The sequence below is a fragment of the Chionomys nivalis genome, chromosome 19 (genome assembly GCF_950005125.1).
Source record: "Chionomys nivalis chromosome 19, mChiNiv1.1, whole genome shotgun sequence".
NCBI lineage: Eukaryota > Metazoa > Chordata > Mammalia > Rodentia > Cricetidae > Chionomys > Chionomys nivalis.
Genome location: NC_080104.1, coordinates 48558189 through 48684126, shown reverse-complemented (window position 1 = coordinate 48684126; position 125938 = coordinate 48558189). Strand labels below are relative to the sequence as shown.

General features: G+C 46.4%; 1 protein-coding gene across 2 annotated transcripts; it reads right to left on the bottom strand.

Moving 5' to 3' along the window:
• Positions 1-32471: 32471 nt before the first annotated feature.
• On the bottom strand, positions 32472-96541 carry Rhobtb1 (Rho related BTB domain containing 1). 2 transcript variants are annotated; one of them, XM_057751649.1, is made up of 11 exons: positions 96461-96541; positions 93846-93896; positions 70367-70568; positions 69522-69625; positions 54785-54970; positions 50423-51393; positions 48357-48475; positions 41644-41794; positions 37974-38062; positions 35170-35275; positions 32472-34659 (listed from the first exon to the last, which is right to left on the bottom strand). In XM_057751649.1, the coding sequence occupies exons 3-11, from the start codon at positions 70556-70558 to the stop codon at positions 34490-34492; spliced, it is 2088 nt and encodes a 695-aa protein (XP_057607632.1). In that variant the 5' UTR covers positions 70559-70568; positions 93846-93896; positions 96461-96541; the 3' UTR covers positions 32472-34489. The 2 variants fall into 2 exon arrangements, with proteins under 2 accessions (XP_057607632.1, XP_057607631.1); XM_057751648.1 differs by lacking the exon at positions 96461-96541 and adding an exon at positions 95826-96116.
• Between the last annotated feature and the right edge of the window lie 29397 nt (positions 96542-125938).

Below are 125938 nucleotides of genomic sequence, written 5' to 3'. Positions count from 1 at the left end.
AAAACCGCTGAAACTCTTGACAGCACTGTTTATTAGCAGTGTCTAAAAACGGCCTTGTCCAAATATTTAGCTGAAATTACTCACTTTGGAAGTTATGTTGCTTAGTGTAACTCTTAGAAGCAGCCCGATCTTCTCAAAATGAGAGGGCTGAAGGACTTTAGTTCAGTACTTGGAGGGTCTTAAAGATTTAGCTGACTTGTTTTGTTCCTTCACCAGCTCAGGTTATAATCGCTCAGACTCTTGTCCTCTGTCCTTCGCTGGAGTCAGGGAAGTTCCTGTAGCGTTATGCTCTGCTTGTAGCAGCTTCTGTCTCACATGGAGGGAACAAGTTTACTAGAATAGTTTTCAGTCCGTGCAGTTTCCAGAAACTTCCTCAAATGTTGAGAGAACCCCAGTGCTGGAGGCCAGCCTAGGGGTTTCTAACTGATTGGCGAATGCCATAGGCTCCAGAAACCCTCACGTGATGGTTTTCCTGCTACTTATGTAAACTGGGGGTCGGGGGGTGTGAGTGACCAGAGAGCCTTGGGGTGACAGTTGGTCATAGGGCCCTGGTTCCCACAGTGTTGCCTTAAAACCTGAGCCTCGTTATATTTTCTTTGGGGTATGAGCTGGGGATTTGGGTCCCCCTCACCTCCACTTCCCAGTTTTTTTTTTAATGCTTAACTTAATTGGAATTGGGTTTTTGGTATTTAATCTCAAAAGTACTGATGAACGCAGTGATTGGTGTGACATGATTTAAATACTCCCAATTTGAAGCACACTTGAACTTAGATTATACTTTTAATTTTTTTTAAGATTGCTTATAGAGCATTGCTCCTATTTTAGCTTCAAGTACTGTTGTCCTTAATCTACCTTCCAGAGGGCCTGTAGAGTTTGAAGTGTTCCTTCGTAGTACCTACTGTTTAGTGTAGAAAAGTAAATAAAAAAACAGTCTTCTGGAGGCGCAGTCCTTGTGAAATGATCTCAGCCGTGTTCTCTGTTACACAAGTAACTGGGTAACGAACGTGGTTGTAGTGGTTAATCACTACTTCGTGTTGGGAAGGAGCCTCGGTGGTGACTGAGTGGCGCGCTACTCCCAGACAGTTTAGACTCTAAAAATGCTGTGATGTGAGACGGCAGGAATGATTGATGTATTGTGGTCTCTGGAACAGGTTTCATGCCCAGCGGCACTGCCACTGGTCTTAGTCCCTCATGGTGGCAGGCATCTTCATGAGCAAGACTGCCAAATTCTTATTCTGCCCGAAGACTTGGCTGCTTCGATCTGAGCAGTTATAGAAGTGCTTTGGGCTCTGGAAAATATCAAGAGCAAGCACGAATGAAAAATAACTCTGAGGCTGGAGAGATGGCTCAGAGGTTAAGAGCATTGCCTGCTCTTCCAAAGGTCCTGAGTTCAATTCCCAGCAACCGTATGATGGCTCACAACCATCTGTAATGCGGTCTGGTGCCCTCTGCTTGCCTGCAGGCATACACACAGACAATATTGCATACATAATAAATAAATAAATAAATAAATAAATAAATAAATAAATATTTTGGGGGCTGGAGAGATGGCTCAGTGGTTAAGAGCACCACCTGCTCTTCCAAAGGTCCTGAGTTCAATTCCCAGCAACCACATGGTGGCTCACAACCATCTGTAAATGAAATCTGGTGCCCTCTTCTGGCCTGCAGGCAAAGCACTGAGGATACTGTATATGTAATACATAAATAAATAAATAAATCTTAAAAAAAATAACTCTGAATATGAAATGACCACAATTGTCCACAGGCAGAATGAGACCTTTTTGTGGGGATGGGGGCATTTTGTGCAGGGTTTCTCTGTATAACCAGCCCCAGCTGTCCTGGAACTCGCTTGTTTTGTACACCACGCTGGTCTTGAACTCACAGAAATCTGCCAGCCTGCAATGCAACCCTAGGGACTGTGATGAGCAGTCTCTGGACTCTACCATGCCAACAAGTACAGAACAGGCACGTGCCTTCCACCCCCATCTTTGGTGTACCTCACCCACTTAGAACAGTAAATCTCACTCATGACATTAGTTTTCTTCTACGAGAGGGCCACAGACTTCCACAGCAGTGGGGAAAGGCTGTTGGGCTTTCTGGCTCCGGTGTAAAATGATGCAAAATTGTTTCTAAAACATTGCAGTCAGAGTGAGTTATCAACCAGCCTAGACGGTTTGGGACCACTCTCACTCCAAAATAAGGACCCTGAGGCCGGGCGGTGGTGGTGCACGCCTTTAATCCCAGCACTCAGGAGGCAGAGGCAGGCGGATCTCTGAGTTCGAGACCAGCCTGGTCTACAAGAGCTAGTTCCAGGACAGGCTCCAAAACCACAGAGAAACCCTGTCTCAAAAAACCAACCAAATAAATAAATAAATAATTAGGACCCTGGTTTCTAAGGAGTGGGTGGGTGTCAGAACTGAGAGACCCATGTCAAGGGATTTTGTTCCCAGACAGTAGACTGAGAAGTAAGCCAGAGAACAAGCACAGTTGTTGTCAGTAACTAGTACCCTTGGAAGCAAGGGCGATTGAATACTAGATCTCAGGTGTGGAGGCTTTGCTGGAAAGGCTTTCACCACCAGCCAGGCTGACCTGAAGCTCATCCTGCCTCAGCCTCATGAGAACTGATTGTAGCCAGAAGTCACCATGTCGTGCTCTAGGAAATTTTCTATCTTCATAATCAACAAGGACAAACCAACTTCCTTACAACTGTGTGCTAGACACTACCTGTACTCAGGTAGTATCACATTTGGTCTCCCGGTGCCAGAACAAAGAACTCAGCCTTGAGAAATTTCTCCTATTATATCTGGAATCCAGCATGACCCGAAACAAGGAAGACTTAATCATTTAATGTGCCTAATGGCACGGAATGAAAGGATTCCTCAGGAACAGAAAACTGGACTTAAGCAGATGTTTATTTGAACACAAACATCAAGCCCTACTTTTCACATTGTCCCCAATTCCACGATGCAGCATTTTTACCAGAAGAAGCTCTTTTTAAAACAGCCTTCTAGGGGGCGAATAAACAGGGCTATATTTGGCTAACAGCTGCCTCTGAAAAATGAGATGTCAGCAAAGCAAGCTGTTTAAAGAAAATTAATTGCCCAGCTACCTTGGGCTTGGATGGGGTAAATAAGGCCTGTTTGATGGCAGTGTTTTGTCTGGGGTTTTATTGCTGTTAGACATCTCACTTCCTCCACTTTCCATTTGGATTCCTTGTTTCTGCTGCCAATAGCTAGGCCTTTGTGTTTGCTGAAGCTTTGGGAAGTAATTTCTTTGCTTAGCCACCAACGACTATTTTGTTTAGTGTGAAGCGATGTGTTTAAGGACACATTAAACTCTAGATGACCCAGGACATTTAACTATGGAACTGTCAATGCATAGTTCATCAGCAATGTCTTTTATGGATAGGCTTTGAAACAGTTTTTGGGAATTTATTTTGAGGGTAGTAAGCGTGTGAGCTGTAAATATCCCTGCCCTCTTGCCCTGTGTCACCTTGGCCAGCAAAAGACACCTGCAGCCCTCGTGCGGAGTGTGCGCGGACACATTGAGTGCTCCAATCCCTGCCTCTGCCCCCAGAAGTCCCCGTGGCGATGACTCTGCTTGTTTGTTTCTCGTCATGAGAAAGCGAGATGTTTTTATGTTCTTGAAGCCGTCTTATCTAAGGACGCTTGTGGGAATGACAGTACTTGTGCCAAAAGGGGAGCCTTTCTGAAAATCAGGTACAGTTAGATACACCCAAGATACCATTAACGTCGCAAAGGCCAGGCAGTTCCCATGGTATACATTAGAGCAAGTTCTAGGATGCTGGTGATAATCTTGAGAAAATGAAAAGCGACCTTGAAGCAGTGCTGAGAATTGTCTCCCACATTATACCAGTTTCTGTGGAGGGATCTGCATTTGCTGCTTCCGTTTGCAGGACTATGGGGTCAGCACAGGGCCTTGTGCGTTCTAGATATGTGGTCCCCTATGCTGAGCTACATCCCCAACCTTCTCCTCCTCCTCTTCCTTCTCCTCCTCCTTCTTCTTCTTTCTTCTTCTTTCTTCTTCTTTCTTGATACATGGTCCCCTATGCTGAGCTACATCCCCAACCTTTTTATTATTCTTCTTTTTTAAAAATTTTTATTGTTTTTTTTAATACAGGGTTTCTCTATAGTTTTAGAACCTGTCCTGTAACTAGCTCTTGGAGACCAGGCTGGATTCGAACTCACAGAGATTTACCTGTCTCTGACTCCCGAGTCCTGGGATTAAAGGCGTGCACCACCACTGCCTCCCGGCCTTTTCTTCTTATTTTAAGGCAGGATCTCATAAGTTACCCAGGCTGGCCTTGCGCTCATTCTGAGACCCGGGCAGACCTTGAACATTGTCCTTCACCAGCCTCCTCAAGATGAGTGCCACTAAGCCTAGTGGGTTGTGTGTTAGGGATTGTGTCCCAGGGATTAGGTCTGACTTTCATGTACACTCTTACTAGAAAGCACTGGATACAAACGCAGTTTCTAGGGATTTCATTAGATGTTCAGGTACTCAGCATCCTTAGGAACCAGGTACAGGGCTGGCCCAGGAGGACAGCTTTGAGCTAAATGGATGGGTCTTGCTAGTGAACTTTTCATTAGCTCACAGGGAAAACATAAAAAGTAAGTAAAAGAAATCTAACAGGATTTTAGGATAGGATTTGTCAGTTATGACTAAGGCAGAATTTAACATCCGAGGCGCATTTTTCCTCTAAAGAATATTCAAAAATACTGCAAGAATGCTGTATCTGACGTGTCTGTTTGTAAAGAAGTAGATCCAAGAATCTGGTCCTTGACTCCCAAATCCCTGGATAAACTGCATGACTCATGGAGTTCCCTGTAAAATTAGGGCGTTCAAGATGGCAGCAGTAGACTGAACCAAGACTAGGGCGTTTAATGTGGGACATTCAGCTGGCTCTGACACCCGTGAAGGTGCAATGAACAGAATTCTGGTCCTGTATAAAAGCAGCAAGCAGCTGGGCTGTGGTGAGTTCAAGACCAGCCTGGTCTACAAGAGCTAGTTCCAGGACAGGCTCCAAAGCCACAGAGAAACCCTGTCTCGAAAAACCAAAACAAACAAAAAAGGCAGCAAGAACTTTTAACTGTTGAGTCATATCTCTAGTCTCCAGGTAGTTTTTGTTTTTTTGGTTTTTTTTTTTTTTAAACTGTAGGTTTAAGAAATGTTTGATCAAGAAGTTTAAGGTCAGGGATTAGCTTTAATTTGTTATTTCTTCTGAATTGAAATATATTATGAAATACATATTGCATAGTTGCTCTTACTCTTACCTTTCTCCAACAATTTTAAAGATTTAAGAAAAAAATACCTGCAGTCATTTTCCAGTCCAAAGTATAAGTTACAGTTGGATATAAACAGAACTTTTCCTGTTTTACTGTTTTAAAATCAGAAAGATGCGGGGCTGGAGAGAGATGGCTCAGAGGTTAAGAGCACTGGCTGCTCTTCCAGAGGTTCTGAGTTCAATTCCCAGCAACCGCATGGTGGCTCACAACCATCTATGATAAAATCTGGTGTTCTCTTCTGGTGTGCAGACATACATGCAGGCAGAATGTTGTATACATAATAAATAAGTCTTTTTTTAAAAATAAGAAAGATGCTTATGTGTTTACTTAGGAAAATTTGGAGAAAAGTATAAAGAAAAAAAATTAAAGTAATTCTACCACCAAGCCTGTTCATTGATAATTTATAGCAGATTCATTGATGATTATATAACAATGTGTTTTTTATTTGTTTTTCGAGACAAGGTTTCTCTGTTTGTGTAGTCTTGGCTATCCTAGAACTCACTCTGTAGACCAGGCTGGCCTTGAACTCACAGAGATCTGCTTGCCTCTGCCTCCCAAGTGCTGGGATTAAAGGTATATGCCATCACCACCTGGTGTGAATGTTTTTATAATGAAAGTGAATGTCCCAATAAAACACCAAAAGACACACTTCCAACTGTACGTCAGAAAAGCAATACCTTGCTGTAAGGTCACAGGTGACTGGAGTTCCTGAGTTCATTGGCAGCAATAGGGCATGACATAGTTTAACCCCTCCAATTTTTAATTTCCTATGTAAGTATGTAAATATTTTATTTTTAATTATATATGCACATTATGTATTTGGATTTTAAAAATTACGAAATTACGCATGGGTGTCTCTGTATGGGTAGTGACTGAGCACAGCGTTCTGAAGGCCATGGGATCCCTGGCGCTAGAGTTACAGGCATATGAATGCTGGGGCTTGAACTCAGGTCCTCTGCAAGAGCAATCTGTGCTCCTATCTGCTGAGCCATCTCTCCAGCCCTTGTATTTGGAATTTTTTTTTTTTTTTGAGACAGGATCTTACGTTGAAGCCTAGGCTGGCCCAGAATTGAATATGTAACGTGGGTGCTGAGATTATAGTGTGAGCCTCAACCTGGCTCTCCCTTTCATTAGGAATAGAGGTAAATGCTGGGTGAGGTATGAATCATTTCTGTTCAAGGTACTTGAATAATTGTGCCCCACTTCATAGCAATTTCTTGCACTCGCTCATAGTTCCACAATGTGCCAAAGCCCATTTGCTCTCTTGAGTGTCTCTTTGAAGTAAACTGTAATTTTCTCATTTGTGATGGAGATTTTGGGGAAGGGAATTACATGGTAGAGATCATGTGTGTGTGTGTGTGTATGTGTGTGTGTGTATGTATATTTGCAACAGTCACTCATTCTAACCTGGGCTAAGCTTGAGTTTGTGATCCTTCTGCTTCAGCTCTGCGGGTGCTGGGATCACTGGCGTGAGCTGCCACACCTGGCTAAGAATTACATCTTCATTGTGGTTTTCCTGTGGGTTAAAAATGTTTTTATGTGTCCAGTCACTCACTCGTCTTTAAACAGGCATCACTGATGGCCCAGCACGTCCCCTGGGAGCACCCTGCGAGCTTTAACAGAAAACAAGATAAATAAACCATTTCATTCCATCCCACGTTTTCTTCTGGTTACTCTGGCAACAGACTTCAAGAGCAGCATTGTTAGATAACACACAGTCCACTTTTGCAACCTAGACAGGACCCGGAGACAGCTCCACAGAGGTGTCGTCTGGGTGGAAGCTTCCTGAGAGGTTTCCATCGCTCATTGAAATCAGCCATTTCTCCACAGACAAGGCGTCCACCCTGGAAGCGGGGCTTAAGCTAGTACCATCCATCAGGGGGTTGAAAGACAATCCAAACGGCACAAGGAGAAGTACCACATTTTCATTTACCGTTTTCTGTTACACGTAGACTTAATCTTTCTCTTACTGAGGACGTGTTTAAAGCATGTGAAATATATTGGCACCACAGTGTGAACGTATTTGTCTTATGATGAACACACCTTATGCTGAGTGCCCAATACATTATTGGTGTCATGGAGAGTCTAGGGTTTACCAGCCCTGCCCAGTCTTCACAGAGCAGTTACATAGAACCCTACGACACATTCCCTGGCCAGCCAAAAAGCTACTGAAGTCAGTTTGGGCCTGACGGTTGGGAAGAGAGTTGTACGTGCTTTCCAATGGTAGCATTTGAGGCAGGTCTGCAGACGCTGTCATGTCTGCCCAGAATAGTCTGTCGAGGGTTGGCTATCTGCTGGAAGAAGTGATGGGTAATGCCTCACATAATAGAACTGGATTGTTTGTTTGTATCTGTCGTCATAGAACAAGGCCATAAGAAGATGGCTTAGTGACTGCAGATGGTCATTCGGGGACCAAGACTGATGATGCCTATGGCTTCTATAATTGGTCCATACAGAAGGTAACTGAAAACTGGGTGAAGTGGTACAGACTGGTATCACTAGCAAGGCAGGCGGATCATGAATTCCATGCCAGCCTGGGCTCCACAGCGAGCCCTGCTTTTCATCAAATAAACAGTCCAAAATCGACAGCAACAGAATCAAGAAGACGGCTAAAACCTGTGCTGACGATCGGGGCATCTCACCTTCAGTGATGATCAAGTTCTGTTCTTAGACAACGACAGACAGCCCTGCCGGTCAGCAAGAAGGCTCGGAGACGAGGAGAAGAGTTTTGGTGTCGGTCCCTGCCACAGCATACTTACCCTTTGGTCGCGGGGAAATGGCTTTGCAAGGCCCAGTTTCCCTCCATGGAGAACTGGTGTGCCCCCTTTCTCAGAACAGCGGCCTATGCTGTCCTCTTACCTAAGAGAGCCAACGGAACGGTTGCATGGCGCCTGATATGGAGGTTTTATTTTTTTCCTAGAACTTACCAGGTGACCTGAAAGGTTCTGGAGGGACCATAAAAGGTGACTCTTTTGGAACCAAACCCATAAATGCAGCTGAGCCCCTTGCCTGGCCTGTGACCAAGTGCTTCCAACTGTCCTCACAGCCGGTGTGCATAGGTCTTCCCACTTTTTTTTTTTTTAACAAGAATAATTCTGCTGAACCGGCTCTCTTGCTATCTGGAATGACTACAGAAATTCCTTGGCAGAAGGAATCCTGGCAGCCTGCCTCACGCTGAGGCCAATGGATGGGCTGTGGCCATGCAGGGAGCCTGGCATCTTTTGGATAAAGTAATACATAGGGCATGGCTGAGTTTCCACTTCCAAGCAGCTTAAGCGTGAGTGATGAAGGCAGCTGTGCCCCATGAAGCTTCTCTTGCATAACCGTCACATGACTGGGCCTGCTGTTTATAGCTTTCCATTGTGTGGAGCTCTGACCTGCGACAGGGATGTCGTGTCCTTCTCAGGAGCAGATCAGAATGACTTTGTATTTGTATAGAGCCCCCCCCCCCCGCCTAGTCTTTTAAAATCGTTTTGTTTTATTATCTAAACCAATGATTCTCAACTTATGGGTCATGACCCTTTTGGGGGGTTGTCAAATGACTCACGAGGGTGGCCTAAGGGCATCAGGAAATACAGATATTTACATTATGATTCTTAACAGTAGCAACATTACTTTTATGAAGCAGCAATGAAGATTTTATGGTTGGGGTGAGCACAACTTGAACTATATTAAAGGGTCGTAGCATTAGGAAGGTTGAGAATCACTGATAAACTAATAAATTTGGCCATCTACCTTATACTAAAGTTCATTCATTCATTTAGTTATTCACCCAATTCCTCACCTATCCACACACCTATCTACCAATATACCCCATCATCCATCCACCCACCCACCCATCCATCCATCCATCCATCCATCCATCCATCCATCCATCCATCCATCCATCCATCCATCCATCCATCCATCCATCCATCCACTGACTCTATCTATCTATCTATCTATCTATCTATCTATCTATCTATCTATCTATCTATCATCTATCTACCTGTCTATCTATCCATCCAACTAATAATTGGTAAGTAGTGCCTATCAGACACTAGAGATACAAAGTTAAATAAAACACACTTGAAGTTGGGGTGGGAACGAGAAATATTTTTTCTTAGACCCTGTTCTATACCAGTTAGAAGTGTGGGCTAAGTTCTAGGCATAGTATGTTTGCCACCCCATTCCCCAAGAAAGTATCATTTGAAAGCCAAGATTGAAGGCACTGGAATTTCTAGATCCTGAAGCCAGAGTTGTTGGGAGCTGTGAACCCCAGATCCTAAGTTTCTTGTAAACAACTTGTTTTCCCCTGATCTGAGTGCCTACAGCTGCTCGGAGCACGAGACCCTCAGGAGTTCCTGATGGCAGGGGAATGGTTTCTGGTGCGTTTAGCTGGGGAGTGGCTATCCCTATATAAGCTGCCCCTGGACACAATAAAGAGAACATTCTCGGGGCATTCCTGTTTCAGGGATAACCTATGTCTCTGTGTGTCTTTGTGTGTTTTAATCTCCAACCCCTTGCCCGATTTACAAACTGTATTGCGGCACATAGAGCACAGATGGGCGTGGTGCGCCGCACAGAGGAACACATTGGATCAAACATTCTAGAGAGTAGTTAGGGCAAAACCTCATAAAGAGAGTGGTCGGATTTGCCTGCAGTGAATTTCAACTTCTGACTTTTTAGTTTTGGATGCTTCTGGCTGGCCACCTTTAGGTTTTTCTCCTTTCTTCTTTGGCTTCTTTTGAGGGTAAGAATCTTCACACCCAGCAACTGAGGTGCAAGTGATCTCAGGGGTTCGGGTTGCCCTACAAGAGCAGTCAGTGCTCCTAACTACTGACCACCTCTCAGACCCCTCCCATCTAAGATCTTTGTTTATGTTAAGAAAGAAAAAAAGAAAAAAAATGTGAGAAAATTATTATCAAGGATAATGCTGTGTCGAAGAGTACATAGGATTATACATATTGTTTTCTGGGCTCATTTCTGGGTCCACGACCCCTCCAAATGAGCCCCACTTGTGTAGAAAGCTGCACCCTGGTGCATATTTCTGTTTATACTCTTAGGGTCACGCCGAGCATCTCCTGTTCTGCCCCTTCTCAACACCACGTTCACTTCTCTTCCCTGGTGCACAGTGCACACAGCTGCCTCCTAGTTTACAGAATTTTCGAGGACAATGCAAGCAAGTTTGATCCCTGGAGATCCCCGGTTATTATTTATGCATTTCCCCTTAAATAGTGAGCGAATCAAGTTAGCGAGTCAGCAATTAACCCCTTCAAAGCTAGGCGAGAGAAAGAAAACCCATTTGACATTCCTGTTTCCCGTTTTCTTTTTCAGGGGGAAAGGTTTGAAAAACTTCCCAGACTTATTACAGAGTTACTTACACAACACTGTTTTTATGAGGAACTCAATAAAAGCCCAGCACATGAGTTATGGCCCTCCCTCCTTGCCAGAAGGCTGCGGGTTTATCTTTTCCTACTGGGGGCAAGAGTTGAATACGTTCCATGAAATCCAAACAACTTGGGATCTAGGGTGAACTGAGCCAAATGGTAAATAAAAGGCAAATAAGTAAATCAAGAAATCCTGTGGGAGAAGGAACTGGGTCACTCCAGTCCAGCTGAGGCACCTCTTTGCTGCATTTGGTTGTTGCCCACAAGATGTCGCTATGTCCCCTTTGGTGCTGACAGTCTGTAGCTGGTGGGGGTAGGGAAATGCACAGGGACTGGACGCCTCACAGTTCTGTGTGAAATGCAACAGGATTTTTCTCCCCCATTCTGGCAGGCAGCCAGGCTAATAAAAAAAATTTTTTTAAACCAACAGTACGAATTGAAAAAGGCTTTTAAGAAACATCTGTACAGAGAAACCTCTAACTCTAAAGGAGTCTAACCTTGTATTTATACTGTATAAATTAAAATGGAAAATAAAAGCCCATTTGGGCTGATGTGTGTAATCTCCAGGGCAGGAGAAAAGTACTTGTGAAGTCAATTCACTTTGCAAATGATGGCATTATTTTAAATATGGAGGATATGCGAGCCCTGAACACTCAAAATTCAGCAGTGCAGGATTCCCAAATCCAACATCCCTAAACAAACCCAGTCAACCAGATTTCCCTTCACAGGCTCAAATTTGAGGGCAGAGAAACAATTTATTTTTTTAACTTTCATCTCCTCTAGTTGCTTATGTGAATATGGCTTCCGGACATGCACGGCACACACAGGAAGCTGTGACCTGGCCGCGGGAGAACCAGAAAGGACACTGTTGTCCCTGTCACCATTCTGAAGGACTAAAAGTCCCTACAACATCCAAAGATGGAATCTTCTATTTATATAGAAGGTAAGGAGATGCTTCAGAAAGCCAACTCGCAGTGTGCTAGCTAATGCTGGCTGTTAACTTGACACACCTAGGCGGACAGAAACCTCAGTTGAGGAATTGCAACCGTCAGATTGCCTGTGGCCATGTCTGTGGGACATTTTCTCACTTGCTAACTGATGTAGGGGGCCCCAGCCCATTGTAGGTGGTGCCATCCCTGGGCAGATCATTCTGGGAGGTATAAGACGGGCCTGGAGAGCAAGGCAGTGAACCTGTGTCCAGGTTCCTGCCCTGTGCTCCAGCCTACTTTGGCTTCCCTTAAAGATGACCTCTAACCCAAAGGATGTAGCACACTCTTTGCTCCCGAAGTCGTTTTTTGCTCCTGGTCTTTGTCACGTAAAGCACAAACAGGTCAATTGGACTTGAGCACTGTCTGGTGGATGAGCCACCTGGCTATCACCTGTGTGTATCCACAGCTTCTGGAAGTTGCTGAGAGACACACCCTGCAGGGTGTGTGTGTAGTCTTCTAGGCATATTCTGGGATGGCGTGTCTCTAGGTGGCCATAGCAGGTTGTGGCTGGGGTCCCCCATCTTCAAACCTGGAGGCTTCTCACCATTGTAATTGCGTCCTTGGTCTTTGCTGTTCAGGTTATGGACAGACGTAGGGGTTTCTCCTCTGCCTGTGGCCAGCATACTACCTTTCTCTCAGAGGACGAGGAACAGTTAGCCTGTGACCCACAGTGCCGCACTGGGTTCTGCTAGACACCTGATTTTGCTTAGTTAAAAACCACAGAGAACCTTGCTCTTCAGTGCTATCAATGCAAAATATTTAAATGGATCCTTGTGGCTCAAATAACCCAGATTTGGGATAGTGTACCTCAGGGAGTTTGAAGAGAAATCATTTTGTTTTGTCAAAAAACCAACCAAACAAACAAAAAAACTAAAATAAAGCAAAAACGTTGCAGAAGTGGACAAGGCTTTTCATATTGGTGCCAAAATATGTTTATGATAAGTTTTGAAAGTAAGCATGCTAGTCTGCCTATAATCTCTTTTCTCTGCCACTCCTTCAGAAACCCTATCTCTATTTTTATCTATCTATCTATCTATCTATCTATCTATCTATCTATCTATCTATCTATCTATCTATCTATCTTTCATCCTTGCAAACCAAGGCCTCCTGCAAGCCGGTGAGTATCCTACATTGAGGTGGGCCCTCAGCCCAGAAATACTCATTTGAACTAAACTTGGTTGAGATGGAGATGAGTCGTGGCTTGAACTTGTGGGATTAGAAGCCCACCCATACCTTGTCTCCTCGAACAGGGCTCGGCCAGCGCGCTCCTTGTTTATTCTGGTTAGGGAACGAGAGCAGCTTGCGCTGTGGTCCTGACTGAGAGGCTTCTGTGTCTCCATGCGTTGGGAGTTACTAGATGGTATCAATAACGCGTGTGCATCTCCCCTTTCTAAGCTACAGATTCCAAACTCTGATTCTTTTCTGAGTGTTTTTTTCTTTAATGAAAGCTTTTAAATATATAATTCATTTTTATTTTATGTGCTTTGGTGTTTTGATTATGTGGCATCTGTGTGAGGGTGTCAGACCCTCTGGAACTGGAGTTGCAGACAGTTGGGAGCTGCCGTGTGGGTGCTGGGAACTGAACGCAGGTCCTCTGAGTGAGCAGTCAGTGCTCTTAACTGCTGAGTCATCTCTCCAGCCCTCTCTTTTGAGTGTTCTTAACTCTGTCTTTCAGTTCCTTTCAGTTATGGGTGTTGAGAAATATTTCTCTGGGATGACTGCTGACTGAAGGCATCTGATTACTAAGTCAGCCTGTAGCTGCCCTCAGGTTTTCTTGCTCGGTGACCTTACAAGCAGGTACACTGGCCTATGAAAAAAAATGAGGACAAGTTCATTAAAGGCCCGTCACCCTCTTTCCTAGCACTTAATTTATTGGATCTGAGTTCTCTTTTCTGAGGCAGAATACTGGCTGGCGAGTTGGAAGTGGCATCAGTGGGTATTTGGTCCACAGTTACATACTGAATGCACTGTGTCAGATACTGTGGGAGACTTGGAGGACCAGCGTCAGAGACAGAGGATCTTTCTAAGGAGCTAGAAGCCTCTCACAGGAGCTGAGATATATAGAGATCAGGGCTTGGGGACAAAGAGAGTGCCACAGGCATGGGAGGGCACGACCACTGTCCACAAGGATAGGACAGTGACAGGCCCTTCTGGACTTGGGTGACTTCATTGGGGGTGTGCACAAAATAGGTATGTGATTGAATAGGGAACCCAGATTTAAGCAAAAGGAAGGGGCTAGCATAGTACAAACCGAGAGTATCTGAGTTCAAATCTTGTACATTTCACGTACACCTGGGGAGGTTCAGGTGACACTCTTGCCAGAGGGTTTTCTCATTAGAAGCGTGGATCTAGTCCATGTTTGCTACAAGATGATAGGATGCTTAGACTTGCGAAGCATTTGCCGTTGTTCAGTGTGGAGAGAGCAGGGCTTCCCAAGTGTGCCATTTTCCATTAAATTCAGTTGCTGTCCCTAAAGCAACTGCTGTCCTGGTGGACAATTGCAACTCAGCAGCTACCAGCAGCAGCTGGGAAACACCGGCCATAGCCACGTGGGAATTCTATTCCCTCGGGCGCCCTGCTCTATCACAGCCACCAAAGGGAGCTTTACCCAGATCTCTATCCCTCTCTAGAACTCAGGACTCAAAGGTTGAGGTGAAATTCTGCTCGCTCAGAAAGGCTGAAGAGCAAATAGTTAAACTTCCCTCCTAGCTCATGACCCCCCCAAAAAAAACCAGCGCGTCCTTTTTCTCAGCCCCCACTTAAGAACCCTACCCACACATGGTTCCTTCCTCCTTGTCCAGCCAGCTAATTGCTGACTCAGCCTCCTGACCCCAGGTTAATTTTATTTAATCAAACAAATGTAGCATGCTTTCGCATCATTAAACAGGTATTCCACAGCATAAACTCATGTAACACATCTTAAATTAATATTCCGCAAAACAAGCGTTTTCTCTTCGTGACTCCCTTTGGTTGAAGAAATCTTTACATGATCTTCAGTTACAGGTGTTTAAGATACACACACAAATCAAACATTTAGAGAGAATAAATTATAAGTTTATTTTACTTATAAGCAAGAGGAAGCTTGCGCACTAACGAGATGGATGTACGTGATTGTCAGCATGGTGCAGTGCAAATATTTGCTAATCTGATATTTGCACTCCAGGCAGGATGATAGGAACATACAAACCTACAAAATCTCCTAGGGCTCAGACCTGGTTCATTGGAAGATGCAGGAGGAGAGATACGAGAGTACCTCCATGAAGCCTACAGGCGAGTAGTCACGAGAGGTTAGAATGTTCTCTAGTGAAAAGAAAAATTATGTAATGAATGTCAATGAACATTTTCTAAATGGTTATATGGCAGATTATATATGTATTTATGTGTGTTTTAGTTTCTTTTCTGTTGCTGTGATAAAATACTATGACCAAAGAAGAAAGAATTTATTTGGGCTACATTTCCAGAGGGTTGGAGTCCATCATGGTGGGGACACATGGCAGCAAGCAGAAGACACAGCAGCTGGGGCAGATGCTAAGAGCACACGTCCTTTACCGGATGCAGGAAACAGAGAGAGAAGCTGGAAATGGTGTGAGTTTTTAAACGCTCCAAGTCTGCCTCTGGTGGCGTATTTCCTCCAGCAAGGCCATAGCTCCTAGGCCTCCTCAAATGGCGCCAACTGGAGGATCAAGTGTTCAAATACATGAGCCTATGGAGGACATTCTCATCCAGACCATGACTACCATCACACACACAGACACACACACACACACACTAGGACCGGCATTCTGCTGGTACCCAGGATTCTTGGCGTTTGTCAGCTGGGCAATAGGTTGAAAGGGCTGGGGGCAGGACAGAAGGGTGAGGAGGTGGTCTTGCCCTCACTTTCTCTGCCAAACTGCTCCCTCCACCAATTGCCTCATCAATTTCCAGGGCTAAGGACTTAAGTCTGACTTCTTCTTGCTGCAGACTTCCAGCCCCTGCAGAAGGCAGAACCTTTGAGTGGAGGAGTTGGCTTTTTAAGACAGGAAGAGAAAAGAAGGCAGGAAAAACAGATTGCTGTCACCACAACGTATCGTGTCACCCTCGTTTGGCAGCTGGCTTTCTCAGCAGCGGTGGGGGAGAAGTTGTAGTAGCTGTCTTTGGAGTTCTGGGGGCCACTGTGGAAACCAGGTAAGAAGAGCGGTATGGATGTACAGGTAAGAACGCAACCCAGCTCTAGGGAGATGGAGCAGCCTGTGCAGTGCTCACCTGTACTTCAGCACGGTAACCTGAATTCAGCCTACAGAATGTATTTAAAAACCAGGGCATGCTGGGCGGTGGTGGCACATGCCTTTAATCCCAGCACTTGGGAGACAGAGGCAGGAGGATCTCTGTGAGTTCGAGGCCAGCCTGGTCTACAAGAGCCATTTCCAGGACAGGCTTCAAAGCTACAGAGAAACCCTGTCGTGAAAAACTAAAGCAAAACAACAGCAACAAAAAACAAAAAACAAAACCAGGGCATAAGCCAGACATGTTGGTGTGTGAGTCCAAGCTCAGCTCAGTGCTAGAGAGGCAGAATCAGGCCTATCCCTGGAGCATCCTGGTCAGACAGCCCAGTTTACTTACTGAGCTCCAGGCTAATGAGAGACTTCATCTCAGACAGACAGACAAAAGGAAGACACCTGAGGAATAGCATCCAAGGTTGGCCTTTGGCCTAAACACACACACACATACACACCCACGAACACTCACATATGTACATACATACATGTACACACAACAGGTACACACACACGGGCACACACATACCGGCAGACACCTACACACACACACATACAGGTACATACACACAGGCACACACATACAGACACACACATACAGGTACATACACATAGGCACACACACACAGAGGCACACACATATAGGTACACACAGACACACAAATACAGGTACGTACACATAGGCACACACACAGACACAGGTACACACACAGAAGCACACATGCAGGCATACACATGTGCATACACACAGAGGCACACATATATGTACAGGCAGGCACACACACACACAGAAGATGCAAATCCCATCTGACAGTGAGATAATTTCTTTATGGCCCAACTGGGTTCCCAGAGTTTTGAGGGAGGTCCAGAAGGAGAGTTGCCTCCACACACAGGTGTAGGACGGAGATTTAACCAGCCAGGTTTGCTATGGTCAACGGCATGAAAGGAGAAAGGAGGACTGCACAGGTGTAATTAATGACAACACGGGCTAGAGGAAGAAAGGAATTCACAAGTAAATTGTAATTTTATGTCGTGAACTAATTGGAAGCTTAAAACGGCAACAGAGATTTCTTATGAGCCTTGGAGAGAGGCCACAGCCTTCTCCCGGGCGGCTGAACTCAATTACCAGGTGCAGCTAGAGCAGGATGGGTTTTAGACAGGACTTACACTCATCATGTTGGACACCAGAAGCAGCTCCATTTATCTAAAGGCCTCAGCACGCCCCTCAAGCTGAAAGATAATTTGTCTTATTGAAAATATAGTGGAATCTTAATACATCTGAAGGCACGTGGGTGTGACGTTTAAAAAATGTGTTCGTTCTCAGGAGTTTGGGTTTGACAGAGTGTGCAGCTATTTCGTGAGTGGCCTCTTGGTGGCCTAGCAGCAAACTGCTACGATGCTCTTAAAGGTACCTTTAAAAGCTAAACTCTAACATGGTAAAGCTTTAGGAAGTAGGGGAAGACCAAAAGGCCCTCAAGGCCTCATCATTGGATCCCCACTTCCTGGTAGAGAACGTGGTATTTAGTAGGGACTCAATGATAAATGAAGATTTAAGTAGATTTAGTCTTTGTTAATCACACAGGACAGGATAAAAAAAATTAAAACAGCAGACTCATTGGGACAAAAGTAATTGTTGATATGGGGAGGGGGGTGACTAAATATAAGAGAACTAGGTATGAATTTGATGACATGAGCAATCAGGTTTTGGAAGACTGTTAAACTGAGGTATTTATAGAACATGCCATGTAATCCCTTTGAGGAAGCTGTGTATCTTGGTGCACACATGTTAACGTATGTATGTATGTATTTGAGGCATAGGGAGAGGTTTGACAGAAGTAGACCTGAGAGCTCTCAGGAACGGCATCTGCCTGTTGAGCTGCTTTTCACTTCCTTTGATCTTAGTGTCTATATCCTACCCATTTTCTGCTTGTGTTTTTATGCTCAAAATGAAATCCCTAGATGGGACTGTAAATGAAGACAAAACTTGGGCCGGGTAAGGCATTTCAAAGCCTGTTTTCACAGATTATAAAAGGTGGGAGGGTCATTTTTAACCCCAGGGTTAAGGGAGAAAGTTGTCCTCAGGAGCTTAGGGCCCGAAAGGAATCTTTTTCTGTCTCAATGCTAAAAGCAACTCCTTGGGGGAAAAAAAATAACCTCCCCTGTCCCAGATGACCTGGGATAGCCTGGCTCTTGCTCTATGAACATTGTTCGCCTGCTGTGTTTTGGGTTTTTCAATTGGTCAAATGTGCTACAAACACTCTATACAGGGATGTCTTCAAGGGGTGGCTTCCCCTTTGTCCCACTAAGGTAGACTCCTTCTTTTGGAGTAAGGCCAGTCTCCAGTGTCCATCTGCCCCACTAAGGTAGACTTTGGAGTACGGCCAGTCTCCAGTGTCCATCCAATGCAACAGTATGTACCTGACAGCATAGCCTGTCCAGTTCCTGTTGAAAAACCAGTCAAGCAACTGCTTTCTCATTGAGAAAGAACACAATCATTGTTAAGATTTCCCCCTCGTGCTAATGATGTATTCTGGGGCTCTTTTGTTTGTTTGTTCACATGTGTATGCATGTGTATGTGTTCAAGTGTATGTGAAGGAGCTCGTGGAGGCCTGAGGTTGATGTTGGGCATCTTTATCCACCCCCACTTTACTTATTAAGACAAAGCTTCAGCCAAATCCAGAGTTCCTGAATTTGCCGAGTCTTCCATGGAAACCTACTGTCTATGCCTCCTGAGTTCTAGGATATAGGGTAGCCGCCATGCTCCCCCCATACCCCCCCGCCAGCTTTTATATGCTACCAGGGGGTCTGAATCCGGCCCTCACACTTGCATGGTGTGTTAGTGTTGGTTGTGATATAACAACATTACCAAGCAACTTCTAGAAAAGTGAGTTTATTGGGTTTCGGTTCCAGGAGATAAGGGACGGCATGGCAGTGGGGACAGGAAGCTGAGGATTCACATCTTGAACAGCAAGGACAAAGCAGAGAGAGCAAACGTGAAGTGGTATGGGTCTTTAAACTCTCAAAATCCACTTCTGGTAATATGATTCCTCTGGTAAGGCTGTGCGTCTTAAACCTCCCCAAAGAGTGCTATTAGCTGGGGGCTAAGTGTTCCGTGGGGGGCATTTCTCTTGAAAGCACCCTACAGAGCGAGCACTTTATCAAGCGTGGGTCAGCTCCCCAACTCTCTGCTGATAGTTGTGAAGTGGGGATAAGGTCACAGAATTGTCTTGTCGCTGGCAGGAGGTGAGGACTAGATTGGAACCTCTGATAGCAGAAGTCAGCAGAGAGGATGGGAGAGGAGCCTAAATTTATTTATACTCACCCCTCAGGTCATGCTGACCTGAAATGGGAACTGGGTGGAAACCAGGAGACAAACACATAAACAAAATGGCTTAGTCCCATCTCTCTGACCCCCCAAAGCGTATAAATCATGGACCTTTCCTGATGCACACCCTGACTCAGCAGGCCTGCTTGAGGCCTGAGAGCCTGCATTTGAGGCCAGCTTTTTGCTCCTCAGAGCATACACCTTGGGAAGTGAGGCCCGTGAGAAGATGGAGAGATCACAATGGGAATGACCTGGTGACAGGCCAACCTTTGCTCCAAGGCCGGCCTGTTTGTTTCGTCTGTTTCGCCTGTGGGACATGGGAGGAGCTATGAGGATGTTAAGTGGCGTCTGTCTGCATGGGGTGAATCTCAAAGAGCCCGATGTTGATCATGTACAAGATGGAGGCTTGGGAGGGTTTAGCTCCTCCTGCCCAGCTCTTCCTTCAGCCTGGGGTGATATGCCTCACTTGTGCCTAAGACATTGGCAGATTTTGTCAATACAAAAATGGGTCCTTGCCAACCTTCTGGCCAGGCTAAAGGACGCCTTGCTCAGAAGTAGAAAGGCTTGCAGGGCCAGATCTCTAGTTGGAGTCAGGCTCCACATTGACCCTTCAGGGTGTTTATTCCCTGACCCTTGCTCATAAGAAGGTTGAATTTCTTGTCCCGCAGCCTTGATACTCAAAGTTGAGATGATTGAGCTGCCATATCTTCACCCTTTGGGCAGAGAGACAGTCTTTACTCCACTGCAGGCCTTCCAAATTCCAGCTGGATTTCAGCAGATTCCAGTGTGAAATGTGTGCATGTGAGAAGCACTGCCCTTCGTGGGCACCGTTCAGACCTGGGAAATGAGTTGGTCAATGAAGCTAATGCTTGCGTGGAGCATTCTGAGTGCAGCTGTACATATGAACTCTCCCTCTCCAGCATCCGACACGACACCACATGCTTCTCTGGCCCTCCCTTCATCAGAAACATCCTATGGCATCCAAGAGGGTGACAGGTGGCCTGTTGCATCAGAGACTTTACCCCATTAGTCAGAGAAGGTGACTAGGTGCTCTTTCTGGGCTGCAAGGTTTACATAGGCATGTCCAACCTTTTGCCATCACAAAAGGACACGGTTAGCCACAAAGTTCACACTTAAGAACCATGCAATTGAGTTACCAAAAAAAAAAATTTTAAAAATTCTCAATATTATAAGCAATTTTATAATGTTGCACTGGACTGGTGGGTTGAACTTGTATGTCTTATTGCAAAACCCATCTCCTTCCCAGGACACCCCACATTTTATTGAGTAAATAAGGTCTTCGGGGGACACATCCATTTCGGAGGTTTAATGGCTTCAGCAGAACCCTTTTCCACCAACACTGCTTGAGTATTTCCACAGCTGGGAGCTGACCCAAGCAGTAGCCTGTGGGATGTTGCTCATCCAGCACTGGAGAGAGCTAATAACGTTCTGGGTATGTACGGAAGTGTGTCTCTAATTGCTACAGGTTCCTCCTGGGCCTCATCTCAGAACGTTTGGCTTTCAAAGGAAACATGGCCCAGTGCCCCGAACTTCTCTGCCCAATGTGATGCCCAACTCAGGGCAGATGCTTGATTAATAGAGGCACTCAAGGCCCTCCAACCTCACCTGTGAGAGCAGAGTTACAGAGGCACTGAGAGCACTGGAAGAGGCCATGAGCGAAGGAGCTTGCAGAAGATAACCGTGGAGAAAGAAATGTATGATGGGAAAGTGCCGTTTTGTTACCATAGTCCTCAGAGAGAGGTAGACCATTCAAGAATGCCAACAACCGAAAACCGGAGCCACAAACGTTCCCTGTGGGGATGGAGTCCCAAGTAGGCGAGCCTCCCAAGGTGACTGTGGCAGATCTCCTCTTGGACCAGCAGAGGGCAATGCTGACTCCATAGACACCGAGGAGTGTTTGAGTCTGGCTTCTCAGTGGAGCTTGCAGGGAGAAGAGTCTGCAGGGTTACTTGAGGAGGGACTTTCCTACAGGGAGCTTACTTGTGCCAACAACTTAAGAACAAGAAAAAAGAAACCAAACCAAAGAAACAGACAGACACCATAAACTCTTGGGCTGCCTCTGTCGCCAGTGATTCTGACTGGGAATTTATATTATTATTATTTTATTACTTAAAAAAATACCAATCCAAATTCCCACTCCCCCCCCCACCCTCCTACTCCCTCCACACACCCTCCCACACCTCCCACTTCCAATCTTAAAAGAGGGCAAGGCGCCCTGCCCTGTGGAAAGTCCAAGCCCCTCCCTACTACATCTAGGTTGAACAAGGTATACATCCAAAGAGAATAGGATTCCCAAAAGCCAGTACATGCAGTACAGATAAATCCCAGTGCCACTGCCAGTGGCCCCTCAGTCTGCCCCAACTGTCAACCACATTCAGAGGGACTAGTTTGATCCCATGCTCGTTCACTTCTGACTAGAAAAATCTTGAGATTTTCAGCATTCCTTTGGTGATTCTAATTTTGAAAGGTTTAGGGTTTCACTCCCCTGGAAAAAGGATCAGAAAGCATGACCTTTAGTGAACTTTCCAGAAGCATCAAAGTCATCAAAGTCATCATATCCTGGCACTCACAACCTTGTTCCTAGTTGTCCTCAGGGATAGGAATAGTGACTTCTGGGTCTGTGACTAGACCATCCTTCTGCCTATAGTAGGGCACGGTTGGTTCAAAAACCTCTCGTCAACATAGCACAGACCTAGGTGAGCATCTGATCCCGAGAGCGGCAGCTGCCTGGATCATCTAACTCTGCTGTGTGCGTTGATGACCTCATAACACCAGCTGAGTGTGGCTCACTACCCGCAGCCACAGGCGCTTCTAACTCTGCTTCTTCCCTCGTTGTTTTCCCCAAGCCTTCCTCTACATTTTAGATTTCCTTGCTAGAATCTTGCTGCCCTGGAGCTAGCCTCAGACACAGAATTTCTAGGAGGACTTTAGAATTTTTTCTGAACGTGACTTTGGATGGTTATGGGGGGTGGGGGACAGGAGTTGTGAAGCTTTGTGGATGGGGCAGTCAACTTGTGATTAAAACGGACACACCTGTTTTGTTTCGTCTTGTTGGCTAGCTTCTACTCATAAGTCATGTAGGATCCTTTTGTGGTGGAAATAAAACCAGCTGTTCTCTTGGCGATTGCGGCAGGAGCCTGGGACCAGTCATTATACCCAACAAACCCCGAATGCCCTTGGGTGAAGGGGACTGACTTGACCCAGGACAGGTGCTCTGTATGAGGGGGCATCAAACTGACTCCACTCCATTTTATCTGGGAAACACGCAGGCGGCGTGGCACGAGAGGGCGGGTCTCTGAGCTGGACTCCACACTAAACACTAAACGCAGCGAGGCCCCTTTCTAAGCGCGCTGTACCACGCTGCGTCTAGAACAGAGAAGTCAGACCCCATGCATCTCATTGGTTTCCTCCATATTACCGGTGCCTGTGGGCTCTGTGTTTCTGCCTCGTGGCTGAAGGATTTAACAGAACGATCGGATCTTCATCTTGACCCGCTCATCTAGATATCATGAGCACAGTTCTGGTTGTTCCCAACCCCCACCCCCGTGTCTTGGTGCCCTGAGGTGAGCATTCAGGTTTACAGGATCAATACTGCATCTGGGAGGAAGGGGCAGTGTTAGGGGGCGGAGTCTAAATGACATTCTCCCATCCTCCTTCACAGTGATGGACAGCCTTGGTCTCTCTGCCTGGGGTCCTGATTGCTGAACCTCCAACCTGTTCTGTGCCCCACGTGCTCAAATTGATAACCTACTTGAGTGGTGGGTTCCAGGATGAAGGTCCCTTCCATAGTTCTAATTTTAGCATGAATAGCCCAGACACGAGAGGGCAGGCATGTGGCTGTCCGTTATTAACTTCTTTCAATCAGCCCTTAAAGCAGGGGTAAGTGAAAGAAACGCCTGCACCCAGCCGCCTGGGCCTCTCCAGGGAGCAAACATGCATCCACCAAGCCCACATGGGCCTGACTTCAGGCTCATCTGCTGGTGACTGCAGTAGACACCAACACCGGTGAACTTTGGATGACTTTAGAATCCCATCCCAGGTTAAACTTTAGCCAGCCGTCCAGGTAGCAACTCGATACACACTTCGTTAAAAGGATCCTGAAACCTAACACAGAGCTTCTGCAGACAGCGATAAGAGGCTTGGGGCGGGAGAGGGACGGTGTGCAGGCACGGACTCCGGTTGACATCAGGAGCACTTATCAGTAGGCGGACGGGGAGCAGGGTAGATTGCACCCAGAAATGACTGAAATTAAGTGGTGCACATGGAAGAAACCCACCTTGAACTCAGAAGCCCCGAACGAGCTCTGTGTGGCTTGGAGGAGGTCTCCATTTTATATGCATCTTGGGAATCCTGGCAAGTCCATGCAGAAGGGACATGGTGTGAATGAGTCCCTAAGTGACCTCAGCCCCCACTTTGATACTAATCATGTGGGTTAGTCAGCCTCTTTGGGTCTACTTCCGCGAAACAGAAAACTGTGCAGTAGAGTGCTTGAGAGTGGGTTTTGGATCTCAGAGTGGATTAACTCAGCCACTTACTAATGCTTTGATCCTGCGTGCTATTTTTCTCATTGTGACCCAGTATATGACCCAAGTTAATGGATAAAGGGTTTGCTTTGTTCGTGGTTTCAGAGCTCTCAGTCCATGGCAGCTTGGCCTCAGACCTTGGTACAGAGCATCCTGTGGGGAGGAGCCTGTGGTGGTGGCTCTTCTTCACTTGGGGGGCAGCAAGCAGAGAGAATGTGTACAGGGGCAGGCCAGGGTGACCCACCAAGGACAAGTTCCCAGTGACTCCCTTCCTCCAACTACGCCTTAGCTACCTTTCGCACACCCTGCTGTGGTCATCAATCGTGTACCAATTCAGGAATGAATCCATCTCTAGACCAGAGCCCTCAGGACCTGCTGGCCTCTGGAGAGGGCCTCTCAGACATACCCAGAAGTGTGCTTGACTAACCTGCTAGGTGGTTCTGTTGCTTGAGCCAATCAAATTGATAATGAAAATTACCCATTATTCTTGGGTAAATCCTCATAGGGCTAGATTGAAGGCATTGCAGGTAGGAGGGCTGTGAAGACAGAGCTGGGGTCCTAATAAGTGAGAGACAAAAGATGTTTTGTGTTTGAGGATGACTGCGGTCAGCAAGCCAACCCCTCCCACCCCCAACCCCCCACCCCCCACCCACCACCTTGGCATCCAGGACCAACTGGTAGAGAAAAAGAACCAAATGACGAAATTTAATTAGGGTTTTGATTTTGTGTGATGTCAGACATTCAAGAGTCTCAGGATTTGCTGGTAAAGGTGGATGGCAGACCCGAGTTAGAGCAATAGGCCAAGTGTCATTGTCCTGTAGTTCTCAGACCTGGGTCCAAATGTCCATTGCAGGAATCCCGGATATCACAGTAGAGCAGACAGATACACCCAGCATGAGGGAGAGCAAGGGATGCTGGTTCATACCTTGCTAGCGGCTCAGAAGGGAAGGCCTACCCTAGGGTTGGTAGCCAAAAGCTTGTATAGTTCTGACCGAGCCAGTGCATCTGCCTCTTCCTGTACTCCCTCTAGGCAGGGGAGGAGCTGAGAACCCGGAGGTCAGCGGACGCTCTAGGACAAGGGACGAAGCAGGCTTAGAGAGGGCCCTGCAATGGTCTGTTCCAGGAGAGAGCACAGAGCACAGCACAGAGAGAGGTGTGGCATGAACGGAAGGTCTGCTACCTTCAGATTAACCTCCTCTGTGAATGGTGTTTGGTGTTCAGGCCTTTGGGAAGCCGGCAGGTCAGGGGGAGTGGAGTCCTTAGGAGGGAGGATGGCCTTTTAAGGAGAGGTAGGTAGGTTTATCTCCTTTCTCTCAGACGCCAATGGCGGAACACCTGAAACTTTAGAGTGCCAAGATGCTTAGCAATCCATACGAGTTAATGATCTCAGTAAAATGAAACAGGAGGTCTATGACCCAAAAGGTCACCCAGAACAAAGACCTCTCTCCTCTTCGCGGTCTTTTTTACTGACCCCCATCAGGACTTTGGGACTTTCTGGTCAAACTCTTCCCTGTTCTTTACCAACACACTACATTTCCGAACAGGCCTTTGTGGGGGCAGGGAGGAAGAGCAGAGCCTGTGGCTGGGGTCTCAGCCAGGCAGGCCTGAGGGCTGGGTGAAGGTGGAACACCGAGTCTCTGGAGAAGAGATGATTTCTGAGAATGAGGCACAGGGAGCAGCTTTCTGTTCTGACGATAAAATAGACAAGCCAGCGGAAGAGTGGGTAATTAGAGATCTTCAAGGCCGCCTCTCCTTGTAACAGGAGACAGCTGCTTCTAGCCACCGCATGAGTGCTTTGGACCCCTCGGAGAAAAGGAAAAGCAGGCAGACACCCACAGGCCTGTGTGGGGATCGTTGGCACAAGGCCTTGGCCTGGACCATGAATCCCTTCCTATTGTTGATGCAAAGGGGAGGGGTGTTGGGTGAGGAGGGGAGGCTGGGGTTTATTTAAGCAAGTCATTTCCACGTTTGTGGCCCGCTTCGGACTCCAATGTCACTTCACAGATGACGAACTGAGGTTCAAGAGATTATCATCTGCCTTAGGAAGTACCTAGGCTATGATTCTGACACAGTTCTGGAAAACCGCTTCAAAGTATCATGGCAGATAATGGCCACACTGTCCCCTATTCCACGTGTGCATTTGATATTCCGTCTATTGACGTGGTACCCGGAAGTTTGGATTTCTTTGTTTTGAGACAGTATCTATCTCCCTGTGTAGCCCTGGTCAACTTGAAACTCCCTATGTAGACCAGGGTGGCTTCAAACTCCCAGAGATTTGCTTGCCTCTGCCTCCCAAGTGCTGGGACTAAAGGTGCATGTAACCAGGTCTGAGACAAGAGTCTGCAGAATCGTCTAAGGTAACTGCTGCTCTGGGTGGCTTGTCGGCTACTGAGATCCTCTACACCACTTCCCTTTCCTCGCTTCCCGCCAATGCCTCAGGTCCTCTTGACAAACTTCTGCCCTCTCAAGGCTATTCTTGCCTGTGGCTTTTGTACATGCCTTTCCCTTGGCCTTTGGAAGTTCTCTCTCCATATATGTACTTGACTTGGCTTACTTTGCTTATTTGGAGAGTCCTGTGTAGCTGACAGGTCTGTTGAAGTGTTACTTCAAAATACATGCATGTGGTCACGTCCACATGATTCCAGCTCTTGTGTTGAGTCGTGTCCACTCTTCAAATCTTAGCTGAGATAAACTGTCTCTTATATATCCCTCCCCGATTTCAATCCGCACAATTCAGATCTCTATTCAAGCCCCCCTCCCCTGCCATCTGTTATGTTTTATTTCTTTATAGTTGTAGTACCATAAAGATGCATATGTGTTGTTTTCATTGTGTGTCTCCCACCAAGGGTTGCAAATTCTGCGATCTGGTGCCCAGAGGAGTACTTGGCATGTATTAGGTCGGCACCAATGCGGATAATAAACATTTGCTAATTGTGATATTAATCCTGTTCTCAGAGCCTTGTCACACACACTGTGAAGCAATCTCAGCCTCTCTGCCCTTGACCTCAGAATTGCACAAGACAACCATTCATTACTGGCTGGAATTAGCAGGTGAAACAGGACCTGTTTACCACATCTGACCTATACCGTGAATATGCTGTGTTCTTATTGTTGCAACCAGATCTGTGTGCAGATCTCTGATGCCAGAGACCGAGTCTGTTTCTGTCTTGGACACGTAGAAGTTCAAAAAGTCCTGGAGGAATTGAAGTGATTTATAACGATATTTGTATCAAGAGTTTGTCAAAGAGAGCTGATCAACCAAGCCTTCAACAATGGGAGATGAGACGCGCACAGTCAACACCATGCTAGCAGAAGCAGTTTCTAGAAGTTACCTCCTGGAAAAATAAAGTGGCTGGGGAAGTCAGCTCTAGTCCCAGAGCTCTGAGAGTATGGGCATTCAGGCTGAGCAGCTGTAGCGTTCAAACACCAGCTGTGTTCTGTTTCTCTCAACCCTAACACCTAGATCCACAATCTGTACACACTGCAGGCAGAGCCAGTGGGTTTACACCGGGGCAGGTATTTGCCCAGGCTTAGGTGAAGAAGGGCTTTGTTACCAGGTGTACTGGTGAGATTGTATCATTGACCTGACACAAATCTGAGTCACTTGGGAAGAGGGACCCTCAATGGAGAAATTGCCTCCATCCTATTGATGTGTGGGCATGTCTGTGGGGGAATTTGCCTTGATTGATGACTGAAGTGAGAGCCCAGCCCACTGTGGGCAGTGTTGTCCCTAGGCTGATGGTCCTGGTCTGGATAAGAAAGCAGGCTGAGTGAGCAGGAAAGCAGCATTCCTCCATTGCTGTGTGACCTCTCTCTCTCTCTCTCTCTCTCTCTGAGGGGCCCAGTGCCCAGCTCCCAAATAAATCACACATGAAGGTTTATTCTTAGTTATGAATACCTGGCCTTAGTTTGGCTTGTTTTTGCCAGTTTTTCTTCTATTATCCAGTCTACCTTTTGCCTCTGGGCTTTTATCTTTCCCTTCTGTAAATCTGACTTTCACTCTTACTCCGTGACTGCTGGGTACCTGGGTGGCTGGCCCCGAGTCCTCCTCTCCTTGTTCTTTGGCCCCTTTTTCTCTCTCCTCCCAGATTTCCCCTTGTATTTATCCTCTCTGCCTGCTAGCCCCACCTATCCTTGCTCCTGCCTCACTATTGGGCACTCAGCTCTTTATTAAAACCATCAAGCGTTCAGACAGGCACAGAATCACAGCTTCACGGTTAATCAAATGCAGCGTAGACAAAAGTCACACACCTGAAAATAACATTCCCCAACACTCTGTGGTTTCCAATTCAGTTCATGCCTCCAGGTTTCTGCCTCAGGTTCTGGTCTTGATTTCTCCTAATGTGGACTTGTAATCTTTAAGTCAAAGAAAACCTTTTCGTCTCAAGTTGCTTCCGGTCAGCCTGTTTTATCACAGAAGTAGAGAACAAGCTAGAAAACTAGGGAATCTAACGTAGAAGAAAAGAGATCTGGAGCTGCCTGAGATGGAGAAGACCCCTATCTCCTGTGTGGATTCCGGGTCATGATAGTCCCAGCGGAAGCATGTTCTCTTATCTGTCTTCTCCGAGGCTTGCTCCTTTCTGATGTTCCTAAGACTGGATCTCTCTCTTTCAATCATTTCTGCCCAAGAACCTGTTGTGATATTTTGTTTGTGTTCTGACAAAATAAAGCTTGTCTGAAAATCTAGCCACTGGTTAACCATAGAGGTCTGGAGGTCTGGACAGACAAGAGACAGCAAGTGATATGGCTGGACAGAGAGAGGAAGTGATAAGCCGGGATGTAGACAGAAGCTGGACCCTTTCGGTTCAAGGAGTCGGAGAGGTAAGAGGTGACTATGGCTGGCCTTTACTTCTCTGGTATTTCAGGTTTTACCCTGATAACTGACTTCGGGTTTTTATTATTAAGACTAATTACAATCGTGCATCAAGAACCTATATAGTTGAAGGATGATACCCAGAGAACCGAGAGGGGAGTTCCATCTCTAGACCAAGCCTGCCTTCCCACGGGTGACCGTGACACACCGAGAGCATCACTGTACCTGTCACTCAGGAAATACTAAGACTTAGAAAAAGTAAATAATTCTTCATGAGAAGGCACTTGGCTGCCTTTTCTCTCTCCACCAGGCAATTGCAGAAAGCCTCCATCAACACAACTATCCTATCCTGTTCAAAATATTTGAGGGAAACCAGAAAAACCCATCCCGGCAGAGATGCCTCATGCTGCAAGCCGCTACCTGCTCAGGGTTCGAGCAGCTGGAAGAATTCTCTGCTATTCATGAAAACCTAGAGCTGAATAAAGATTCTAGTCATAAGCTCTGAGCAATGGCTACTTTATTTCTTTAGAAGTAACAAGTTAAAATAAGAACGAGATAGTGAACAGTGGCCATTGGTTGGTATTGAAACATTTTTTTTTTTTAATCTGGGAGGAGTTAGCAGGAGAAATGGGAGGTGGGGAATTATGATAAAGACATACTGTGTGGGATTCCCAAAGAATTAATAAAACTATCTGAAGAAAGAAGTACAATTTAAATTTTATCTCCCTTGCTGAAATGGGGTCTCACTACATAGCTTTAGTTGGCTTCAAACTCTTGATAATCTTGCAGCCCTGGTCCCCTGCATGCGTGTGCCACCCAGACCCACTAAAACACAAATTTTGAAGCTCACCTCAAAGCTTTAGCTTCTTGTGGTCCTCTGGATTAGTGCCGTTTATGTGTGGGAGAGGGTGGCAAGGTAAGGGAGGTTTAAAATTACTACTCTGGACATTTTCAGAAACTGTCATTGACTTACAAGACAATGAGTGGCAGAAATTTGCCTAGGTTAATGCGATTCATTATGGTAAGTTTTTACACGGGTTAGAGCAAAGCTAAAGGTGCCTTTTTAGATGTCTTATGTATGTTTGGGCCTGGGGGAATAACTGTTTGAGGACTTATATTTTGATGTTCCTCAAATTGACCTGAGAGGTTGATTTGTCTTATTCATTTATTTTTTTATTTTCCCCTGAGCCCCGTGGTATAATTGGTAAATAAAAGTTGCAATTGCACAGATGTACGGTGTGCAAGATAATGTTTTGATCGATGTGTGTCTTGTGAATGGATTAAAAACTGGGGAATCCTTCAGAGCCAGGAAACGAGCCTCCATGGGATTATGGGAAAGTAATCTTCTTGGTTTCTTGTCTTTCATGAGGGTTAGATGACAAAAAAAAAAAAGCCAGACAAGACCAAATAACTCATCCTCATAATTCATAATATGCACTGTCAGGAAAACCTATTTAAGCTTCTCAGGTGGCAGGAAGCTAAACCTAGTTTTTCCTCTTGCTGGCCAGAGGACAGCCTGTCGCCTGGCTGGGTCAGAATCTGTCAGCGTCTGCTGAATCATGTTGACTTGGAGCAGTGGGAGGCCAGGACTTTCATCATCAACGCCGGCATTTCCGTGCAGGTCCATCTGCTCCTCAGGCTGTGATTAGTTATGTCTTAAGAGGGACTTGGAATTCTTATCCTTGCTTGGATTTTCATCCTAAGGCATGGGGGGAATGGGGGAAAATATTCACTGTAGGAGCAGATCAGGGTAGGGGAAGTGTGTGTGTGTGTGTGTGAATTGACCAGTATTCCCATCACCAATGGAATAGGAAAGAAAATGGGGGTGAGTTTAGCCATTGGTCCATCCAGTTGGGTATGGCAAAGAAACATTTCAATGAAATTGAAAGAGCCTGGGAAAGCAAATTGTTACCATCATGCTCAAGATCTAACACCTTGGTTTTGCGTGAATTTGTATGTGGAATGAGACCAACAGGAACCAGCAGAATAGAAGTGCTTAGAATATTAGGGGACAGCTGGAAGCAAAGGTGGACCGCATGTATTGCCATGGTTTCCAAAGCAGAAGATCATCCAAACAGATGACAGATGGGGTTTGTCGTGGAACACCTTGGCAAGATGGTTATGGCATGAAACATATGGTATTGGAGGACACTTGCATGTTTGAAGGGCAGAGATTGAGCGTTCGGTTACAGGAGAAGGATAAAGCTTGCATTAATCAAGGCCGAAGCTGCACTAAGCGTGGAGGGACATGGCTGCAGCAAGTGGTGTTTTCCCCCACAAAGACACTGGAGACTTTGCAGGAAGAGTGTCCTGAACTGACGTGTGTTGGCTCTGTCTGGCCTCACACTGTTCTCTACTGTGTTGTGACACAGCCAGGCGACTCTCCTTCCATGCTGGCAGATGCTGGCAGATGCTGGCAGATACTCCTGGACTTCTCAGACTCCAGAGCCCTGAGTCAGATAAACTCACATTCTTTGTAAATTGCCCACTCTGTCATCGATAGCCAGTTATAGCAACAAACACTGAAGTCTTCATTAAAAAGAAATCAGTGAAGTTTGGAGATATGTGGTCACTTTATAAATTAGCACTTTGAAAGAGAATACATCCATGGTCTATGGTGCTTAACTCAGCTTCTATGCTTTTTGCCAATGGCTTCTGACCCTTTAGATTTTTGTTTTTGCTTTGTAGTGTTGCTTCGTGATAGATTGCTGAACGCAACAAAGACACACATTGTATGTGTATGTTCTTCATGGCTAACCTTTACCTCAACAATAACTTTTAGGCAGCAGTTAAATTACTTTAGAAAGAAGAAATTGTTGCTTTTTGCCTACCAGAATCTATCTGTCTGTCTGTCTGTCTGTCTGTCTGTCTGTCTATGTATCTAGTCTAGAAGTAATTCAAAGGAAAGGTTTATGAGTCTTGAGTTACTGAGAAGCATTTATTTCAGAAACATAGCACTCAGAAAAATTCCTAAACTTGGGATTCGTCTGGCTTTCCTCTGGTATAATTCCTTCTATTTAGCCCATGTCAGAGACAGAAAACTGAGTTTGTAAAATGTGAAATTTTAGGTTCATTGAGCTTTTTGCATTTGAGTGGTCACAGAATGTTTAAGCTCCTTCTAGGCCAGTAGAATCTGTGAGTGCCAAGATGCTTCTCTGGGGGAGGGGCAAAGTTGAGATCTAGTGTGTGTAAAACCCTGCACAGTTTTCAGCAGAATTCTGTGCAGGTTTTGACTGCCCTGGTGTGCCATGTGCAACATGCCATAGTAGATGCACCTCACTGTTGGCCTCCTGTGACTATTTCTTATAAAGGTTGACTCTTTCCCGTAGAGTTACAAAGAGCTCATCCACTTTGTGAGATCTCCTTAAAGACCTTACTTCCCTTGAAGCTTTGGTAACCTTTTATCTAGATGTCATAGATCCTTCCAGAGACTTGCTTCCTCAGATTTGCTTCTGAAGGACTTCCTCATGGGCCTACCAATCCAAACCCTTTATTTAATTGCTGCCAGCATTTTCCAAATTCTGATTTCAACCATTCCAATAGAACGAAGATGTTATTATCTTCATTCCCCAAGGCCACACAATGCCAAGTGACATATGGCATTGTCCGAGAAAGAGCAAAGTGGCACATACCTCGTTTATATGTTGGCAATGGGCTCTTCCCTGAAAATAACTAAACATAAATGACAGCCATCTAAGCTTCATTAGTTCAACCCAAGCTCTGGTGATGAAGCACATTGATACCTTTTAAAAAGCTATTCAAAGACACATGAGGATTTTACACAATACACAAAAAATATATACACAAAAAATATACAGAACCAGAGACTTTTTTTATAGCTAAACAATTTTATTGGCTTTTTTTTTTTTGTGAAATAAAAAACACGAAACAAACCACCATGGTTAAAGGCTAATCAGTGCCAACCAAATGAACCAGCCACTTGGTTCCAGCAGCTGTGAAGAACACGAGTGGATATTATTGCTTACGTCCCATGTTCATGGATGTGTCTGTTAGGTTTTTGGCAAGAGTACAATCAGATGGAGCTTTGGTTATTAAATCTGACTAGGACTACTCACTGAAAACACAACCTCTGGGATTTTAAGGTGGCCATATGCCATTTCTCCCCGAGTCTCGACATATAGCCTCTATTTCTATATACCCTTTCCTTCCATTAGCTATGTGCCCTATTAACAAAGTTAAGGGGGAAGGCTTGATCAGCCTCCCTCTTCCACCGCTCCCTCTCTGCCACGAGAGGGTGGTGCATTCCCAGGCCTTTCTAAGCTCTTGAATCTGGTACGTGGCCATGCCAGAAACAATCATCTGCCTGTGGTCTACACAGATTTTTCAAATGTATATGGCATTTGGAGTTTGGACTCAACTGTCTCCTTTCCATCTTTAGAAAAAAAAAAAAACTAGAAAACAAAAACAAACAAAAAAATCAGTAGCCCTTAGCGTCAGTAAGGTGACCTCCCAACAGGATGAGCCCCAGTGTCCAGCACACAACATCCCGTGGTAGGTGAGGTGCTATGACTCTCTAATGGTGTGTATGTGTGTGTGTGTGTGTGTGTGTACTGTAACATTTTAATCTGCCAAGGGGCAATGATATTGATGCCTCTTGAGAGCTTCCCTGCTCTCCACGTTCGGTTCTAACACTGAACTTCCCAAAGGACATGGGGTCAGAGCTACCACACGATAGCACCATTTCCTAGGCTCTTGGGATTTGGCTCCTTTCTCTGCTGGAGAAAGCAAGACCTGGCCTCCAGCGCTGGGCTTTCACAGGCTCTGTGGTACTGCCATAGAAGCAGGTGGTCTGCCTTGGCCTACTTTAGTGGTAACCTGAATTTTCCCTGGGAAGAGTTAAAAAAAAAATACGTGTCTTACAAAGTGAAGTTGGCCACAGGTGCGAGGGCCGAGGTGACAGACCTATAGACAGGGGGGCGAGCTTTTCCCCCTTCGCTCGTCTCTGTTCAGGTTACAGAACTTAGTGTGCCAGTACAAGCGCATTAAGATACCAGAACACCGAGAGCCACCGACTCTGACACAGGCATCCAACGGTAGTGGCACTTGAACTCTATCATAGGTACTCAGGTCCGCCAGCTGGTCTTGCCCCTGATAGTACTGGGATTTAATAAGCCCTTCTAGTGATTATGAGGATTATCCTCTTGAATCTAGACAACTTAAACAATAAGATATTTGCCCTCACTGTAGTTTATATGGCACAGATAACCATGTAATTACTAGCACTTAAATAGAAAAAATTTTGTAAGTAGGTAATTATACCAATGTTGTTCATCAGCACAAAGATTAAGCACTTCCAGCTTGTACTTCGGTGGGGGGGAGGGATCTCAACCCAACCCTTTACCTCACAACAAAAGGATAAGTCTGTAATTATGAGCAATGCTCAACTGTGGTCATGTGGGGCTGAGAGAATCACGGGGCAACTTCGTCGTCAACGTGTGGCCTCTGAAGTGAAGTAATACACAGTATTGTCATTTTAACTGAATACAAGAGACCATATAAAAATACTTTCCAATTGGAATCTGAAACATGAAAGCTGGATTTGCTTGTCTTTTGCATGTATAAAAAGGAACACAATAATGAATGGACTAAAGAGTATTGAGCTTCCTAACCAAAAAAAAAAACCAAACCCAAAATATAAAAAGACAGGTATGGGCTGAAGGAATGCGGTGAGTTAGTCAACTTCCTTTTATGTCCAGGCTCATGGATGGCGAGCTTGTGCTTTGATCCTGATGGAGATAAACGCACGCAAGTGGAAAAGCCAGTGCCCGAAACCCTAACTGCGCAAACGGCTGAGGAGACTGGTTTGTACAGTAGAGCTGTCAATGGTAGGGGTGGTCAGAGTGGATGGCGATCCCCTTGGTCCCCTTCAGGCCACAGCTGGGGATGAGTGCCAGAAAAACCACTTTCTCCTTGAATAGTGCTTCTTCAGCGCCAGGTCCTCTTTCTCCCGCTCCCTCTTCACACGCTGGTAGTGGTCTTCCTCCTTCAGGTACCACACGGGGGGCCAACGGTGCCGCTCAAAGTACGCCTGGTTGTCTGGGGGCAAGGAGGGGAGGAGAGATACTGTCGGTGATTCCTGTGGCCCACTGACTGTCTTGGACGCTCAGTCCAGTCATATGTCCCTCATAAACCTCCCAACAGACACCCTGGTGTGGCAGGAGCTATGAGCAGGGCTGTCTGCAGAAGGCAACATTAAGGTCTGAGATACAGAATCTGTGCTAGGCATAGAGACCCCAAGCCACTGGATTTTCTTCAGAGTTGGTTGTCCATCCATAAACAAAGGGAGGCCAATTGCCTCAGCATGCTCTGTAACAGGGCACCCCTAATTCCAGCCCCTCCCCTATTCTCCAAGAAAGACAATCAGCAAAGAGAACCCCCTCCCCTCACAACTAAAATTCTTTGGGTCATGTCACTTGAATATGTGACCTACCACACACTCAAGGGGGACTGACCACATAATGCCCGCTGAGTGTGGTCCCTCCCGAGAGCTAGGAAAGGGTAACGGATAGATGGCAGGGAACTTGTACGCATACCCTTGACCCTTACCTGCTGACTTAGATTTGATTTCCTTGCGGAACTTGGAGCAGACACTGTTGTAGTTGGTGCAGATGTGGTGTAAACACCAGGCGGCTAGCTGGTTGGCATTGTGAAACTGCAGGAAGGGAACCAGAAGTGGTGTCAGGCTCTGTTTGCTGAAGCCAGGCAATGGGCGAGTGGCATGGCTCAGTAGGTAAAGGCGCGCGTTGCCAAAGCTGGATGACGGAATTTCATCTCCGGGACTCCGTGGAGGAAGGAGAGGCCTGACCCGGGCAATTCCTCTGACCTCCACAGGCGTGCATGCTGTGGCACACACACACACACACACACACACACACTCTAAAATGACACAAAAGTTTAAAGCAAGTCTACAAAGAAATGTGAACCATTGTAAGGATGGGAGGAGGGAATGAAGAGATATAAAAAGCCTGTAGAACTAATATAGGTTCTTGCTTTGCCCTCAGGGTTCTGACTTTGACCATGGCTCTGATGTCAGCCAAGTATAGTGTTCATGTTCCTTCCCTCACTGCCTACCGAGATAGACGGTCCCCAAAATAAACGCCGTATCACACTGAGAGTTTCAAGTATGCCTGGCTGTCCTGTCCTGCCTGCCCCGTTGACCCTCTGGTGATAGGTGGCCATGCATGCCCTCTGGAAGGTACCAGTCAGCGGCAGAGAGAATGATGCCATCTCTGTTTAAGGAGCCTCAGCAACGGAATACTCCGTGTCACATGTCAGAGCTCGGCTCGCTGGGGCCAAGGATCGAAAGGCAAGACGGCAGCGTGCCACAGCTGTCCTGTACCTGCCCTCTGGTTATGTAATAGCAGGCATGGGGGTAAGGTGGGAGGATCTGAAGCTTTTCTGGGTAGATGCCTGGGGAGGTGGCAGTTGAGGTCAAAGTAAGTGCCTGAGGCCCCCAAACCAGATGGTCCACTCCCTGTGTCTCCTCTGACCCGGCAGGACACCTTTGTCCTTCTGCACTCATCCTATGCATCTCTCTGGCTAACGGGGAACCTGGGAATGACAGCATGGTTCTTCCGAGGCTTGGCTCTTCATGTTTTCAATGCCACTCTGGGGAGAGGAGAACTCACAACCCCAATCATGGAGGTGGTTGGAGGCTGGTCCTTCCAGCTTCTTCTTCATGTTCAGTTTATCTCTGAACATAAAGGGGGGGGGTTTCATCAGCTCAGAGAACTGGTTGCATGACTTGCTCCCCCCCGATTTGAGATCAATGAGTCTTGGTGTTCAGACTGGCCACAGTGGGAGAATTTATACCACAGAAATTAGCAAGGGCAAAAGATCAGGGTTCCACTGTGTGTGAAACCCTCTTTGGCTTGAAGGCTAACAGGTGGGCTAAGACACAGATGTCATGCTAACTTCCTGCCAGGGTCTGCCAAAGCTTAGTAGCAATCACACCACAGCCTGTCATGGATGTATCGGAAGACAGGAAAAGGTCGCATTTTTACTTCCAGTGAATTGCTCAGTAGAACATTCTGGCCATTTCAATTTCTTCTATGTAAGATACTTATGGATAGAGCCCAGTCATAAATTATCCCTCACATTAGGGGAGGGGGTATCTCCAAACACCTCAAATTTTGGACAACTGGTTCTGATGAGGCTTGGAGCTTCTACTGCAGTGCACACCTGCTCTCAGCTTCCGGTCTTCACCGGATGGATTTTCAAGCTGTTTTTTAGGAGTCTGTGCTCTCACTTCCCTGTGAGTGTAGGGGATCTGCTGCTCGGATATACTGGAGGTGGTTCCTGGTCCTTGGGGACCACATAGCCAGAAATTCTGAGGCAACTGGACTCAACTCCGAAGCAACTGGCTGTTCCCAGTGCCGGTGTACCTTCTCCCTATGAACTGAGCCATCGCCTGTGGCCACACTTGGCCGGGCTAAGCAACACCTGCCATAGTTCCACTGTCCTCTTCCTGAGGTCACCTCCTCTCCTGTGATTGGGCAACAGCTGCTTAAATTGCCTGACCTAAGGCTTGGTTAGCACTGTCCTTACTGAGAGAGAACAAAGGAAGCCAAACTCCACAGGCAGAAGGAAAAAAACAAAAACAAGTTTAGGACTGAGTTTTCATGCCCTGCCTTCAGAGTGTAAACAACTGTTGCTAAGTTTATGCCGGGACCAGATCATTCTGCCTGCATATTCTGCAGTGGAAGAGAACTTCCATCTTCAGGGCTTCTTCTTCAACATCCTTTCCCCTGTAAGGTTGGGAGGTCAAGGGTCGCCATCCTCCTGTCTTATGGATGAGGAAACTGAGGCAGAGTTTATCTTTGTGCCTAAACCTTTAGTCGGATCTCAACTATTACTTGGATCTGGAAGAGGTGTGTGAGTCTCCTACATGCACGCATGGATGTTTGTGTGGGGCTCATGGACACCGATACTAACAAAACTGATCTTAGAAAACTCAGGGAACCTTCAGTGAACCGTTCATTGGCAGGGGGGCTTGCAGAGCTTTATGGAATGTTCTAGAAACCAGTCTTGGCCAAATACTTCTCCAAGAACTCAAAGAAGGAAGAGAGGTACCATTTCCCCCTAAGCCAGTGATTCTCTCACATACGAAACCACTGCTTCAGGAGGGCAAACCAGTATGGAGGAAGGGGTCCTTGGGGTCCTTGTTTCAAAGGCAGCCCGGCAGGTGGGACGCTGACCAAACTCTAAAACTCTTTGATCTTTCCAGTGTAAAAGCACACCTTTGTGACATCTGTATTTGGATGGATAGGACAGTGGGATGTCTTTATCAGTGTTAAAGTGGGCTTGTGGGGCACACACCAGGGATGGGAGACAAGGGCCCACAAACCTACCTGCGCCAATTCCAGATAAGAGAGCACTTCACCATCGATGCCCACCCCACTCATGGCAGCCTTTGTGAGCTCCTGGACGGCGTGCTGCTCTGGGAAAGAGAGAGCAGGACAGGGTTAAACCGCTTGCCCTGGAGGGGCTGGTCGAGGACCACTGGAGAAATGAGGAGATGGTAGACACAGTTCTGGGCAGATGCTGGAAATGAGTCCTGGGCTGACTCGGGTGGTTTATCAGTACCCAACCCAGGCATCCATGTCTCTAGGGCCTCGGGTCTGTGCTTCTAGAATTCTGTAGACCTCCATGGGATGAGAACCACGGGCTACATGTGACTATTTCAACTTGGATAATTAATTCTTAGCTCATTGGCCACACCAGCCCTGTTACGTGCTCAATAGTCACACATGCCTACCCCCTTGGAATGTACAGATACAGAAGACATCCATTGCTGGCTGGCAGATGGTCCTACTAGACAGTGTGGTTCAAGTCTAGCATGGTAATGGGGTGGGGGGACTGAGGCAGCTGGCGGCTTTAGGCTGAAGTGGATCTCATTTCCTACTGAGTCTCGAGGCCCTGTTCTCCTAAGTTCCCTAACGGGAGCAGCAAAACTGGAGGGTAGGGTAGAGCATCTGGCCACAGAAGGACGACCTAAATACTGGGAAGTCCGTGGTCCTGGTTTCCTTTCTGTTGTTGTGCTAAAATACCCCAACCAGAAGCAGCTTAAGGAAGAGGGGGTAGGCTTTTTTTTTTTTTTTTTTGGTTAAAGTTTCTCCATTGTTTAGAGGTAACACTGTTTTGTACTTAACAGACTGTAGCTTGGTGTTAATGTAATTTTTAATAATTCACTGAGATACCAAGAATTTCATGCTACAGCGGCCTGGGACTGACCCCGTACTGTCTGAGGTGTGTCTATCCTGTCCAGGCATGCCCACCTCCTACCTGGCTCTGTGGTCTTGAGCCACACACTTGTTTGCACAAGTTGGTGCTCCCTTTGATCCAGCCCTCCTCAGCTGGTCAGATTTACAGAATGACTTAGAGCTAAATTTCCCCAAGAAGTCGTCTGGGCTCTCTAAGTAACGGCCAGTGTGACGGTTAATTGTGACTGTCACCTTTACAGCATCTGGGCTCACCATGGAAATGCTCCCCTGGGTGTGTCTCTCAGGATGGGTTTGGGAAGGTCTGAGGGGGGGTAGGGGAGTGGGAGGGGGACCCGCCCTGAGAGGGGTGGTGCCATCCTGTGGGCTGAGTGCCCAGACTGAATGAAAATGAGAAAAACAGATTCCCTACCATCCCTCCCTGTATCTGGGCTGCTGGTGCAGTGTGCCCAGCTGGCTGGCTACCCCTGCTGTCCTGCCTGCCCTGCCATGTTGAGCTGCAATAGACCCTTCCTTCGTTAGGTTGTGTCCGGTATTTGGCACAGTGATAAGAGATAACTAAACCAGCAACACCTTTTTTTTTCTTTCTGAAATTGGTTTAACACTGGTCCGTGAAGTGTTTCCAGCCCAGAAACAGAGCCTGAAACAAACGGCAGAGATGGTCTAAACCAGTGGTTCTCGACCCTCCTGATGCTGCGACCCTTGGATACACGTCCTCACCACGTTGGGGTGACCCCCAGCCCTGAACTTGTTTTCATTGTTTCCCCATGACTGTAATTCTGCTGCTGTTATGAATTGTAAAGGAAATATATTTGGAGGTGGAGGTTTGCCAAGGGGGTCTCGACCCACACTTTGCTCAGACTCTGCCACCGAATACCGTAGGAGACTCAAGGGGCCATGCTGGGAAGGTGTGCGGATGAGTACCAGCAGGATTTTATAACGTCATGCAAGAGGACGGGAGTGAGTTCCCACACAAGCTTTCTGAGGGTCACTTAAAAAAAAAATCTTTCATGTAGAAATCAGCCCCATGTTCTCGGTGTCAGATTTAATCTTTAAGTAAAAACACTACCATACTGATAGAGAACACAGACCAGATTCAGCAGGTTTGGTTCCAAGTGACTTTGGTCTATGAAAAACGAAATCAAATCTATCTTCAAAGGACTTGCGTATAACCTGCGGATGGTCACCTGGGCTTGATCTCACATTTTTGAAAAAGGGAATTCTCATTACAGCTTCTCGAAGCTAATGGGTGAAAAGTCATATACTCATTTGGATCTACGGCTTTAGCAGATTGGGGAAATGGCTTTCTTTTTTCCTTATTCTCTTTCTTTCTTTTTTTTTTTTTATTTTTTTTCATGACAAGCTTTCTTTTGGTAGCCCAGGCAGTCCTGGAGCTAGCTTGGTAGGCCACTCTGGCCTTGAACTCAGGTAGATTCACCTGCCTTTGCCTCCTGAGCTCTGGGACTAAAGAAAGGTGTGCTCCATCATGCCTGGGCGCAAATTCTTTCTTTTAAATTGGGGAAGAAGCAAGAAGAAAAGAGAACTTTATTTTCAGGTAATTTGTGTGTCGGAGGGCAGAGAAATCACGAAAGTCATTGCTAGAGGGTGTAGTACATATTGCACGGGTTAGCTTGTTCTCTGCTCATTTTATGACTCAGTTATTCGGAAAGTTTTGGTGGAAAGCCTCATGGGCAGAGACAGTTCTCTGGGCTCGAGGAAGGCCAGTAAACGACAGTGTGTCTCTGCTTTCACTGGAATTAGTTCTCGGGCAAGTATCAGGCTAAGCACCCGGACTGCTAACTCCCACCTCGAGGGAAGCCCGCACAAGGCTTAACATTTTAAAATAAGGGATTTAAATGCATATATTCCACCCAGACCTGCTTCAGCTTACCCATTGAACAAATGTAGAAGTTACAGAAAAGACTTCCGAAGTTAAGCCAAATCTTTTTCTCCCCCTCCTGAAATGAACTTGACAGTGTCAGAGCATTTTCAAAAATAGCTTTAAGAAAAAGAAAAAAAAAAAGCTAGGTGGTGGTAGCGCACGCCTTTAATCCCAGCTCTTGGGGGGCAGAGGCAGTCGGAGCTCTGTGAGTTCAAGGCGAGCCTGGTCTACAGAGCGAGTTCTAGGATTGCCAGGGCTATACACAGAGAAACCTGTCTCAGAAAATATAATAATAATAATAATAATAGAAAAAAGAAATACTGCTCAAAACCAAACACATGCTTCCTGTGTTCCAACCCATGTTCTAAGGACTTCATGTATTCACCACACCTGATCCTCACAGCTTGGTGGCAGCTCATGGACCCATTTTAAAGCGAGAGAAGGCTGAGGCACAGAGCTCAAGTCACACAGAGGACAAGTCACTTAGCCGGGAAGCACAGGGACCAGGGTGGGGAGCCTGGGGGAGATGACTTCGGATCCTCTGTTCTCTACCTCTCCGTTAAATGTTCCTTTCTCAAAGGCTACACCTGTGCACAGCGGAATAACGCTGACCCGCTAGCTTGATTTCATATTTTGTGGTCCACATAAAATTCAGCATGTGCCTCCAAAGCCAGGTACCCACCATTGTACATTTTCAAAACCAAACGAACTAATGGAAAGTGGTTTCGGAGGTACTCCTTGCATCAAATTAGGCTGACTGATAGATTGGGCTGGTCCCCCCTCTCCCCCACCCCCACCCAGGACTGTTCTGTTCGGAAAGATAGAAATTAGAGTCTGAACCTTGGCAATCTTATATTTAAGTGCCATTTTTTTTTTTTAAATCAACGTGGCTACCAGACACCAAGTCACCAGCCTTACCTACGAGTGCAACCAAGTGTGGCAGGCAAAATCTGTTTGCCAAGGCAATTAACTCCAGGGGGTCCAGGTCCAAGTTGGGCGACAACTGCTTGGTGTAGAGGTATTCCAACACCGCTTGCATCGACATCTTGTTTATACTGGGGAGATGCACCTGCAACCGTGTACAGAAGGCTCAGCACACCTGCAGAAACCGGGGACTGCTCACCTGCTGCACGCTATGGGGTTGATAAGCATCCCGACCACGTGACCTGTTGCCGGCCGGCCCACTGCAGGCGTGGCTCCGAGGCTGCGCTGAGAGGGCCTTTTCGGTATTTATGACTGTAAACCTACCAGTTTGATTTGTAGGTGCAAGAGAGAGCGTTGCTACCTGACAGAGCCTGGTGTGGAATGTTTTAAATGGCTATTTGGGCCTATAAATCAGACAAATGGGTCGTAAATGTGTTATGACATTATGGGCCCTTCCTGCCAAGAACCTGAAGATACTCTGTTGTGGAGCGAGAAATCTTTCGTCATGTGACATGTACGGGGAGCTCTTAGCTGGACTGCTACAGACAGGACGGAGCCCCTCTCCCAGGCGGCCACGACCACACTAGCAGCACAGGGACACGCTGCATTCTGATGACCCTTCAGCATCTGCCAGCATGGTGTCTATACATCAGTATTTTCTCTCACAAGCACATGGGCCAGAACTACAGATGTATCACTGGGTCTCTGCAGAGTAGAGTAGCCAAAGAACTCCTGGCCTGGTACACCTGGAGACACGGTTTGGGTTGGATGCGGGGCCCACAACCTCTTGTCCCATGTGTGTGGAGCTTTTGTTTATAACACATTATACTTTCTAAGAGGCCAGGGAATGACCTGAGGCCTCGGTCCTGTGTGGAGAACGGGGAACAGAGATCAGTGGGGTTACACACTGTTTCAGATCTTTGTTAACTCCGTGGGTGGCACTATTAGGAGGTGTGGCCTTGTTGGAGGACATATGTTACTGGGGGTTGGCACTGAGGCTTCAGAAGCTCAAGTCTGCCTAGTGGCTCACCTGCTCTTCCTGCTGCCTGCTGATCAAGATGGAAAACTCTCAACTATCTCTCCAGCACCATGTCTGCCTGTGGGCCACCATACTTCCCATCATGACAATAATGGACTGAACCTCTGAACTGTCAGCTACCCCCAATTGTTTTCCTCCATAAGAAGCACTGTGGTCATAGTTTCTCAGCACAGCAATAAAACCCCAACTCATACACTCTACAGGGTGGGAACTGACAGGGTACAAAATGGCACCCCTTGTTTTTTCGGACTGGAATGTCGCTTTAATAGAAGATTCTGTGCCCAGCTTTCTGTACACACCATCTAATATGATTTTTACTTCTGTCCTCGGAAGAAAAGACTATTAATTTTGCTGGCAGTCAAGGAGGCTAAGTTTCATGCCCAAGGTTGTAGGGTTAGTCAGCAATGACTGGGATTTAAACCTAGGGAGCACAATTCTGAAGTTGTGTAACCCGGAGTCTCCTTACTCCAGTGCTTTGGGTTGCAGAGCAATAAAGCCTTGGCTCTCACAAGTAGTTCTGGGAACTACAGTTCTAATTTGAAAGGATGAATCATTATAGACTTCTTACTCTGATGCTTAACAAAACAGAAGACAGCATATAAAAATACACCTCCCCATATATATATATATCTTTATGTATATAAATATATATGTATATATATCTGCATATATGTATTACGTATGGTTCCATCTTTATGGATACATGTCTATATCTGTGCTGTAGGATTAGTCACTTCATATATAAATACTTATAAAGAGAGCTTGTTGCAAATGCACCTGAACAATGCATGCATGTATCTCCTTCACATTCTACGTGGGCTCATGGACGACCTTCCCAGAGTAAAACTATTGCCATTTTTGATGTTATCCTCCTGAGTAGTTCCCGGCCACATCGGAGGCAGAATCTACTTCCAGGCAGAGTTATTTTCCCACATGTCACGGAGGAAGGCTCCGAACAAACTTCTGGAAATATTAAGCAGGCTTATCCCCTGCTCTAAGACACAGGTATCAAAACCTGGGTTGTTACTACTGCTCATCATTTCCAGTCCCCAGTATAACCTCTGTGATGACAGAATGTGAGGAGTCAAAACTGATATTAGGATCTTAAAATAGCCCCAAGCTAAGACTGTCACTTGCCGCTGCTGGCGCTTCCACCTCTCCTGTCCCTTTGGTTTCCAGGACAGACTGTAACAACACACGCTGGCTCATCTGTGGCGTGCCAGTGATGGCACAGAGCTGCTCATTCCCTTCCCCTAGCTATGCCACACAGGAATAATTTCTTCCACTGTGCATCTGACCTTGGGCATGCTTGCCTGTTTGCTTGCACATACGTCTATGTTTAAAGGCATATGCATTTATATAGTACTAACAACAAGCTGACAGAAGCCACAGGCTCCTCTATGTATGTAAACATATGGTGAAATTTTTTCTCTAGAATGGTGTTTGGGCTCATGGAATTTTTTTAGGTAGGTGGCCTTTTTTGCATACTTGAATGCTAAGGTGCAAAACTTTCATATTTGACCTATTTTATAGTAAAAGCACCCGTGTTTTATAAAACGTTAAGAACTATGATCTCAGACATCAGGGCAGAGAGCGTGTGCTGCCTCAGCTATGGGGATCTGTTCTTTCAGAAATGGAGGTGTGCAGTGTGTCTTTAGGGGACAGGGAAAATGTGTGGGCTGGCCCAGAGGTATGCCAAAACACAGCCCAGGGGCATACCAATCAGTCCTGTGTGGCCCTCAGTAAGTCACCCACTCTCTCTGACCCTCAGATTCCCCATCTGTGACTCAAGAAGAATTCAGAATGCTTGCCAATGCTACTTCTTCACTGAGGCTGGGTTTTGAAACCTCTCAGATTCCCTTGGCTCTGTGTGCTTGGAGCGCTTGCCAGTCTTCTCTCTGGGCATCGGAAACACAGATGTGACAAGGGGTGGTTTCTGGGAACAGGAGATGAGAGTCCTGTGAGCATAGCCCTGGCTCCCAGAGGTCCTCAAAGGGCTCTGCTGTGTGTAATCGCCAGAGGCCAGCTGCTTCCCTTTCGCTAAGATGACGTCAACACCTTTGAAGGGATGACTCATTTTGGCAGATCATCTTAGGGACCCTTTAGGGGTAATCGACACATGAGAAGAAACACAAATCACTTTCATAACATGCATTTCCCCCTCAGTGCTGGTGGCTTTTTATAAAGCAAAACAACATCCAAATCCTGTTTCTGTGATCTCCACGCTTATAGTTCACCATCTAACAATGGGGATATCTACTTGCAGCCCTTGAGATTAACAATCCAAGGGCAGAGCCACAAGAGATGGAGCATGACGTCCTCAACCTATTCCTTCAAAGTGACCCCAGAAAACACTTGGAGTGACCCAAAGAGAAGAACACTACCACCACCAGTGCCTGCATTCCTCTTTAGCTGGTTTAACGTTGTCATTGCAAAGATTAGCGCAGACCATTAGGCTTGTAGTTAGAGCCAGTCTCATACAGGGTGAGCAAGTATTCTAGAGCTAGCCCACCGCGGACCATAACCCCGCAAGCATCTGAAGTGAACTGCTTGCTGAGTACCTCAGTAGGAAGGAATGAGACCTACTGGTACTTTAAAGTAATGAAGGGAAAAAAAAAGCAAAATAGAAATGTCCTCTTCTATATTAAATGATAAAATTTAATCTAACATTCATGGTTCACTGTCCTCTTTCCTAGATATATGTGTGTAGAGGTCCTTTTTGTACCCTGAAAAAAATAAGGGCTGAATTTCAGGGGCTATGTCAGAGTCCCCAAGACCAAACAGACTTGAAAGATGACCGAGAAGGGCTGGAAAGACGGATCGGTGGCCAAGACAACTGGCTGCTCTTGCAGAGGACACCAGATCTAAGTCCAGTTCCAGGGGACCTGACGTCCTCTGCTGACCTCCTTGGGCACTACACACAGCTGGACATCACATGCAGGCAAAGCACCCATATACAAAAAATAAAATAAATCACAAAAAGATCAATAAAAAATTAACAACTTTAAAAAGATGACCTAGAAAGGCTAATTCCAAGAATAATAAGGAAAGAGCAAAGTTCTTCCTGGAGGATTTTGTGACCATTTCACAAGGCTCACTTCTATCTGTGACGGCTGCCACCTCCCTGTCTTAGATAAGAAAATGGGCTTGCAGCTTCTTTATTTTCTTGTTTTTTTCTTTCTCCTTCCTTCCTTCCTTCCTTCCTTCCTTCCTTCCTTCCTTCCTTCCTTCCTTCCTTCCTTCCTTCCTTCCTTCCTTTTTCAAAATGCGGTTTCTCTGTGTAGCCCTGGCTGTCCTGGAACTTGCTATGTAGACCAGGCTGATCTTGAACTCAGAGATCTGCCCACTTCTGCCACCCAAATGCTGGGATTTAGGGCGTGTACCACCACCACCCAATGGCTGGCAGCTTCTTAATCTAGAGTTGTTATGGGATGAGAGAATTTAATGGGGTGACATCGTTTGCTGGGCATTACCTATCTGCTCCAGGCACGGCACATGTCTATGCTTAGTTTGCCCTCGCGAGAACGTTCACCTGTCATTCTCATTTAGTAGCCGAGGAAGCAGATTTAAGAGACGGCTGACCACTGGCTCCAGGTCCCAGCCACACTGAGATGAAAGTTCATGAGCACCTCTTATGGTCTCTCTTAGAAACAGAGAGAAGGGACAGGAAGTGGTCATGTCACCAGTGGATGGCATTGGTAGAGCTCATGGAATTTTGGTGATTTGGTTAATGGTCTTTCTTCTTTTTTTCTCTCTCTTTTCTTTTCTTTTCTTTTCTTTTCTTTTTTTTTAATCGCCAGTGGCTGCAGTCTCTGCCCACATTAGTTTTAGCTTCAGTCCTCAGAGGGGAAGGGAGGGCTAGGACCCAGGTTCCTTTCAGAACCCGGTTGAACCAGTCAGTGGCCACATCCTGCAGGCCAGTCGCCACGTAAGGTGTGTTTGTGCTCACCCGTGCGCTGCTAGGTTTCGTTTTGGTTACCTCCGCTGCACATGTTAATCTGGAGAGATTAGAGGTTCCTTCTGTGAAGGGATAAAGGGGGATTAGCGTCCCCTGGGTCAGCGCTGACACTGTTGCTCTGAGCTGGGGGTCCTGACCTTGATCATAGGCTCCTCTCACATAAAGACACCAACAGCGGGCGTGGTGGGGCTGGACAGATAGGGACACACACCAGAAAAGGCCAACCCTGGGAGGGCGTATGGAGGGTAACTACCCTGATTGTTCTTGTCAGAGGGCAAGACTCTCATCCGCATCCCTGTCAACCAATCTGTGGTGGCTAGGCTGGACTAAATGCTCGGGAATTACTTCATAGATACAGACAGCTCACACCTCACAACTACATCCGGGTCAAGACTGACTGCTTTACTGAGGGAGAGTCGGAATGCAGAAGTCACTTGTTCCAGGCCATCCAGCCTGGGGGTGAAGAGTTACGTTTGGATTGCGGGGGCAGGACGAGGAGGGGCGGCTTTTCTGTGTAGCTTCCTAGCACGGAGAAGCCTCCCTTTAAACTCTCAATCCCTTTGAGCACACTGGAGGGAGACTTAGCAAATCAAAGAACTTCCCGATTTCCTAAGGATGCCAGAAGAGACTGCTGGGATAACTCTAAAGTGTTCCCCCCACCCCAAAGGGCAGGGCTTGCTTCTCGGGTCTGATTAGGCAGCAGCTGTGTTTCTTTCTGGAAGCAGGGGGATGGCCCAATGACCTTCTCAGTCCCAGCCATTCCTGGCTGTGATTCTAGGATTCTGTTTCCCTACTTGGAGATGCAATGCAGACTCCTGGGGCACTGTGGGAGAGCTCCGCTGCACCCTGGGAGCACCCCTTTGGAAAAGTTACCCTTTGTTTTCACTATTTCTTTTGACAGTTGGGAGAGATGCTGAGCTAAGCAACGCTAGCCCCCAAGGACAGTAAACTTGATGGGGTGTCCCTGTGTTATTTTTTAGAAAAAAAGAAAAAAAAGAGATGTTAAGGAAATATTGCAAAACTCAACAGAAGTGCTTGCTCCACCTATACTTAGTTAGAAATGCTTGAATAATTTTCTTCCCCCCCCCCCAGCGGTTTTGTACGAAGATAAAGACAGCATCTTTGAGACAGTGCCTAAGACATTCTAAGTCTTTTTTTTTTCTGGAGGGTAGGACCCTTCTGCTTCTGCTGGACCCACACTCTTTGAAAAGTGTGCCAGAGCAGCGAGCATTCAACCACCTCTCGTTTCCTTACCCCAAACAAACACGCCTAGCCACCCCCTCCCCGCAGCAAGGTGGGAAAATTGGGGCTGAGCCTCCAATGCTGTGACTCACAGCTGACTTCGGGCATCACTAGGAACACTCATCAGGTTGCCGATGGCATTTCCCCCAGCCTAGCGACTGGGTTGGGCAAGGTCTCCTGTCTGGTTAAGGACAGTGCTGGCTCTCTCTTGTCCTTGATTTTGATGGTACCCCGGCGGCCATGTTGATGTTTCTAAAGTAAGTATGGCCAAGTCATGACTCTTTAGAGAAGTGTGGGCCTGCATCCTAAGTACCTTGTGATCTCACTCTATACTGACCAACAGCCTCCTGCTCCCCGCACAACAAGTATGACTTCACCCTGAAGCCCAGCCTGAGGGACTATTTCACCGAGCTGTTAGAAGGGAAGCATCTGGCTGCTTCCACATTCTGGGGCTTCCGAGGCACGTACCTCACTGTTGGCGCTTTCCACAAAGGACCCCCCAAACATGGCGGCCATCCACTCGCAGCTACAGATCAATAGTGGCTTGTGGGCACGGATGGCTCCGTCATCCAAGGTAAACGTCACATCTGCCAAGGATCGAGGAAACAAAACTGTGAACCACTTTTGCGAGGGGTTTCACCCCAGCCTTCTGCTCCGTGTACATCCATCAAACTGTATCTCTCGCTTGCCGCTCCCAAGGTCCTGCTCCAATCCGTACTTCCTAAACATCCAGCTCCAACATCAAGGAGGGTACCTCGAAAAATTGCCCACAGGATCATAACACGAATTCTCAGGGTCAGGAAGTAGAAGAAAGGAGAGGATGATCTCTTTGTGTTTTAGAGTTGGGGTTTGCACAGAGGTTGACACATTGACATATACATAATGACGATCCTGGTGCTGAAAGGTGAAGTTAAACATGAAATTCGCAGATGTTTCAGATACCTTGTATACACAGCCTGTAAGTGATTTCAATCAACATGGTTCATTGTTGAAGTCGCTGTACCTTTGTAAGATAACCTTTCAAATGAACTAACATTCATGATTGCTTCGGGACCACTGTGACCAGTGACTGGGATAAATATTGTTACTTTAATTCTGTCCTGTCAAGACAGGCATTCATGTTCACAGTTTCACACGCTGACACTCAAAAAGTTGGAGTTGGAATTTTGGAGCATTTTGGGTCTTGGATTTTTCAGGCTCTGGGGATGGATGTTCAGCACATACAAGACTGGTTCATCTATTGCTTGTTACTGTTTAACCTCAAGTGCCATACATACCTATCCTCCTTTCCTTTCTCCCTCCCCCCCTCTATACACACACACACACACGTTTCTGTGTGTGTGTGTGTGTGTGTGTGTGTGTACTAACACTTCATTTCCAATTTCTTTACCATGAAATTCAAGGAAATGTACCATGATTGCTTGCAGCTAAGAAAATGGAACAATGTCCCGATGCCATCCATTATCTACCTCAGATGTCTCAGTCACCCCTGAAGTGACATGACAGGCCCTCTCTTTCGTAAAGGAGTCCCACGTGGACCCCCATTTTTGCTTGGCTCACCTGGGCAGTTAGAGAGGGATTTAGTCAGCTTTCATGCCTACCAGTTAATGGAGCGCGTATTTGCAACACATTCTTTTCAGTAACGCGCACAGAGCTGCTTCCGCACCATGGCAACCAATGTTTGTAGTAAATGTTACCCACTCCTTGCTTTAAAATGAATAGAGTGACTCAGTGTCAGGTCACGGAATATGAATGCGTAGTGCCGTGGCAGGGATTATGGGAGACAGAGACGAAAATAGAGGTAGCCCGGTAAACAGAGCTCAGGAAGTCAACTTGTGCAGTGAAGTCCGCTTCCACTCCCCCTCACACCCACGTCCCGAGACGAAGATTCTAGAATAAAAATAGTATACATGTACCACAGACAGAACAAAGCAAAGGCCAGTAAAGCAGACCAGATGCAGTCTCTAGGGAGTTTGCTCTTGGAAGGACACCAACGGCTGTGTGTGGCATTAGTTTGTCAAGATGAAAGAAGATCAGGACTCGGGAGGACAGGGGCACAGACCGGGGAGTTGTGGGGGTGGTGGTGGCAGTGGTGATGGCAGTGGTGATACAATGTTCCCCCGGGGCTTCAGCCACCTTATGGCCAGAGATCAATGTTGCAGGGACAATGGAGAAGAATGAAACAATGGGCACTGGTCAGAGAACAGATCCCAGAGCCTGGAAGTTCAAGTGTCAAGCCCCTGGAGAGAGGCTCAGAGTCACCTGATCTACCCTGAGTGCTGGAGGTTGAGGGACTAGGTCTCTGTAGTGGCAAGGCTTGGGTTCTTGTCCTCCCTGCTGCCACTTAACTGGCAAAGTGACCTGGCCTCTCGGGGACCCTTGCTTCTCAACATCTGTAAGGTAGAAGGACTACCTCTTAGGTCTGATCAGGGTTAACTTTGTTAATTATCTTTATTCGGTTAAGTTTATTCGGTCTCATGCTGTCTAGCTAGCATTTATGACCCCCACCTGGCACAAAGGCCTCGATGGCTCACCTGAGAACGTGCCCTTGCTGAGACACTCTTTGATCCGGTTGGCTTTCCTGACGTGGAAGGCTTTCGTGATCTCCTGGTTCATAAAGGCTTCCTTGTTCATGATATTCTCCACCATCATCCTCAGGTCGAACATCTCCAGGATCTCGGCCATCTGAGCCAGTCCCAGCAAATCTTTCTCCTTCTCATCCAGCTGCCCCGTGTAGAGGAACCGCAGCAGGGTTCGGAAAGGGCCCGACTGCATCGACGAGTCCAGCCTGACCACGGTCACTGGGCCTACCCGCTTCGAAATGGGGTTGACCCGCATCTCCCTGTGCATGCTGACAAACCCCTTGCTCCAGCCGGACAGGGCCTGCGCCTCAGAACCCGAGGCTTCGGTCTGCAAAGTCAGACTCTCCAACAGGTCCTGGCCTGAAGAGGCCCCTGGGCCAGCCTGAGGGGTCCTCTGGGGACCTTTTCCCCCTTCCTCGGCTGGGCTAATGCTTTGCACCCGCCCCTGACAATCCCTGCCCGGCACCTCTTCGCCAGCTCCTCCACCCCAGCCAGGGGATTCCTCACACTCCATTACAAAAAGGTCGTAGAATTTGGAAGAAGAGGTAGCGAGGTAAATGCGGTGCGCGAAGATGTGCTCCTGACCCTGGAGAAGGAAGAGGACGTCGGCGCACAGAGGGTTGTCCAGTAAACAGGCGGCATCGCTGGTCCCCGTGGACGGACACTCAGGGACCTTGATGACCGGGGGAGGGGCTTTCGGAGGTAGGAAGGGCGCCTGAAGCAGAGGCTTCTGGACTTTTTTCAAGTGGGATTTCCAGAACTGCAGGTGCCTGCGGGAGATGAGGGCTGCGCGGATGGCGTTGTCGAACACGTCTTTGATGCCAAACTGGTCAAACACGCTGGTCTCGTAGTAAGGGATGCCGAGTTCCTTCGCCACCTCTCGGCCTTTCTCTGGGGGTAAAATGTCACCTCTCTTTATGGGCCTGAAATAAGAGAATTAAAAGAAAACGCATTTAATCAACCTTTTTTTTTAAGGAAAAAAAAAGGAGGAGGTGCATAGCGTCTAAATTTCTAGATTCCTAGTTGAATCAGACAATTAACCCATTCGCTTCTTAAATTTTTACATTTAAAATTTTGTAAGGGTCCTGAAAATTCATAGTCAATGGCTACTCCAAGATAAAGGATTTATTACTGCAGAAAAGCATATGCTGTTAGCAATAACTGAGATAACAAAAGGATTGGCCTTTGCTATCTATGTGGTCTTGAGCAAGATGTTTAACCGCTTGAAGCCTTAGTTTTCCATCTTTGGAGAGCACGGGCCCTTAAAGAAGAGGTTTAAATGAGATAATAAAAATGCCTAGCATTGTTCTTGATGCTTGATAAAAGGTATCACTGCCATGGTCATCTCTATCACTGCCGTGTTTCAATTTTAGAACTTCATAATGTATCCACTTACACCATCTGAAAGTTCTCTAAAGTTCTGCTCTCACTCTGTGGTAAGAAGAAACAGAGGCAGGAAGCTCAATGGGTCTGACTACTGTGCGGCGTGTCTAGAAACTACTATTGGATCCATGAATCCTCTTTCATGTAGTCCCCCCCTCTTTCCATCAGGCCCTCACGGATCTTTTCTTTGGGCTGGTACACGAATCAGTTAGTTGGCCTCTGTGGTACTTTGGAGGTAATTGGCCCCTCACAATCTCATAGGGAGCAGCACTATTAGGAGGTGTGGCTTCGTTGGAGTGGGTGTGGCCTTGTTGGAGGAAGTGTGTCACTGTGGGGGCGGGCTTCTAGGTTTCCTATGCTCAGGATATCTCTCAGTGTCTGAGTCTCCTTCCTGTTCCCTGCAAGCCAAGATGCCTGTAACACCACATCTACTTGCACGCCACCGTGCTCCCTGAACACCATCAAACTCCCCGCCATGACGAAAATGGACTGAACCTCTGAAAACTGCAAGCAAATCACCCCAATTAAATGTGTTCTTCATCAGAGTTGCTGTGGTCATGGTGTCTCTTGACAGCAATGGCTCTGACTAAGGCAGCCTCTCTTCAGAACTCGCGCTTGAAGCTCAGAGTTCCATCACTGCGAGAAAAGCACTAATATCGCATGGGTAAGGCCGAGCCTGCAACTCTGTCAGTTTCTCCTGTTTTCACAGAGCCGGCGGAACAAAGCCCACACCCTTTTGGTCTGGCACACAAAACTCATTTACAATTTAATCAAACCCAGGAAGGCCAATATAAGCAGTGCAGTGCTGGGCTTGTGACATAACCAGGGAAAGATTCCAGAACCGACAAGATGTGATTTGCTACAAGTCTTCAAGAAACACACGCTGGATTCTGAAAAAAAAAATGCTCTTAGAAGTTCATCTTAAACACTTTGCCTTTGACACCAAAAGTCATATGCTTCCCAGGCCCTGGTCCAGGAGAACAATGATAAAACTGGATGGAATTTGGATTTGAAGACTTGGAGGGAGGGAGGAAGGAAGAGAAAGAGAGAAGGAGAAGAGGAGGGAGGGAGAAAGGGAGGGACGGAGGTCACACCTCAGGGTGCTGACAAGGATGGAAAGATCCAAGGAAAAAGGTTCGACTTTAAGCCTCTTCCCGTGGGCCTTGTGTGATCTTTGTCCTTGGAGCTGACTTGAAATTTGCTAATTGATTAACCCAAAGTTTAGCTCTAATGCCCTACTTCATAAACACTTTAAGTCGCTCTATGTAAGGGATGGTCCTATCTGCTGTCGGTCCGTTCTGCCACCCTCTTCACTCACCCACCACCCCCACACCCAGGTGATTCTGAACATTCCATTTCTAGTCCAGGCATGTCGGAACAGAGGAATTGTGGAGACCGAACAGGAGATGCTCTCAACAGTTTCGTCCAGGATGTATGGGGAGCATCACAAACTGTTTTCTCTTATGTTGTCACTGCAATAGCATAAAAAGGGGAGCCCGGAGAAGGCTTGTGTAAGCCAGTTAGGTAAATACTAAAGCAAGGCATTGCTATCAGAGCTTTGGGGGAATTTTGTTCTTCAGCAGAGAATATGGGTGTGAAACAGACAAAATTGTTTTATACAAGAATAACTTCCGAGAACATAGGTTTTTAAAAATTCTTATTTCTTTCTGAAACTGGTATCCACACTGTGCATGTACTAAAAAACACCCCCTAATTTAAAAAAAAAAACAGTTTTGATACTTTGTTAACATAAGGATTAGACACATTTAAGATGTCTTGTTTGCTTTCTTTTTAAAAAAGGTTTTAGGTATTTATTTTATGTATATGTGTGCTTTATCTGCATGGACAACTTTATGCCAGAAGGGGGCATCAGATCCCACTAGAGACAGTTGTTAGGCAGCATGTGGTTGCTGGGACTTGAACTCAGGACCTTTAGAAGAGCAGCCAGGGCTGCTGAGCCATCTTTCCACTCCTTGTGTTTCCTTTTTTTTGCAAGTAAAACTATGTGATTTTCAGGTGTTTGCTTTTGTTTTGTTTATTGAGCCAGGGTCTCACTGTACAGCTCTGGCTGACCTTGAACTTGCTACACAGATCAAGTTACCCCCAAACTCATGGAGATCCTCCTGCCTCTGCATCTCAAGTGCTGGGATTACAAGGGAGTGTGCCATCAGGCACAGCTGTGCATGGTTTTTAAAAACCGGACACTGGCCCAGTCCTAGTAGTCTGGGCCTGTAATCCCAGTCGCTCAGGAGGCCGAGGAAGGCGGGTGACAAGTTCAAAACCTAGCTGTGCTTCAGAGCAAGCTCCAGATCAGCTTAAGAAATTTAGTGAGACCTTGCCTGGCTCTAAATAAAAAGTAAAAAGAAGAATAGGGATATGGCTCAGCGGTAGAATGTTTGGTCTGCCTAGCATGTGGAAAGCCTTGGGCTCACTCTACGGTACTGCACAAAACACCAGAAGCCAGAAAAAACGCTAACACCAACACCAACACCAATCTAGACGCGCGGCCGTGGGAATAAAAGCCCATCTCTGTTGGGATGGGTTGCTGGCCAACAACTGCAGCTGATCATTCTGAGCCTTAGTTTATTTTATTCTAAACAGGTATGGTTTCAGGAATGATGCCATCCTGGGTGGCTAACATTTTGTATAGGACTTCACTCAAATACAGTCCTTTTCCAAAGCATTTCCACATGCCCCAGTTCTGATGGTGAAATTCCCCTCAAGCACTGGCCAGCCCTTTGATGTGACTGGATTGTGACCCTGGTGAGCATGGGGGAGACATCAGGATGCTTGCTTCATGACAAAATGGCTGACGAACTTTGCAAAAGTGTATGGCCGATAGGTGTAGTCTCAGTGACCACTGAAAATCTAAGCTGCTCGTAAACTACTTCCTCACTGAGGAGCCAGCTGCAGGCAGGGTCCTCAGCTTACCTTGCTAAGGGACGTCTGGCCCGGTTGACAGCTTCCAGGTCGGCGTAGCGGAGGTCAAGCTGGCAGCCGACCAGGACGACAGGCGTTCGAGGGCAAAAGTGCTTGATTTCTTGATACCACATGGTTTTCACATGATTGAGGGAATTGGGGTTCGCGATTGAAAAGCAGAGGACCACAACATCAGACCTGAAAGGCAACCACAAGATGAAGCTCACATCACCTTCCCCTGCGTCTCCCTGGCCCTCCGTTATGGTCCCTCTCTCTCCCCTCTTCTCTAACACCATCACGTCACAGTTGAAATAATATTTTTTTAAAAGGGGCTGGATAGGAAACACATCTATGAGTCATGCAGACAGCCTGCTAAGCCCCCACATTCCAGCCCTGCCCCGGCCTCGTGGCTCATTTTTCACACCTCGCCATGGAATGCGGATGTGCCCGGGGGTTCCCCGTGAAGTGACTTTCCCAAGAGATGGCTATCCAAAGGGGTTCTGTTCTGGAATTCCCACATGCTGAACTATTTCTGCTCGTGAGAAATAGTTGCAAGATACAAGAAAATGATCAAGACCCCCCCACACTTGAGCCCCTGAATAAAACACAAAGGCGGAGATGTCCGACCCCATGAGAGAAAGCGAACAGCCGGTGGAGATGTCGGTAGTATTTGCTGCACAGCGTCAGCAAATACAAAGAAGGATGTTGGCCCTTCTTGCTCACGCACACAGATCCGAAGCACGTCCCCTTATCTGCTTCCAAACAGAGAAACCCTGACTTGGCAGGAATTTGGATTTTTTTTTTTTTTTAAAAAAAAAAAACTAGGTGTAAAGCAAGAGGATGAAGTCAGTGGAGGACTTAGGTGGTCAGGAGACATGGTATTCGGCCCCTCCCATGCTACAGGTGATACAGAGCAGGGAAAGAAGGGGAGGGGAAGGCTTCTGCTGAAATTTGACATTAGGAGCTTCCATTTTTATAGTATAACTTACCATTCTAGAAATCAAAGAATTGCTGTATGATACAGTTGCTCAAATATGGTGCTTGGTGGTAGCTGGCAAGCAGGAAAATAAACCTCCCTTCTAGGCTAAAATAGGCCGAGTGATCCTTTTTAGAACAGCCAGGCAGGGGAAGTGATAGCAGAACTGTTTATGCTCGGGGAGTCAAGATTTTCTTGCAAATAAACTCAGCAATAAACTCGTGATTTTGTGGGATGTTAATTTATTGCCTTTATTGTTTATGTAATGGGAAGAAGCAAGTCTATGAATAAAAAAAAAACTCTTCTTAAATCATTAATAAGCTTTTCTTCCTACATATCAATGGAAACAAACATATGCAGGTGGCCACCGAATTTCTGAGAATAGTCACCTCTGATGTAGAGTGCAACAGGGTGCTCGCATTAAATGTAATTCTCAAGTTGAGTCTTTCCTTGTATTTGCAGGAAAAAGAATTGCATCAGACCGCAGCAGCACAGAGGCAAAGTTCCCGAGTTTAAGATGTTCTCACATTGCAAAAGAAAACCCAGGACTCAAAGCAGGTGACCGTATTGTTCTGCATGGTGAGAATCATCTCAATGTGAAGGTATTACCAAAGGTTCCCGGAGGCTAGAATAATATGTGTAAAAATATGCATAAATACATAAGTGAGAAGCAGGCATATCTGCTTTAGTTACTAGAATATTCTGTGATCGAGTCTTACTTCCAATCAGCGTAAATAACAGTATCCAGTAAAGCCAAGAAGTCTTTGAATATTACTTATTTTTTACAAGCTTAGTTTTCTATCATTCATCATCCTGTTTATATTGGGTATCTAATGGAGTCCTTCTATAAGCTCTATTCTGATCATAAGATAAAGGTGCCACAGAATTTTGGCATAGTGAGAATGATATGTGTGGCTCAGCATCTCAGATAATGAATTAAGCAAATACATCCACTGTCCAAGTTGAGGACTACCTTGTGTGTGCGTGTGTGCGCACATATGTGCGCGCACGTATGTGAAATACATATCACACTTTTGTTCTAATTGGTGCCTTCGGTTTCCCTGTCAAGCATGCAGCTGTGAGGAGACTCATTCTAAGAACTTCATTTCTATGACAGACATGTAACTAAGTGTCAATCCTGCTGTTTAAATTTATGATGTAGCAAGTGAGGTTTGGAAACCAGAGCTGGCTTGGTTGCCAAGGTAACTGTGATACCACTCATGACACGGAACACATGGGAGTTTCTAGCCGGAGGACATGCAAGCAAGCCCAGATAGCACCTGGGAGGGGTGATGGACCAATGGAGTCTTCTGACAGCAGCACCATGGCAATGATACGGTGCAGGTCCAGAGGCATCAGTGTCCTGCCATGTCGCTTCCGTGTCTAAATGCTTGAAATCTGTGGGGGAACTGGGAAAAGAGCCAACATTCTGCACATATGTTGCCTCGGGATTTAAGAGTAATATGCATTGAGAACACTATTATAGATGTTCAAATAACTCATTGAGCTAAAAAAATCTCAGAATGTTTTTCTTTTGTTTTCTTACCTAGCTGCTAAGAGAACTTATTTTAGACTGAAATCAGTTAATAGTAAGATCATATACTAACTACTAACTTGCTTTTGTTTCAACCACCTTGATTAGATACAAACGTGGGAGAAGCCTGGTGTGTGCTGTGTGGTGTGTGCTATCCTCAGGACTTGCCATCCAATGGACAAATTGCAGCAAAGGCTGAGAGTCAATGTTCAAAGAGACGGGGCTATAGACAGAGATGCCTGTGACGCCCCCTTCCAAATGCCCTTTCCTAACTGGCAATATGCCAGCATCCTCTGTGGTCTTACACCCATTAAAATCAAATAACATGAACAGAAACAGAGGAGGAATGGATAGGGGTGGGGAATGGAAAGAGAGCAGGAAGGGGGAACTAAAGCCAGGATAAATTTAACTAATAACAAAAAATAAGAACTCAAATAATATTAACTACCTCACTGAATTTAAAAAAAAACCCAGAAAGTAAATAGCGTATAAATATTTGAACATCTCAAAAAAAAAAAAAAAAATCAAGCAACTATTTAGAGAATTCCATCTATTCCTTTTAGACGCCAGCCTTTCTTTCTACCTAGTTCGAGGCAGGAGACTCGCAGCTAAGAATATCTCCAGTTTGGGGCAGGATTCCAAGGAGTTTGGAGATAGGCATTCTTGTGTGGGGCCTGTTTAGTGTTTGACATAAACCCGTATTTAAAAATGCCACTCCCAGGGAAGAGAAATAGGGGAGAGCAGCTTCTAGAAGTTCTGTCTCCATGGCTCTGTTATTGTTTTGTTTTGTTTCATTTTGCAGAGTGGGTTTAAAAATAATCGTGGACAATGTGAAGAGGATGTCTGTCTCCACAGGCTTGGCGGTAAGGTTGTCTAGAAGTGACCCCAGGCTCCATTTCAGTTGTGAAAAGATTGGTCGGATTTAAATGGAATTCTGCAGCTTCCCGGGGTAGAAACCAGGCGCACTCAGAGACCAAACTCTGGGTGGATGGGACTTTAAACCTCAGAATTTCAAGAGTGAGAAGGGGCGCAGGAGGAAGGTTGGGATGCATATTGTATTGATTTTTAATTTAAAAAATTATGACTGGGATAAACGGGCTTATTAGACAAAGTCAAAAACACACAGGGGCTAAGAATGCAATGAACCCTTTTGTTCATTAGACATAGAATTGGCGAGTGCAATTTTTTTAAGAGAAAAAAATGATTGCTTGTTCCTAAGGGAGAATTATCAGTTTGTTTCACTTGGGTGTCTATCAAGTCAGGTCTACAAAGTAACATATTTTGACTGGTTAAAATTGGTCTGGAATCAATGGTAGAGCAATTGGGCATGTCCAGCATCAGAAGAGAGAGGCAGGGGTGGGAGAGGGGCCAGGTCACCCAAGACTGTAGGGGCCCAGGTCAACCTTAGCTGTGTCTGTTTTTCTTTGTTGTATGTATATTAAATAAACCCCAGAGGCATACTTTCCCTGTTATCTTTCGGGGGAGACACCGGCCAAAGACAGCATTCGAAGGGTTGTTAGAGATGCCAGTGTGAAGTGTTTGTGCCAGGCCAGGGCTTATCTTTGTTGGAACATTAAAGAAATCCGAGAAAGGCTGTCCGTTCTGCATACCTTGTCTGGAGCCAGACTCAACACCAAATAGCAGGGGTCTCAAAGACTGTTTTTACAAGCACAGGCTATTGGTGGGAAGAGCTTGGAGAAGCTTCCAGAAGCTTAAAGGCACTGATTGTTAGGAATACCATTTCTATGCTCTTTCCCATCACAGAGGGCCCCTCGGCCTTGTCACGGGCGTCACGCTGAAGGGCCTGTGGACCTAGGTTTCTTTACCTTATCTTGTTAAGTCAAGAAGGAACCCCGAAGTCACCTTTTATCTAAAAACCTCACATCAGACCTCTTTGACAGGCAATGCAAATGAAAACGTATTCTATCTGGTCTTCAGAAGGCAGGGAGTAGGGTGACTGGCTGCATGCCCTTCTCCAGGGTGCTCAGCTCAGCGTGGACATGCAAGACTAACGTTGAAGCGTAGAAGAAGCCTGTGCGATATTCCTCCAAGTTCTGTATGAGATTGCCTTCTTTTAATTACCCATATCTTCTCTTAAGACTTTCATTCTGTGTTCAGACCCTGCTACTTTATAAACTACCAGTACCTACACCTACTTTAACTTTTCTAGGGGAGACTCCACGAGCTGTACACAGTTAGGGGTCATAGTCATATCCAAACGGGCTTTCTTTGCCAGTGCCCGGGCATCCACTTCTTGCCGAGATTCAAGCAAGGAGTTCCTGACCTCCAGCCGTGGGCCTTCGAGTTTCCTCTCCCTGCTGATCTCTGAGGTTCTTCCCAGAAACATTTCGAAACCATTCACACCGACCACACACTTCTCATGCACCGTACTCTGACCGTGTGATGCACACAGACACGTCGAGACAGCACAGGACAGCTGGGAGCATGGCAGAGGGTGGGAGCGCGTGGCTCCAGGTTTTAGTAGGGGAGCAGCCTGGGTGTATGAGATGTGGAGGGAGTTGTCAGAGATGGTGCACACGACTGGGTCGGAGATGGATGGCTGGGGAAGCTCAATCTCATGGAGGATGGACAGGATGGGCCTGTGGGGGTAGGAAGTGGGGGTGCCTGGTTGGGAGTTCTGGGGAGAGCAGGGCAGAAGAACCATGCAGGGCCCCGGATGTGAGCGGAGTAATCGAGCCAATACTTTACCAAGAGCAGAGAGGCTTCTTTAAGTACAGATGTTATATGGGGAAAACTGTCAAAGCACCCTGAAATATATCCAGATTGGGGAGTGATTAGCATGCGTGACTATTGTAAACGCAGTTTCACCAGGAAGTGACAGGCTAGACCCAGCTCCCTCCACCCAACAAAAATCTGGCCAAAGCAAACCGCGCTCTTAAGAGTCGGCAGGTAGCCATGACAGCCCGCCAGTGCCACCAGAGACTGCAGACAACAGTAGAGTATTCACAATGGCTGGTCCCTCCACCCTAGCACAGATGCCACAGCAGTGAGCGGCCTTACCAACCAAAGTGGTGGGCTGTGACCATGGCCGACCTTGATCACTGACGAGGGTTGAGAATCACGTAGGATAGACACCTTTGCACGCGTCTGTGAGGGCAGGTTTCTGAGAAGATTTATCTGAGGAGAGACGACCTACCCTGAATATAACTGACGGTTGAGGCCTCAAACTGGATAAACCTGAGAAACGGAGCTGAGCACCAACGTTCTTTTCTCTCTGTTCCCTGGCTGTGGTTATCCTGGTTGCCACAGGCTGAACCACAGACCTGCTTCTTACATAGAGCTGAGGCCGGCTTTGTTTCTAGACTGTGAGCCCAGACAGACCCTTGCTCTGTTAAGTTGCTCCTGTCGGGCGTTCTGTGTCTGCCGTGGGAAAGCAACTGACACAGCTGTCATCTGGCAGCCCCAGGCCATTTGCTCCCCACACCACTACCCAGTCCTGACATTTCAAGCCGTCATTACCAGGAGAAAGCAGAACAAGAGCAAAACTGAGTGGCGTCCCATCGACTTATTGAAACAAATGAAAGGCCTCACTGAATGCCTGGCTGATAGACATAAAAAACTCTCCCAACTCCTGACGTTGGTGCTTCGGTCCTCTTTGGTTTTCCTCAAAGCTAAAATGCCAGAGACACATGCTTTCCGTGCCGAGCGGCGAGGCCAGCTGCAGATCCAGAAAATCCCGCATGTCTCTTGCAGTGCTGCTGGGTGGGAAGCCTCTGGGATTAATGCCCAGGAGGACTCTTATGAGGCCAAACTGTCAACTAGACACCTTTTCTGAGCTTGATGGGAAAGCGAGATTTCCGCCCAGACTTCTCAGCAATTCTCTGGAGTCTGAAGGTCACTAGGGCTTGCTTTGTCCCGCATCCTGTCTCAGTTTACATTCATCTAGCCATTCCGTTCATACAGAACAGGGACAGCCCACGGCATGCAAGGCTCTCTTGGAGACACTGGGGACAATTGTCCTCACCTCGGCTATTCTTTTTCATGCCTGCCCGGTGGAGGATGGAGACAAGAAGACAAGAGAGAAACCCGCAGAGCTGGTGATGCTACGTCAAGAGCCAACCAGAACGTGGAACAGAGAAAGGGGACAGCTGTATCAGGGGATAGAACTGAGGCCCTCTGGGGAGGCCCTCTCTGAAGTTGACATTTCAGGGAATAACCGAAAGAAGGGAGGGAGCAGACGTGCCAGCTGTGTGTGGGGAAAGAGTTCAAAGCCATAACTAGTGACTTTTAGCAAAGATGAAGCCCAGAGGCAGGCATGCCTAGGATGCCTCCCGAGGGAAGAGGCCCATTGATGGAGCACAGCGGGGAGGAGGACGGGAGAAGCAGAACCACAAAGAGGCTGAGGTGGGAGGATTCTCAGAGGAGTGCGGCTTTGGTTTTCGGTGAGCCGGCAGGCTCCCGAGTGGTGCTCCTGAGTGGAACGACGCGATTTCTAGTTTCATAAGCTGATGTTACTGTTGTGACACATTGCAATCTGATTCAACTGGTGACAGAGTGGCCGAGAAACAGGGGTCAGGGAGGGGAAAAGCCAGCAGAAGCAGGGGACCAGAGAAGAGACAGCAACTAAGAGGGGTGGTGGTACCTTTGCTTGATCTTGGGAGGAGAGACAGGTGTAGGGTGTGCCGACAGAGCTTGAAAGACCATATCCAGGAAGGGACCAAGTGGCACAAGAAGGTACCTAAGACATCTCACTGTGCTCAGTATGGTCCCCAGGGAACTGCTATAATGGATACAGCAAACTGCCTGCAAGTACCAGGAGCGAGCTCATCTTCGGGATTCTGTTTTTCTTCCCCCATGTTCCCTCTATTGCTCTTATCCCCTTAAAAGGCCTGTGCGGTATCCAAGCATACAAGGCTAAGGGGTCACAGATGTCTGCAGACTCTGAATCTAAAAGAAACGAAACTAGGCTACATGAAGTCGGGCAGGGGATTGGCTGCAGTTGAGGTCAGGAATGAGAACAGATTGTGAGCCATGACAGTTCTTCAGACTGTTGCTCCTGGAAGGCCGCCACGTGATGTCTTGGGGACACAAGCAGAGGTTAACCAGTTAAAACGCTTTCTTAAAAATTATTTGAATTTTTTTAAAAAAATCCATTGACTGTTTTCCTAACTGCAGAGGAGCAACATTTTTTTTCCCTCCAGGAATGAGATTATCTCCAGAAGTGAAAAAAAAGGTAAAGAAAGAGAGCAGGGTGCTTTTTGGATTGATTCTAGGAGATTCCAGCTAGATTAAGGTTCAGGGATGCCTTTGATTACAAAGATCATCTTGCTTTTAGAAACACACACATGCCAGGCGGTGGTGGCACACGCCTTTAATCCCAGCACTTGGGAGGCAGAGGCAGGTGAATCTCTGTGAGTTCGAGACCAGCCTGATCTACAAGAGCTAGTTCCAGGACAGGCTCCAAAGCCACAGAGAAACCCTGTCTCGAAAAACAAAAACAAACAACAACAACAAAAAAACCACACACACACACATACACACACACACACACACACACCAACTTAATGAATGTCTGAAGCCAGTAGGACAGACTTGAGAGACAATTCACTATTTTCTCTTTTTTTTTTTTTTTCATTCATCTTCCTGCAGCCTAGAGCTGTGTCCTTTGCACAGTTTTCTGGGCTGGGGCAGAAGTCTGGGGAAAAGAGTGCAGCTGTAGACGCACGGTAGAGATGTTTGTCACGGGTGGCTGGCATTAGGAGCAGCTGGCGGGGTTATTAACTTCCTGAGAAGAACAGCTGAGGACATGCTCTGTAGCAGACAGGACCAACCGGACAAATATGGAGACTCGCTCAGAACCTACCCAGAAGAAGACCTTGGAGGCTCCAGCCAGTGAGAGTGAGATCGAGTTTCGTTCTGGCTCACAGCTATGCCTTTTGGTCTGGAGTTTCTGGAAGCAGGTTCCAGAATGACTGACCACAGAGTTATTCAACAGTCTTCTGCCTCTGACCCACCTAATCCGAAAGGAAAAGCACTGTGGCCTGGAATCTATCTCTTCACCAGAAGATCTCGCTACAGAAACAACACACACTGATGGTTGTTTTTGCTTTTTGCTTTTAATTCCTCTCACTCTATATAGAAAGGTCAACATTGCAAGTTTGACTCAATTTGTAAAGCTTACAGTTAGTAAAGGAGAATAAAAAGTCAGAAGAAGGCTGTTCCCTTTACCTAGGCCAGCAGCCTCAGTGTGACACTCCTGGGAACTTCTCTTGGGTCTAGCTATGCTCTCCTGGTCAAGTTACCAGGTGACAGCTTCTCCGGCCACGTGACTGGCACCGTTTTCACGTGAGCTCCAGTGGCCTAGGAAGCATTATCTCTGTCTCACTGAGTGCTTCTGATCTATGGGGGGAACAGGACTTGGCCAGACATAGGGAATCTCTGTTGACACCACTTTCTCTCGGTTCTAGCACAAGCTGCTCTGTTTCAGAGGAGAAAGGTTTGCCTGGAGCAGCAGCCAAAGGAGGTCCAGAAGATAGGATGTGAAGACTGAGATGGCCAGGCTCCACAGCAACCTCACAGCTGTGTGTTCAAGCTCTGAATGCATACTTGGCCATACATGTAATTTTTGAAATTGCCTGTAAATATTTACCCAAGTATTTTATTATCTTGGGTACATATATTATGGTAAATGATCTGTTTTCAATTGTTTTTGCTTAATACTCTTACTATTAGCATGCACACGAACACACACCCACACACACACACACAGAGAGAGAGAGAGAGAGAGAGAGAGAGAGAGAGAAAACTTTTATAAAAATTATTCTAACAAAATTCAGGGAAAAGATACCCAGAGAAGAAGTGACCTTTTAATTGGAAAGTCATCCATATCTATACAAATCTTCTATTTAAGACTATTCATGAGAACACTGAAATTCAAGGAAAACAGTAAGGAGAGGCAAGTGCTGGAGATGTGGCTTGTTTGTCTCGAGCAAGATAAAGCTGGGAAGAGAAGATGAGACCGAAGACAGAAAGACAAGCAATGGTACACCCCACTTCTCAGCTCTGCACCCCAGTTTCCATACAGGGCAGTGAGTTAGGCCACACTGGTCACACACATACACCAGAGATTTCTGCTACATAACTCTACAGCCTGAGCAGACAGCTGTGGAAGATGAACCCTCTCATGGAACCAAGTGTTCTCTACCTCACTGTCATGGGTACACAGAGAAATGAACCTTTGGGATGAGAGGAACACAAATACAGACTAAGCATGGTCCCTGTGATCAGACAGCTAGCCACTGGGCGGGGGGCTCTCCTTCTAGGAGAAGAGAACCAGCATGGCTTTGTGTGGCAGGATGGTGGTCTAGCATTAGCTTTGAGAGTCTGTAAACTCCATTTTCTGTTATCAGTTACTAAGGTTCCAATTCTCCACTTTCCCATCTTAAACTTAATGGAGATAAAATCAAAATACATTAAACTTTCAATGTTTATCTGTAGCATATTTCAGTTCTGACATCTCTATTCCCCCTAAAACCATGATCACAATTAAAGACAACATTTCCATCACTCCTGAATTCCCTCGTATAATTGGGTAACCCAGCCTTATGTGTTTGATCCCTTGGTCCCCAGTCGGTGATGCTGTTTTGGAAGAGGATGGAGCCTCAGGGGAGGAAGTGGGTCTCTGGGGGTAGGGATTTAAAGTTCCTATAGCTAGGCCCTACTTTCTGTTTGCTTTTTGCTTCCTGTGAGCAGCTGCCTGATACTCCCACATTTCCCATGATGCTTCACTGTGATGGGTTGCATTCCTTCGTGAACTGCAAGCCAAATAAACTCTTCCTTCCTTGAGACACTTTTGTCAGCTTGTTTGTCTCAGCGGTGAAAGACAGAACCAACCCATCATCTCCATGCAAGCAGCCTATATTTTCTAGAATTTTGTCTGAATGGAGCCACACACTATGTGTGCTTTGCTGCCCAGTGCCCACTCATCTGAAGTTCTCACTCTCCATTGTCCCTTCTGTTGAGGTTTGGTCAAGAAAAACACTACTGTTCCTGAGGAGTGGTCACCTGTGTGTGGCTGAGGGCCACCTGCTTCATGACCATCCAAAGGTGGGCTGGCACTGGCTGGTTGATCTCATGCCAGATCTCTAACTCTAGAGCAAGTACCACACCGAGGTGCACCCAAGCGTGAGCGCTAACACTCTCGTATAACGAGCACCTGCATCTAGATTCACAGAACTGGGGACTTAGTCTAAGGCCACAGCAACAGTCAGTTCCTTGTGTTACAGAAGCTGTAGGACTTGATGTCTTCAGGGCACAACCTGTAATCACTTTCCTAATTACTAATATACGGAGGCTATGCTTTGGGTAGCATTCCTGTGTCCATTTGTAAAGCCTTCTGTCAGGGCTGGGGACTGGAGAAGAGCACAGGTCACCTGTGTTGGGGACGAAAGGCAGGGAGGCACCAAAATACTCAGCTGTCTAGATAAATAGTATTTTTTTTTCAAAAATTGAAAATAAACCCACAACAAGTAAGGCAGCAGCATTTTAAGCAAAGACAAGATCAGTGAGCTTGAGGTGGGGAAGAAAAAAAAATCAAGCCAATGATGACTCTATCTTTAAAGTTATTTACATTTGCACTCCAAGGTATTCACTCGTTTTTATCTGGTCTTGACCTCAGCCAACCTTCTCCTGGCGTATCTGTGGTAGAAGAGGCTGTTTGTCACCCTGAAATCATCTGGAATGTTCCCGGATGGGCCAGGCAAACTCAAAAGACTCTAACAGATGCACTCATTGTTTCTTACTTTTCTCTTGTTATTGGCCATAAGCTCAGACAAAGACACAAACACCGGGTGACCAGAGTCTTGAATATTTTAAAGGGGCCTCCAAGAAGCACTGGAAACTAAGTGTAGCCGTGACGTATCTGATTTCGTGGACTTTTAACATGAAACCCAAACCATCTTATCTAAACAGACACGCAGAAGCCGCCAGCCCTGATTAACTTAACACGCACTGTATTCCTCATCGGGAGAGAAATCTTTATAAGATTATAGCATGCCTTAAACAAGTCCAGTTAGACTGTAAATATGCACAGAACTGCTGGCAAGGAGGGCAGTTGTGTTGGTTCTGAACTGTTCAGTTGACTGTTTTGGAAGGAAAATATTCCTTCCTCCCCAGTTACCCAGAATTTCCATTAGCTCTCAAGATGCTCTCTTGAGGGCTGGGAAGATGGCTCAGTAGCTAAAGTGCTTGCCACAAAAAGCAAAAGAACCCATGTAAGTGCCACATGGGTGCCGTGACTTGACTGTAATCCCAGCACTTAGAAAGCAGAGATCGGGGATCCCCAGAGTAAGTTGGCTAGCAGGAAGAGCCGTGTTGGGGAGCTCTGGATTTGACTGAGAGACCCTGCCTCAAAGAATAAGAGGAAAATGATTGCAGGACATTCCCACTACCACCCTCTACAGGTATGCACACACTTGTGCTCATGCATCTGCATACACATGTGCACACACACACATGCAGGCTTGTGGGCACACGCCATATATATATTTATTTAAGTTATGGGTGTGTCATCTCTACTCACAGCGAAAAGGTTCATGCTTGGCTGCTTAGGGATGCGTACAAAGCATTGGATTATTTGCTGAGGGTTAAGGAAATTACCAGAAGCCCTGCAACACCACAGCAGGGAGATGGGGGAATGCTAGTTTTTCACTCTTCTAGCAGAGAGCGTGAGATGAATGAGACCAGAAGGGAGTGTCAAGTGTGCCTGCCACCTAGTACCACTGCTAGCCACACTAGCTACAAGTGTGGCAGGATGTGGGCTTTGCAGCTCACTAGCAACACGGCTAGCCATGAGTGAGGCGGTGTGGCAGGACGTGAACCTTGCAGTTCACCAGACCAGGAAGGAAAGCTCAGTTCAGCTCTGTCTCAGTCGCCCGACCTTGGCCCTTCCTGTAGCTGCTTCCTCAACTGTGAAATGATCTTACTTCAATGAGGTCACCAAGACAACAACAAGGTGGGATAGGATATGGAGGGTGCGGGGCAGGAACTCAGACCCGCCTCCCGGGCTGCTTAGCTCTCATGTTGTAGTCACTGCTGATATCTTTAGCACCCTACAGAGTTTTTTTTTTGGGGGGGGGTGTCTGAACCTGGAGCAGATCAGTCAAGGAAACAGTGACATTGTAATGGTGTACACGAGCTTGGCTCAGAGGAGAGGGATTGAGCATCCTGTGTGTCCTTCTAAAGTCACAGCCCATGCCATTTGCCAATTTTTTTAGGGTGCCCAGTATCAAAGTGTGACCAGTCATTCTCATAGATAAGTGATATTCTTTTAAGAAAAGGCTCTTTCTTGAAAAAAAAAAAAAAGCTGATGAAGAACCAGAGAAGAGCTTTAAAAATTCATTTAAAAGTGGATGGTGCATGGCGGTCTTAGGACCCCACCAGCTGTTGTGCCAGGATGGGTAACTTGCCTTCCCGAGGACAAAGGATCCAGATGGGAAACTATGGACAAGGACTCTAGTCTTAAGCCTTTGCACAAACACGGAAGAACAAACAAAACTCTGCTCCCCAATGTGGGGTCATTTTCGGCTGCATCCTATCTAAAATGAGATGGAGGTGCACATCAGTTGGGGAGGCGGGGGAGCCCCAAGTCCTGGAGAGCTGCAGGCGAGGCTGCACCTTGAAACTCAGGACCGGGAAACAGGTGAGGGAATTGTCACCTGTAGTGTAGGGTCTATCTGCCTCCTAGGGTCCCCCACGGGATGCGCTGCACAATGTCAGCTGAGCTCCTGCCATGTTGGCGGAGATCTGGGAAGACCTTTGATACACTGGGTCTATTTTTCTGGTAGGCAGAGTGGAGGTGGAGGTTAAACAGTCGCCAGGAAGCTACAGAGAGAGCAATGGCATTCTGCGTCCAGTTAGACCGTGTTAGAAAGTTTTCAAATCCAACTTGGCCAACTGCCTGCCATTGATTTCTACTGGATCTGCTGGAATGCTCCAGAAAACAGACCATCGTGAAACTCCTTTGCACCGAGAAGCAGAGAAAGCCAGCATTGAGGCCCAAGACGTCTTGACATGCGTCTGGTTTCTCTCACTATCACCCTAGGGATCCAATGAATTACTTGAACAAGGTTCTAAATGCCTTGGGATGTACCCTGAGTACCTCAAAGTTTACGCCGGTTGGTCACTATTGAGTGGCCCACACCAAGGACAGTAAAAATAAGTAAAACAAAAACAAACAAAACAAGACAAAAAACAGGCGCGGGGCCTGGAATGTGGCTCAGTGCTCAAGAACACTTCTCGTTCTTGCGGAGGACCTGGGTTTGGCTCTTGGCATCCGTGTAGCTGCTCACAATAGTTTGTAACTCCAGTTCCAGGGGGATCTGGACGCCCTCTTCTGACCTCTTAGTGCTCCTGCACACGTGTGGCGCACCTACATACACTAAGGCATGTGCGCATGCAGACACGCATACACGCACACACACCCAGGACAGGGTTTCCACACCAAAGTGATTACTTGAAACTGCAATTGTGCTCTTCTTTCTCCACAAGTGATAAAAAGGGGAAGCCATCGTGAAGTTAAATGACTTTCTCAGAGCAATGAAAAGAGGTAGCTGAAGCTACCACGGACTGAAAGGAACTCCTACCACTACCAAATTTTCAAAAAAAAAAAAAAAAAGTGTAGATTACTGGGCCTTGGATTAATTTAGCACCGCACATTAAGTGTTTCCAGAATGAAGCTGATGGCTGAGATGGGGGTAGTTCTCAGTTCTAGTCTCTCCTTCCTAGGGGGTCTGTGGCAGCAGGCCTGGAGGCTGTGGGCATGGGAAGGGACAAGGTGAAAACAGGCAGGCAGTAGGAAGTTCCTCACAGGAACCAAGGCTCCCGAAGCCAGCCTGTTGCCTGGGGTGAGGGGAAGCACTTGCTGTTGCCACGTCAGTGAGGTCAGTGCAAGTGACAGAACCTTAGGGCAAGGACACAGAGCACTGAACCCTAAGTCCGTGGAGTCCCAGGAAAGAGCAGTTTGCTTTGTTGGGAGTGAGGGGACAGGTGACTTTAGCACTGTCATGGGGCAGGACAAGGTCTGTTGTACATTGTGAACTTGTGGGGCTCTTAAAGTCTCACGGGAGCCAAACAGCTCCCATTGAGACTGTGCAACTTCTGCTAAGTGGGCCACATCACACTGTGTCTCAAACACAGATGTTTCCAGTGGCTTTCTTAACCCGCTGAGGATGGGGATAGGGAACTGGGCGCAACCACGGGCTTCCCTGGCCCTGTTTTACCTGCCATAGGCGAAACGCCTGTCTTTGTGGTGATCTCCAAAAGTGTCCCAAAGCCTGAGAGAAATGCTCACTTCGTCGACGACATCCCTGGATCGCTCCAGGACCTGTGGCAGCAGGGAAGAGGAAGAAGTGTATGAGAGAAGGGGCATGCGAAGGGAGGGAGTGTGACAGGGGAGTGTGGAGGGTATGTGGGGGGTTGAGGTGGTATGTTCAAGTGTTATTCCACAGGAGTTTTCTTTAGGCCTTTTCACCATCAGGTGGGACATGAGACAACACCTAGCTCACCTTCCCCATCATGTGACTCAGGCTTCCTTTGGTGTACCATACTTTGCTTTTTTTTCCTGGTACCAAACAGGTGACTTCTATTTTTGATGTGCAATATAGCCAGTTGCCTCCTTTATTTTTTAATCAGACTAATAAATAGCAAACAGGAGTGATGGCCTAAGCATTATTTTAAAGTTTCCTTTCCTTCCTTCCTTCCTTCCTTCCTTCCTTCCTTCCTTCCTTCCTTCCTTCCTTCCTTCCTTCCTTCCTTCCTTCCTTCCTGTCTTCCTTCCTGTCTTCCTTCCTTCTTTTCTTTCTTTCTTCCTTTCTTCTTTTCTTTCTTCCTTCCTGTCTTCCTTCATTCCTTACTTCCTTTTTCCCCCCCTCTAGCCCAAGTTAGCCTTAAATTTCCCTATCTTCCTGCCTTAGCTTCTTGAACACTGGGATCAGAGGCCTGGGCCACCATGCCAGGCAAACTACTATTCGATCCAGGTTTCTGTTTGTTCTTGAGGCAGGGTCTCAAGCAGTTCAGGCTGGCCTGGAGCCGGCTATGTAGCCGAGGATAAAGCTATGTGCCTTACCTCCTGGCAGACACGATACTGGTCAATGGCCCACACGGTGGGCACGTGGGTGGCCAGCAGCTGGTACTGGGTCAGCGTGGTGTTGCATGCCCGGGCGCAGATCAGGCGAGTCTTCCCCACCGCGTTGTCGCCCACGACCACACACTTGATGGTTTCAACGTTGGGTCTTTCGTAGTCCATGTCCGTGTCCATTTATAAAGCTCTGGAAAGAAGATGGCAGACGCCGAGTTAGAGAGGCCAGGGACTTTCCATGGCCGCTCACAATGGTTTGCCTCTGTTCCGCCACGTCCTTGGAGGTGCCTGAGCACCGGCAAGGAGTTTGGAAGTGAAACTTAAGCTTTCTTTTTATATCTCACGCTAGAACAAAAACACTACACTGTTATTTTGACCCCGAACGGTTTATTCCGGTGAACGTGTTATTTTCTCCTTGGTTTTCTCTAAACATAATCTGCCGACTGCAGACCCGTCCAGGCATTGCTGGCACACAGACATAGCCCCCAGCCACGCCTGTTGACCAGCTAGTGAGCCTGGTCGCTTACAGGGTTGAGCTTTGATGCCTGGCCCTTGGCTGCCCAAGAAATATTCTCATTTGCCCTGCCACAGTCTTTAAACTATGCAGGGTCTGGCATGGACGTGTCCCATGCAAGTTCATAACAGCTACGGTGGCCTGGAAGAGAACCAAAGTATGGGCTGAAAAACTGCCCCATGTGAGCGAACAGGAAGATCCAGGTTCAAATTCTGACACGCTAATGAGATGAACGCTTTAGTCATTCATTCACTATTTATAGTCACCATCCGGATTGACACGACAAAGTATTCTCCAGAGAGCTCACCAAAGCTAGCTATACAAAAGCATTCCCCCTCCCCTGCTCAGCGTTTTCATCAAGGAATCTAGAACATAGGGTGAAGGTGGACACTACCAGGAGAACAAAGCATGTGAGACCTTCCTGAAATACCAGGGAGGTTAAAAGATAGTTGCAGACTTAGCATGGTGGCTCACACTCCTAACCCTGGCTGCTTTTGTCGGCTGAGGGAGGAAGTTTGAAAGCTCCACTCTAGCCTGGGCTACGTATCAATATCATGTCTCAACAAACCAAAACACACAAACACCCCAAGAGATCAGAGTCTTTCAAGAGAAAGAGGAAAAGAAACTGCTGTTATGGTCATGCTTTCTGGAACCAGGCCCTCCACACAACAGAAAGCAGTCGCCTGGCTGCAGGCAGCCTCCAGGATGCTGTCAGATTTCGATGATTCATCACTGGCCCCTCCAGGAGATCTAACCTGAGCAAATTGGTCAGGTCGTCATTCCAGGAGAGCTGAACTCAAGTGAACTGAGGAGAGCCATCCTCTGGATGCAAAGACAGCGGTGCACAGCTCCGACCAGGGCAGAGGCTGCCTTCTCACAGCCAGGCCTTGTCCAAAGGTGAAGCCATTCTGAAGTGCTGTCTGCTAGCCATAGTGGCTTGTCACAGGCAGCTGTGCAGTCTGAGGGTGGGGGCAGGTGTGTGGTTTGGTTAGGCTTTGATCTGTGATTTGGGTAGCACAAAGATGCTGAAAATAGCCAGCAGTACCCCATTTGTGTGTGTGTGTGTGTGTTTGAAAACATCTTGGCACAAAAACAAACATCTAATCCTGATGGTCAGGGTCAGTCAGGTGTGGTGGCTCCTGCAATTGTTCTCTTTAACATAAATTCTGTCTTATAATTCTACGATACGATATTTTTATTTCCTTGAGTAATCGACCAAGAACAGTGTGCCGGAAGCACGAATTTGGTATTGGATGAACGATTTTTCAATACTTCCCCTGGGGAATACCACCTATGTTAGAGACTAAAGCTAAAATTGCTAAATGTACCCAATGGCTAGGACAGACACATGATCAAGAATTATGTGACCCCAGAGACTGAACTGATGTCCAACAGGGGGCCTGTATGGGCCTGATCTAGGCCTTCTACATGTATGTTATAATTGTGTATCTTGGTCTCCTTGTGGGACTCCTAACGGTGGGAGGAGGGGCTGTCTCTAGACTCTTTTGCCTGCTTGAGGGATCTTTTCCGCTTGCTGGGTTGCCTTGCCTAGCCTTGTACCTGGTTATACCATGTCTTGTTATGCCATGTTTGGCTGATATCTCTGAGAACCCTATTTTCTGAAGAGAAACAGAGGAGTGGTTCTGGGGGAGAGGGGAGGTTGCAGGGAGGACTAGAAGGAGAGGAGGGAGGGGAAACTGTGGTCAGGATGTAATATGTGAGAGATGAATAAATTGAAAAAGGGAATTATATGACCTAATTCTCAAAGTGGTGAGTGTTAACAGTGGTGCCTCAGATGGAGTGAGTCTGAATCCTAGCTGCTCCTTCCTGACCTCCGACACTGGGTAGGGTTTACTTTCTGGGCCTCATTATTTTCATCTGTTCAGAGAGAATCATGGCAGCATCCATCTCCTCCAGCCAGTGACAGAGCTGAATAGATGAGTTTGCGTTCCGGGTGGAGTCTATGACTCCATTTCGAGGAAGATGGATGCTTTCAGAGGACTTCCAAACAGAGTGAGGCAGGAAGCCAGTTCAGAGGTAAACCCACAAAGTTAATACGGGCAGAGATCTCCCCAAAGAACAGGTTTTATAAGAGCTAATTCAAGGATAACTCAACCGAGAACTGAAGAAAATCAACACAATAAAAGGAATTGCTGACCTGACCCAACGACTCAAAAAGGAACCCAAAGGATAGTGCTTATTTGACAATATCCTGATGATGTTGCCAAGGAGGGGGGTGGTGAGCCAGTACACTGGCTTCATTAAAGTGAGGTACACTGCTTTGAATGTTCTCAGTGGTAGGACAATCTGAGTCTTTGCTGGAAGATTTGATTGTTTAGAAATACCAATTGTTTGGAAGAATACTTGAATTTAGGGACCTGCAAAATAAGAAGTTAAAAATAGAGAATTGGTTTTCTCGTTAGTCAGCAAACTAACTCTAACAGCAGATGCAGAAGAGGAGCTTCCACGTCCTGTGGATCAATAATACTTGGGTGAAATAAACACCCATGGTGCTTTCACACGCCTTTGAGGTGGTCACAAACCCTTCACGTTTCCTATTTAGGCTCCGTGGTTGTTTGGATAGAAACGCCCCCATAGACTCCTGTGTGTGAATGCCTGGCCCACAGAGAGCAGCACTATTAGGAGGTGTGGCCTCGTTAGAGGGGGTGTGTCACTGTGGATATGAGCTTTGAGGGCTCATGTATGCTCAAGATAGGCCTAGTGGGACAGTCTCCTTCTGCTGTCTGTGGATCAAGATGTAGAACTTTAAGCTACCTCTCTGGTACCATGTCTGCCTGCACACCACCATAGTTGCCACCATGATGATAATGAACTAACCCTCTGAAACTGTAAAGCAGACCTAATTAAATGTTTTCCTTTTTAAGAGTTGTTGTGATCATGGTGTCTCTCCACCGTAATAGAAACTTCGACTAACACAGGTTCTAACTATAAAAACTGTCTTCATTTTTAGGACATATTTATGACATATTTTAAAAGACAAAGCAACAATTGGGTGTCAAAGGTGGATATAACACCCGTAGGGGTTCTAATCCCAGCAACAGACTTAAGATCAGAGAGTACTGATTGACAGTCACAGGAGGAAATAATGGATAAGGGGGAGTAACTGGCAGAGTGGGGATTCACTGCTCACAGCGAACCAGGCTGCGGAGGTGGAGTTTGCAGTGAGTACTGCCGAGCTCCCTCACACCCGCACTATTTCATTTAGAGTAAACATTTCTTTTTCTGTGTATACAACAATCCAAAAATAACACAAGAATTCAAAGCTACCATCAGTGAGGCCAACTCAGGCCTTCCCAAAGTACCGGCAAATCAGTGCTCACAAGTTACGCACGTATGCACGCACCCACACACGCCCGCAATCCTGGAAGTGATTGTAAGAACGAGCAGTTTCATCCTTCTCTGCCTGTAGCGGGCTCCAGTTCATTCATAGCTACCCGCGCACGGCTGAGTGCGTTCTTATGACCACCTGGGTGATCACCGTCTGCTCTCTGATCTTCAGTTACTTACAACAGGAGTGATAAATGTTCTCCCTTTGACAGAGTTAATACATTTCCCTGCCATAAATCCTGCTAACCTGTGCATTCTTTTTGCCTTTAGATAAATATCCGAGGAGACAAGGAAGTCAGGAACGGGAGCTGTAGACTGGACCTCTTAGCTGTGTTTCTGACTTGAGCAAACGTGGAGGACACGGAAGCTGAGGGTTACAATATGCCTTGAAGCATCTACTCGCCCTGTCTGGATGCCAGAAACAGTGAATTTCTTTTATGACTGGCAAATAAACAGGAAGATTTGGTGGCTGGGGATCGAAGAACGAGAGGAAGCGGCTCTGGGCGCTGAGTGTCCGTTGCTCACGAGATGGACCTACGTGTTGTGGTCATGGTCCTCATGCTCAGACAGAAACGTGCCATTGGTGGGGGTCATCCCAGACTTTGCCTGCTGGTTCTATCGTGATCTGGACCACAGGCCAGCCCTCTCTATCTGCCACCATCTCTGCTCTGTAGCCACAGGATTAGGTGTTCTGTGCCCCGGCCTTGTAGCTTCCTCCTTTTGGTATCGAGGGTCCTTATCACAACTCAGACCGTTCATCCCTTTGGCTGAGTTTTGGGTATTGCTGTCACCAGGAACACCTTGCCTCTCTAATCTCAAATGTCAGAATGCAACACTACTGTCTTTAAAGCCAGCCCCTCACGATATGAGACAGTACAGCAGCCCTCAGCAGCAGGGCCAATCCATATCCCTTCCCCTTGAAGTCGGGTTAGCCTTGTTGTCATATGAGGTCAGGCTCCAGGGTCCTGCAGTTCCACAGCCATGCTGCAGGGACCCTGCCCTGAGCATGCCAGCTAAGGCTGCTGGACCAGCTGAACAGAGCCCAGGAACCATTGACACAGTCCTATGGTGGTGGCTGTCCCCATGGTTATGCAGCTCTTCCAGCTTCATTGACCCTCTTATTGGAAGTAGTTTTATGAATGAGTGAGGAGAGGCCAGCAGGGGAAGCATCTTATTGTTCTAAAGACAGCAAGTTTTGGGTTGGCTTGTTATGTAGTAGCAGTGACCTGAAGCACCCCTGTAAGGAGAATTCCCAGAACTCCGATGCCGGCGCCAATGTCACTGTTCTGCCAAAACACCTGACAGTAACCTCTTGAGCGAGAAGGGGTTGACTTTGAACCACAGTTTGAGAGTCCCATCAGTCATGGCAGGGACAGTAGAGGAAGCTGCATGCAGTACACCCTCAGTAAAGAAGGAGAGAGAGAGAGAGAGAGAGAGAGAGAGAGAGAGAGAGAGAGAGAGAGAGATGCTGGTCCTCAGCTCACTTTCTCCTTTCTAGTATGTTTGAGACTCCAGCCCAGTGCTGCCAACATTTTAAGGCTGGTCTTTCCACATCAGCCGAATCTATACACAGCCATGCCCAGAGTGTGGTTCTAGACCTTTTCAGGTGGACAATCAATATAAATGGGCACACAAGCCTCCCTTGGATGCTGGATCTATTCCACACAGTGATGGTGGATCCTGACAATTTTCCTCTGTGCCACCACTCTCTGCCTCCTGCACGGCATTTATCATATGCAGAGTAACAGCACCTGAAATCCATTTCCTAGTCCCTCTGCCTGTAATTTGCTCCACGGCATGGGGGCACTTAGAGTCACAGAAAGAAGCAAAGTGGCTGGCTATTTGGACTCAATGTACTTTTGAGTGTGCTTTAAATGTGGAAGAAGCAAGCTGGAAAGATATGGAAATGCTTTTCTGCTGGTCTTGAAAAGGAAGGAGACGGGGTCAGAGAGTTAGGGATACAGGTGATCTCTAGAAACGAGAAGGGGTAAGGAGCCATTTTCTTTTCCAGCCTCCAGGAGGAACAAAGCCCGCCAGTGCTTTAAGCTGAAGCACCTTTGACCTCCAGGGTTGAAGGTTAGCAAAGGTGTGTTGTTTCATGTCACATAGTGTTTGGTAATTTGTTCTGGACATCAGTGCTGCATGCTTTAGTCTCCCAATGGCTTCCTGAAATTCTAAGAGCTGTTTGGGACCTGACTAGACCTTTACAGGTCTTATGCCTTCTTCTGTCCTTCCCCCACTTCTTGCTCATCTGGAAAATTCTATTTATTCCTTAAAAGTGTTTTCAGATATGGTTACTTCTAGAAGATTTCCCAACTACCCTTCTTCTCCATGGACCAGTTTGCTCTGACTGACAGATGCTTGGAGCAGAGGTATCTGAGTTTTACTTCTACTTTTTATTAGAGCTGACATCCCCCAAATGCCCATCTCATTTACCCAGTGACATCACACTTCTGTAGAGTCCAGTTGTGTGCTAATGTGCATGAGTCCTCCTCCATGAGCCATGCCTACTGGTGCTGTCTGGTCCAAAGTTCCCCTCTTTGACGCTCTCTCTCTCAGTCATGGTCAAAGCAGCAACTATGTTGGAATATGACCTCAGCTCCTCTGGTGTCTTCAAGTCATTCCTCTTCCTATGGCTATACAGTGCTCACCCCGTAGGCCTTGAGAAATGGTTTCTATGGTGTCTTGTCTCTCCCTATGAAACAGGCTCCCAAGAAAGCATGGCTTCGTGACCTTAGAGTCTAGACCCCATAATTCCATGCTGAGGGGAACCCAGGATGGGCCAGTTTGCTCTCAGCAGGTGCACCTCAGTGTCTGATCACAGGAGAATGCAAGACTCCTTACTCACTAAGAAATTCAGGTCTTTGGGAGTATGAGGCAAGGTCCTTAATTAAGTTGGAGCAACCACTATTGGGGTGTGCCACCTCCCCTGTCATCACTTCCTCTGTCTCTCTTGAATGTGTTATTCTGATCAAGGCCCTGGGAGCAGTTTGTTTGAGAGTAGACGCTGGAGCCCCCAGCCCCATGCATGGCTAGCTTCCACAGCTGCAGTTTCTTGTTTCCATCAGAAACCAATAATCCCTAATGTAAGACATCGTTTAGGTTGGCAATCAGCAAAGATAGCGGCAGAACAAAGATTCTGGTATTTGAGGAGTCTGTCCTGAAGAAAAATTGAGAACTTACTACTACTGACAGGAACAAAAAAAGAAATGGCAGAAATTGCATAATAGTGACTATAGACAGTCCAATCATTTCCATTTTTGCAGAGGGTGTCAGGCTACATAATTGCCAATCTGGGCAGGCAGGGTCTGATTTACATATAAGATTAAACATCTTCAGTGCACTGGAGAGTGCTCCAGAGTTGGGGAAGGGGCAGTCGGGGTCAGGCCGGACTTTCCAGTCAAGCCTGCTCAGACTGGATCTCTGGGATAAAAGAAGTACAAGTCAGCAGAACTGTCACTCCCGTCTACGACAGTTTAAGTTCGATTAAATAACAGGATGCTCTGTAGAGGCCCGGGTGCCAGGAAACCCGGAGCCGCCTCTTGGGAATGAAGCGGTGCTTTGTGACACACCCTCTTGCGGCCCTTCCCTGAGTCCTGTGATAACAGCAAGGCCCTGTTTTCTGTTGTTTCAAAACTCGAGGTCAGTGAGGTTTGAGCCAGCAACGGACATACACTTTCTCTTTTACCTCAGCTACACTTAAGTTGCCTCCACTGAAGAAAAGAGAAAGGATTAAAAAACTTAAAAGATGTGGCCTGAGAGATGGCTCCCTGGGTAGAGGTACCTGGCTGCCGGGTCTGATGACCTGAGTTCAATTCCTGGGATGTATAGAGTGGAGGGAGAGAACAAACTCTCAAACTCTGTCCTCCGACTTTCACACTTGAGCCATGTACGTGTGCAAGTCGCTCTCTCTCTCTTTCTCTCTCTCTCACACACACACTAAACAAATGTAATAAAAATGAAAACAAAAGAAAACTTCAAAGATTATAAAAATGCTGGACTTGGTAGTGTGCACTTGTAAATTCTACCACTTGGGAAGCTGAGGCAGGAGGATCTCGGCTTTGAGACCATCCTAGGCTACATAGGGAGCCCCTAGCCTACCCGCCAAGCATGAAACCACCCCAGCTGGGTCGTGTGCTCCATTCTAGGCAGGCTGGCCTACTTTCTTGTACAAGCAGGCCACACAGCACTCCCTCGGATGGCTCTGCTTACGCCACAGCTCATCCTTTTCCAATCTCCTGGGCCAGCTACGGAAATGCATGCAGGCCTGTGGGTAGGTGGGAGGGACTGGGTCAAGAGCAAGGCTTGCTGTCTCCTTCAGAGTCAAATGCATACAGGTGTGCTGAGATCCTTGAAGACTGTGAAAGGCTACGAGAGAGAGAGAGAGAGAGAGAGAGAGAGAGAGAGAGAGAGAGAGAGAGAGAGAGAGAGAGAGACTGACTCTGAAGTGTAGGCTTGCAGACCAGGCCTCTATGAAGAGGTTCCATTTTCTTGCTGTCTGGAGTTGAGAGGCTCCTAGGCACAAGGCAGCAATGTCAGGAGCTCTCTGTAGATAGGACCAACAGAGGACAGTGTGTGTAATGATGGCAGTCAAGGCCACGTAATTTTTTTTTTCAGTGTGTGTGGTGATGACAGGCATAGGCCACACCATTCCTTTTCTCCATAGCTCATAGGAGTCTGGACTTCAGAGTTACTCCAAAGGCTGTGAGAATGGTGTTTCCACAGAAGAGCAGCAGGTTCTGGTGGCCCAGGGCCACCAGAATCATAAGGCTGCCACAAGAACAAAGAAAAGAAAGGGCAAGGGGACCATAAGAGAAAGCATTGTCTCTAGACCAGGGTGGGATCCACAGAGGTAGTCAAGCTGATAGGCCCCCGTTGTATCTTGGAAGGAGATGAATCAAAAGGCCTTTCCTTGTACACATACCTTCTTTGTAAGACAGATAATTCCATTTCTGTATATTCTGCTTATACCCCATCAGGGTTGTATATTTATCCTCATTATTTTGAGACATGGTCTCATGTAACCCAAGCTGGTCTCTACCTCCTTACGTAGCCAAGGGTGTCCTTGAACTTCTGAACCTCCTGCTTTTACCTCTCCAATGACAGATTTAAGTGTCTGGGGATTGAACCAGGGTTTGATGTGCCTTGTGCAAGCACTCCACTGACTGAGCCACATTTCTGGTTCTAGACTACACAATTTTGCTGTCAGAAGTTTTTTTTTTTTTTTTTTCCTCTTTAAATATTTCCACGGTACCTGGTCCATACGCACCTTTTAGTAAATGTTAAGTTGGTAAGTTGGGCACAGAAGTTCAGACATCCTACTGTTCCCAGGAGACCTTGCACCTGGGATTGGCAGTGGAACTGCCTCTGCTGATGGATTAGTAAGCCCAGTGGCCTTGACAGTGGTGGGTGAGAGGAACACTTTAAGGGACATCTGCTATGGCCCATCATGAGAGCAGTGCTTGGCAGGTGGCTTCATACCCACTACTGTCCGCCGGCGAGAAGGGGACTGTTGGAAGGCCTTGCTGGCTGGTCAGAGGATGTTGGGAGCTGTGAACCCCCAGATCCTGAATTTCTTGTAAGCAACTTGTTTTCCTCTGCTCTGACACAGCTTGCAGCTTCTCTGAGCACGAGACACTCAGGAGTTCCTGATGGCAGGGGAGTGGTTCCTGGTGCATTTGGCTGGGGTGTGGCTATCAGTTAAGGATCTCTATATAAGCGGCTCTGGTACACAATAAAGGGGCATTCCTGTTTCAAGGATGTCCCGTGTCTCTGTCTGTGAGTCTTTGTGTGTTTCAGTCTCCAGCTCCTTGCCTGGTTCATGAACTGTATGGTAGGACATGAAGCACAGACGGGCGCGGTGCGCTATAAGAGGGCACAGTCTATCATGGCCTGGCAGATTTTTCCAAAAACTCAATGACAGGGAGACTCCCTCCCTCCCCAGAGAAACTTCCTGCTCTCTACCTGTCCTTGTCTGGAGAATGCCCCTGGACTCAGGGAGGACTGACCTTATCTGAAAGCTGTCCTTAAGGCAGATGCCTGGTTTATCTTTAGCTTGACCCTTGGCACAGATTCCTGCTAGAAGCTTCCCCTGCTGCACATATAACTAAGACCTGTGCTAGGAGCCTTAGGATAGGACCATGCCCTGTAATGCAAAGTAGGGTTTGTCTCCAGGCTCCCCAATCCTATATATTCCTTATACTCTGGAAAAAGTTGAGCTGAGTCACCGAAGTCTGTCTCCCTGAGGTTTCTCTCTGTCACACCCACAGCTGTCTAAAACCCTGTTCCCCATTTCTGCTCCCTCCTCCCTCCTGGACCAAAGCAACCAATGATCTGGAGGAAGAAGCAAAGCCACAGGGAACCATGAGGATCAAGATCAGGTTCCTCCACCAAATGGGAAGTCAAGGAACACGGAAGAGCACCCACAAATACAGGCAAGAGGCACTAAGGGCTTTGTCTGGTTGGGAACAATAAAAGAACTTGGTGATTATTGTGCTTCAACACCTATCGCTAACTTATAAACCTTAAGAATAATTACATATAAAGGTACAGTGAATTCTCATTTCCTTTCAGACATTAGCAACCCAATTCAAAGTGTTCCCAAGCCCTTCTTGTGAGTCTGTGAGTCTTGTGAACCTGGCTAGAAAGGAGAAGGAAGAGGCACTTGAACCCATGAGATATAGAGATGGCCTGTAACAGATACAGAAGCTATACCATAAAGTGCAGCTAGCTGGCTTCAACAACAGTGCCAGGAAGAAGGGGGAGGAGTAGCCATATGCCAGAAGCTGAAGGAAGCCTGCCAGATCTCCTCCATGGAGCCAAGCAAGGAATTTACTTGTGGCCCGGGGCCTGCCCATTTTCAAAGGGAAAGAATTGGTCCCAGCAGTAAGCAGCACGCTCCTCATCACACAGAACCATACTGGAGTCATGAGGACTGGGATGACTTGGAACATGGCTGGAAAAATAGACTGTGGGGCCAGTGGAGGGCCTCTGAGAGATGGACATGTTGCTCTGAGCAGGGAGCAGCCCCAGGGCCTCTTGATGAAGATGGCCGGATAGAGAGATCTGAGCACGGAACAGGGATTTCTGTACTATCCTAGCGTCTGCCCACCTGCTTGCCCAGGCCTTTCTATCTAGATGCTGTGAGGGCCGGGGTTGTAATGCAAGGGTAAGGAGGGGTGGATTAAGGGGTGCTTTCCAAGTGTGACCCAGCATCGATGACTCCTGGGCTGCCACACTGCTCACTTTTGTCCTAACCTTGTGCCTGGAGTCCCTCTGCATCTGTACCACATTCATTAACTTCTGTCTTCTCTGGAACTGGATGGCTGTTGGGGACTTTGACAGAGCTAAGGACAACCAGAGGGATTTAGCATATATGTCAATCCTCAACCATCAGGCTCCCTCCCTCCCTTGCTCCCTCCTTCCTCCCTCCCTCCCTCCCTTGCTCCCTCCCTCTCTCCCTTCTTTCTTCCCTCCCTCCCTTGCTCCCTCCTTCCTCCCTCCTTCCCTCCCTCCCTTGCTCCCTCCCTTCCTTTCTCTCTTTTCCTCCTCTCTCTCTCTCTCTCTCTCTCTCTCTCTCTCTCTCTCTCTGTCTCTCGGATGGAAGAAGACACATGAGGCCTGTAACAAACCCTGGAGCAGATATTCTATGAGAGAGAACAAGAGAAAAGAAAATTAAAGCTGTGACCAATACCAATGAAGCTAAAATGCGTGGAAGCAAACAGCAAATGAGGTGAGGCAGGTCATGAAGTAAGAGAAGCAAAGGCAGCCTGTGAACGACACAAGGGGGTTCCACGTTAAAACCAAGACCAAACAGAAGGGAGAACACGGCTGGGCTTGTGAGGGACAGGCAGAACCAGAAACCCTTCTGCACACAGAACTGAAAACTGCAGTGGGGTGGCAGATAATGAAAGGGCTGGATGCCAAAGCACATCTCCCAGGTAGTGTTTGTTCCGAAGAACCGAGGACGCAGAGAGCAGCTAGATAGACCAGAGGAGAGGAGAGGAAGCCAGGCGCGGTGTCACGAATGACTAACCCCAGTCCTGAGAGGCGGATGAGGGGGCTTCAGGTCAGCCGGGGATGCGGCATGAGACATGAAAAACAGCCGGACAGCCTAATCAGTTTGAATCAGGCAATAACATCGTGTGTATAGGAAACTTATCTCCGAAGGATAACTTGGAAAGCAAAGAAAGGGCAGTTCCTACCAGAGACATCAAAGCAGTAACAAATCTCAGTGAATCAAAGGGCACACAGTGCCCAGGAAGAAATCCATGAGTTCAAGGGAAAGCTCACAGTGGTAATTGAAGCATGAGGGCTGAAAAATAATAGCCAATCAGCACCAGAGTGGGAGAGAAAACGGAAGGGAGCAGGCGTGGGGCTGGAGTGACTGACACAGCAGAGTGGACAGGCATTCTGGGCATCTTCAGATCTATAGGAACCAGCCAACCTTCCTTCAGGTGTGTTTAGCACACTTGACATCATAAAGAGTAACTCCCCCCGCCCCCCGCCACCCACCCAAAGTGCCAATTCTATGAACCAAGTATTTTGGTCATCAAGAAATTAATGAAAGATCCAAGGGGAAAGTTTTACAACCACCGCCCCTGACCTCTTAGCCGTGAAAGGACTGCTTCCTGGAATAACCAGCTGAGGAAGTATCTCTACAAACATCCAACGCTTTCAAAAAATGTATCTGTTGTGTCTTTATTAAGAATGGCAGAAGTCAGGGGCTGAGGAATTGGCTATGCTGCGAGAGTTTGCTGCATAGACAGGAAGATATCCATGTTGGATTGCTGACACCCACCAAAACTCTGGGCTCAGCGGTGAGTGTCTATAATCCCAGCACTAGGAAAGAGGAGGCAGGACAATCCCTGGGGCTTGGCTGGCCAGACACACTAGCGGAATTTGCAAACTTTAGGTCCAATGAGACCCTGAGTAAGGTGATTTAAAAGGTAACGAGGCTGAGGAAGATAACTGTTGTCATCTTCTGGGTTCCACACATATACATACACACATGTATGATATGCTACACTGCATGAACACACACACACACGCACACACACGACAAAGCAAGCAATCGATAGCAAGTGGGGAGAGAATTAACAAGGGAGCTTGTTGTGTGATCTTGGGGAGTTCCCTCCCTCCCTCCCTCTTTCTTTCTTTCTTTCTTTCTTTCTTTCTTTCTTTCTTTCTTTCTTTCTTTCTTTCTTTCTTTCTTCCTCTCTTCCCTGCTTTCTTTCTTTCAAGACCTGTCTCACTGTGTAGCTCTTACTGGCCATGAACTCACAGCAACCCACCTGTCTCTGCACCTGCCTCTCAACTGGCACTAAAGGCACGCACCACCACAGTATGGGCATACTTCTTAAGCCAAGCCTCCATTTCCTCTATAAACTGGGGATAGCCCCACTCAAGAGGCTGTTTGGACATTAAATTAGAATGTGCTTGTGACATATTTGGATCACTTATGCACACCTCAGACGCGGGAGCCTGATCTCAGGCTGTTGATAAAGGTGTGTTTCTGCGAGTGGAGAGGAAAAGCAAATATCCCAGGGAACAGGGCAGGGTCATGTGAGAGTTGGAAGCACAGATGAGAGCACTATCAAATGCACAAGGAGACGCAGTCTAAAAGCAGGGAGCTCATCCTTCCCTTGGATGGAGCCCATCCCAGTGAGGTGGCACGGCCACCGTAACGGGCGAGAGATGGGTGCTAGAGAGAAGTGCTCCACACAATGTGTGAGTCTCACAACAAAACTCCGAAAGCATTCTCCTCAGAGTGCTTTGTTTCTAGGGCTCCCTCTTTTTTGGGGACCCCCCTCCGTCTCTCTGCCCACTAGGCCCTCTGTCTTTCCCTGGGATATACTTCCTTCCCTCTTGCAGGAGTAGCCATCACCGTCTGCTTGCTTCTTGCCTTTCCCATCCATTATGGAAGACCTGCTGCCAACTTAATGGACCTCCCTTGGGCCCCAGCCTCGTTAGTGAGAGGCGATTTCCATACATGACTTTTAAAATGTAGTAATGTGGAAATGATGTCCCTGTCATCTTGGAAAGCAGCATCAGCCTCTTCAATTGTAACAATAACACAAAGAACATTCTGGAAGGAAACAGTGAGCTCACAGCAGCAACTGTTGCTGAGTGAAACAGCAATGGCTCGTTCCTGTCTTTCCTTTCCATGTGCATGATGCATGTGTGTGTGTGTGGGTTCACGTGTGGCCTTGGACTTGCAGCGATCCACCTGCATCTGCCTCCACCAGTGCCAGCATTAAAGGTGTGAACCACCATGTTCAGTGTGCATTGTTTTTATAAAAGAAGTATTTTGGGTTTTAAAAATATAAGGACTATATAATGTAACCACACATTGCTAATTATATTGATATAATTTATATTGGTTTGTATAGGCACAAACCAGTTATAAAACTATTACTATTATTAGTGGTGTGTGTGTGTATGGTGTAGGCCAGAGGAAGGTTTGTGTGTTTATTTATTTATTATTCTCTATTATTATCTATCTATTTATTTATTATTCTCTATTATTCTCTATTTATTATTCTCTAATATTCTCTATTTATTATTATTATTATTATCTATTTATTATTCTCTCCCTTATTTCCTTTACACAGGGTCTCGATGAACCTGGGGCTAGGCTGCTGGCCAGCAAGCCCAGAGGTCCCTCCTGTTTTTGTAGCCACAGCGCTGGAGATACAGGCACAAGTGGCCATGCTCAGCTTCACATGAGGGTCCTGGGATATGAACTCAGGTCCTCACGTGTGGACAGCAAATGCTCTTTCCCACCAAACCCCTAAAAAGGCATTAAGGTTATTTTAATTTTTAATTTTAATTTTTATGTATATGGGCATCTTGTCTGTGTGTGCCTGGTCTTTTCGAGGCTAGAAGAGCGTGTCTGATCTCCTGGAGCTGGAGTTATAGACAGTTGTGAACTGCCGTATTGGGGCTGGGAATTGAACTCAGGTCCTCTGCAAAAGCAAACAAAGGTGGCAAGTGTTCCTAACCTCTGAGTCATCTCCCAGGATCCCTAAAAATGACTTTTGAGGATGCCTAAGTTGCTTAAAAAAGCATGCTTATAAAGTGCAGCCAACATGTTTTCCTCTGACACAGGCTTTCAAATGGAAAAATAAAAAAGAAGAACCAAAAACCAACCAGAACTCAAAATGATCTTCTGTTGACTACCAGACACAGAGACTGAACTAAATAAAAAGACAGCCGAGGCCACTCAGAACAAACACACACAATTCTATTTCTAGTAGAAGAGGAAAAATTCTTGGCTTTGAAAATTTGGGCATCCAAAGAAAATATTTATGCTAACAGAAATGAACACATTGAAGAAGTTAGAAAGCGAATGCGCTCTGCGGAAAACAGTCACCGTTACACTCTTCCAAGCATGGATCAGCTATGCAGTATGACTGAAATTGGCATTCGTTAAGAGTAAAGCAACCCTGAATTGCCCAATTGGCATACTGTGCGCATGTCTGTGTTTCTGAAGTCCCGGGCATGTAAATACTGATGCATGTTCATACACAGATTTCATACACTATTATTGCACTGGAAAGGGTGACTTCCGTGAGTTTTCAGAGCCAAGGGTGACAGAGTTGCACCTGAAACCATCATTAGTTAGTATAGATGAGGTGACAGTCAAATGAAGTCAAGTCAGGGTCTCTTGAATGGTTCACCTTGGCTCTGGGATTTAAGCACCTCAACCCCTTGGAAGTCGTGGTGGGGTGGCAGACACAGGCCAGTGTTGAAGGCATTCTTGTCGGTTTTTAAAATTGTATTTCTAACATTCTTCTGTGAGTGGTATATGTATGCGTGTGTGCATATGTGCACATACAGAGGCTAGAGGCCAGGTCTTCCTCAGCCACTTCCCATCTTCTATTTTGAGGCAGGGTCTCTCATTAAACTTAGAGTTGGAATACTGGCTAGTTCAGCGAGTTCCAGGAACCTGCCTTGTCCACTCCTGCCCCCATCCCAATACGGACATTGTGGGATCCAGCTTTTTGTGGGGATCCTGGAGATCTCAACTCAAGTCTTCATGTTCACATGACAAGTATTTTAGCGACGCGTTCAATTTCTAGCTCACCCAACTCGCTTTTGTGAAAGGTAACACATAACCTAGGCTAGTCTGTAACTGACATGCAGTTGAGGATGATCTTCAACTTTTGAATCTCCTGCCTTCACATCCATGCCTGCCTGGTGTTCTGGCTCTCAAGCTGTCTATCTGGAAGTCCTGTGGCTGTATTGTCTAAAAGGGTGTATGTACCCTGATGCACCTTTGTGATCCTCAGATACTTTTCCATGGACTCTACATATATGTTATACTTGGAGCCTCTTTTTTACAGACACCTTCCAGAGTTACTGTGTGGCTGAGCTATGGCAAAGAGCAGCCTGGGAAACCCTGGTCGAGAGTTAATAACGGCCATGCTGATCAGTTCTTTAAAGAGAGAGCAGGCCCTAAAGTGCTCCTCCGAGAGAGGGAGATTCCAACTTGGAGCCATGAATAACCCTGGTGCTGAGATGACAAGGGGCCAGTGTGTTTTGTAGACGGGTCTCTGCAAACATTCTCCAGAGCTGTTGGAGGACGGTTTCTCTGCAGCACAGACATTTGCAGAAGATGCAGTTTACCTGACCAACTGCAGTTAAACTCTGAGAAAACTGCATTATGCTCAGACCCAAGCAGACGGAAAAAAAAATCTCATTCTTTTTTCCCCTATTTTCTTCCTTACCACTCCTCTCCTCTCTCCACAAATCTCCCAAATGATATCTTAAAAGCAGGGGTCACCGGCTGACCAACCGAAGAGTAGCCCTCTCTCCAGACCAAGTCACGTCAGGGCAGAGCGCTTGGTGGACTTCTAGCTAAGGGAGTCCACTGTTGATCTTTGTTTGATCCACACCAGGAAATCACTTCCCTGAACTCTCTCTAGGAGCCTTACTGACTGGCTGCCAAACTCAGCCTTTGATTTCATCGCCACAATGTCTGTCACCCTCCCCCTGCTTAGCAATGTGGAGCCAGATATCATGACCCTTTAGAATAAGTGCAGATGTTCCTACGAGAGGGACAGCTGGGAACCCTGCATGCAAGAGTCAGGAGGACAATTTATGATCGACAGAAGCCATGGTCTCTGGACCTAGGGAAGTAAAGGCACCTTCACAAGAAGGAACCAATGGCCTTGGCTATGCAGTATGAGGAGAGGAGGGTGGCTGGACAGAAGTCAGGGAAGCAATCTGATGCCTGCTCAAATTCATGGGGGATTTGTTTTGATTAGAATAATGCTACTATCTACACCAGAATGTTCTTGGCACTTTAGTTCATAAGGACCAGCCACTGGAAAGAACCCATTACATGTAGATGGAATACATCAATAATCAGTTGAGCTCCATTCCTACAATGGAATACTCTACGCTGCTAAAAGTGGAGGAAGTCTTGCTACAATCCTTATGGACGATCTCACAAACACAACCCTGGGGAGGAAGGGAAGAAGCTAGACCCCACAAAGCATACAGGGTAGGCTGGCAAGAGGCTTTTAATAAAGTGAGGACCTGAACTCAGATTTCTAGCACCCACATGGTAACATATGTAACTAAGACTAAAAATGTAGGGAGGAAGTCCCTCTGCGTAGGCCAATCAAGCTAATGCTGAAGTTGAGAACATGGAACTCTCAATATTCTGGGGCCAGCTCCCCACTGGCTCACAAGAGCAAACTGCAGAATTTGACAAGTCATTTAAAGCAGTGTAAGTGTTTAAAAAAAAAGAGTTGTAGAAACTTACAATTAAATAAACTATACTAAGTCTTCAAAAGGACTGCGTATGTAAGCGAGAACGTTCGTAGCAAGGTTCAACTGAGCACAGATGGTACCAGCCCATGCTCTGGGGTCTCAGACCAAATAAAATGGAGAAGGCAAGCTGAACGCCATCTTTCATCCTGCTCTCCTTCCTGACTGCAGATGCGACGCGATCAGCCGCCTCACACCCTAGGTGTGACGCTTTCCCCTCAACTGTGTGCCTGTATAAACTCTTCCTCCTTTGGGTTACTTCTGTCAGGAGTTTAATCACAGCGATGAGAATGGCTGATGCATGAGATGTACCAGCACACCGCTGTCTCCTCTTCTTCTCCGTCTAAGACTCAAGCAGACAAACATAGGCGAGGGCTCAGCCATGGCCTGTACAGTGGCTCATGAGTTCCTTGAGGTATTTACCTGTAAATCTCTCTCATATGTTGGAAAACCCCCTGACGCCAGGCCCTACCGCCAAACTCCCAAATCAGACTACCTAGTCCCTGAAATTCTCATTTCCATTCAAGCACATTCATAAAACTGGGGCCCAGGTTTAAGCGTAATTAACTCCTTATTCGGAACTGAAACCAAAGCTCAACTCACCTGATTAGTAATAGCTTTAGGGACAACGCAGTAACTGGTGATAGGAAAGCCCAAGGACCCAGCTTAGCTGCTTCACAGCACTGGGGAAACACACAGTGGCCATGCCCATCTTGCTCCACACGTGTCAACTATTAAGCAGTAACTGTGCCATCAGGGAAAAGAAGTCCATTTGCGGCCGCTGAGTTATACATACAGAGGAGCAAACAGGTATGAGCGAAGGTAAAACACAGGCCCGACCGCTTCCCTCTGCTGTGTGACAGACAGGATGTGTTGCCAAGACGCGGTTCCAAAAGTCCAGAGCCGAGCAGCAAGAGCCACATGACAAGGTGGCAGCTGGGGAGAGGCGTGTGCTGAGTGGCTTCCCAGAGGTGTCATTTAGGCCAGGCTTATCGAGCGCAGAGGGGAAAGGGCAGAATTGCAGTGTGATGTTTTCCTATCTAGTCACCTAACAGCAACACATGGCACAGAGAAACAAAACGGCAGACCATAATACTCAACGTGCCGCTAATTGCCAAGGAGGCCAGGAACTCTGATAAGCTTCTAAATTGAAAGCGGAAGTATTCTGCAGGCAATGACCGTCTCTGGGTACATATCCTGGTTACTTGGTTGGAAATATTGCAGCTGCTTGGAAATGCAATGCCTCTGTGAAAAATACGTTAGAACCAAGTATGGGGACCCTGGTTATCCAAGATTACAGGGAAAGAAACACAGCTGTGGATGTGGCAGGGGAACCAGGAGACAGAGGTGGGGGAGAAAGGGAAAAGGAGGTGGAAGAGAGTCAGGTAAGAGAGAAGGAGAGGGGAGAGGGACAGAGAGAAGAGACAGGGAGAAAGAAAGAGAAAGACAGGGAGAGAGAGAGGGAGAGAGGGGAAGGAGAGGGGAAGCAGAGAGAGAGAACACTCCCTCTGACTTTACTCAAGAGATGACAGAGAGGGAATGTTACGGCAACTATTCTTGTAACATCAGCATACAGTGGCACCAGTGAACTTGGCGACAAATGATATGACTGCCCAAACATGTCACAGGGCTTCCTGTTGAGATAGTCCAGGAAGGCCAAGAAGACAGCTAACCTTGGTGAGCACGCTCTACGTGGTCTCTGCCTGTGATTTCAGCACATCCTCATACTTGGTAGGACCAGGCTGTACCGTTGCCATTTTCAGGCAAGGAGAGTAAAGGCCTGAACATATTTCACCCAAAGCACCTGGCTAGTAGCAGTCAGGGCTGAGACAAAATTACAAAGCCTCGGATGGGTTGCTCAGCTGAGACGGCCTGGATAGGATCAGAGCTCGGAGAGTTCTCTTTTGATGAGGAGAAAAAGGTACGTTCTGTGTTGATATCTCAGCCGATAAAAGGGGGGCTGCTGCCGGTGTCCACCGTATCAGTATCCCGCTGGCACCCACTTATCACTCTTTGCTGAACACGACTTAGGTCGTGTGTGTATTTTGGACTCACTATTTGGAACGGTGGCAAAGTTGGAGGGTTCAGAAGCCTTGGCACTTTCTAGATGGTGTTGTGTAACGGGATGGAGCCCGGGGCTGGACGGGGAGACCTGGGCTGAGTTCAAGACAAGTCACTTATTAACTATGAGAGTTGGTCAAGTTACATCACTTCCCTGGTGCCAGCCAGGGCTTTGTCACCAGAGGGAGGCTGAAACAAGTGACCTTATAAGGACTTTCCTGACTCCATGATTCGACCCTCATTGACTTGAGTGTTTATGTCTGCAACTTCCATCAACATACATTAGGGATGACTTGCAGTCAGCAGATTCATATAGGCAAGATGGTCAGGTAGCTCAAATTATACATTTGTTAGTTCTGTCACACATAGATAGTGCCATTTAACCCCTGTGTTTCTCCCCTTGCTAGAGCAACCCTGAATGAAGTAGGTTAAAGCATTCCTTTCCAGGAGTTCATTGAGAATGCATTCAAATCCTTGCTCAGACTAAAGTCCAATCAATCCAAGCTCCGTCTCCTATTAGCTCCTGACTGAAGGTCTCTTAGCTCTCTGTCCTTCTTTCCTCTCCTGTTTTGCTTCTGTAAAATTGGAATTGATAATGAATAGCAGTTATAGAGCAGTCAAATGTGTGGTGTCTCGGAAGAATGCAAGAAGCCCTAGATGTTGTCATAGCTGGGAGCCACTTGGTTTACCTTATGGATGGCTAAGAAGTCAAAAGAAAAATTCTCCACAGACAGACAGAGCCTGAGATCATAACCCATCCGCACCGGGAACTTGCCATTGCACAAGAAATAAACTCTGAGGGCAGGGTAGAGAAGCGTAATTGCTCTGTCTAGACCTCCTGGCAGTTCACCCGTTCGTGCCGACGTGTCTGAGTCAGAGCTAGAAGACAGGCAACGCCATGGACATCTAGGAAGACCAAGGCCATGCTCGCCCTTCTTTTCCCAGGTCTCGACTAGCCCATTTCCCAAGTTCTGTCCTAAGGTGCCTAAGGGAACAAAGAGGCTGGGAGAAGTGGCTGGTTTTATGTTAGTCACTGTCTTTATGTGGTTTCCCAGCTAGAACAATTCCCAGATAACTATTCTGTAGCCATTCTGACCGTTGTATGAGCACTGTCTCCTGCCACCCCCCAAGCTTTCTTTCTCTCCCCCATCCCCCAACACTCCCACACTTTATTTCACTCCTGGCCCTCTGTTTCTGTTCCGTAGCTATCTGTAACTGATTTCAAATTCCTTCTCTGAGTTTTGTGTTAGTGTTGTGAGGCTGATGGAGAAAGAAACTTGGTGGGAAAAAGAAGGTAAGAACAAAGACCAGATTCAAATCACCAACTATGGGAAGCTAAACAGAGGCCTTCTATTGTTACAATACCAACAAAGGAGGTGAGGTGTGTGTGTGTACGCATGTGCACACGCATACAGGCACACTTGGAGGCTACATACAGCACCTCTGTCTCCTGTTCTTGTTCCCCAGGCACTGTTCGTTCCCAGCCTCCCAAGGGAGCATCTTTCACTAGGCTGAGATTTGCTGATCTAGGCTGTCTGACCTTCGAGCTCCAAGGATCCATCTGTCCCTGCCTCCCCAGCAGTGGAATTACAAGCATGTTCAGCTTTTTTTCTTTACTTTTCTTTTCTTTCTTTTTTTTTTCTTTTTTTCTTTTTTTTTCTTTTTTTTTTTGGTAGGTTCTGGGAATCCAATTCAGGGCCTCACGTATACAGAGTAAGCAGTTTAAAGACTGCACCATCTCCCAGGTCCAGGTTTGTCTATCTTCTGTAAGTCAGTTTACCAAGTGAAGCCAGCAATGTTCCAAATGTTTCTAGCTGTTTTACAGGAGACAAGCCATGCACAGTAACCAAAGGCTGCTGATGTTCAAGAAAGCAAACAAACAGCTGGCTGCTAACTGAGCAATTATTCGAGATAGCATGCTAATTCTAAGGTTCTTTTTGGTTCCAACATTATGTAATTTGACTACTTTTAAATAAATTATAAATTTATGATTGTCACATTGATTATTTTTATGGCATATCATTTATCATAGCTGGCTATATATCAGTTAATGGCGAGGTCCTGGCTTGTAATGGTTGCTCCCCAACTCAAACCATGGAATATGATCTGTCTTGTAATGGTCTAGGGTAGAACATCCTTTATAGATCAAGCTCTTACAGAACAGCATATAACTACCTTTTAATTGATCAAAAACACCCCTTAGCTAACTGTGCTCTTATAATGCTATCAGGTGAGCTGAGGCCATCATAGAAAAGAAGGCACCTAGAGGTCTCCTTAGTAACCTGTTCCCTACTTCATTGTTAATGACTTTGTGTTTAAAATTTCCAGAGATGATTAACAACTGTTACAAATTATTCTTTAAAAAGAGTGAGGAGGGACATAGAGGCAAGAAAGGTTGACAATGCAGGTGCAAACTGAAAGTGGCTATAACTTTAGATCCTGGCTCTTTTCAGAACTTTGGCTGGGGTTTAGCTACTATGTATCCAAACCTATCTGCTGTAAGTAGACCATTTCAGGCACACGGAGTTCTTGAAGGGCTACTCTAATTTGAGGCTCCGTATTGTGTCACGCGATAGTGCTTTATCAAGGATGTTCTGCAAACTGACGGCTTTGAGGTTGTGATACAATGTAAGAAGTAAGAAACAGTGTCTCTGCCTCCAGTGTCCTATAACTCCATGGCTCCAGATAACTGTACAGTCTCTGATGGTTTGAAATTTCATGTCCTGCCTATTCCCAAAAGCTCATTTATCAACTCGGTAGACGAAAACTTGGTACATGAAATTCAAAGTAACCTTACAGAACAGACAATACTGAATTTCTCATGAAAGTTCTATGGACCCCCCACCCCCACCCCAATCAGCCTTTGGATTTGCACAGCCATGATTTATTCTCCAGTTTTTTTCATATGGGAGTGCCTAATGTCTTGCCTCTTAAATCTGCTTGGAAACTTCTCAAGAGTCAGAAGCCGCCCACCCCCCATGATAGAAGTTCTTATCGTTAACAGATCCATGCTAGGAAACCCCACTTTCACTAAAGAGAGTGGAATCTATTCTACAGCGACAGCTGCACCGTTGAGTGTTACTGGGTGATCTGTAGTTACAGAGTTAAAAACAATCATTTAACCTCACTTGGCCTCAGCCTCCCTGCTGAAGAAGAATTTTTCAAATAGGAGTTTATGTTTTAGAGTAAAATAAAATTCTAAAAATTAATCAAAAGTGGTTGCATACCATAGGATTATATATGCATATGTTACATGTATGTATATATATATATATATGTGAGGACATAAATATGATGTTTGTTCATTTATATGAACACACGCATATATGTAGAATAAAAACATAAATGTACAGAACCAAACACTACAGAAATTTTCACTCATAGTCAACAAATGTCTACGACTAGGCTGTTAAATTTTCTTCTATGTCCTGAAGGCTAAGATGAAGTTGAGTCGTCTCCATTACTGACACCTGGATTCCCAGGATCCTCAGCTGTCCTGCCTTGCACCAACTTGGTCATCAAGTTAAAAAGAAAGCCATAGAAAAGAGCAAGGGGTGCAAGGTTCAGTTAGCATCATTTTCCTCACAGAGAAAATAGAATAATTTCAATCAACAACGAACTCGCATTGGTTCCAATAAACGATGGAAACAGCAAAAACCCAGCTCCTTCAAGACACACGACTAAGAGACCTGTTCTAAAACACACGTTCAGGCTCAGAGGCTACACCATGCATCTGTGTCTGTGAGTTTACACAAAGATACTGACCTGGCTCGCTGGGGGTGAAGAACAGAAGTCCCTGCTCGCAGCTGGACTCACCTAGAGGACACAGAGAGACACTGTTGAAATCCCACCGCTGCCAGGAGCCCACGGCATTCATGCTTTTAGCACGCTCTGTATCGCTCTCCGCATCCACATGATTTTGGCTGATGTCATGCGTACACTGGCATTTCTTCAGGTCAAGTATATTCTGAAATAGCTATGCTAACATTTTATAGCATCCACAGAAGTATATTCCTGAGCATTTGGGGATGGTACAGAAAAAGCACTTAGCCACAAACCGATGGGAGGTGCAGTGAAAACTCCCAGACTTTTTCAGATGCAGAAGTCAAGGAAGGGGCAAGAGATTTTTTTCTTCAAAAATGTCATTTTAAAATCACCTTAATCCCAAAGCAAGCAATTCTTCTGTATTCTCTTATTTTTGTGGCAGTATTAATTCATGCAATGACACCAACTAGTTTGTGTGTTTCTGTGTCTCTTTGTGATTATTACACATAGCCCTGTGCCTTAAAATACCCACCGCCATCACAATCTTGGAAGGTTAAGAGCAGGCAAGCTTAAAAGACTGTTGATAACACTCCCCACCCCCAATGGTGGTCCAAAGCCTTTCGCCCCGGGATGGAATGGGTCAAAGCCATACCCCCATTAACATTCAAGTATGATCCGGGTATCTGTGGGAGAACCTTGTTTAATATAATAGTTGACTGCTCATTCCACCTGTGGAGCAACATGCAGATGGTCTTTACAGTCTAAAAGCTCCAGTTTATCTTATGGGAACCACCAGCTCTCATAGGTGTCTAAACGATCATTGAAGATGAAACACAACACCAAGTCTCAAAGTAGTGTTTGTAAGCGAATTTAGGAGCCTGTTGATGGGTTACTATTCGCTCCTGGCAAAGGGCAAAGTCTCTGGACGCTTGGGAGGGTTTTGAGTCCCCTGTGCGTTTCTTATAGCAGGCAGTCCAGCACCTGGGGTGGAGAACCTCCAGAGCCAACGAAAGCCCACACTAAGTATCCTAGAAGAGCTCAGCAGTTCCCCCTAAAAGCACAGGCCAGGGAGGCTTAAAGTCAGATGTGCTCGCTACTTTCTAGAGTGCCCCTGCTTTCTGTGCGGGTGTGTCTGCATCAACTTTCATGCACCCCCACCCCCACCCTTGAGAGCAGTCAGCTCCAAAGGCACAGCTTGTGTGCTGACGTGCAAAGCCAAGTCAAAGCCCTGAGCTTGGCGCTCCCTCCTAACTTTCTGGCTTGTCCAAGTCTAAATATTGACTTTGCTCCTCCGTTGAGTAGTTGATACGGGATGGAAACCGCACGGCCAACAGCGGGATCGAATGATATATTTTTACACAGCCTTGCCTTCCTTCCGCTTGTTTTTTCTTATTTGGTGGGAGGGGGTGTGAGTGGGTGGGTGTGGATCTCTTCTGCACATCTTCCCCTATACCTGGCTGTTAACCCAGTAAACTGAAGCCCCCATACAAGTTCAGGTGTGTGCAAGCCCCTCACAGGCAGCGTGTACCGGTTGTCACAGCAACTCACAACCGACTCCCTAGACACAGGGCTTGGGGTGGGGGGAGGGCGGGGGCGTTGCCGTGGATCCGAACGCATCGCTCCTGGCAGTGCGAGTGCCCAGGGGATCAGAGCACCTCGCTTCTCGGGTCCCGGGTTCCCCGCCACGGTCCTTCGAGGAAAAGGCGCCTTCCCGGGGGCGCGGCAGCACCCGCCCTGGTGCAGCCGGCCTCCTAAGGTGCCTGTTGTACGTGTTCTCAGCAGCTACAAGTTAGGGGTGCGGCTGGGGCGGGTATCTCTTCAGCTCACGCGCCTGGGAGGGGACTGTCCCCTGCCTCCCATCAGCTCGCTCCCGCAAACGTCGCTGGGACACATGGGCCGGGGTCCCCACCTGCCACCCGCGGGGCGATCGGGAGCTGGGGCTCTGTACGCATTGGGGCTCTGCACGACACAGCCACCTACCCTGCAGCCGAGCGAGACCCGGCTCCCTTCGCCGCTCAGCAGCGGCCCCCACCGCGCGTGCTCGCGGGGACGCGGGGACCCTGCGCGCCGCGCGCCACCCGCTCGGCGTGGCACAAAGGCAGCATGGCACAGCCGCGCCCGGCTGCGTCCGCGTCCTGGCCCAGGCCACGGGGCTCTGTCGCCTCCAGCCCTGCCCTCCTCCCGCCCCCGTCCCCGGCCAGGCGGGGCACCGGGCGGAACCCTGAGCCCCGGCACGGAGCGAGCAACGCGGTGGCGGCCTCCGATCGCTCCCTCTCTCCGCCGTGACGTGAGCAGTCTTGGCGGCTATTTATAACCACACGATTGGATTTCATTCATGAAACCAGGGCCTGGTGTGTCTGAGCTGTGGGACGCGAGGTGGCGAAGGTGCCTCGGCTGCACGCACACCGGAGGGGCCTGAGCTCCGGGGTGCTTGGCCCGAACCAACGTGTGCCTGGTACCCGCCCGAGAACCCGGCCTCTGGCCAAGCGGACACCGGAGCAGGGCATGGTGTGTGCGAGCTGTCCCCGCGCTCCCTCCCCGCAGCATCCCACCCACTCCCGAACATCCGCTGGCCCTCCGTCCCGGGCTCAGGAAAAGTAAGTTGGGCCACTAACCGGCTGGGCAGCATAGTTTTCTTCCCCCTAGGAACTGACCGGCCGCAGACTCCGAGGGAGGACATTGGCTTTTGTTTCAAAACCGAGCCCAGCTGCTGACTAAGCGCTGCGCTGGCCCAGCCTCCTCCCCTGGGCGCTGCACGTGCGGGCTGGCTCTCCCCCTCCTGGTCACCTTCCCCTCCACCGGGCTTGAGGGGTCCCTGCAGGAGGCGCGCGAGCGGGGAAGGGAGGTGAGGGTGGGGACCGCCCTTCTACTCCAGACCCCAGAAACCAGTCTCTTTATAGTTCCTTTTGTAGAGGCTGGGGAAACTGACATCCGCCTCTCTAGGGTCGACAGGGATTCTTGGAAACCAAAGCCAGCCAGTCAGCCCTTCTCAGGGACATTCTGGACTTTGAAGCTGATTGTGAGTTCCGAGGGCAGACTCATGTCTATTTTTCATGTAGACACACAAGAACTGCCTACGTGCCTAGGGATAGCAGGCATCCTGCCATGCTCTAAAGAGGTGACCGTGAACACAACTCATTTGGCTCCTGCCCACAGGGAACTTTCAGTCCGACTTCTCAACTGCCTGTTGGGCTCAACTGTGTAATCCGCTCACTCTGGTCCTGCAAAAAGACAGCTGGGGGATTAGGGTGTGAATGCCTTCAGCTAGGCTTGTGTTATGTTTATAAACCCTTGTAACGGCGGAGCGCCAAGGTGGACACAAAGATGACTACTGCAACAACCTTGGCCTCCACCAGCTCTTGGGTAAGACACTGGCAAGATTTCGGGAGGTTGGGAAGGGTACATTTTAATGTAAGGGCGGTTTCTTCATGTTGTTAACAAGTCTCCCCTAAAGAAAGAACAGCAGACAAACCTCTCTCGTCTTAACGCCTCCCTCCCACCTTTCAGGAAAACACCTTTGGTTTCCTTAGATGGATTTCTTTTCCTCCCTGCAAGTCCTGAATGAATTCCTGTCCCTTTGGTAATTTCCTGCCTCCCCCTTAGATTCAGGGTCTCCTGTAAGGTAACTGATCTCAGACTCGCTATGTTGCCAAGGCTGGCCTTGAACTCCTGACCTCTCTGCCTCCATCTCCCAGGCACAGTGACTGAAGATTTGTACCACCAGCATGGCGGGGTTAATGGAATATTTTCACAAGAAAAAGTAGTGTGGGCAACCTGTGTAATCTAGGCAATCCTTAATGCATTGCTGCTGGAAATGGGGTCATCAAGACCACAACCTTTTGATACTAGGAAAAGAAAGAAGGAAGGCTGGTAGTGGAGAAGTTTAAGGTGGACCCGTGAATGTATGCAATCCTTTGCCTGGCAAGGAAGAGATGTCTCTCGCTCTGTTTTAAAAGGACGCCATGTTGGAAGAATAAATAGACATTCTCTCCATGAATGTATGTCTTAGGGAAAGTTAATTGACCCTGTCGCTATTAGCGAGCAATTCGACTTCATGGCAAGTCACTTCTTTTGAAGCCACCCTGGGCAGTGAGGAATGGGACAGCAACTGAGAAATGGAAAGCAAAATGTATCGTGGCCCCTGAGTGAAGTGGGGAATGGCTTAAAATACCTTTCTTTTCTCATCAGATCATCACAGCGGAGGACGCCCTCTGCTATTGCCATCAGAACCATTTTACAAGATGGGGTAACCGAGGCAAAGGCAATGTAAATTGTTCATGTTGTTAGGTGCTGACATTTGTGCCTGGGTCATTCAGGGCTGGCCTTATCACTAACTTCCGTTGTAACATCCGGTCCTCTGCGGTATCTTTCACTTCCTCAGTCATACATCAAAAAGATGAGCGTGGTGAGACTGCTCAGTGTAGTGCCCGCCACACGAGCATGAGAACCTGAGTTTATCTTCAGCGCACACTCAAAAGGCTCAGCGTCACAGTACGTCCTTGTGATTTCCTATGCTGGTGAGGTGGGGGCACCTGGGGCTCACTGACGCAAAAGCCTGGCTGATTCAGCTGCCCCTAGACCCAGTGAGAAACCTTGCCTCAAAAGGGGGGGAGGGGCAGCTCCTATGGTTGACCTCTGAACTCCACAATAAGAGCACAGCTGTGTACCACCCATTACTCCCATCCACGTGAGCATGCGCACACACCTGCACATGTATGCAAATAATCCAAAGGGTAAGTGAGAATGCTTTTCTGAAGCATCAGGCCAGGGCCAAGAGTCGGAAGACACCCAGTACTATGCATGCTCTTGGGATTCTTCTGCCTGCCCCGAGTTTACAGGGCCATCCCTGTAAAGGTCCGGAACGGCGACTAGCCATTTTGAGATGGGCCTCATGGAGTACCTCAACCTGAGGGGAAATGATTGGAGGAAGTCCCAGGAAAATCCACTGTTAGTAACTGTGACTTAAGATGCAGCAGAAGAAAAAATGGCTGTTTTTTGTTTTGTTTTGTTTTGTTTTGTTTTTTTTCCAAGCGAGGGCAGGGATCTCAAAAAGACACTGCCATCTACATCCAGGGCCACACAGCCCCAAACTTCACACACACAACTTCCAACTCGTGAAGGTGGAGGACAGGGTGTGCTGCACGTGCTGTGTCTACCAACAGGAAGGAGAGAAGAGGAACAAAGCAGACAGCAGGCAGCACCATGCGAGACCTTGTCTGTGCTCCAGCCTGGGGAGGTATTTTGTTTGTGCTTTGACAAATAAAGCTTGCCTGAAGATCAGAGTGTGGAGCTAGCCACACTAGTTAGCCACGGAGGCCAGGCAATGGTAGCATACACCATTAATCCCAGTACTTGGGAGATAGAGGCAGACAGATCTCGGTGAGTTTCAAGGCCGCCCAGGGATACACTATGTTGCATCTGTCTAAAAGAGAAACAGAGCCAAGTGGTGGTGAATCACACCTTTAATCCCAGCACTAGGGAGGTGGAGACAGGAAGTGATCAGCTGGCAGAGAGAAGGACAGGAGACCAACGCATTCAGTCTGAGGATTCATAGAAATAAGATTGCCCTTTTGGTCTGAGGATTTGGTAGAGGTAAGAACTAGTGGTTGGCTGCTGTGCTTCTCTGACCTTCAGGCAAGCTTTATTTGTTAAAGCCCAAACAAAATATCACCACACCAGCCCACAGATGACCCAGTTTTCTAGTCAAAACTATTGTTCACTTACACGATCAACACCGTTCACCACACGTAACAAAAATTGGGGCCTCAGTGGAAATCAGCCAACATTTTTCTCTACCTATATGTATTTTACTACCCAAAAGTGATGTTAGAATTTTTATGGTAAGTATTTTACCAATGCTATTGCTCCCCCATCCCAAAAAAATCCCAAGCCAAAAGAACAACAACAAAAAACTAAAAACCAAACCAAAACAAAAAACTCCCCCAAAAGTAAAATAAAACACCTCCCAACAACCAACACCAACAACCAAAACCATTCTAGATCAGCCATCTCACATGTGTGTGGTTTTGCACACACAACACAATAATAATCAATTAAAAATTTAAACACCACAATTTGCATATGTAAGTGTTATTTAATTACCAATAAAACCACTTGCTACTGACCCTTCAGCATTCACAATTCCCCTGCGACCATTAATCTTCCTCCCATTTCTAGATTTTTGCCACTATGAGACATACTATTTGGCATATTAATGTGTGGTATTTTTAGACTGAATTTTTCACTGCATACACTGCCTTCGAGGTCCAGCCAGGGTGTCGTCTGCATTAATAATTCATTCCATTTCATTACTGACTGAGGGTCTATTATATGGGCATACTAGGGTGTGCTCATTTACCCATGGAATGGCGTTTAAGTTCTTTCAACATTTTGCTACAATGAGAAAACACTTCCATAAACGTTTGTACACAAGTTTTTGCGTGGATATTTTTTTCTTTAAGAGGAATGCTTAAAGAATGGCAAATCCTGAATTAAATGCTAAATAAGCTGTCAGACTTTATCTTCAGAATGACTGTATGTTTTGCATTCCCACCAGTAGTGGTTGGTGTCATCACTTTGTGTGTGTGTGTGTTTGTTTGTTACACAATTACTGTTGAGAAAAGACCTCATTGTGGTTCATTTGCATTTCTCTAATGACTAACACTGTCAAACATCCTGGGCAAACTGACCACACTTATCCTTTTATTGCTGAAAGAGATGTTTATGTCTTTGGTTATTTTATATAGGTGGGTTATCTTTCTTTTGTTGAAAGATATCTTTATATCTTTATATTTTATATCTTATATTTTATTTTATAAGATAATATATAATATAAATTTAATAAAATATAATAGATACAAATAAATAAAATATAATAGATATTATATTTTAATATCTATTTTTATGTTTAAGTATGTGTCCTTATGCACGGGCTGCCTAGGGGTATGCGCAGATGAGTGCAGGTGCCTGCAGAAGTCAGAAGAGGGCATCAGATCCCTGGAGCTGGAGTTTGAAGGTGATTGAGAGCTGCCCACCAGTGGGTTCTGGGAGCTGAACTCCAGTCCTCTGTAAGAGCGGCAGGATTCCCAGCTGCTGAGCCAACCCTCCAGCTCTGCATTGTTGAATTAAATAGAAAAATATTCTAGGGTCATAATTTTCAAATTGCAACTTAAATATGCAATCCCCCCTTCAGGAAAACTATCATCAACTCAATTGCAAGTGCTCAGGGCTTCTATTGCTCAGATCTTTTGCCAGAACATCCGTAGATGTGGGAAATTACTTACATAAAATTCCCATGGAGAGGGCTTTCTCAGTTATATAGTGTTAAGTCCTCATTTTAGCGGTCTGTAACCGACAGCCAGAGGCGCCAACGCCCCTCCCTCATGCGCAGGCGCAAAGGGTCCCCTCCAGTGATCAATGCAATAGCTGTGGGCAGCTTGGACCACTGGGGTGTGCCAGCTTCCACCGCCCACCCATCAGTCTGGAATGCTAGATTTACGCCCGGTCGGTAGTATGGAAGACTGCCTGGGCAATGCGTGGCAGGTGCTAGGGAGTCATTTCAGATAAGCGCTTACAGGGTCGAAGGCACGGGAGTAAGGAAGCGGGCCAATGTGCCTGCTTTTAAAGAACACCTTCATTTGGTCAAAAGGTTTATCCAGAAACAGCTGTTGGAGGAGATTGCTAGGTTGACACAGCTGTTGTGGCAATGGCCAAGAACTTTGTGGCACCTAAGACATGAAGTGGCTGGTGGCACACGGACTAACAGGCTGCCTTCACTGAGTGGCTGACTCTAAGGAACTGCTTCCGGCTCTAGAGTCAGGGTAAGACAGGGCGCTAGATGTCATAAGCCTTTATAAGCAGCTTTATCCGAATGACCCTGGCTGCAGGCTTCCAGAAGTCGTAGGGTTGATCTGAGCTGCTCCATCCACAGGCCTGGTCTTTGGTTAGTGACAAGGGACAGGGATGTGTGTGTGTGTGCTCCCATAATGCTGGGTGTGGATGGTCCAAAGAGAAAACGAGCTCTTGGGACCCGGTTCTGCAGATACCATTTCATCCAGTATCCAGATGTTGGAGCCACAACACATCTACGAGTCACTCTAGCCAGACCAACTAGGCCAGGTATTTCCCAGCTTCCTGTCTCGGAGCCATTTTTTCCAACTTTTGTGCGGTTGATATATCTGCCATAGGAAACAATCGTTTTTGTCTCCAGCACCATGGGAAGGTTTTGTGTGAAGCTGCACTTGCTTGAATAAGAATAAAAACCCTTGGTTCCTAGCGACCCAGCTGTGTGGGGGTGGGCTGTTGTAAAATGTAACTGGCTGCGTTTTTCAAGTCAACCCTGCAACGCAGAGGTCCCCAGCTCTTCCTGCTCTCTGCCGTGTGTCTGGAGGACACTAGAGCTTTGCTGGTTTGTGGCAGACACAGTCAGCTACCCTGTTTTCGTAAGGACTGCAGGTGGACAGCATCAGCAACTTCTGTAGAGCTGTGTGCATTCTATCCCATGCTAAGGCTGTTGGGTGGACAAACTCATATTTTAAAAGATAATTGTAGAAAAAGATACAGATGAATACTCAGGCTAAGCTAGTGGATCTGGTCGTGGGATCTGAGTGGGTACCCACTTAAAGGTTGTATTAAAGGTTCTGTACTTCTTATTGCTTTTTTTGAGTGGGGGATAAAATTCACAGCACAATTTCTATTTTTCTAGGTATCAGTGAATGAAACCTGTCAAGACTGAGTCCGCACAACACACTGCAGAATGCGTGGAGGTTAGCATGATCTCCTTTCTCCATGCATTCTGTTGGCGTTGGATGAGTTTTTTAAAATATGTGATTTTGTAAGCCCGGAAGTCCTAACTACATTTTTCTTCTAGTCAAAAGTCTCTTGTGCCAAGAGAGCTCCTCCTGACTTAGCTCTGCACACTCAAGAGGCAGGAGCCGGCTGCCCTTTGTTCCGTTATGGAAGTAGAGACTGGAAAAGATCTGAGTCCCAGTGTGTGTCATCAGCTTTTTAAAGTTAACAATATGGCTCTGACTTGGAAAAAAATGTTCTGTGATGTGGGAAGTCCTTCTGTATATGTGTTGCTTTTATTGGTTAATGAATAAAAAAGCTACTTTGGCCTGTTTTAAGGCAGAATAGAGCTATGTGTGTGGGGGGGAAATTAAACTGAATGCATAGAAATGGGTTAATTTGCCGGGCGGTGGTGGCGCACGCCTTTAATCCCAGCACTCGGGAGGCAGAGGCAGGCGGATCTCTGGGAGTTCGAGGCCAGCCTGGTCTACAAGAGCTAGTTCCAGGACAGGCTCCAAAGCTACAGAGAAACCCTGTCTCGAAAAACCAAAAAAAAAAAAAAAATGGGTTAATTTAAGATATAAGAGCTAGAATACACTTAAGCTATTGGCCAAACAATTTTGCAAATGATACAGATTTCTGTGTAATTATTTTGGGTCTGAGCGACCGGGAACCAACGAACAGCCTCTGATAACAGTTCTGCATCTAAAAAGGACATTTATTTCAGGAACAAATTTATGTGTACATTCATTGTCAATATTGCAAAATACGTTAAAGCTATTCTACAGTCTTACCTAATTAAAAATAAATATCATTTCTGTGCTGTGGCATGTTTAAGCTATGTTGCCCGATTGCTAGACATAATATCTGTTTATCTTCACCAAACAAGCATTAACCTTAGCCCCACCGCTCGTGATACTGTCACCTCTGCCACTGCCGCAGCTGAGACAGCCACCACCACCAAGGAAAACAACCAAAAACAACCAAACAAAAAACACAAACCCTAAACACACATTAAAAGGAACAAGGAATAAGAGAGAAGAAAAGGAAAAGAAAACTACATTTTGACCATCCATTAAGTGGCCATGTAAGGCCATGTAATTTTATTCAGTGTGTGTGTGTGTGTGTGTGTAGTGTTCTGAAAGTCACAGGGAGGCAGGAATGATTCCTTACTGAACAGTTGCTAATGGCAAGTGGTAGAATGCTGATGTAAAAGGTAAAGGCGTACACAGATCTACAAGTTTGAAAATGGGCCCATGAGGCCATTTAAAATCACCGTGGATGGGGCGCAGTATTTCAAAGCGCACAACTGCTCATGCAAAGAACCTGAGTTCAGTTCCCAGCACACACGTCAGCCGACTTGCAACCGCCTGTAACTCCACCTCCAGGACTCTTGCTCTGTTACCGACCTCCAGCCGCTGTGCGTCTCTCCACCCATATAAGTGAACTGTTCTCCATGCAGAAACCGGAAAAGTAAGGACGCCGTACATACATGTGCACAAAAACCTTCACTTCAGAAAAACAATTCCACCCACAGCCTATATTCGTATCATGCTTGCTCACTCAGCATCTTTAATGCATAGGTCATTTGATCTTCAGGACAGCCTTGAAGTACAGTCTCCAACATAAGAGACTGAGAAGTGAGGTTTGCCAGAGGCCGAGTGACTTGTTTCTGTGAGAAGGAAACCATCCTGGTTAACCCCGAATTCCATGCCTGCTTGTTGGCCATGTGTAAGGAAATATTAAGTACTTTGATATATATCACACTGAGTTCTAAATAGATTTCTCTTAAAATGAGTACACAAAGAAGCGCCGTGCCCTTGAAGGACACCTAACACGGCCTGGGAAAGACTAAGCCCTGACGCTTGTCTTTAACTGGTCCAAAGCCTTTCCAACATGCCCCCAATACAAGTGAGCAGATGCCAGTCTTCCTATCTGGGACTTGTGAACATCAGTTTGGGCAGACAACACCAGGGTCTCTCCTTAGCTCTGACGAGATTTATGTTGACTTTTCACAGGCCGTTTATCACTTGGTTAGTTCCCTTTCATGGGCAAGCCGTTAACTGCATCTCTCTGAGTGACAAGATCAGTTAAGCATGTCGGGATCAGCTTTGTGTTTCTTCTCTTGTGCATGTGAGCCAAGGAAACCAGGGACCAGGACACTTCTGTCACAGGGTCAGTCTCAAGGAGCCTAGGGTTTTGAGGAGAGGCATGGAAGGTTTCCTTTCGGTTTTCATCTCTGCCCAGAGTCATTCAAACAGCATTATGGGTAGGAAAGCCGACAGTTTTCTGTCTGTCTGTCTTTCTGTTTCTCTGTCTCTCTGAATCTTAGTTTTTCTGTGCCCTTGTGTACACAACATGCATGCGTGTGTGTCTGTGTGTGTGTCTGTATCTGTTTGTACATGCCTGTGGAGGTCAGAGGTCACCCTCAGGGATATTCTTCAGAAGCTGTCTACTTTGTCTTCTACTCTCAGTAAGACCTAGGGCTCATCCATTAGAATAGGCTAGACTGGTTGGTCAGTGTGCCCTAGGGATCTGTCCGTTTCTGCCCCACACTCCCGTTCCAGGATTGCAAACACAAGACACGATTCTTAGTCTTTTACATGGGTGATGTGTGTTGAATATGGGTTCTTATACTTGCAAGTATGTTAGCAACTGAGCTGTCTCCCAAGATGCTATAGTTTTTAATATAGGTTGAGCATTCCTAATCTGGAAATATAAAATACTCTAAATTCCATACACTTTTGAGGGCCGACATGATATCACAGTGGAAATTTTCCTATTAGAAGACTGTTTTGTGCACAAAATCAATGAAAAAAATATATAATAGCTTCCAGTTATGTGTATAAAGTTTATGAAATACAAATGCATTTCCTGTTTAGACTTGTTTCTATACCCAAGACAGCTCATTATGTCAGTATAATAAATTCTACACGCCAACAAAATTCAAAAATCTGAATGGTTTTGGATTCCAAGCATTTTGAATGTCATGATGAATGACAATCTTTTTATTTTTTTTACAGGATCCCTTAGTTATAATTTTCTCTAATCATATATGCAGACCTTTATTTAACAAAGCCGAGCCTGTAAAGGGAGCATGTCCATTTGTCCTGACAACATACGTTACTCATGAAAGGGCACTTGAAGATCTGAAAACACATTTCACACAGATTAACATGCCACAACCAAGCATGATTTTGTAATCTGTAATACCAACTAACATTTAGTAAGCACCTGCTATGTGTTAGGTGTGGGGCCCAAGAATTGGACAGTCATGAACTCTTTACAGCGGCTTCATGAGAAGGGAGCATTAAAACCCCTCTTTTATAGATGAGTGAGCTTAGATTCAGAGAGGCAGAGCCACTTGCTAGAAGTCTATAGTGCATCATAGTTTATATTTGAAGCCAGAGAGAGCCAAAAGGCTCTGGTATTTATGAGGTTAAAAACTCGAAGTGCCTCATGGTCCTTGACAAGTAGCCAATACCTATTGGTCAGGTATCCCCAAATGATATTACCCCTCTGCCAACAAGACAAAGAGGATGTTTGGCCTTGAGTTCATTTCTTGCTATTTCCTGAAGATATCAAGTCATCGCTCCACTTTCCCACGAGACAAGAGGAGACTGCAGTGTTTCGCATCATGCCAACAGCACCAGATTGATCCAGAGGGAAAGCCACACAGCTGAAACAGCTTGCTTCACCAGATGGAGTGGCTATGATGTCCAATTTATCTATAATGGGCAACATGGGTGAGGTAGGGACTTGGGCTTCCAGAGATTATGTCAGTTACCCTTGGATATTCAAATAAAGAACATCTCTTGCTCTTTAAATATCCATATTTATCTGGTGGGAGAGCCAGCTGTATCAATGTGTGATGACCATGGGCTTACAAGTGACATCTCTTCCTAGTCTGCGCCAATACAATGTCTTTGCTAAAGACACCAACTCTTACATTTTTTTCCCCCGAGTTTCTTGGCACTGGAATAGCTAAAGATATTTGTATAAATGAGACAAACTGAAGTCAGTGTTCAACTTACTTTTGCTTTGGGAGCAGTTTTCAACTCTTGAATCCAAAAAAGTTTCTATTGCTCATAATATCAAAGTAAGTAATTTAACACACACACACACACTCACACACACAGTGATTTTAAAGACTCTTGCTTTGAAAGAAAGGGACCTATACAACTGTTGCTATTATTATTATTATTATTATTATTATTTTAGGTTTTTCAAGACAGTATTTCTCTGTGTAGCCCTGGTGGTCCTGGTACTTGCTCTATAGACCAGACTGGCCTTGAACTCACAGAGATCCACTTGCCTCCGCCTCCCTGAGTGCTGGGAATAAAGGAGTGTGCCACCAATGCCCGGCTACTATTGTTCTTCTAAGTGTTGTTTGTGCTGTGTGATTGCTTCTGGGTTTTAGGTATTGATGTGGCTGTGTATTTTTAGGAGACAAATGAGGTGGCCCCTATCCTGTATAAGAACTTATAAAGAGACAGACATGGGTAGATGAAATACACTCTGGAATTCTCTTGAAATGTGTCCTCTTCCCTTCTCTACATTAAGGCAGGGCTGAGGGTATGACAGATGGAGGGCTTTGCTATGAGAAACATTGTTTCCTTCAATTTAGTGTGTTCTGTGCTGGTTCCCTATTATCGTTGTTTTGAGAAGCTAGTCTTTTCATCCTATTCAATCTAGTGAAGAACAGAGATAGGGTGTGGTGGGACCTGACCCTTGGGGCTGCACACAGCTGATGATACAAATCTGGACTGTTTGGGGTCCCCTGTGGGAGAATTCTCTTGGTTGCACAGTGTCACTAGCCAGAACATAGTTAACTCACCAGTCAAATGAAAGGGCTCAGACTTCAGAAGAGTTTATGGCTAAGAAGCATTCAAGAACATGCAACTTTCCTTCTAAAATAATTCTAGAAAGATGGGAGAGGGAGTGGTTTCTAAAACGCTTCTCATCCACCACGTAAAACGTAAGCTGTGCGTCCAACAAGGACTGAAAGAAGTCTTCCGGATACTTATTTCTAAACCAAGATGAAACTTTCATTAGTGACTTCTAAGTGGCTCACTTGATTTGAGTTTAGGGCTCCCAAATAAAGGAAGAAGACCCTCAATTATATTCAAATATTCCATTTAGTGTTTAGCATATGTAGTAAAGATTATTCACTGTTTATATCAGTGGGGTTCTTTTTTGTGGGGGGAATATGGAAATGTTTAAAGAGAAAGGGCAAATAAAGAGAAAAGAACAGCTAGGCGGCAGTGGTGCAAGCCTTTAATTCCAGCCCTCGGGAGGCAGAGGCAGGAGGACCTCTGTGAGTTCAAGGCCAGCCTGGTCTACAGAGCAAGTTCCAGGACAGACACCAAAGCTATACAGAGAAACCCTTTCTCAAAAAACTACAAAACAAACAAACAAAACAGTTGGGATGGAAGGAAAGCGGATAAAATTCCCTTTTTGAATTATCTAAATAATTTAGCAGTGTCCAGCAGGTATGATAGTCTAGTGAAATAGCAATTCCCAAAGTTCGGTTAGACCTGCTGAGTGAGTGACAGTGGGCTTACAACGGGCACTAACCCTTTAGCTTCTGAGCACCCAGCCAGCTCAGGAGATAGACTTCTCATTTTATCTCTTTCTTAAAGTTTTATTTCTCATGGCAGGACTTCTTGGGGGCATTTACATGTGAACGTACACATCATGCATTTATCCTAGGGCAATAGCATGTGTTGAGCTGCCCACACATATCCACAGGGGACGTCTCTGTGGTTAAATTATCTACCGTTGATCTAGAATGTTTAGCTGAGCAGACTGTGAACGTCAGAGTAATCGGCATAAGAAGACTGCCCAGCATGGGCCAGTCACATGACACATGTAACAAGGATGGCTCCTTCTGATTGGAAAGACATATGGGTCACTGTGGTCAATTATTCAAGGAGTGGCTGTCCTAGGTTACTCCATACCTCAGATAATTGCCAGATCTCCTTACATAGCACAAATACTTCTCCGTGTGGCTGCATGCCTGTGGAGGCCAGAGGTTGACATTAGGTCTCTTCCTCAGTTATTCTCCGTCTACCTTGTTTTTTGAGACAGGTCTCCCATTGAGCCCGCAGCTCATTGATGAGTTTACGCTGGCTGACCAGCAAGCACCAAAGCTCCTCCCGTCTTCGGAGGAGGCTGGCCTGCTGCAGTGCACGGCTTTTATGTGGTGCTGAGAACCTCAACTCATGCTTCATGCTGGCATGTCAAGAAAATCATCTATGGAGACATCTCCTCAGCCTTTTCCTGCAAGGTTTGCTTTGAAGATTGTACTTAAATTCAGAGGTATCACTTACACATCTAAAATACAATGAACACATACACACATTATCTAATATGATACTCAAATCACTCTTGATAAAATCTGACCAGGTTATTACAGACACAAGCTCACAAATTCTAACAAAATGTTAGCAAACAAAATGCACAATCCTTGTCAGAGTATATCCAGAGCAAAGGTTGCTGAACAGGGCAAGACTGAGCCAACATTCTAGTAATGGTACTGTGGGCTGCCCAGTGAGTAAAAACGCTTGCTATATAACCTGATGGCATGAGTTCAACTCTTGGAACTCGGTGGAAGGAAAATATGAGTTCTGAAGGTGGCACAGATACACATCACAATCCTCTCTCTTCGTCCCGCCCTCCCTCCATCCTCCCTCTCTCTCCATCTCCCTCGCTTATGCACACGCACGTGCATGTGCTCAAACACACAATGATAAATAATAAATACCACCTGAAAACCCGATGATGTGGGTGCTTACTGCAGTAGGACATATGATTGGAAGGCTGTGACGGCAGCATGACTCCTTCTCAAACACCAATAAGGCAAAAACACTGCCTAAGTTGAAGCAGAAACCACGAGGCCACCCCAGGACATCTCCACCAGCAGCGGATGAAGCTCATCACCCCTCCTTGATTCACAGGAGGTTTTAAAGCAGGGGGAAGGCAATGACAGAACCACGCTCTGCAGAGTGGAAGGCTGCCTACAGCCCAGGCACAGCTCTTGCTTTCAGAATGGATACTCACATTTTATGGCATTCTTGGTTTTTGCTTTTGTTTTTTCGAGTCAGGATCTCACAGATTCAAGACTAAACTCGAGCTCTCTATGTGGCCAAAGATGGCCTTGAACTTCTCACCCTCCTGCGTTCAGCCTCTGAGTGCTGTATATCGTATGGTATTCCTGGGGAAATTTTTTTTCCAGTGATATAGGAGAAGGCAAAATTCACAGAATCTATAATTACCATCAGAGAAATAATGCCAAATGGTGGTTACCAAGTAAGCAATGTTCACTCAGGATCACTTCAAAAGCTATGCAGTGAGCAAGGACACAGACAGTGAGTTGACTACCGAACACGGTACAGGTAGCTGGGCAAAGGGATATTGCGGACGTGTCTCTCAGACTGGGTTCTAAATGCTGAAACAAAATGGGCACAAACAAATTAAAGGCTGAGCAGCCCAGGCCTAAAGTGCGTCTCACAGTGGTTAGCAGGGGGATGTGCCATGCTCACGCGCTGATATTGTCCCTACCGCTTTGCAATCATGCACTTTGGAGAGATAGCCTACCTGTCTGGGCTTATTTTGGTATCTTTCAAGTAAATGAATTAAAATAGCAATTGCTATATATTTAAATATATGCATCCAGTATTCATTCATCCATCAGTCATTATTCACCATTCAACCATCCATCCATCCATCCCCCATCTGTCCTTCTATCTGTCCTTCCATCTCTCCATTATCCATTCATCCTTCTATCTGTCCATCTCTTATCCATTGATTCATCTATCCATCCTCCTATCCATCCTCCTATCCATCCATATTTCCACCATCCATCCATCCACCCATCCATCCATCCATCCATCCATCCACCCATCCACCCGTTGTTCATCCACTGGTTTTATAAAATGGTAACAGCCCCAAATGCTAAAATCTCCTTCTATCTTCAACTTGGTATGTAATGCTGGCCTGAAGGTCTTTATGTAACTGAGGATGGCCTTGAACTCGGATCCTCTTACCTCCAGTAGGATTAGAACAAATCAGTACTAGAATCCAGTCTTAGCTCTATCCTCTGCCACCAATACGCTCTGCCTCAGTCTCCACAGTTGTGCCATGGAAAGAAACTTCAGAGTGTTTCTTGGAAGATTAAACAAGGCTCTTCACACAAAAAAATTTACACATTCCCTACACATATCAAACACTCATTATAGGTAGATGTGTTAATGTTCTTAAAAATTAGCTATTAGGCTACAAAACGCTGCGGCAATAAACAGAGACTAGAAAAACCAATTTGTTCTAATGGGGAGGGCAGTTGGTAGGTGTGGAAAGGTGTGGAAAGATTTGAAATTTCTTGTCTCACAGAACCCTCACAGGTGGCACTGCAAGAAGCCTGCTAATTTTAGCAAGAAGCAAATCAGAAGGGCAGACATTCTTGTGAGATTTAATCTTGGTAATATACCCATGATTTTGTTACCACATGTAAAGGGAGATGCTGGCGTTTCTTAAGTGTCAGAAGTAGCAAGTAAGAATTAAATGATGCTTCCATCGACTTTCTGCAGATGCAACCAATGCGGCAACTAGAAACCCTATTGATTGTGCCAGGAATTCAATCAAATGGCATGTTTACATGAGTCACACCAAAGGAGTCTAATGCCTGCAGTCAGATGTGGTTTTGGCCCGTTGTAAATCAGAGTCTCATAGGGACAAAACTGAATGACAGGTTTCCTCTCAAAAGCAATGTTCACAGCCTCCCCTTGAGAGTTTGGACTCTGGAGTTGGACTGAGCGTTGTAATAGAAATAACCAGAGAAGCCGGGTGTAACAACGTGTGTCTTTAATTCCAAGACTGCAGAGGCAAGCAGGTCTTTGTCAATTTGAGTCCAGTCTGTTCTATCTACGTGGTGAGTCCCAGGATAACCAGAGCTACACTACAGAGAGAAGCTGTAGAAAGAAGAGGAGAGAGAGAGAGAGACAGAGAGAGAGAGAGACAGAGAGAGACAGAGACAGAGACAGAGAGAGACAGAGAGACAAATGCTCAGAGTGGGATTTGAATTATATTCCTCTTGGATCACAGTCTCACTGTGTACCCCAAATTTTCTAATTTCTATGAAACTACAGTTCATCATAATTTGTTTTACAGTTGACTGGTGTGTTCTGTAGCCGTTTGCCCATCACCCCCTTTGATGCCAGTGGGTGGCATCCCTTAGCTGCTACTCCTTGGTTTCTGCCTCTGATATCTGTTGTCCCACCAGGAGTTTCTCCACTACTATTCTGGCCAGTAAGGAAGGCAGTCACTGGCGAACTCATCCTGCATATGCTGCTCCCTTAACTCCACAATGACTTGGGGTTTGGGAGGTGGGTAGGGTTGCCACCACTGTCAGGTCTCCTGAACCACTTGAATTACCCAATCTCTCTTTGCTCCTCCCAAAAAGCATATATAAGGCTGTTATTTTCCGAGTCCTGGGACTTCTGAGGTGACTGCAGTCGGTTCAGTAGGATCAGAAAGTGGAGAATATGCAAATGACTTTCAGAATAGAGAGGCTTCAACTTTAGCAGAAATAGGTGAGAAGCTTCGCCTTCAACGAAACGGCATACTGAGACAGTACCCATCACAGAAATGCCTGCTTAAAAGGAAGCCACCCAGAGGAGGGAAGTTCAGCGCATAATGGTGGCATTAGAAAGAAAGTTTTCTGGGACTCTGTACTCACCTGCATGGGAAGGGCTCCACCCTTAGGAGCTGTGTAACTTCAGATGTCTTAGCAAGACTCTCTGAGGCTCCACTCTCTCCTCTACAAAAGTCAGTCTCTACTAGCTATGCATTAGGTTCGCTGCCTGGCACGCGACAAGGACGTCATTTTACACTACGATATAAACGACATAACAGGCTGCTCCATGCATTAAAGCTCACGCAATGGTGTCATCAGTACAATCTCATCCAGACCTGGGTCCAGAGAGTGAGAAAATTTGCCTGGGAACCAACTTTGCAGCTTTTGGGTTCTGTGGTCCTTGGAAACTTGCCCAAGCTTTTGAATTCTGAAAGACAGACATCATGACACCCATCTGGTTCAAAACACTTTGTATTAGGTGAGAAAATTTCGTATAGTATGGACTCTAAGCAGGATGGGTCACTGTTGTTTAATATCTTCTTGCAACATTATTAAATGCAATGAACACAAGCAATGCTCTTTAAGAAACTGCCCTCACTCATGCTGTTTTTGGTTGGACCACTGTGGAGACAATTAAAATGAGACATAAGGAAGAAAATTAACCTGCAGCCAGGTTACAAAGCTGCCATGAGGGCAGTGACCTAGAACACTTTGTTGGGATGGAATTTAAGGGGATCTGCTTCTCTGGTGATGTCCAGTCTGACCCTTCCCAACTGAATAAGAGACACTGTCCTAGTCCATATTCCAAAGGACTGGAACATGCACGGTGATGATGTTGTGGCTGAGGAGACAGGAGCGATGGCTTTATGGCAGCCACTTGGTGTCACAAGTATAACACACAGTCAACTTACTGACTAACGTCCTCATCAGCTTGTCTACAGCAACTAAGCCTTTTCTCCCTGCAGGACTTCTCTCCCCGCTCCCTCAGTGTGTGTGGTGGGTCCCACATGCATGGGGATATCTGTGGAGGCCAGAGGAGGACATCAGACTCCCTGGCGCTGGAGTTACAGGTGGATGTGAATTGTCTTAGCCTAGTTTTTATACAAAACACTTCCTTTTATATTTAAGATGTAATAACCCCACTTCAGGAAGAATCAAATTGTCTAGTGTTATTTTCCCCCATAAAAAGAAATGTGATACCGGCTGGACAGATGGCTCAGCAGGTAAGAGCACTGGATGCTCTTGCAGAGGACCTGAGCTCAGTTCTTAGCACCCACACCAACCAGCTCAAAATCACCTTTACCTCCAGCTTCAGGCAATGCAAACTCCCTCTTCTAGCCTCCAAGGACCCCCAAGATATACGCACATGCACACTGGTGTGCACACACATGCACAAATAATAAAATAGATCTTAAATAAATGGTTGGGATCTTTTTATATTCTAACTTTTGATCTAGAGAAGTTTCCATCCCTAGAAATATTTAAGGGCTTCTCTGGTGGTCTTTAGACAGTGCACCACTATCTGGACTGGCCAATTTGGGGCAAGTAGAATTTCATTTTTAAATAGTATGGTTGTTGGGTGTGTCAATTCAGACCTATGACTCCAGTTCTTGGATTTCTGGGGTAAGGGAACTGCCCTAAACACCAGTCTGGACTCCATAGGAAGTTCCAGACCACTCTGGGCTAGAGACTAAGGCCTTGTGTCAGAACAAAACAAAACAAGGAAAACAAAGCAAAACAGAAAGAAGCCATGGTTCCACTTCTCCGTTTTAGCCCCTTCCCCAGTCAGGCTTGTCCTGAGTATCACATTGACTAAGTTGTGATTCTGTTTGACTCCTTAGAGTCAGTGCCACTTAAAATGGCCACCAGTTCCAAGGGACTAGGGCTTGCCATACCCAGCCTAGCTCTAGATCTCACAAACACCAGTCAGACTGTTTAATTGTGATCATTTCCTAGCACGCATATAAAGTTCTGGCTGTTGCAGGGATGGTAGCCAGGAACACGGTGGCTGAATGCTCCCAGGTAATTTCCCACACATGCAATATCTAGCCATACATGTGACAAGCTACACAGACAATCCATCATGTGGGAACAGGACACACCATTGGATCTGAGGGAAGACCATGGCAAGAACATCCTCGGAGCCCCTCACTGCTGTGTGGGAAGATGGCTTTCCTTGCCCTGCATTCCGTATAGAAACCGACCTGGCTCAACCAAAAGGGACCAAGTCACAGTTCTTACACCTTGTTTCCCTTCCTTGTGCTTTCCATCTTGCCCTTAATTTCACAACATGAAAGAGAATAAAGGAGTCTAATCGGCAAACGACATGAACACATCAAGAGAGATCCCAAAAGACAGATCCACAGGGATTTTAGAGGCTCTGGCGGTAACCTTGCCGAAAGGTGCTGGCTTTTAAGAGTTGCTCTCTTTGCATAAAAACATCTCTGAGCACAATGAAATATTTAAAGGGCAACATCAGCTAAGAAAGACCTCAACATCCAAAAAATGCACACTCAGGTCCTCGTTCCCTTGTGTGTCTGGGATGCACCCAGTGCTGGCTTGCTACCACCGTCTGTGCACAAAGCCCTGTGTCCTCTCAGGACAGGAAGACTATTCCAGAGCCGTGTCTCTCCAGAAGAAATCCAAGCTTCTAGAAGGAATGTTTTTAAAATTAACATTGCTACCACGATCTGCAAATTGAATGGCCATCCTTCCTATATCAAATCATTCTGCTCCCCTTTCTTGATTGTAAGTCACCCAAACCACTTTTTTAATACACCATACAAAATGCGCTAGCAAACCAGTTCTTATACACTTGCTAACTAACTTCGGGGCGAGTGAAGGAATGAATAGATATTTGGTCATACCTGGGGATTGCTCTGATTTCTCCATAAAGGGCAGAGGCTTTGAGTTCACACCTCATGTTACCTTTCTCAACCACTTCATACCATCTCTGTTCTCTACATGCACAAAACTCATAGGGACAGGTTGGCCTAGGCCAGTGGATCTCAACCTTCCTACTGCTGTGACCCTTTAATACAGTTCCTCACGTTGTGGTGACCCCCCCCAACCATAACGTTATTTTTGTTGCTACCTTTTAATTGTAATTTTGCCACGGTTATGAACTGTTATGTAGATGCCTGTGCTTTCTGTGATCTTAGGGGCACGGGGAAAGGCTTGAAAACCACTGACCTAGGTTATGTGTGTGTAGGTCCTATACAGACAAAAGAATGTAAATATAGAACTCCTTTCCAAACTTTGTACTATGAACTCACTATATTGCTTTCTACTGTTCAATGGTTTTCCTAGGTAGACACTAATATGGAAATAAACACATCACTGACAACTTGATTCGAGGAGGCAGATTGGCGCCAAAGATTTTGGTCCCAGCCTGTGTTTTGGGCCACTGCTGCCCTCTAGGGGACATGTGAGAAATGAGTAAGTTTCTGGAAAATCGTTTCATTGTGTTCAGCTTTTATGAAGGAAGACAATTAAAAACTAATCAAAATAGATTCGTGGATATCTAGCCGAACCACCCAGAGTAAAATCCCTCGGGCCACATGCTTCTCCAGGGCCACCTAACTGAGACTGACTCTTTCGGATAAAATGCTCTTTGTCCTGCCAAGCCTCCTTCTCCTGCAGCCTTTCCAGCCTGTTGTTGCTTGCCCTGCCAGGAACAGCTGTGTACTATGACTAATGTGTTAGTCATTGTTTATACTTTCAGCTCTTAGCTTCCAGGGCCCCAGAAACCAGAAACCCCAGCTCCTTCCCACTTTATGAAGTCAGCTCTTTCAGAGGAAACCATGCAAACATTCCCCCAGTTGCCAAATTGATACTTATTTCTGGGCAAGAAGCTTTACTAATTTCACGCATAGGGAAAACATCAACTCAGGATTTGTTTCTTTACACAGCGCATGCAATTTCAACTTTTTTTTTTTTTGTAAAACACTTGGAAAACTAGGGATACATTCTGCTCCTTCCTTTAAATCTTTTTAATTATCTCTCTATATAGTGTATATCTATATCTATCTCTCTATATTTACATGTATGAGTCTTTTGTCTATATGTGTGTCCCCGCCACTTCCATGCCTGGTGCCCTCAGAGATCAGGAGAGGGCACTGGATCCCTGGAACTGGAGTCACAGATGTTTGTGACTACCATGTGGGTGCTGGAAACAGAACCATGGTCTTCTGGAAGAGGAACAGCTGCTCTTAATGGCTAAGCTGTCTCCCCAGCCCCTACCCCCATAAATCTTTGTGGAGGGTTTAAATCATTTACACAATGAACCTTTCATTTTTGTGGGATAGTTTCAGAACTTCAGGAAAAGCAAGCTACTCACAGGGCACCGCCTTGCCCATCCACTTAGCATTTGTTGAGCTTGTCATTGCCCAATAGGCACCGTGTAAAGGGTGCCAGGTGTACAGGAAAATCCCAGCATTCAGAAGAAAGAAGGTGCCATTTAGGACGTTTGGATTTTTGGTTTTTAATCTGATGTGAAAGTGATAAGTATATTAAACATAAACCACACATTTTTTGAACCTTGGTGGTTTTATGGGCTAGCAACATTCAGTATGTCATTCTTTTACAATAGCAGACATTGACGGCGAGGAGCCCAGTTGGCTCTGAGGTCATGGGGGTCAAGTACTATGCCACACAGTACTGAGCTGCGAAGCTGTGAGATGCATGTGTGTGTGCAAATGTACGTGTGCCCGTGGAAGACAGGGTTCGACATTCACTCTCTCCCACCATTGGTCTCTGTTGTGGGAGCTCAATCCGCTTGCCAATGACATTGGGGAGTGATTTGCCATGGGCATGGTTTTCTCTGGAGATATAAGAGAAAACAGAGAAGGGCTGCTCTCTCTCTTGGGTGGTCGGAGCTGGAGTAAGCCTTGGGGTTGTTCCTCATTGTTGTTGGGAGAACAACTGAACAGAAGCAGCTGGATCTCAGCATGTACCTGGTTCTGTATTTATGAGTTTATTTTCCCATTGCATCCTTTAAGAAATTGTTAAATAGACTTTTGGGGGTTCATACTTCGGGGCTCCATCTTATTTTTTGAGACAGGGTCTCTCATTGAACATGGAGTTCACTGAGCCAGGCTGCCTGGCCATGAAGCCCTAGGGTTTTACCAGTCCCCAGCTCCCCAGCTGTGGGATTACCAGCACTGCTGTCACACCTGGGTTTTATGTAGGTGTCAGGGATTGAACTCCGGTCCACACACTAGTGCGGCAAGCATTTTACTGACTGAGCCATCTCCCCTGCAAAACCAAATTCCAACAGTATCAACAGCTCAATGTCCAGCTATCTGGGATTCACTCAGGATCTTCTGGGCTCCTCCAAGGGGCTTGCCTCACTTCTCTGACTGCCCTCTCTGTGATACCCGCAGCTCGTCTCCTAGGCTTCTGTTGGCTCTGCTGCAAGGCTTCTGCCGTTCTTGGTGGTCATCCCACGGTACTGGTCTCTCCAAACTGCCAGAGTCTTCTGCTGTAACTGGGCTGGACTTTCACCAATAGCCTCTCCTAGGCAACTTCTCTGCATGACCACTTCAATCCTGGGCCTTCAATTGCCACTGAGGCTGCACCTTCACCAATAGCCGCTCCTGGCCTTCCACAGGGCCAAGCCTCAGCTACTCTGCAAGAACCCTTCATGCCTCCAAAACCAGCACTTCCTAGGAGACTCTTAGGCTACTAAGTCCTGGTGCCAACACAAGGCCCCTTTTTGGCCTGCTCTGTAATACAGCTTTGTGTGATGACTCTGAGGAAAGACTTCCCAGAAGAGATTCTTCACACAAAAGGGTCTGTAGAATCTTTGTTTTTCTCTGAAACCTCACGAGCCAGGCCCCCATCTCCTGCATGGCTCTCAACAGTCTCATCTTCCAGGCTCCTACAGAACATCCCACTGAGCTCTCAAGGCTCAATGGCTTTTCTAGTCCAAAGTTCCAAAGTCCTTGCACTGTCCTCCCCAAAACAACATGGTTGGGCCTGCCGCAGAAATCCCCCACTATCCTGGCACCAGCTTGTCTCAGGTAGGGTTTCGATTGCTGTGATGAAACACCATGGACGTTTCATAAAGAAACCTCCGCATCACAGTTCCTTATCAAAGGAACTCAGGGCAGACAGCCACCCAGTGCATGACCCTGGATGCAGAGGCCATGGAGGAAAGCTGTTTCCCGTCTTGCTCCCCATGGCTTACTCAGCCTGCCTCTTACAGAATCCAGAACCACCAGCCCAGGGATGGCACCACCCACAATGGGCTAATCACTAATTAAGAAAATGTGCTACCGGCTTGCCTACAGCCTGATCTCATGGAGACTTTCTCAATTGAGGCCCCCTCCTCTCAGATGACTCTAGCTTGTGTCAAGTTGCCATAAAACTAGCCAATACAATGACCTGGCACTGTTTTTTTTTTTGAAAGATTTTATTTATGTGTGTAACTGTTTTTGCCTATATGCATTTCTGTGTATCATATGCATGTTTGGTGATGACAGAGACCAGGAGAGGCATCTACTCCCCTAGAACTGAGTTACAGATGTTTGTGAGCCACTATGTTGGTTCTGGGAACTGAACCTGGGTCCTCTAGAAGATCAGCAAGGGCTCCTAGCCTCCTGAGCCATTATAGCTCTACTCCTAGATGAGTCAGCATTTTATAAGCCGGAGTGTGGTAGACTGGAAACCAAACGTATCTATTTATATTGTTGTAATTATATTCCTTCCAGTTTACGTACCTAGCATAATGCTGACACATAATAGGTGGTCAACAAATAGGTGAAAAATTATTAACTCTTCGTGGGTGGTGTACCCTTCGCTTTCATTTTAGTGTCTTGACTGCTAGAGACATTGTTTGTCACAAAATAGATCTTTCTTTCTTTCTTTCTTTCTTTCTTTCTTTCTTTCTTTCTTTCTTTCTTTCTTTCTTCCTTCCTAATATATGTGTATGTGTTTGACTCTGTGTGAGTTTATGCACACCTGTGGTGTGCAGGAGCCAGACGAGAGTATTGGATTCCCCTGGACTAAGAGTTGTAGGCAGTTGTGAGCCACCTGACATGGGTGTGGGGAACCAAACCCAGATTCTCTGCAAGGGCAGCAAATACCTTTAACTGCCGAGCACATCGTGGCCTGGACAAAATGATTTTCTACTAAGATGTGGGGGATGGAACCGAGGGCAGCATGCAGGGTGCATCCTCTACCGGTGAGCCCCACCCAGCACCCCACTCCTTACAGCATATTTCAGGGGAGCGAGCGACCAGACAAGCATTTTGATGATCAGCTCTAGCTATTGATTCCAGAGCTGGTTTTCAGCTAAACGTGGGGTTTCTGAGTGCCCAGCAACCTGTCATTGGCAATTTCCTCCGCCAAAAACATGAACAAATAAAAAGAGGAATTGTTATTTTAAGAAGAAAGTCAAATTCCACCCCTGGGGTGAGAAGTAGTTGGCCATACAGAAGAAACGGGAATTTTAAAGAACACTAAACATTTTTTTTTCCTTTTGAGACAGTGATGAGATATGTATCTGGAAAAAATATCAGACAAATATGACAGATTTCTGAGAACAGATTTTTTTTAAAAGTTCAGAGAACAGACTAGAGGATTCTACAGTGCAGAATGTGAGAGAGAAAATGCCTGGAAAAGATAGAGAAGTTGGCAAAGATTCCAAACATCCTTAAAAGAAAAAAAAAATCAACCTTTTAGCTTTTTCTGGTGTTAACATTGAGTGATTGTGTTTAAACTTTCTCTGTTTAAGTTGTGTGTCAAATGACTTAAGATTTATATCTATTTTATTGACTTTATCTATCTAATTATTTGTTTATTGTGTTTCAGGGGGGCACACACGGGGGTCAGAGGAAAATTGCAGAAGTTGGTCTATCCTTTCCATTATGCGGATTTTGGGGATCAAACCAAATCTTCAGGCTTGGCAGGAAGACCCTCTGCTGGCTGAGCCATCCTGCCATTCTACCAAGTGATTGCTTTCTTTTCAGTAGATCCGGTAATTCTGATCATATTGTAAACACCCAAACAAAGGGGACCATCAACCAGTCCTGTCCTGATTTCACACAGGAGTCTCCAGTGAAAGACAGCGAGGTGAAGCCACTCTCATCAGGACTTCCAATCTTCTTCCCCATGTGTGGGCATCCCTGCTTTTCATTCTGTTTTCACCTAATGGCTGGAACATCTGCTTGTTGAGAAAGTTCTGCGTGTCAACATCATCTAGGCACAAACAGGTACCTATCCTTGGGTCTAAGTGATGTTGTAGTGGCAATAATGAAGTGGAAAATAAGGACGCTTCTTAGAAAAAAATCAAGCAGGGTCCTGGGCAAAAGAGTGAAGCAGTGTGGTTGGTTCTGCCATGGTGATGAGTGCAGCCTCCAAGGGGGTGTAGGAGTCTTAACTAGGGGCTCCCACAGTGTGGATGGCTTTTATGAAAATATACAAGTGTGATGGTCCAGGCTAGGCAGAAAATAAAATAAATTTCTGCATGACTATTGGGTGCCAATTAGAAATAAAATATCTCTGAGCTCTCTGTCTCTCTCTGTCTCTCTGTCTCTCTGTCTCTCTGTCTGTCTCTCTCTCTCTCTATATATATATATATATATGTATATGCTTGCTTGTGTTCATTCTTGCTTCTTAAGGTCCAAGAAAGCAACTTGGTCTGAAAGAGAGGCACCTCCACCACAGTGATAGTGAAGCCTTAACAAGAAGGTTCAGCCGGGCGATGGTGGCACACAGCTTTAATCCCAGCACATGGAAGGCAGAAACAGGCGCATCTTTGTGAGTTCGAGGCCAGCCTAGTCTACAAAGTATGTTCCAGGACAGCCAGGGCTACCCAGAGAATCCCTGTCTCAGAAACAAAACAAAATAAAAACAAAAAACAAAATAAGAGAGAGCACAGAGCCAAGGGTGTCAGGTTCCTGTATTTGTGTCAAGGACAAAGATGTTTGGCTTGAAAATGATAGGGAAAACTCAGATGAGTAAGGAGAGTGTGGAGGACAGCTTCCGTGCTCCCTGCTTCAGGATCTGACTGGTGGGAGTTAGGAGGACAGCTTCTGTGCTCCCTGCTTCAGGATCTGACTGGTGGGAGTTAGGAGGACAGCTTCCGTGCTCCCTGTCTTCAGGATCTGACTGGTGGGAACTTGTGGGTATACAGTCTCCATTCTTTAGAAATGACTTCAACCCTGGATCAAACAGTTATTTTGCAGAATCTCTGTTGATGACCAGGCTTTTATTGAGTGTAAGATGTAACCAGCAGGACTTTGTCTGAATCTCAAATGTAACTCCAGTGAAATCCCCCTGTTCTCTGCCTTCAATTTCCAAAGAAGTCTCCTGAAGTCTCCAGGCACATTGAAAAGAGAATTTGGAAAATTTGGAGAATTTGCGGATAAGAAATTCGCAGAGGATTTCTTATCATTGGAGCACAGAAAGATCTCAAGGGCCTGAGTTGAATCTTCTCTCTCGGGCTCCTTCTTTCAATCCTCACTCAGTTTTCTTCTTGTTTAGCTTCCGTTCCTCTCACAGTCAGTTCATATAGAACTCCATTTTTCCACCAAGGAAACAGACTCTCTGCCTTTCCCCAGATAGCGAATGATGGTTCTAGAAACATAGAGGCTGCCCACTTTGGCCACAGGAAGCTACTGTGGAGGGTTGCCATGTGGGTGTGACATGTGGCCTGATTCAATTCAAAAGTGACTGGTGTATAAATAGGAATTTTGTCTCCAGATAGAGATATTTCTTAAGTCTTAAAATAGTAATGCACACCCAAATTACCAAGTTTTGAGTGTTTTGATTCTAAAAGTAGGAAATGCCTTATGTTCCAAAAATGGCAGTTGGGACAATGAACAAACCAAAGTTTCCACTGGGGTCCATTGTCCTCTGTCTTTGGGAACGAGCAGGGGAGGAGGAAGACGGTGCAGCAACTGGTTTCTGAGTTTTCAAAAGGGAGAAAGAGGAAGTGTCTTAAAAATGCATATCAGTTTCGATCAGACTTAATGAGCTCAATCCATGGAAAGAAATTTCCAGAAGACAAGTTCTAACCCTGAAGCCACTGGGTGGGGCGTGTGTGACTGGCACTAGACACGCTGGGGAACAACTGGTCCAAGGGAGCAGCCATGAATGTAACTTCAGGGGTCGGCTGAGCTGAAAAGAAGTTATTGCTGTTAGGGTTCTACAAGACTGCTTAGACAATACCCGTGCCTGCCGACGTTACAGCGACTCAGAGAACAGTCTAAGGAAAGCGATTAAGACGCTGACAGGAAAACAGCCAGAGAGAGTGAGTGGCACGGACAGGTGCTTACCGTGGAGGAAGTCGGCAGTGCGTCAGTGCCAAAGCTTAAGTTTAAGAGCAAGAAGTGGTGTGTGCAGAGACGCACCCTATCTGAAATGCTGGATCGTCTGTGAACAAGGCTAGCCCGGCATCTCTTGACTCCTCCTGTTCGTGAGGTTTCCATCGCCTGACAGATGTCAGGAGAGGATGTAGGACAGTCATGGCCTCTGGGCTTTCTTCTCATCCCAAGTCATCAGTTTGAGAGGTGTTTACCAACCTTTTATTTCTGATTAGTCTGAGGGTGAGTTTTATGCGGTAGTTTTAGGAGCTGGGGTAATAAAGGACAAGAAAGGTCTTAGAACAGTTCCCCTGACCTCAAAGTGACTGCTGGGGGTGGGGGATACAGGACTTCCAGCTGGCCAGCCCACATCGTTGCTTTCTTTTGACAGTGTCTTCCAGGCTGGCCTCCAACCCGCCATCCTTTTTCCGCTCTGCTTCCCATGTGCTGTGAATACGGCATGGACCACCATGCTGGGCTAAAGTGTCGCAATTTTGACATTAGCAAGGAAAAAAAAAAACCCCAAATTGGGTCACTGCCTGATTGACAGAGATTAAGTTAACTGAAAAAAGTATCATTACCACCACCACCACCACCATCACCACCTCCACCACAACCACAACCACCACCTCCATCACCACTAGAGACTTGGCTGTCTGTTTCAACTCCTGGTGTATCTATCTGAGGGACCATCCTACAGTGATCCTATGGCACTGTCACTTAGCATGGCAAAGGTCAGCAGTGCTTGTATTAGTTAATATTGATTTGAGGGCTTTGTGTGCATGTCCATGCCCACCACAGAGGATTTGTTGGGGGTGACAGTTCGCTGTATTAGAAATGCCTTTTAGTTCTCTTTGGAATCATTTTATCTTTGCATTGTGTGTGTGCATGTGCATGCGTGTGCACAAGTACAGGTGCCTGTGGAGGCCAGAGGTTGCAGATTCCCCTGGAACTTGAGTTACAGGTGGCTGTGAAGCACCCAGCATGGGTTCTGGGAGCTGAGTTGGGGTCTTCTGCAAGAGGAGTGTGTGCTCTTAACCACTGAGCACTCCCGCCACCCCCCGCCCCTCGTTTTGAGCACATATGGTGATACGAAAGATGGGCAGCTATTTATATTCAGTATGGACCAACCCTTCCCTCTGCAGGGATGAAACTCATTATTCTGCCCAGTAGTCCTGTGTTTATTTAAGAGACAGGACTATGAATGCTATTGTGTAATTTTTCTATTTAGCATTAGGTATTTGTTGATAATTCCATTAGGATATGTTCAGAGCATTAATTCAATATTTTATCACTTTTAGTAACTGTGTTAAGTTCAAGGATACATATTTACCTAAGGAACTAATTTCTGGTTAACAATAGTCCACTAGGCAACATTGGAATCATTTCTGTGGCGAGTAGAATTCTTTCTGCCCTTCCAGGATGTCACCAAATAACGTAAGAGCCCATTATTTTCCAACAATAGCTAGCTCAGGAAGGAGCTTGCGAAGCATTTTGTTTCCCTGCTTGCTTTATATTTGTATGTGTGTCACGATACAAATGGGGCTTTTGCAACTTAAGATTAATGCTGTGCCTTACTGCGCTTCTCCCTAGCATCCAAACTACAGTTGGGACAGACGATAACAACAACAACAACAACACAATAACAAACTCAGTACCGAACAACTGCTTGTGAAAATGTTCATGAGTCGTCAAAGCCAGTATCAGAAAAGAGATGTCCTAGAATATACACACAGTCCACTATTTTTATTTGGTAGAACTTCAAAGAATTATTACAGTGATTCAGTAAGAAAAGAACATGTAATGGCCAGGATAAGGTGTGTGTGTGTGTGTGTAGTTGTTCATGTGTGTGCCTCTTTGTGTGTGTGGGTGCATGTGTACATGCGCAAGTGGAGGTCAGAGGTCAATCTTTTTATTATTTTGCTTTTAGAGACAAGGATCTTTTCACTGAATCCAAGCATTATGTATCTGGATAAACTGGCTGGGCAGTTCTTATTGAACAACCCTGTTGTTTCCCCTTCCTTGCCTAGGGCTGTGTTAACAGGCATGTACCAACACACCCAGCTTTTTATGTGGATTCTTGGGGATCTGAACTCAGGTCTTTGCATTTTGTATGACAACAGCTTTACCAACTGAGCCATCTCCCCAACCTCAGGGTAGGTGGTTTTAGGGGACACTCTTATCATAGCCTCATTCACAGCCATAGTTTAATAAAGAGTAGTTTTAGAACCGCTCAGACTGATACAAGTGGATTCTGTAATTCCCTCCGGGTTGTGGGAACAATCCCTAAACTTGCCAACAGATTCTGAAACAGCTCATGGCCTGGGAAGAGGCCTCAGCAGCTAAGAACACATACTCATCTTGTAGAAGACCCAAATTTGATTCACTGCACTCACAATGGGAGGCACACAACCACCTGCAAGTCCTGCTGTAGGAAATCCTGCGCCCTCTTCTGGCCTCGGCGGGCACTGCACTCATGTATATGAGACACACTGAGATTACAACATAATAAAAATTAACGCGTTAACAAATAGCTGACTCCACATAATGGAAATGAATAACCCAACTGCAGTGTTCTAAGTTGTGCCCTGGGCTAAATATGCAAACCCAGTGCTGGTGGATTAATTGAGAAGGGCTGGTACTGGTTAACACAGCCCCTGCTGATCTTCCCCAGATAACCTTGCCAGATTCAGTCTGCTCTGCGGAAGGTAGCCTCGTTTGGAATCAGAGGAGCCCCTGATGTTAACAGAGATCGTGCTTAAATAGAAACAATTAAGTAGAAAGCAAGAATCATTGTAGGTAAAACAACAACAAAACAAAACAACAACAAGAAAGTGGTGCATGAATCCTTTAGCGATGCCTAAATACGTCTAAAACAGAGATGAAGGCAGGAGTCGAGGACAGATTGCAGATCGTTACACCCTATGACTGGTGACTTTTTCCTTTATGGTTTCCTTTGGGTGTTATAGTGACATTCTCAAATGTAAATGTAAGCCATGGCTAAGGAGATCACTGCTGAGCAAGCAAGCAGAATCCTCTGTCAAAATGCTTTCATCTGTTAGACATGCTCATAGTTTAGAGCAGATTAGATGCTGGCGTTTGATGAAAATGAGATGCTAGGAGCTGCGATGATCACAAAATTTCACAGCTTCCAGGTCATCGTGGGGTCATCAAGCCCATCTTCCTATCTCTATTCAGAATAGAACCCAAGAGAGAAAACCCATCCCTTCTCCTCGCTCCTGTATGGAGGCTTCTCGTTGCTTTTGTTTTGAATGAATACTTCATTCCTGTAGGGATATCGAAGATGTTGTTTGGGGATTAAATCATGAAAAACAGCAGAGTCCAAATCCCAGGGCCTTGTG

Excerpts from the sequence above, each read along its gene's own strand:
- Rhobtb1 (XM_057751649.1), bottom strand. The coding sequence starts at position 70,558 with ATGGACACGGACATGGACTACGAAAGACCCAACGTTGAAACCATCAAG. Across the intron at positions 69,626-70,366 it reads AGTATCGTGTCTGCCAGGAG|GTCCTGGAGCGATCCAGGGA; the intron begins GTAAGGCACATA and ends CTGCTGCCACAG. Across the intron at positions 38,063-41,643 it reads ACACTTGGTTGCACTCGTAG|AGCAGCACGCCGTCCAGGAG; the intron begins GTAAGGCTGGTG and ends TCTCTTTCCCAG.